The 143,913-nt window shown below is 35.9% G+C and overlaps 2 protein-coding genes across 7 annotated transcripts; one reads left to right on the top strand and one right to left on the bottom strand.

Annotated features, from left to right (window-relative positions):
• Positions 1 to 35,765: 35,765 nt before the first annotated feature.
• DNAJC19 (DnaJ heat shock protein family (Hsp40) member C19) lies at positions 35,766 to 40,546 on the top strand. The gene is made up of 6 exons (XM_045850914.1): positions 35,766 to 35,993; positions 36,752 to 36,803; positions 36,879 to 36,952; positions 37,910 to 37,989; positions 38,546 to 38,616; positions 39,921 to 40,546. Exons 1-6 carry the CDS (start codon positions 35,991 to 35,993, stop codon positions 39,989 to 39,991), a joined length of 351 nt encoding a protein of 116 aa, XP_045706870.1. The 5' UTR covers positions 35,766 to 35,990; the 3' UTR covers positions 39,992 to 40,546.
• An 8,446-nt stretch (positions 40,547 to 48,992) lies between these two features.
• Positions 48,993 to 104,331, bottom strand: FXR1 (FMR1 autosomal homolog 1). Of its 6 annotated transcripts, none has more exons than XM_045850910.1 (18): positions 104,221 to 104,331; positions 87,773 to 87,825; positions 86,185 to 86,278; positions 78,184 to 78,255; positions 77,615 to 77,763; positions 77,297 to 77,390; positions 76,493 to 76,609; positions 74,924 to 75,094; positions 73,422 to 73,500; positions 69,779 to 69,888; positions 62,221 to 62,307; positions 60,835 to 60,892; positions 60,685 to 60,747; positions 56,968 to 57,171; positions 54,724 to 54,924; positions 53,953 to 54,033; positions 50,151 to 50,242; positions 48,993 to 49,419 (listed from the first exon to the last, which is right to left on the bottom strand). In XM_045850910.1, the coding sequence occupies exons 1-18, from the start codon at positions 104,269 to 104,271 to the stop codon at positions 49,249 to 49,251; spliced, it is 1,947 nt and encodes a 648-aa protein (XP_045706866.1). In that variant the 5' UTR covers positions 104,272 to 104,331; the 3' UTR covers positions 48,993 to 49,248. The 6 variants fall into 6 exon arrangements, with proteins under 6 accessions (XP_045706866.1, XP_045706869.1, XP_045706864.1 ...); XM_045850913.1 differs by lacking the exon at positions 104,221 to 104,331 and adding an exon at positions 95,414 to 95,477; XM_045850908.1 differs by having other exon boundaries at positions 60,685 to 60,892.
• Between the last annotated feature and the right edge of the window lie 39,582 nt (positions 104,332 to 143,913).

Genomic DNA, 143,913 nt, shown 5'->3' with positions numbered 1-143,913 from the left:
GAGCCAATCACTTCAATGCAGCAAGACCACCAGGCTCAGCTTTGGTTTCCCCTCCCTGTGGTATGATCTGGAAACTGCCTCCAGGAAGAAAAGTGGTAAAATCACAAATTGTACCTCATTTGTTTACCTTCTACTAGGATTTGTAATCTGAGACTATCTGTAGTTCAATATCTGAGAATAGTTGTTCTATATATTTTGTTTCATTTTCTAGTTATTTGTAAGGGGAAGACAATTCCTATAGCAGTTCATTCTTTTGGGAGAAAGTGAAAGTCTTAATATATTTTAATAATAAGTGAGCCTTCACATGTTATAGTCTGCATTCAATTGGACAGAAAACTGGTTTTCAAAGCCAAAGGTGACGACACTAAGGTACTTTTCTTGACCCCTTCTTCAGAGCCAAGTCTATGTGTGCTGTAAGCATCCAGAAGCTCAGATCCAGCTTGGTGTATTTAGTTTTTTCTTCCCACCTGCAAAAACAGCCCCTCAACTCGGATAATTTCTCACAGTTCTACTCCCTTCTGTTCAAAATTCTAGACTCTGCTGACTCTAAACGTCTCCAGTTCCTATCCTATGCCACATTCCTAGTCTCCAATTCTCAGACCATTTCTTTCAAACTGATGATGTACCTACCATTCAACCTATCTTCTTAGCTTAAGCTCTTTCTTACCCCTTGTATTAGAGGGCATGCATTACTTTATAAGTGACATAAAATCTAACTCAAATTGGCTTTCATAAAACAGAGAATTTATTCACTCTGTTTATTGACTGCCAGTGTGGTGTTCAGTCAGGATTTTGGAGTACTTGATTCAGTGGCTAAAAGATGTCCTTGCTTTTTACCCCTAGCTTTATTGATGTATAACTGGCAAATAATAATTGTATATATATTTAAGGTATACAGTGTGATGGATTGCTATATGTATGCATTGTGAAATGATTACCACCATCAAGCTAATTAATACATGACCCTCACCAGATACCTTTTGTTTTCAGTTTTGTGTTTGGAATGGGGAGAGCACTTAAGACATTCTCTCCTTTGTTTTTTCTTTCAGGTTATCAGCTTTATCCCAAAGCCAACTTCACTCATAGTAGAGTCTTGGCTGCAGCACTTCCAGGCTTCTTATCCTAACAAAACAGCCCAAAAATGAGAAAGATAGAGATTCTTCCTCAGATGTTGCCAGAAAAAATCTTTTTCAGTATCTTTGGACCAAATGAGACAAAATGTCACCTCTGAACCAAAATCTTGGCCAGGTGATAAGGTTATGTTCCTACATGTGCAGACCTTTCCCTAGACACAAGGGGGAACTCAGACTCCTGAAACACATAGGCTGAGTCAAAGAGGAGTAGATACCCAGCTGAAAATCAGATAGTGACCAAGAGATGAGGGAATGGATTTTGAGGAAGCAACCATGAATTTTGCTTTTCAGAGCTCTCTTGGCTCCATGTTCTCAAACTCAATGGCCACAGTCTGACCCCAAACTTGGGAAGCAATCACAGCTCTCCATTATTCAGGAGGGGAGTTTTGGAATAAATAATATCTTGAAAATAAATTTATGTTGTGACCTTATTTCTTTATATGAAGTTATATGTTTCTGTAATGTACAATATATCTTCACTGATCTGAAATAATTTCAACTCCTTAAACCAGTACCTAAGTATTTTACCCTACTCTTACTAGATGTGTAATCTTAGGTAATTTATTTATCTTCCCTGTACCTCACTTTTCTCAATTGTAAGACAGGGATAATAATTGCACTTATTTATGGAATTTCAGGATAAAATAAGTCAAAATGTATTAACATACATAAAACACTTGAAACAAGTGTGAATGTATATTAATAAGTAGGAAACATTCAATAACTTGTTCATTATTTATTTGTCATTTTTATATTATTTTTAGTAACAGTAATACTATTAGTATTAATATTTGAATATGTGACAGTATACATGTCCATTCATGATATTATTTAATTAAAAACAATTATTCTTCCTACATTTATCCCTTAGGCATATCACCCTTTCATTATACCGAAGCATATATATAATACAGTCCCAATGCATATATATTCATGCCAACTGTGTCTCCTGAAAATTTATAAGTTAAATTTATGTTGACATGGACAATACATAGAAGAGCCTTTCTGGTTAAACAAAACTGTAAAAACATTTAAAAATGCTTAATTGATACCAATGTCCTATAATAATTACTGAAAATTAACTTTAATATTATAGAAAATTAGTGATAAAATATGTCACACATGCCAAATAGGTAACAATGATGGTAAATTCCCAACTCATTTCCAATATTTAAGGTAAGGATTTCTGAGAAGCTGAGTTTCAAAAAAAATAAGATGATGGAAAGCAGGCAGCTTAGTAAGTAATCAGGCAATCAGATGAGCCAATTTGAACAAAGATTATATGGCCAGGTAATAAAAATTAAAAATCTTTAAAAGGCAAGGAAAAAAGATAGGAGTTCAGAGAGGGGAAAAGGGAGGAAATAAAAATAGAAAATGTCTAAAGGGAAAAGATCTGAGTTTGTTAACTGAATCTCCCATCTACTAGTTATGTACTCTTGGACAGATAACCTTTCTGATTCACTTCATTCATCTTTAAAACAATAAATAATGGTACCTACATAGCATTGTGTTTCATCAGTTCTAACTTTTTAACATCTCTGAAATGAGAAAGAGCATGACTTATAATCCATAGAATCTTGGGTTCAGCGAACTACAATGAGCACCGAATAAGATAATGCATGTGAAGCACCTAGGACAGGGTTGGGCAATTTTTTTACTTACTTGACTACACTTGTATTCATTTTCTTAAATTAAAAAACCCAAAGCCCAAGGGATAAAATGAAATTCTAAAGAAGGAGTATCAAAAAGTATACTAATCATAAATAAAATGAAATCAGTAAGAATTAAGGAAATAAACCCTAAAATTGATGTTAAAGAAAAATAAGAATTTACCTCCATTTCAAATAAATAACAACTCCCAAAAGAAAAGAGTACCACCTATGCAACTGAAAAAAATGTAATTAATTTTATTGTAGAATCCAAGTTTGTTATAACTTGTTACAACTATGGTTCACTGGCCTATATGGAATCATATCAAACTAAGAAGTTTCCACAGAGCAAAGTAAACCATCAACTAAATGAAAAGACAATCTACTAAATAGAAAAAATATTTACTCTGGTACATCTGATAAGAGGTTAATAGCCAAAAATTGTTTTAAAAACTTATAAAACTCAACACAAAAAAATTTAAAAATCCAATCCATTTTAGAAAATGGGCAAAGGACCTGAATAGACACTTTTCCAAAGAGGACATACAGATGGCCAATAGACATATGAAAAGATGCTCAACGTCACTAGTCATCAGAGAGACGCAAATTAAAACCACAATGAGATATCACCTCACACCTGTCAGAATGGCTATCATCAATAAATCAACAAACAACAAGTGTTGGTGAGGATGTGGAGAAAAGGGAGCCCTCACGTACTGTTGATGGGATTGTAAATTGGTGCAACCACTATGTAAAACAGTACAGAGTTTCCTCAAAAAATTAAAAATAGAACTACCATATGATCCAGCAATTCCACATTTGGGTATTTATCTGAAGAAATCCAAAACACTAATTAGAAAAGATATATGCACCCCTATGTTCATTGCAGCATTTTTTTTACAGTAGCCAAGATGTAGAAGCAACTTAAGTGTCCATTGATAGATGAATGAATAAAGATGTGGTACACATATACAATGGAATATTACTCAGCCATAAAAAATGAAATCTTGCCATTTACAACAACATGGATGGGTGTGGAGGGCATTATGCTAAGTGAAATAAGTCAGACAGAAGAAGACAAATACCATGTGATTTCATTTGTATGTGGAATCTAAAAAACAAAATAAATAAATAAACAAAATAGAAACAAACTTAAAATAGAAAATCAAATTGGTGGTCACCACATGGGAGGGGGATTGGAGGAATGGGTGAAAAAGGTGAAAGGGATTAAGAAGTACCAACTGCCCATTACAAAACTAGTCATGGGGGTGGATGTGAAGTACAGCATAGGGAATATAGTCAGTGATATTGTAATAACTTGATGTGGAGTCAGATGGGTACTAGACATCAGTGCAATCCCTTTGCAAGTTACATAAATATCTAATCACTATGTTGTACAACTAACACTAATATAAAAATGTATATAAACTATAATTTAAAAATAACTTAAAAATTATGAAAAGATACTTCAAAAGAGTAGTGTGAGAATGTTAATTGTAGCATTATTTATAACAGTCACAATTTTGAAAATAATCTAAATGCCTCTATTTAGGATTCTTTAAGTTGCAAGTGGCCAGGAACTCAATTTAAAGGGGTTTAACAAAAGGAAAATATATTGCTTTTATAACTGGAAAATCCCCAAGAAAGGCAAGCTTTAGGGCTGTCTTTAGGTTTCAAAACTGTCACCAAAATCTATCTTTCGAGTTGGCTAATTGTGTGGGTTGGCTGATCTTCTAACTGGCCCACCTCATGGTTCTCATTTGAACACCACAAATCCAAAACATGAAACTATCTTCTCAGAAATTCTGACAAATGCCTCTTGCATCATACTAGTTCTAACTCGGTTACATATCCACCCTGAACCTGATCATATGAACCTTTGTTAGAGCAATCTCACCCAAAATACATGGCTGAAAATTGGGTAGTGGGAGTTTACCAAAGAAATGTGGGATATTATTACTACTAAGAGAGAGAATTGATACTAGACAATACACACTGGTATCTACTATGATGTTCAGTGATAAACCATTGCTTAAATACACAGGACCCGGCACAAACAATACCTCTTTTTTATTACAAAATCTTGTATTACAAAATCATAAGCATGTACTTCTGTAACATAACAATATCACACTCAAGCACACCATATGACATTTTAAGTGAAATGTTCAAATTAAAACTATAAATTATTACAGCTATATTATTACCCTATCAACCACACTCAAGCAGGTCTTACTTCTGCCAGACCTTGTATTATGATCCATCCATTAAAATTATATTGAAGAATATTTTTATATGAAAAGATTCACACATTATTTTGTTAAGATAGGGTAAAAGCAATAACTAAAACATAGAAAATATTTACAACAAAATAGTAATAGTGGTTACCTCTGATTGGCAGGGGTTCACAAATCCTCTGAACTTATAAGCAAAATTTTGTGTATAAAGCCATTTAGTATTAATAGGCTTCACAGCAATCATCTGGTTCTCAAAGGGTTATTGTCACGCCCCCCCCCCCAAAAAAGATAAAAATAAATCACAAGGGCCCCCTTGCAATTTTCAAGATGACAAACCAAGGTTCAGGGAGGTTATGTGCCTTCCTCAAGGTCACAAGTCTGCTAACGACAGAACAAGGCAAGAATCCCAGTCTTGTGACCCCTGGACAGATGCTCTTTCCATTTTGCCATGTTGCCTTAACCTAGCTCGCTCAGTAGTATGGCCCAGGTTCCAACTCCTTGGAACCATACAGCAAATTAAAATTCTAAAAGTTGAGAATTGGATAAATGATTCTATGTTCAATGAATTACAAAGTTTAGGAAGTTGATAATGCAAAAGAAAAAATCTGAAGAGCAACTTTTCTCAAAGTCAGATCCATAAACCTATTAGAAATGTGCCATATTCCCAAGGGTCAGCAAGTTCTTCATACAAATGCATTTATTTCCATTTTCATGTTATTTTATAACTAAAATTAATATTCTTAATCATCCTGATGACTCCTAGTAGAATATGAGTTCTGTGAGGCCTGAGCCTTTCTCTTCTTTATTCACTGCTATACCCCCACTCCCTAGAACAGGGCCTGGAGTATGTGGCATCTGAATTATCAAGGAACAAATAAATAAGTAATTTCTGCATCATGACTTTAATGCCCATGTTTGTCTTACATTCACATGGGCACCAAGTATTACCAATTTAATTGTTAAAGCTAAGGAGAAAAGGGGAAGGTAGATTACGTAGATAAATTATATACTTGTACTTAGTTGAGGCCAAATAACATTCCGGCTTGTTGCACAAATGAATAGAGGAAATTGGTTAAACAGTGGAGCCATGACATGGCACTGTTAACTAGGTACGCCAAATTCAAAGAAACCCAGCCCCTAACAGACAGGATCAAATGAGACTTTCAATAGATTATTTGGTGTCAGCAGAACAACGTTATCCAGCTTACTAAAATAAGTTAAATTTTTAGTTTTCTTTATACTTAGTTTATTCATTTCCTTTAATTTTATACAAGTTGCAAGCATTAGAAATGTATGTTTAGTTTTATGTTCTGAAATATTTACATAATTTACAATAAATAATTTAAGTCAACATCAGGAGTCTAAAATATTTTTTCTTCTAAAATTACCTTTATTTTATTGAAGTTTTAAAACCAATACAGTAATGTAATTGTAGATCAAAAATTAGGAATTCGAATCACTTTGGTGAAAGACTTACTGTATAATTATGAGTTTTATGGGATCATTGTGTTTCCATTTTGATTCGTAAAAGTGGAATTAAGTTGGAAGGTTTTCAGCAAAATAATTTTATTAATCATAAATTTAAGAATCTGGAAAAACATCCACTCCAACTGCTCATTTCATAAATGAGGGAACTCAGAGGCATTAGGGTGACTTGCACAAGGTCACCTAATACAGCATGGTAGGAATAGGCTGAGAATCTAGATCTAATTATTGCACCCATTGAAAAATGCGAAGCATTGTAAAAATACCTCTTAATGATAATGATGCTTTAACTCAACAGCCTATTGTTCTTAAATTGATTCTTGGGCACTGTTCTTGTTACATTCTTTAAGTACAAAGAAAAGCAGCATACTGTTCTGGATTTATACAATCAGATTTGAGGGCCGACATTATTGTAATTACTTGGTCCTTGAGTCAGTTGGCAGTGCATCAACCATTAAAATCAGAAGCAGGGAGGAAGCAGGGAGATCTTGGCAATGCATAAATGCACTTAGGAAGAAAAGTCAAATTTGAACCTATCAACCTTGCCAGTTTTACTTTAAGAGAGCACAGAAAAGCCACCATGGCCTTGGAAATGAAAACTGTGTCCTAAATGAATGAGCCATGCTGCAAATATGAGGGGCTGAGGAAAGAATAATAAGCAGGTGAAGCCTCTGTACCCCAATCAGGGTTTTTAAGGTACATTTGGGATTCCATGTAATAGATGAAGCATTGGAATGAATAATAAGACCAAACTATAAGACTAATTCTCACCTCCTTATCCTAGACTCAGACCAATCAGTGTGATAGTGCACAATTTATTTAAATGTAAATTTCAAAACTAATTATGATTTCCAAATAGCAGATGGTAATTTGGTTAGAAACACAATCAAAAGAAAGATTCATTTAGATTGTTTAAAAGGTTTTAGCAAACAGAGTGAAAACAAAGTTTATACTGGTCATGAGTTTCAAAAAATACACTGGGAGTTGTGGAGTTCCTGTGGACATTCTACTCAATTCAATTCAATCAAGGTCCTAATTGAACCAGAATCCTCTGGTTTCTTGCTGAAACTGTTCTGAAGACTTGGAGAACACCCAGTATCAATCCTTTCCAATAGGGTTTCCTCTCTGGGAACAGTGCAGCCAGTAGACAATATTTAATGCCCTGGCTTTCTTTGCCCAGATTCTTAAGCTTATGCTTATAGCTACCATATACTATACCATATCCCCTAGATTTGCTAGAATAGTTTTGATCTCAATTTTCTTTCCCATTATCGGAATCATGAGTTTCAATGTTTTGGATAGGGAAATATTATCTCCACGACATGGCACAAAAATGAACCAACAAGGCCCCCTTGGAGTGTTCCCAATTCTTTGAAACAGGACTAGAATTTGGCATTTAAGATGAGTTTCTGGCTACCATCATGTGGAAGCCAGTTTCTTAGAAAAAGGACCAAGGGACAGTGAGGTAGCATGTTGCTATGAATTTAGTGACCATGGAGTCAAGGGTACACTCCCATTTCTGAAGACATTATACTTAACTAGCTTTACCATAACTACATACATCTACAGAATGACAATACTTACACCACTGTCTGAAATATTTGTGTTCAAAGAACATTCTCTAACTGATGCACTATGTGCACCCACAAACACCACCTGAAACTATGATATTTATAGAACAATTTAGTTTCTCTCTATATAATAACTCGTAAGCATTTTGGATTCTCCATTGCTAGTCAGCACCTATATTTGTTCTACTTAGGGGGAGAGGGGAAATCTGCAAACTTGAATTTTTGTTATCACTTTGCTTAGAAGGAACTAGTGATTAGTTGGAAATACGCAGCTGATACTTTCCAAATGACAAGCCTTTTCTTTTCATTACCAGGAAAGCAAATCCAATGAAAGCTCTGGTTTATAACTGTCGCTTAGACAGCCATGAGTGACCAGTGACACTCACAATTCAGATATTTTCTTTTTTTTAATATATTTTATTGATTATGCTATTACAGTTGTCCCATTCCCCCCCTTCATTCCCCTCTACCTTGCACACCCTCTCCCACCCACATTCCCCCCCTTTAGTTCCTGTCCATATGTCATAAGTTCTTTAGCTTCTACATTTCCCATACTATCCTTGCCCTCCCCCTGTCTATTTTCTACCTACCATCTATGCTACTTATTCTCTGTACCTTTTCCCCCTCTCTCCTCCTCCCACTCCCCTGTTGCTATCCCTCCATGTGAGCTCCATTTCTGGGGTTCTGTTCCTGTTCTAGTTGTTTGCTTAGTTTCTTTTTATTTTTATTTTAGGTGTGGTTTTAATAATTGTGAGTTTGCTGTCATTTTACTATACATGTTTTTTTATCTTCTTTTTCTTAGATAAGTCCCTTTAACATTTCATAAAATAAAGGCTTGGTGATGACGAACTCCTTTAACCTGACCTTATCTGAGAAGCACTTTATCTGCCCTTCCATTCTAAACAAAAGCTTTGCTGGATAGAGCAATCTGGAATGTAGGTCCTTGCCTTTCATGACTTCAAATACTTCTTTCCAGCCCCTTCTTGCCTACAAGGTTTCTTTTGAGAAATCAGCGGACAGTCTGATGGGAACTCTCTTGTAGGTTACTGTCTCTTTATCTCTTGCTGCTTCTAGGATTCTCTCCTTCATTTTTACCTTGGTTAATGTAATTATGATGTGCCTTGGTGTGTTCCTCCTTGGGTCCAACTTCTTTGGGACTCTCTGAGCTACCTGGACTTCCTGGAAGTCTATTTCCTTTGCCAGATTGGGGAAGTTCTCCTTTATTATTTGTTCAAATAACTTTTCCACTTGTTGCTCTTCCTCTTCTCCTTCTGGTACCCCTATAATTCAGATGTTGGATCACTTAAAGATGTCCTAGAGGTTCCTAAGCCTCTCCTCATTCTTTTGAATTCTTATTTCTTCACTCTTTTTTGATTGTATGTTTTTTCTTCCTTCTGGTCCACTCCATTGATACGAGACCCAGCTTTCATTCCATCACTATTGGTTCCCTGTACATTTTTTCATTTCACTTAGTGTAGCTTTCATTTGTTCATCTAATTTGCAACCAAAATCAACCAATTCTGTGAGCATTTTGATCACCAGTGCTTTGAACTGTGCATCTGCTAGGTTGGCTATCTCTCAGTTGCTTAAAAAAGCATATTGTGGGGATTTCAATTCTGTTTGAGCCATCTCCCCCCCCCCCCACTTTGATCTAGTCGCATCTGTTACATATGAGGGGCAGAGCCTTAGGTGGTCACCAGGGCGGGGCACCCCAGTTGTGACGTTGTGACATTGTATGTGGGGGCAAGGTCTGAGAGGGAACAATGTGCTTGCTCTGTTCTCTGTGGCACCTCAGCCCCTTCCGCTGCTTCCCCCGAGCAAACTGGGACCCTCTGGTGCCAATTCTCATGTGGGTGGGCTTTTCCAGGCCGTGGGACTTTCTAAGGACCTCTCCTGTGAGGCTGGGAGTCTCTCCCTGTGCCTCAACCCCCACAGGTGTCCTCAATCAGTGTCTGGAGGCTCTATTTCCCAGTGCTGTGATCCTGGGTTGCGCACAGTGCCTTGCTTCACAATCGCCGCCTCACTGGGTCTGCCACCTGCCACTTGCGCACTCATGGTTCACCCGCTGTGGTCTTACGTGCTCTGGATGCCTTATGCACTGGTCCCGATGCTCTCTGCTCTCCATGCCGTACCCAGCTGCTTGACTCTGCCCCTCCTACTGGTCTGGATGAATGTGTCTATTTTAACTTCTTGGTTGTCTGACTTCCATTCAGATCAATTTTCTGTCAGTTCTGGTTGTTATTCTGTTTCTAAATTGTTGTTGTCTCTATCTTGGTTGTGCAAGGAGGCACAGTGTGTCTTCCTATGCCTCTATTTTAGCCCGAAGTTCAGGTATTTTCTTCAGGAAACTGATTTTGAATGTTTATTTTTATTTTAAAATTTTACATGCCTAAAGAAAACAAACACAGCCCTTCTTGACCTCAGTTATAAGACCAAGAAGATGCTTTTCTGTACTGAATTGTGTCTCCCCAAATTATTGAATTTTGGTGAGAGGGTTGTGTGGCTTAGTGTCTTACTTGCCTAAAGCTCCTCATGCCTACGCCCAGCTCAGGTGGTAATCATAAAGACAGTGGCCCATCTTCCTGGTGTAGGTTGCTAGTGCCAGAGAGAGGAGCAACATGGACCTTGTTCTCAAAGAACTGTGGTTGTATAATTTGACCTACCTGATGCCTCCCTGAGAGATCAGCTTAGGTTCTTGCCTATTCCCTCCCAACCCTCATACATGGTGGAGCTTTCTCAGGGCTTAACAGTGCTAGAAGTATAAAATCATGCAGTTCCTTTAGAAAACATTTGACAATTCCTCAAATATTTAAACACAAAATTAAAATATAACCCAACAAGTACACTCCTAAGTATTCACGGTCTGGCAGAAGTAATGCCTGCCTGAGTGTGGTTGGTAGAGAATAATATGTGTGTATTAATTTATATTTTTAATGTGAATATTTCACCTAAAATCTTATATGGTATGCTTGAGTGTGACATTGATATGTTACAGAATTACATACTTATGATTTTGTAATAAAAAAAGAGGCATTATTTGTGATGGACCCTGTATATCAAAAAAAAAAAGAATGACAGAAAGAAAGAATAAAGAAAACAAGTGTTCAAATAAAATCTATACATGAATGTTTCCACCAGCACTATTCACAATAGCAGAAAGTGGAAACAACCCAAATGCCTATGAACTGATAAACGGATAAATAAAATGTGGCATATCCATATGATAGAATATTATTCAACCATAAAAAGAATGAAGTATTCATGCATGCTACAATGTAGATTAACCTTAAGAATATAATGCTAAGTGAAAGAAACTAGAAACAAAAGGCAACATCTTGTATGATTTTATTTATATGAATATACAGAGTAGGCAGGTCCATGGAGAAAGAATGCAGATTCATGGTTTTCAGGGGATAGGGGCAGGGGAGATTGAGAAGTGAATGAACAACTGGTACAAGTTTTCTTTTAAGGTGAAGAAAATGTTCTGGAAATAGACAGTTACTATAGGAAACCATTCTTCATGGTGTGGGCCCAGCTCCCACTCAGAGATGCACAGGACCCACGCCATGGATAAGTTGTCCCATAGGGAATCAGGCCTGCATTGTACCCAGACTGATATGAGACTTGCTTTTGCTAAAACTCCCTCACCCTGAATCGAGGCAGCAAACATTTACTGCATATTTTTAAAGTAACTTCCTAAAATCTATGCTAAACCTTCCAAGGACCAGTGTAACCAGTTCAACCACTGTTCCCTTTGCATTTGAAAATATCCTTCTTCTGTGATATGATTAGCGGCATCCTCTCCTTTGTTTTCTGTAAAAGGTAACCACCTAAAGTGAACCTGTGCATAGTAAATGAGGACCTTCAGGTAATGTGCCCAGAAAAGCAATAAACGTTTATCAAGGCAAGCGTCGAGGCGCTCTCCTCTTGAGAGGGTGGCTGAGGCACTCCGAGGCTTTTTCTCCTCTTGAGAGAGAAGCCACACTGTCCCTTTTCCTCCACAGGACTCGGTAGTCCGTGTGAATTTGTCTTGTCTCATCCATAATGCCGTGGACCCCAGGAGCTTGGATCCATGACAGCTGGCACCCAGGCACAGGGACCCGGGACTACAAGCTGTCATTGTGGACAACACACCAACTTGGTGGGAGTGCATGCATCAGCCCAGGTAAGGGCCAATGACATGGATTGCTTTTCAGTTAGGTAGTAGGGTGTGTTGGATTTCAAAGGGAAAAGTGGTTGAACTGGTTACACTGGTCTTTGGAAAGTTTAGCATAGATTTTAGGAAGTTACTTTAAAGATATGCAGTAAATGTTTGCTGCCTCAATTCAGGGTGAGGGAATTTTAGCAAAAGCAAGTTTCATAGCAGTCTGGGTAAAATGCAGGCCTGATTCCCTACGGGAGAACCTATCCAAGGGCGTGGGTCCTGTGCATCTCTGAGTGGGAGCTGGGCCCACGCCACACAGAATGGTCTCCTATAAGTTACATATTATTGAAAATGTACTAAGTGCCACTAAATTATATACTTCAAAAGAGTTAAAATGGTAAATTTTATGTTTTATAAATTTTACCACAAACTCAACAATGTTGTAAAATACAAAATCAATATACAAAAACTCTGCTGTCTTTCAATACACTAACAACAAACTATTAGGAAAAAGAAATTTTTTAAAAATCCCATTTACAATTACACCAAAAAGAATAAAATACTTAGGAATAAATTTAACCAAGGAGGTGAGGAAAGGCCTGTATATTGAAAATTATATGACATTAAGGAAAGAGGCTGAAAGACAAAAATAAATGTAGCTATTATGTGCTCATAAATTAGAAAATTAATATTGTTAAAATGTCCATATTACCTAAAGCAATCTACAGATTCAATGAAATTCCTATCAAAATTCCAATGGAATTTCTCATAAAATTTGCATTGAACCACAAAAAAAACATGAATAACCAAAATAATCTTGAGAAAAAAGAATGGAGCTGGAACAAAATCATGCTCTCTGATTTATAACTCTATTACAAAGCTATAATGATTAAAACAGTATGGTATTTGACATAAAAACAGACACACAGATCAATGGAACTGAATAGAGGGTGCAGAAATAAGCCATGCATATGTGGTCAATTAATTAATGACAAAGGAGCCAAGAATACACAATTGGGAAAGAACAGCCTCTTCACTTAAATGGTGTTGGGAAAAATAGACAGCCTCATGCAAAATAACAAAATTGGACCACTATCTTACACCATACACAAAAATCAACTCAAAAAGAATTAAAGACTTGAACATAATACCGGAAACCATAAAATTCCAAGAAAGAAAGACAGCACCTTGACATGGGTCTTGATTATTTTTTTAATCTGACACCAAAAGTAAAAGCAACAAAAACAAAAATAAACAAGTGGGAGTATATCAAACCAAGAAATTTCTATACAATATAAAAAACCATCAACAAAAAAAAGGCAACCCACTGATTGAGAAAAAAATGTTTATAAATCACATGTCTCATAGGGGTTAATAAACAAAATATATTTTAAAAACTCATATAACTCAATAAAAATAATAATTATTATTTTTAGATTTTTAAAATGGGCAGAAATCTGAATAGACATTTTTCCAAAGACATACAAGGGCCAAGAGACACATGAAAAGATGCTCAACATCACTAATCATAAGGGAAATGCAAATCAAAACCACAATAAAATATCTCACACCTGTTAGAATGGTTATTATCAAAAAGACAAGAAATAAGAAGTGTTGCTGATGATGTAGAGAAAACAGAATGTTTGTGCACTATTGGTGTTTGTGCCTTATAACCACAGACGGATGGAAGAAACCACTTCACCATAACAAGACTGGTAGGGAGTGGAGAGGAGTCGTGAGAGGGCTGGCTGTTCTCCCAAGCAGCAGCTGAAATGCTGGAGGGAAATTTCAGTGACCAAGGGGTTCGCCTGGAGAAGTGTGGGGTCTAAACCCCAAGCTGGGCTCCCTAGCCTACAGTACCAGAGCTGCAAAGGAACCCAGATAACACCCAACTGTGACAAGCAGCAGGGTTTCTGTCTGCCAGGGAGGAATGGCTAAAGACTCAGAGAGCCAGGGCAAATGCACAAAATTTCATTTACAGTCACTTATCCTGGGCTCCAGCAAAGGGAGGGCAGAGTGGACTAGAGACACTTAAGAAGAGTCTGGGGTTGGTGCCTCTAGGGAGAGAACTGAAGAAACAGCTGGCAGGGTCCCAGTGCTGAGTCATTCCCATACTGCAGGAGGCACTCCTTTAGGCAGAGCATTCCTCTCTGAGTGGCACCAGCTTGAGGGGAAGCAATACCTCTAACCCAAGGAAATACTCTGCCCCACTGTGTGGTGCTTAAGCTCAGCTTCAGATCACAGCTTTATTAGATTAACAACTGATCAGATTGACAACTGATTACTTTAACAACTAAGAAATACAAAAAAGCAGCCAAAATGGGAAGACAAAATAACAGGCCCCAAATGAAAGGACAAGTGAATTCTCCAGAAGAACTAGATGAAATGGAGGCATGCAATTTATCAAATAGAGAGTTTAGAGCAATGATTATAAGGATACTCAACAGCATGAAAAAAGACATAGAAACCACAAAAAAGAACCAGTCAGAAATAAAGAATGCAATATCTGAAATAAATAACACACTGGAAGGAATGAACAGTAAGTTAGATAGGGAAGAGGATCAAATCAGTGTTTTGAAAGACAAGGTAGAAAAAACACCCAGGCAGAACAGCAAAAGGAAAAAAGAATTTACAGAATGAGGAGATCTAAAGAAATATTTTGGACAACATAAAGAGTAACAACATCTGCCTCATGGGAATACCAGATGGAGAAAAGAGAAAGAGATGGTGAACCTATTTGAAGAAATAATGGCCAAAAACTTCCCTAATCTAGTGAAGGAAAAAGTCACACAAGTGCAAGAAGCTCAGAGAGTCCCAAACAAGTTGGACCCAAAGTAGCCTGCACCAAGATACATCATAATTATAATGACAAGGCTTAAAGATAAGGGGAGAATCCTAAAAGCCACAAGAAAAAAGCAAGTAGTTACCTACAAGAGAGCACCAATGAGACTGGCATCTGATTATTCAACAGAAACATTTCAGGCCACAAAGGAGTAGTGTGAAATATTCAATGTGATGAAAAGCAAGGACCTATAACCAAGGCTACTTTACTTAGCAAGATTATCACTTATAATCAAAAGAAAAATAAGGAGCTTTGCAAACAAGAAAAAGCTAAAGGAGTTTGTTAACATCAAACCAGTACTAATACAAATGTTAAAGGGTTTGCTTTAAGAAGAAGAAAAAGAGAAAGAGAAAAAAACAAACAAACAAAGGAAAATGGTCTAACAATAAAATGGCACTACATATGTATCTATCTATAATCACCTTAAATGTAAATGGCTTAAATGCTCCAACCAAAAGACAGAGGGTAACTGAATGGATAAGAAAACAAGACCCATATATATGCTGCCTACAAGAGACCCATCTCAGAATAAAAGACACACAGAGACTAAAAGTAAGAGATTGGAAAAGGATATTTCATGCAAATGGGGGGGAAAAAGCTGGGATAGCAGTACTTATATCTGACAAAATGGACTTTAAAACTAAAGCTATAGTAAGAGACAAACAAGGACACTACATAATGATAAAGGGAACAATCCAACAAGAAGATGTTACCCTATTAAACATTTACACTCCCAACATAAGAGCACCTAAGTAAGCAAAGCAAATATTGATGGGCATAAAGGGAGAGACTGACAGAAATACAGTCATAATTGGGAATTTTAACACCCCATTGACTTCAATGGATAGATCTTCCAGGCAGAAAATCAATAAGGAGACAGCAGCCTTAAATGACACACTAGATCAAATGGATTTAATTGATATCTCCAGAGCATTTCACCCCAAAGAAGCAGAACATATATACTTTTCAAGTGCACATGGAACATTTTCCAGGATAGACCACATTTTAGGACACAAAATAAGTTTCAATAAATTTAAGAACACTGAAATCATACCAAGCATCTTCTTTGACCACAATGCCATGAAACTAGAAATCAATTACAAGAAGAACCCTGAAAAACACACAAAGACATGGAAGCTAAATAACATGTTATTAAACAATGAATGGGTCAACAATGAGATCAAGGGAGAAATCAAAAGATACCTTGAAACAAATGGAAATGAGAACACAACAATCCAAAATCAGTGGGACACTAGGAAAGCAATCCTAAGGGTAAAATTTACAGCAATACAGGACTATCCCAAAAGAAAAAAAAAAAGAAAAAGCTCAAATAAATGGTGTAACTTCACACTTAAAGGAACAGGAAAAAGAACAAACAAAGCCCAAGTGAGTCGAAGGAAGGAAATAATAAAGATTGGAGTAGAAATAAACAAAATATAGTCTAAATAAAGTTATAAAAGATCAATGAATCCAAGAGCTGGTTCTTAGAAAAGATAAACAAAATTGACAAACCTTAAACCAAACTCATCACGAAAAAAAGAAAGAAGACCTAAATAAATAAAATCAGAAATGCAAGAGGAGAAATAACAACTGACAAAAAGAGATAAAAAGGATTCTAAGAAAATGTTATAAACAGTTACATGCCAACAAACTGGATGAAATGGATCAATTCCTAAATACATACCATCTTCCAAAAATAAATCAGGAACAATCAAAGAATCTGAAAAGACAGATTACACCTAATGAAATTGAAGCAGCAATAAAAAAAACTCCCAACAAACAAAATCCCTATACTAAATGGCTGCACAGATGAATTTAACCAAACATTCCAAGAAAAGTTAACATCTCTCCTTGCCAAACTATTCCATAAAGTTCAAGAGGAGGGAAGGCTCCCAAACTCATTTTATGAGGCCAGCATCATCCTAACCTCAAAACCAAATAAAGACACTACAAAGAAAGAAAATTATAGGCCAATATCACTGATGAATACAGATGCTAAAATCCTCAACAAAATATTAGCAAACCAAATACAGCAATGCATCAAAAAAATCGTGCACCATGGTCAAGTGGGATTTATCCAGGAATGCAAGGTTGGTACAATATTCACAAATCAATAAATGTGATTCACCACATAAAGAAAATGAAAGATAAAAACCACCTGATCATATCAATAGATGGAGAAAAAGCTTTTGATAAAATCTAGCACCCATTTATGATAAAAACTTTCAGCAAAGTAGGAATAGAGGGAACATACCTAAACATAATAAAGGCCATATATGACAAACCCACTGCCAGCATCAAACTCAATGGGCAAAAACTAGAGGTGTTCCCCTTAAAGTCCCAATTGAGACAGGGAGGTCTGCTTTCAACTCTCTTATTCAACACAGTACTGGAAATCCTATCCAAAGCAATCAGACAAGAAGAAGAAATAAAAGGTATGCAAATTGGAAAGGAAGAAGTAAAACTGTCTTCATTTGCTGATATGATATGGACATGATAATGTATATAGAGAGCCCCAAAGATTTGACCAAGAAATTACTAGAACTGATAAATGAATTCAACAAAGTAGCAGGGTACAAAATTAATGTCCAGAAATTAGTTGCATTTTTATATGCCCATAATGAACTAACAGAAAGGGAAATTAGGGGAAAAAATCCCATTCACAATTGTTTCAAAAAGAATAAAATGCCTAAGAATAAACCAAACGAAGGATATAAAAGATCTGCACTCAGGAAATTACAAGACGCTGAAGAAAGCAATTGAAGAAGATACAAATAAGTGGAAGCACATAACATGTTCATGAATAGGAATAATTAATATCATCAAAATGTCCATACTACCCAAAGCAATCTATAGATTCAATGCAATTCCTATCAAGGTTCTAATGATGTATTTCAGAGAACTAGAACAAATATTTCAAAAATTTATATGGAACCACAAAAGGCCTCACATAGCCACAACAATCCTGAGAAAGAAGAACAAAGTTGGAGGAATCACACTACCTAATATCAAACTATACTACAAGGCCATAGTAATCAAAACAACCTCTTACTGACATAAAAACAAACACTTGGATCAATGGGACAGAATAAAGAGCCTAGAAATAAACCCACACCTTTACTCTCAATTAATATTTGACAGAGGAAGCAAGCACATACAATGGGCTAAAGATAGTTTATTCAATACCCTATGTTGGGAAAATTGGACAAACACATGCAGAAAAATGAAACTAGACCACCTCTTACACCACACACAAGAAAAAATTCAAAACGGATCAAAGACTTAAGTGTTAAACCCAAAACCACAAAAATCATAGAAGAAAACATAGGCAACAAAATCTCTAACATCATCCATAGAAATTTTTTTTTATCAGATACATCTCCCAGGAAGGGAAACAAAAGAAAAAAATCAATGAATAGGACTACATCAAAATAAAAACATTTTGTACCACAAAGGAAATCATCAACAAAATAAAAAGACAACCCACAGAATGGGAGAACATACTCACCAATATGTCCAATAAGGGGTTAATAACCAAAATTTATAAAGTACTTACAAAACTCAACACCAACAATATCAAAAGACCCAATTAAAAATGGGTAAAAGACCTGAATAAATAGTCTTCCACAGAGGACATACAGATGGCCAGTGGACATATGAAAAGATGTTGAATATCACTAATCATCGGAGAAATGAAAATTAAAACCATCATGAGATACCATGTCACACTTGCCAGAATGGCTATCATTGATAAATCAACAAACAACAAGTGCTGGCAAGGGTGTAGAGAAAAGAGAATACTTTTGTGCTATTGGTGGAAATGCAGACTGGTGGAGCCACTATGGAAAGCAGTAAGGAGATACCTCAAAAAATTAAAAATGGATCTGCCTTTTGACCCAGTGATCCCACTTCTGGAAATACATCTGAAGAAACCCAAAACACTAATTCAAAAGAACATATATATCCCTATGTTCATTGCAGGATTACTTACAATGGCCAAGATGGGGGAGCAGTCCTTGTGTCCATCAATCAATCAGTGCATAAAACAACTAATGGACATTTACACAATGGAATTCTACTCAGCCATAAAAAAGAAAAAAATTTATCTTTTACAACAATGTGGATGAACCTGCAGAACATTACACTAAGTAAAATAAGACAGTCAGAGAAAGACAAATACCATATGATTTCACCCATATGTGGAATCTAATGAACAAACCAAACTAACAAGCAAAATGGAGACAGACTCATAAATGGAGAGCAAATGACAGTAGTGGGGTAGGGATGGTGGTTAGAGGTTGGAGGGATTGAGTGAAAAGGAAAAAGGACTCATGGACATGGACACCAGTGTGGTGATTGCTGGGGTAGGGGGATGTAAGGGGCCTATACGGTAATGGAAAAAATGTAATAAAGATAAGAATAAAACAAAATAAAAAATAAAGAAAAGAAAGCCTCCTACTGACTCAGATTTCCTGACATGGAGAAAATGAGAAATTGTTCAAATATGACAATTTGTAGCCAATTTGTAAATATATGTTCTCTATTACTTTGTTGTAATTTATTTTTTTGTTAAATTTATTTTTATATCCTATCATATTTCCCAAAAAGGAGGCAGAAAAAAATTTGAATTAGCTTTTCCCCTTACTAAGATATCAGTTAACAATAGGTAGATTAGTTGTAAATAAGTATATCTCTGGTTATGAGCCATAACGAATCTATAGCCATTTTTAAGAGATCCAAGTAATTCAAAATTATACACTAAAAAATAACCCATAAGTCATTAGCATGCACATATTATCATTGATTACCCTGCTGTTACTGAAGTTATTACAATATGAGCCCCATTGGCCTACTATCTGGAAGTTAAATTTCCTCTGAATCTTGTGTTGCACCCTGTCATTCCATCTCAGTCTCTCTGTGACTGCTCCTTTGGAGACAGCTGCTCTGCTGAGGGTAATTTCACTGGAGATCCTGCTCATGTCCATAACCTAGCCTTGGAGAGGAAATGATGCTTCCCCTTAATTCCACAGTAGAGCAACAATTTTAAAGGACTTTATGAAAGACCTGAGGATAAGGAAAACACAAAAGGTGGTTTACACTAGAATAGTTCTTTGAGATCATAGGGTACCATCTGACTGTGAATCCATGCCTGGCTCCTGCCAGGGCTCTGTGAAGCAAGAGCTACTCCATCCACACCAGTGGAATCTCCATGTAATCCCATATCTTTGAATTTGCATTCAGTACCTTTTAGCCTTAGAAATAGGACTGTTTTCTTCAGGAAAATCCCATCTTACTTCACCACACCATTTCCATAGGTCACTTACTTTTTTAGCTAGTATCCAGGTCTCTTAACTGCCATTCCAATGCTCTTTGCACAGCTGTGTTAACATGTGTCATTTGAATGCTGGCCCAGAGAATTCTGGTTTTTTAAAATGTATTTTATTGATTATGCTATTACAGTTGTCCCATTTCCCCGCTTTATTCCCTTACGCCCTGCTCACCCCCTCCCACCCACACTCCCCCCATTAGTTCATGTCCATGGATCATACATATAAGTTCTTTGGCTTCCACATTTCCTATACTATTCTTAACCTCCCCCTATTTTCTACCTACCATTTATGCTACTTATTCTCTGTACCTTTTCCCCCCTCTCCCTATCCACTCCCTTGCTGATAACCCTCTATGTGATCTCCATTTCTGTGATTCTGTTCCAGTTGTTTGCTTAGTTTGCTTTTGTTTTTGTTTTAGGTGTGGTTGTTAATAACTGTGAGTTTGTTGTCACTTTACTGTTCATATTTTTATCTTCTTTTTTCTTAGATAAGTCCCTTTAACATTTCATATAATAAGGACTTGGTGATGATGAACTCCTTTAAATTGACCTTATCTGAGCAGCACTTTATCTGCCCTTCCATTCTAAATGAAAGCTTTGCTGGATAGAGTAATCTTGGATGTAGGTCCTTGCCTTTCATGACTTGGAATACTTCTTTCTAGCCCCTTCTTGCCTGCAAGATTTCTTTTGAGAAATCAGCTGATAGTCTATGGGAACTCATTTGTAAGTAAGTGTCTCCTTTTCTCTTGCTGCTTTTAAGATTCTCTCCTTCATTTTTACCTTGGCTAATGTAATTATGATGTGCCTTGGTGTGTTCCTCCTTAGGTCCAACTTCTTTGGGACTCTCTGAGCTTTCTAGACTTCCTTGAAGTCTATTTCCTTTGACAGATTGGGGAAGTTCTCCTATATTGTTTTTTGAAATAAGTTTTTAATTTCTTGGTCTTCCTCTTCTCCTTCTGCCATCCCTATGATTTAGATGTTGGAACATTTAAAGATGCCCTGGAGGTTCCTAAGCCTGTCCTCATTTTTTTGAATTCTTGTTTCTTCATTCTGTTCTGGTTGGTTGTTTCTTTCTTCCTTTTGGTCCACACTATTAATTTGAGTCCCAGTTTCCTTCCTGTCACTGTTGTTTCCCTGTACATTTTCCTTTATTTCACTTAGCATAGCCTTCATTTTTTCATCTAATTTGTGACCATATTCACCAATTCTGTGAGCATCCTGATTATGTGTTTTGAACTGTGCATCTGATAGGTTGGCTATCTCTATGTTGCTTAGTTGTATTTTTTTTCTGGATCTTTGATCTGTTATTTCATTTGGGCCATTTTTTTTTGTCTTGGCACACCTGTTACATAGTGAGGGGCAGAGCCTTCGTTGTTCACCAGGGCGGGGCAACTACATCACTGCATTGTAATGCTGTGTGTGGGGGAGGGGTCTGAGAGGGAGCAGTGCCACTTGCTCCACTGTCTACCAGCTTTCAGTCACTTCCCCTGCTTCCCACAATCAAGTTGGGCCCTTCTGGTGCAGATTCTCCAGTGGATGGGTTTGTGTACATTCTAGGACCCTGTGGATCTCTCTAGTGAACTCTCCTGTGAGGCTGGGAGTTTCTCCTGCTGCCGTCTCAACTCCCACAGGTGTTTTCAGTCAGAGGTTTGAGGCTTTATTTCCCTGCACTGGAGCCCTGGGTTGCATGGTTTCCCTCACTTCCCTGTTGTTCCTCCCAGTTTATCTGCGAGCGAATGTGGGACCACCAGCTCCTCCAGCTGCTGCCTCGCCAGGTCCTCCAACTGCCACCTTGCCAGGAGTCCATTCTGCCCAGCTGCCTGACTCCGCCCCTCCTACCAGTCTGCATGAATGTTTCTTCTTTAACTCTCTGATTATCAGACTTCGATACAGTTCAATTTTCTGTCAGTTCTGGTTGTTTTTCCTTTTAAATTTGTTGTCCTTCTTTTGGTTGTGTGAGGAGGCACAGTGTATCTACCTATGCCCCCATCTTGGCCAGAATTAAGAATTCTGATTTTGTCAAGGCACACAAACATACAAACTGACATAGATGACCAATTAGGATGCTACCCTAATAATCCAGCCAGGAGTTAAGAAGAGTCTAAACTAAGACAGTACCAGCAAGCATAAAGTAAAGGGAACAGAAATCAAACCTACAATTGGCAAAATGTAGTGATCAATTAAATATAGGAATTGGGGGAAAAGATAAGACAGAGCAAACAGACGAGAAGCTGAGTATCACTGAGACTCTGCTTAGACCAGAAAGGCTGGGTTTCAAGAGATTATAGCCATAAAGTCAAAATAGGGATCAGATCAAAGTAACATGTGTTCAAATGAGAACACAAAGTTCAAAACTTGTGGTAGGTAGATAAGAGGGGGCATAATTCTCATTAAACCATCTAGGCATCAACATGTTCATCTGGCACAGCTGTACAATAGAAGCTCTTAGAAAAAAGAAGACAATTAACCTAGATAAACAAGGAGAGTGTGGAATTAACCAGGGGTGAGGCCACATTGGCTCCTAAGGAATAGTCCGCCAGTGACAGACATGTGTCTAAGAGATATAGTAAGGAAATGAACCCAACTCAAAGTAAAAGCTACATGAAACAAACCCCAATACTGCACAATGAGGCTCTAGGGAAATTAGCAGAGGTGTCCCAACCAACTCCGGGCAAGGGCGACGGGACACTTAGATGCTATGGGCCTGTGGCTAGTGGAGATGTTCCTAGCAAGGTGAGCAGGGATGGTGGGGGAATAAAAAAGATAAGGAGATCCAAACTTCAATGTCTAAGTGTTCAACCATATTTGTACATAGAATTTTTTGCCTGTCTGCTGAAGCCTATGGACTCATTCTCAGAACAGTTTTTAAATGTGTCAAACAAAAGATACTGGATTACAAAGAAAACAGATTATATTAAAATAAAACTATAGTAATTTGTTTTTAATTTGTGATATATAAGTGTGCATATTTATTAACATATCAAATAAGAAGAATTATTTCAAAATATGTATTGAAGTATAAGTATAAATGACCTAAGATTTATTATAACTTTAATGTGCTATAAACATATCTGTGTTTTCCACTGGTGACAAAGTTATAGGTACTACTAATACTACTGTGTTTTGTTGCCTACATTCACAATAGAAGGGAATGATAAATTAGAAGTTAGTGAAAATAAAACTGTAAATCTTTCCCATTCAAATTTGCAGACCCTTTGCATGCAGAGAACTCTTGATTAAGGATAAAATTAAGCACTAGCCAGATAGCTCAGGTGGTTAGAGCGCCATCCAGATACGGCAAGGTTGCAGGTTCTATTGTCATTCAGGGCACATACAAGAATCAACCAATAAATGCATAAATTAGTATAACAATACTAATATTGTTATACAATAACAATACTCTCCCCCGCATTCTTCCTCTCTCTCTTACTCTAAAAACCAATTTTAAAAAAGGAAAAAAAACCCAGAAACCTGCCTGATAAAATATAGATCTAAGACAGGAGTTGAGAATGGTGAAGGTAAAGAAACTGGGATGGAACACCAGCAAATATAGACCCAACCCTAACTTCTGTGGGGCCCTGGGCAACAGTACAAATAGCAGCTTCTAGCTTCGCACAATGCACCTACCCACTTCTGCCTTCTCTTCCCATCATTTTCCTTTTTGTTGCTCAATGAAAGGTCTTTGTTTGCGGGGTCCCAGTGTGGTCTAGAAAGGAGATCACAGTCTCCAAGTAACCACACCTCCTTGGTCCCACAAACACATCACCCATCAGGAGAGGCACAGCCAGAGAAGGGCCAGAATGGAGACTTCAAAAGCATGGGTCTTAAAGCAGAATCTTGAATGCCAGTATCAAAGGTCATTCCTGAGCAAGGTGTATCTCATTCTTAAAAACCAGTATGTATGCAATGCATGGTTGCCATTAAAAGGACTGAAGGGTCAAGGTACTACAAATTTCTGGTTTTGCCTTTGCTCTAATTCTTATATTTGTGGGCAATCTAAATAGAACTATTTTCTCATTTTTATTATATCCTTAAGGATGTTATATTTTCACTTTTCACCTAAAATACTGAGTTGACACTTTCCTTTCAGTGTCCTGTCTAGTTTGCTCTGCATATCTCTATATGCTCCCTTTCAGTGAGTAAGTCTAGCTCTGATAATCTTAAAATAGCATTTGAACCATTTAAAAGCTAATACATGGCCATTTCTTGACTACTTTAATCCATGTAAAGAGTGTATATTTTTATCATGTACATATGAAACAGGACTGTCCTCTTCTTGCCTTTGTCCTCATCAGAAGGGTGGACAGAGTTCCCTTTCCTCTTTATCTCTTTCATCCTGCCCCATGCTCATACCAAGTGAAAAGGAGATAATTCACTGTGTACCAAAAGAAGTTTGTTTGTCTCCACTTTTAGAATGTAAAGGTCCATGGCCAAGAGCTTGTTAGGGGGGATGCAAGAATGGGAGGAAGAGAGAACAAGAGAGAAGCAGAATTCCTACTGCCCCAGGAAGTGAATTCCTGACTGAAAGGTGACCTGAGGAGAGTAAGAAAGAAAAGTTAGCAGAAACCATTCAACTCCAAATTTACCTCTGATTCTGTTTGCTGAATGCCTTTTGGTATTTGAGACTGAGCCCATATGTTTTTATGACTATTGCAGTTAACTTATTCTAAACTACATTCCAGTTTATAGAGAATGAATGAATCAGTTCTTAATTTGATTTTTCTTCTCATTTCCTTAACCCTCACTAAACCCACCACTTGCAAGCTAATCTTCCTCTGCTGTCTGACAGATACCTTCAGTGGGGTCACTGCTTCTTTATGTTCCAAATACAAACCCCTTCAATTTTGAATGATCCAAGCCATCTCAACTCAGGGATACATCTAAGAATAAAGAAATGCAAACAAAAATGAATGTCTATTAAGTATTTCAATTAATTTTTATTACAAATACCTAAAGTCTGTTTGGTCTGGTATGTCCCTGGAGCCTTTCACTCAGGGCATGGGCCCTTTAAGAGGAAATCCTGGAACTCCTGAAGCCTTCCATCTCACTCAGCCATGATCTCTAGTGATTTTCACAACCAGAAGCTATGAGGCTTTTCTTCCAGGAACTAGAACCCTGGGCTGGGAAGCCTGTTATGGACCTGGGACTCCTTGTTCCTCAAGGGGACCCCTGCATCAGACATATCCCTACCAATTTTTGTCTACCTCATGTGGGTGTGGGACCAGCTGGTTCTATATCTCTGCCCCTCCTACCAGTCTTGATGGGGTTTCTCGTGTATATCCTTAGTTATAGGACTTCTGTTCATCTAGACTTTAGGCAGTTCTTGATGACGGTTGTTCTATAGGTTAGCTGTAATTTGATGTGGTCATGGGAGAATGCAAGTACCAGGTTTACCTTTATCTTTACCAGAAGTCTCTACAAAACTATTTAAATTCATAAGTGTCTAATGAGACTGATCAATAAATAAGAAAGGCATAGTTATCCCAAATCAGGATTGAAGCAGAGAAAAATCATTATAGATAAATCAGACACTTCAAAGATATTAAGGGGACATTTAAATAACTTTATGACATTATCTTTGGAAATTTAGATTAAAGAGAAAATTAAAAAAAAAACACCTTACCAACAAGGAACAAACAAAAATTAATAATACTATAACTATTAAAGGAGTTAAATCTACAATTAAAACTTTCCTTCAAAAGAAAACCCAGGTCAGAGGTATTTACTAACAAATTCTACCAAATACTTTAAGAAGAAATAATATCAACTTTTCACATTTTTTCAGAAAAAAATTTTTTTAATTAGGGAAAACTGGAGGTATTAGTTTCCTATGGCTCCCAGAACACACGAACACAAACTGGCCTAAAACAACAGAAATGTATCCTCTCACAGTTCTGGAGGCCAGCTTAACATCAGTGTCACTAGGCTAAAGTCAAAGTGTCAGCAGGGCCACACTCCCTTTGGAGCTTTTGGAGAGAATCTGTTCTGTGCCTATTCCAGCTCCTGGGGGCTGTGGGCATTCCTTGGCTGGTGCCACATCACTCCAATCTCTGTCTCCGTCTTACACTGCCTTCTCCTTTTCTGTGTGGAATAACTCTCTGCCTCCCTCTTATAAAAACATATGTGATGGCATCTAGGGACCACCTGGATAATATCACCACAAGATCCTAAACTTAATCATGTCTGCAAAGAGCTTTTCTCCAAATAAGGTAACATTCATAGAATCCAGAGATTAGGGCATGAATGTCACTTGGAAAGGCATTTTCTAGCCTATCGTCCTCTGCAGTAGAAGACGTTTTTTGAGGCCAGGATAACTTGGACATCAATACCTGAAAATGACATTATGAGAAAGGCAAATTATAGGCCTATGTCATGAGTGAACATAGGTACAAAACCCTAAACAACATATTAGCAAGTCACATCCAACAACAGATAAAAATAAATATATCATGATCCAGTTGAGGAACACAAAATTTTGTTAACATTAGGAAATCAATGTAACTCTCTACATAAACATTGACAGAAAAGGAGAAAAAATTAAAAGATACCTCTTTCTGTCTTCAGTGACATAGAAGAGTTATGTTAGATTTCATCTTAGTCTACATTTTTTCCCTAAGAAAATTTAGTTAAAGAAGCCATGATGCCTTCACCACCTCTCCCAGCACCTCTCTCCAACAACAGACCACTGGGTCTGTGGAGGCTTAGGGGTACCCTCCTTCCCCACCAGCTACCTGCAGTTACCAAAAAGCCATTACAACTTTCCTGGAAGCCCAGAACTGATTTGATGATTGAAGAGCCCTATTTTCAGGGAGGTGACAGGAGCAGGGAAGGTTACATCTAGGTATTGCCTAGCACTGAATTTTATCAAGAAGAAGAGACCACTCGTCTCTGACTTTAGGTGACTTCCAATTTTGAGCTCACCTAAATCAAAGTCACTCTATGATCTAGACAAGAAACAAGTGGCAGACTGTCTTAGCAGCCCCTAGTGCAGCAGTCCTTTACCAAAGCATATTCCAGCCACCTGGGGACTTTACAAACTACAAAAGCCTCAGCCTGACCCTTAGGGATCTCTATAAGGAGACACAATTATGATAGAAGGATGTCACATTCTCCAGATATATTGTTTGTGTATTGTAGTAGGAAAGAAGGATTATAATGCTGATGTAACAAATACAAAAATATAGATGCTTGGAACAAAAATATAAATACACTCCTTTCTCCAGATATTTCTGGACCTTATCACACAAACCAAATTAACGTTTCATGTATTCATTTTCTATTGCAGTGTAATAAATTAACACAACTGTATTGGCATATAAAAAAAACATTTATTTATTACCCAGCTAGCTCAGAAGTCTAGGCACATTATAACTGAGTGCTCTGTTCAGGGTCTCTGAAGTCTGAAATCAAGGTCTCAGCCAGAGCTCCAATCTCATCTGAGGCTGGAGGCCTGTTCCAAGCTCATTGAAGTTGTTGGCAGAATTCGGTTCTTAAGTCCCACATTCTTACTGGCTGTCAGTTCCTAGACATTGTTCTCAGCTCCTAAAGGCCATCCTCATGTCCTAGCCATAAGGTCTTCTAAAATACAATAGCTTACTTCTTCAAAGCAAGCAGGAGAATCTCATTCGGGTTTGCTATGATGGTGCCTCACATAAAGTAATGTAACCACAGAGGTGACTTTATCGTCACCTTTGCCATTATGTTATCTAATCAAGGGAGTGATGACTCCCCAACCCCCCATATTCACAGGTCCAGGCCACATCCTAGGGGACAGACTCATACAGGGAATGCACACCAGTGGCTAGGATTCATGGGGGCCATCTGTGAATCTACCCTACCACAGCATAGTACAGGGAGAGGGAGAAAAAAAGAATGGGAAAATCTTAGAGGGGCAGAGAGTAACTGGAAGGGCAAAAATAGATTGAAGAGTGGTGGCAAGAGGAAAAACTGCTGAACTTACAGCACTGGGGAAGAATTGGGAGAGTTAAAAGTTTTGTCTATTAATGGATTTTGTGTGAGGCGGACAGTAAGAAAAATACAATAAGAAAAGAAGACCTTAAGAAAATTCTTCTGACTATTAAAAACTTGCTCCCTCTTTTGGTATTTTCTTTAGAGACTGCCAAAAATTTCTTTCAACTAATTGCACGTGTAGTTGTTTTTGTTTCTTATTTTTTATATTTGCTTTACTGTTGTTTATTTCAGTGCAAATCTGTGCTCAGAATGAAACTCAACATGATCTAACACTATTTTTATTACACTGGAAGGAACAAGCTTAGGACTCAAACAGACTTTAAATCAAATATCTACGCTTTCACTTACTAGCTAAGGTTTTTTTCTTTTTAAATCACCACCAACTATTAAGTACCATATGCCTATTCTAAATGATGTTCCTTAATTTAGCTTTTGATAAAGATATTGCCTCTAGTCGACTGGTTTATCTCCTATAATCTAGTTAAGTGACAGCTATGATCACCAGTTTATCCGGATTGACAACAAAATAACTAAATGCAGTTAATTGCTTCATTAAATGCTGCATGTGGTTGGACATATTAAAAGGGATATCTGTAACTGTCTAAGGCATAAAATAAATGTTGGCTTCTACTATTAAGAGTTTTTGTTATTCCTTATGCCCTGGCAAACCAAATGGCAAATAGTATTATTAAGTCAATGATCTGAAAAATAGAAAAGTGAAATTGAGACATTTCAGAAGGAAAGCTCATATTAAGATCATGCTTCCCAGCCTAGACTGCAAAGCACCACAGGAGCTGAGGTTTCTGTCTACACTGTCCATTGATGTCTTCTCAGAGCTTTTTCACATAGTAGGTGTTCAATGAATACAATATTTAATAAATGAAAACAGTAGTCTGTGTCTAATTACAAGCTGCACTTACAGTGCACCTGGCCTTATTAAGGGTTTCCAGGATTGGGGTAGAGGTGGAAGACCTGTATGTATTACAAAATTAAAGGCTTGGAAAAATTGTTAAATAAATTATGCTCTTGCTAGAATATTATAAGTAATTTATTCGTTCATTTTACAAATATCCTTTGAGCACTTTCTACGTTCAGATATTATAATGGATGAAGTAGGGAACTTTATAAAGTACATGAGACATGATTTCTACTCTCAGGGATCTCCAGTCAAATACAGAAAATACCTGTATACCAATAGCTTCTATACAAGGCTAGATGTAATAAGTGGCATGTATAACACGAAATTGTACAGGAATTCATACAGAGGAGAGATCTCTTTAGACCATGGATTAGCTAACTGTGGCCCAAGAGCCACATCATCCTGTGGTCTGTTTTTGAATGATCCACAAGCTAAGGGTTGTTTATACACTTTGATAAAATAAAGAAGGATATGGAAGCTATATGCAGCCTGCAAAGACTTAAAATTTACTATTTCTTCCTTTACATAAAATGTTTGTGCACACCTGCTCCAAACAAATGAACAAAAAAAAGGCTTTACAGAACGTACATTTGATCTAGATCTTTAACTGATGGACAGAGAGGGGAAAAGGGAAGGGCCCTTGGAATGCAGAAAATGACTTAAAGAAAAGCCCAGGGGCAGAGGACTTCAGGGCACAGCTAGCTAACAGTGGTGACACACCACCTACGGCAGGTCTATGAGGGTTATGAAGGGAGAAGCAGAGGAGTCTGGAAGGTGTCTGTGGTGTGTGGGCTAAGGAAGCTGACTATGCAGTAATTGAGGACATCACAGTTGCCAGAAAGAATTCCACAAAGTTTCTGCAATGGCCTCTCTTCAAGGATAACAACAATGACTGTGAAGATGATTTTTCACAGTGGATCACCATAGTAATGTGATTTTTATGACAATTATCCAGGGATGGACCCCATGCTTCGTTCTGCCTACCAAATAACTCATGACAGTAGTATGTATTCTCCTAACTTCAGCCTAGGTCAAACTGAAACTCCCGAACACTTCTTAAAGACACCTTGCTTTATTACTTCTCATCTCCACCATCTAGCTTGCTGAAAATGTGATTTAAAATGGGACTTCAGACAGACCCTCCAGTGTAGCTTTGTTTCACATGACACTATGTTATTAATGCATGACACTATATTATTAATAATGTTCACCAACAAGTCTCAGACCCACTATTTCACCCTCATTTAGTGGCAATCTCCAGCAATCAAATAATTGTGCTTGTCTATCTGGCCCAGGCACAAGATGCACTTAGACTGTTCTGTTGGTCAGTTCCATTTCCTGACAGCTCAGCAGGGTGGGCTTGATTTATTCAACTCATAAACTGCTGCCTCCAAGTGGAACCCTGGCTTGGGAAGGCAGAAGACAGACTGAGAAAGGCAATGGAAAAAGACAAGCAAAGATGGAATGAAATGGGGAGTTACTGGAGAACCTCCATTAAGGAGAAGTGCCTTAATTCTCCTTTCTCTCAGCCTAGAAGAGGACAAAGCCTTTATCCAGAAGCACATGGTCTCCTGGGTGCTGTCACTGGCCAAACACACTTCGATTTTCTGATTGGCTGTTTACTCACATGCTCCAGATTAAATAAGGACAACAGTTGTAATTAGAAAAGAAAGTAGGAAGTCAGAAGGAAACACATGTAGTAAGGAAAAAATAAAACAAGTTGAGTAAAAGGGAAAGAAAAAATCACAGGAGAAATCATTATAAATTCATGTGTAACAGCCACACATGAATCTACCACTTGATTGGTGAAGTCACATGACATGGATGCAGATGAGGCTGACTGGAAGAGTAGCTGGGCCTCAGACCTTCCCTTCTGGGTTCTCAGCATCCCATCTACCCTTCCAACTGCCCCATGTCTTCATTCAATTCCTACCCAGGCCTGTGCTCAGTCCCTCTTGCTCTAAATCTCTTCTTTCTTCTTTCCTTTCTACATTCCAATTAAAGTATTCCTTTTACTAGTTATAACAGCAAAAGGACCTTTTAAAATACTTCAAAGCCCTGGCTGGCGTAGCTCAGTGGATTGAGTGCGGGCTGAGAACCAAAGTGTCGCAGGTTCGATTCCCAGCCAGGGTACATGCCTGGGTTGCAGGCCATAACCCCCAGCAAATGCACACTGATGTTTCTCTCTCTCTATCTCCCTCCCTTCCCTCTCTAAAAATAAATAAATAAAATCTTTAAAAAAAAACACTTCATAGAAGAGTCTATTGATCAGACCTCATTATACTGACTTACCAAGAATATTCATACCCAAACAGGGGACAACAGAATGAATTCCCAATGGTAGATTATCAGGCAGGATCATTGGAGGAAAGGAGGGGAGGAAGAGTATAAAAAAAAGGGTGGAATGAAGGAGAAGGGAAAAAAATATTTATTGAGTGCCATTTAGTTTTACATATAGCACTCTGAGAGCTGGGCCAGATGGCTGTTGGTTAGAGTACATTAATCCAGATCTGAGCTGATTCCTAAAAAGAGGGGCCGGGAAGTATTGGGAAAGGCACTTCTATGACCCTGTCATCTTATGATCCTGACATTATATACATCTGGGAAGTGGACAATAAGCGTGAGTGATAACTAGACTCTATTAGTGCTTTAAAAAAATCAGTCAACCACTCTAAGGCCCAGTATCCTCTCTTATAAAACAAAGCTATTAGGGCAGGGGTTGGGGAAGGAGTGGCCTGTACATTTTCTTCTCATTCTTAAGTTATATAATTCAATGAATTTTGTCAAATTTTCCCCTCTATAAGATCACTCCTATAGGAGATAAACATGCTTTATCTCTCCAATCTTTAAAAAAAAAATCTCCTACTGCTTCTCCCTCTGGGCACAGCTATATTTCTCTAATCCCTTTTCAACAACATTCCTTGGAAGAGGTGGTTCATGATCCTGTCTCCACTCTTTCTCCTCCCACACTCTACTGCATCACAGAAACTCTTCTCATAAATACCACCGATGATCTCATCTACCGTCAGTTGTTCTTATGACTATTAGCAGCATTTTTGTTTCTTTCTCTCTCCACTCATGCAATGGATGACTTCATCTGTTACATGGGCTCAAAGACCATCTATAGGCTTATGACTCTAGACTCCCCTCTTGATGCCAGGCTTGTATATCCAAATGCCTACTTGAAAACATTGCTTAGCTATCACGTTGGTATTTCAAATTTAACATGACAAAAGTTCCCACCTTTAGCTTTCTCTTTCTGAAGACTTTTCAGCCCATTAAATGGCAATTCATTGTTCCAGCTGCTCAAGCTATAGCTTTGAAGTCACTCTTGAATCCTTTCTTTCTCTAACACATTATCTCTCAACCATCAGCAGATCCATTCAGTTCTTCCTTCAAAACACAAGCAGGAGTCCAGCCATTGCTTTCTACTTCCACTACTATCATCATCTCCTACTCGAATTATTTCAGTACCCTCTAGTAACAGTGAAAATCTATGTTGGAAACAGATGGTCTACTCAAATGGAATAGTTGAGAAGAATTTAATAAAGGGACTATTTACAAAAGTGTGGATACGACTGAAGAAAACTAGCAAATAATGGTCAAGTGTCTTGTGTCTAGCAAGGCAGAGAGGGCCAATGGAGTCATTACCACCCTTAAACTGGAGGGAGCAAGGCCTAGGAACAATTACCTGAACAACACACACACACACCAAGAGCTATGTTCTTCAGGGACCACCACTAGGAAGGCAAATGGAGAAATAAAGACTATGAACTCACTCTCCTTCTGCCTTCTGATCTTCTGATTATAGACACAACTGAACCCCAAGCCAGAAGACAAGACAGCCTGTTGATGCAGTCCTTTAAGGTCAGCCTCACAACTTCATGTGCTCATCTGGGACAAGAGCAGAATGGAAATGGTACAGAAGGGACCTGGAAGGGAAAACAAGTGTACCTGACAAAATATCCTCATATGCAAACCAGAAATAAATATTACTGTCATTGAGTGACATGAAATAATCCACATAAAGCATTTAGCACAATGTCTGCCACATAGTTTTTAGGTCGGGGGAAAACAACTCTTGTTTGCCTAGCATCATATTTCCAAGTGTGGACTTTTATGGAGATATGCTGTCCAAACTTCAGATCATGACCAATTAGTGGGTTTCCCAGCATTTTTTTTTGAGATATAGAGAAGACCAGTATGCATCTCATGAAGTAAGGAAAAATATTGTCTCAAAAACATTACAACTTAAATACATATTAAATTCACTGTGTACTTATATGTGCATGTATATGTGTTTATGTGTATGTTCAAGTATGTATTTTTCCCCAGGTCACTATGTAAAATATATTTCTTACTAAGAATCTTAATCAAAAACTATTTGAAAGCCACAATGCAAGAACACTGCTGACTATGCCCTCTCACCTCTCACTTATTCCTCCCCAAGAAGTGAATGACTGACTTGATTGACAAATCTGAGAGGAAAAAATGAGCAGGTGTGCTGGATTCCTTTCTCTCATGCCTGCTAGTTCCCTGTTTTGTCTTCTTTTATTCTCTGCAGTAGACTAAATATTGGCCCCCAAGGACATCAGGTCCTAAAACCTGGAACCTGTGAATATTATATGGCAAAGCCTTTGCAACCAAGATTATGTTAAGGATCTGTGATTAGGTTAAAAGTCTTGAAATGCAGAAGTTATACTGGATTATAGGTTTGGGCCCTAAATGCAATTATGTGCATCCTTTAAGAGGGAAGCAGAGGAGATTTTACACATGGAGGGGAAAGGCAATGTGAAGATGGAGTAGAGATTTCAAGATACTGACCTTCCTTGAAGACTGAAGTGATGCAGTCACAAGTCAAGGAATGCTGACAGTCACCAGAAGCTAGAAGAAGCAAGCGATGATTATTTACACACTCATCAACTGGCAGACATTAAATAAAATTACTTTTAAAGGTTCTCTCCATGCCCTTAGTGGGTAGGGCAGGGAATCCAGGTTTACATCTGCGAGTCAAGGTGTCATGAGACTTGGGAAGGCCTCTGCACACCAATTTGTGCTCTGACTACCTTCATAATAATAATAGCCACACACTGAGGTATAATTGTATACAGAACACACTATGTGTTTAACTTCTATCCTCACAAAAATTCAGCAAGGTAGTCATCATTGTTACCCTTGTTTTTACGAATGAGAAAACTCAGAGCTAAAAATTACTTGTGTGAGTCATACAACTAGTAAGTGACAGAGCCAGGTTGTACATGTAGTTTTATTTGCATCCAAAAAGGGAGCTATCTCCACTTCATGTGTCTCCCTTTGTTGCCCATCCCTGGCTTCCTGGGCTAAGCTTCTGTATGTTAACCTGTTCCTCAAGCAAGCTGCATGCAGTAGTTTGTAAATACCAAAAAGAAAATAATAATAATAATAATAATAATAATGATAATTTTTTTCAGAAGGCAGTGTAGCTTGTTTCTGGCATCACTTGATTATTTCTCTTGTAGTCCTTGGGTAAAGGTAGATAAAAAAGAGGCAAAAAGGAGATGTATGCTTATCACTAGTGCCTTAGTACTAGATCTTTTTTTGACAATAAATTACATTACAAAAATCTCTGGATTAAAAAACTCTTAGAAATATAAATGCAGAATCTTTTTATAGATGAGGAAAACAAAGTCAACAAATTTGCCTGTTTGTCAAATAACCAACTAGCTCATCGAAGCAGAATTTCATTGCAACATAATCATATTTCTAATACTTTGGGAAGTAACTCCAAACTTATTTTGCTCATCCAAACATTGCATTGTGAAACTTTCATTATTGTCTCCATTATTTTTCTTTTCTTAAGCATTTATGGAGGGATATATGAAGCTGATGGCCTGTAAGGGCAAAACCAAACCCTATTTTTTATTTCAGGAAAGGGGGAGAATTGTAAACAGAAATTGTAAATCGTGTTTTCAGTTGTGGGGATGAGATCTCATGATCAGAATATTAACTTTGATGAGGTAATTCCATTCCACAAAACAAAACCCCAAATACTGACATAAGGTCCTGTCAAGTCACATATTTAAATTAAAACAATTTGTAAAATATAATAATGTTACAGAGCACCCCCTGAAAAACAACGCGGTTTCTTCGATTGGTTTTCTGGAACAGTATCCCGTTCGCTACACTGGGTTGCTACCTATTTATTTGATTTCATGATAGAACTATTACGGCGTGTTTAAGGATATCATTACCCTTGACAATGATAAACAAAATAAATGGCAAATGAAGGGACTGGAAGAGAGGGACAGAGAAACTGTTCTCGAGAAAGGCTACACCATAACTCTTCAGGATTGTCTATATCAAGATCCTTCCCGGAAGGAATTTCCAAATACCCTTGGCGCGGGCAAACAGTAGAACACACAGAAGCCCCACCTTTGAGCCCAGGGAGGAGGCGAGCCTCCCGCCTATCAGCCAATCGGAAGTCGTGTTCTCCGTCTGCCCAGGGCTTGAGCGACCTTGCTCTCCCCATCGGCTTTCACCTTTTACGACAGTTTTCCGGCCTGGTTCGCGGTCGCGCCGGCCGTGTTTCCCTAGGCGCCAGTGTTTGGACATTTCGTCCTTCCTGGCGGTGGCTGCCTTACTTTCTGGTAGAGGCGTGGAGTGGGTGGCCGCGGGCTCTGGAGTGGGATGAACCGTGCACTCGGCGGAGGCAGCGGAACCGAGCAGGAGCCATGGTGAGTGCGGCCTCCGGTGTCCCGGGCAAGCTGGGACCAGACCGCGGCCTCGGCGCGTGGCCTCGGAGGGGTGGAGCCGCTGTTGTCTCCCTGGTGCGGCTCTGTGTTGGGAGAGTCACTGTCTCTGGGACACAAAGCTGTTGGCTCATCCTTCTTGAGACTTCGTGTTCTCCCATGGCCCTTCTGCAGAGAGCTCTAGCCCTTGCTGCTCCGCCCCCGGCGTTCGGAGATCGGTGGACGTGTTTGCTTACACTTGCCTAGCCCCTAACACATCCTCCCAGGACGTTTTCCACCTTGGTCTGTCCATCCCCTTGGCTCTTGCTGACACATCTCTTCTCGGTTCCTGAAACATTTTTATGCTTTTCTCGTGTTGTGTAGTCTTGAGACAGGGCACTGCTGAAGGTGCTAGAAAAAGCTAGTGTAGTGAAGCCGACGTTTAACGTTGAAATTCGTTGTCAAAATTGACAGAAACAGCCCCTTTTGCTTTTATTGAACTTGAATGTAACTTTGCGTGCCCTGAGGTGAAGATGATGTTCTCAAAGGGAGGGAAATCATCCTTTTCTTCTATAGTGTAACTCTGATACCTTTACAATGAATTGGATATAAAAGTTGTTTTAACGGATTATTAGGCAAAATATTTTCACCCTAAAAAATATTTCCCCTTGAAATAAAACTTGTGAGTTGGGATGGGGGAATGGTGCGATAGGGAGGGGTGGGAATTAGAGAAGTAAATTATTTACTCTGCTTCCCCTTACCAGGCCAGTACAGTGGTAGCAGTTGGACTGACCATTGCTGCTGCAGGATTTGCAGGTTTGTTTGTGGTTTGGGGGTGGAAGCAAAGGGAGGTTGGGAACTTTTTAATTCTTCTGTTCCTTTTGTTTTTAGGCCGTTATGCTTTGCAAGCCTTGAAGCATATGGAGCCTCAAGTCAAACAAGTTTTTCAAAGTCTACCAAAATCTGTAAGGCTTCTTAAACATTTTCATTAATTCTTTGCTGCCTGTATGGGAAGCCTAGAACTACACTTGAAGAGGGTAAATTTCCAGACATCCATGAATTTGTTTACTTTTGACGCCTTTTGCTTTCAGCAAGGAGGGTTTAAAAGTTCTGAGCATTGTAGTAGTGCCACCCTAAAAAGTCAAAATTTTATGTGAAACAGAATTGTGTCCAGAGGTGTTGACAAGCCCAGTGTCTTGAATTTAATATTGCTGTTGTTAACTATCACCTTCAACATTATCTGTCCACACCACACCAGTCTGCTCTGCATCCCGGAGGGATCTAAGGATCTGAAATGATCTATCCTTACTGTGTGGCCCTGCAGTTAGACTATAGAATGTGACTGAATGTGATGATCACACCTTTTGTGGTCACATTTCAGAATGAATGTGGCTATGACAGCTTGCTGAGTATTTTTATTGTTGCATTTGAATGTGACAGAAGACTATGGTAGGCTTTACCAATATTTGACATAACAAGGTCATAAGACCTAAAAGCCTGATTTTCTCCATATGTATCTTGAAGTCTTGTTTTAAGTCTTTGCCTTAAACCTCAAAATACCATAGAATTACTTGTCTCAAAGATCTCTAAATCCTGTTCTTGAAGCACTTCTTCTACAACAGTCACACCAAGAGATCAAATTTCACGTAGAACATGGCTTACTTGGAATCTTTTCTGCACTTCCAGAACTGGCTGAGGCACTATTCTTTTGTTTTTGTATTTTCAAGACACTGTAGGTTTTCTAGGGGAAAAAATGGATGTTTAATGATAATTAAAATATTTGTTGCTACTTATAATGCTAAATATCATGGGAATTAAAGCTATCTGAAATGTTTTAGTTTCCAGGTTCTATGAACATATGCATTCTTTAGCAGCTTTCAGTTTATTCTTGAAATCTCTTATTAATTTATTTCCTCTTTCAGGCCTTCAGTGGTGGCTATTACAGAGGTGGGTTTGAACCCAAAATGACAAAACGGGAAGCAGCATTAATACTAGGTGTAAGGTAAAATAATATCCAGTATTTTAACATTTTCTACAACTCTAGACATTAGCAAATATAAGAATGATCTTTCATTAGAAGGGAGTTATTTGTATCATGTACATTTTTAACATCTAAACACTCCAATACAAAATTCCAGTAAGAAGGCACACTGGAATATAAACACTTGAATTCGCTGAAAGATGGGCTTGCAACACATAATCACAATGCTGTGATGTACTCAATGTTGTTCTCAGTAACTTAAGTTTTTGTGGGAGAAATTCTGCCTTCATTTGTAAGTATTTAAACATGCTTTCCTTTCCAGTAAAAGTACTGTTGTAATGAATATTACCAAGTTCAATTAAATTTGAGAATTACTTATTTTTCTAAGGAGCTCTTTATTTTGTTCCCTTAATTCAGACAGTTTATCTTCCTCGTATGTTACGGACAAGGTCCGTAAACAGTTTTTCATTCTGTTGTGTTTACTCCAGTTTTGCACCTTTAATTGGCTTTTATGTACAATCTTTTTATGTGATCCACAAGCAGTCTGCAGTAAACAGTATTTTCCTTTTTGAATTAGCCCTACTGCCAATAAAGGAAAGATAAGAGATGCTCATCGACGAATTATGCTTTTAAATCACCCAGACAAGGGTAAGTAGTTATTAAACTCTTGTATGTGTTGTTGAAGTGACTGTGTAATTGTTACTAATGGAATAATTTTATTTCCAACTCTTGATTTATAATAAGGGAAATGCCTAAATCTTTGTGCAAGCATCATCTCCCAGGTTGGATCAGTTTGTTTTTGGCATCTTAAATAAATTTTCAGTTACAAATGTACTTATAAAATACTGAGCAGATATGTAGAAACTACTGTAAGTTGGAAGCAGTGATATACATTAACAATGTTTGATTGTCATAACAAGATCTGCAATTATCATTTGACTCTTTTTAAAAAAATGACTAATAGTCAAATATTGCTAACCCTACTGTTTTTGGGAGACTTGGGTTTGGACTGCATTCTCAAACAAATGTTCAATTTCAGTTAATGAAACAAAAAATGTAATTTTTTGCTATTCATTTTGACTTTTGAACTTCAGGTTACAAAGTTAACCACTTACAGAATGCATTTATTCTGATACATCTCTAAGCAGCCTTAGCTATGTTGAAAGGAAATAATTCCTTGGAATACCAAAATACAAACTACAAAGTCCATGTTCCAGGGCTCAAATCTTTCTATGGTGGAAGACTTTCATCAAGAGGGATTTGAGTTTTAACAAGGTTTTAATTTTGGGGTATGTGACTGCATAGCCTCTTTTATGAAATTTAGCTTGTATTAACTGGAGGGCTTCTGATTCAAGTCTAGGGTGTGTGCATATATTTGCATTTCTACCAGTCTTCTTCCTGATACTGATGCTTGCTGGGCTACAGACCACATTTTGAGAATCAGTGCACCAGCAGATTAGTGGGAAACGAGTTGTACATGATAGTGTGAAGACACAGTAACAGGAAAAGAAAAACTATGAAGGGCATAAAAAGGATCAAAAGCCAAGTGTGGCCTTTCCAACAAAGCTCAGAAGCATTTGAGAATATCAAGGTTTTAAAATAACACAATACAATTATATTCATTTATGACTTGCAATCATCATGAATAGGTAACTTGCATTATTTCAAAATTATGTAAGTCTATAGGTTTATGAAATCCTATTCCTATCATCAGTTTAAGCTTTTTAAAAGGTGCCATTTTTGTGGAAATCTCATTTCCCATTGGTCAAATATATTACCATATATGTGGTTATACAGTTGCAGTGTCATAATTATTTTTAAAACTTGGAATACCATTTCTGTTAATTCCACCTCTTAGATAAATATAGGGGTGCTTGAAACAAAAATAGCTTTTCACCAAGTAGAAACTGACAACCCAATTAATAACATTCCTGTTTTCTTTCTTCCTATAGGAGGATCTCCTTATATAGCAGCCAAAATCAATGAAGCTAAAGATTTACTAGAAGGTCAAGCTAAAAAGTGAAGTAAATATATGATGAATTTTAAAGTTCTTATCAGTTATGTGTACAAGTACCAGCTTTTTATAAAATGTCCCAAAGCTACAAATTTTAGAAATGATTTAGCACAAATTAAGTCGAACCCTTGTATCAGTTTGTTTAAATGTGAGGATTTTGTCATAATATAAAAGTTACAGATTACTGCTCAGTAATTATGGGCAAATACATACCATTTGAATAGAAATATTTTTCACTAATCATTTAGCAAGTCATTTAATACTTACTCAAGGCAAAGTGAACATGAAGGTCCCTGCTCTCAAGGAAGTCCAATCTAATGGGAGACTGATAATCTAGTAATTAAAATTCAATGTGATAAATACTATGATGGAAATTAGCAGAGGTTACAGGAGACTCATCTCATTGGGAAGAAAGGTTGTCAAGGTACAGAGAGCTGGCTCAGTGGCTTGGAGCTGTGAATTTAAAAATTTAGCCACAATTTGACCTAAAAAAAATTCATGTAGGTATGCATATGTCACTGACAGGATTCAGATTTCATACATTAAAAACTTGATTAAAAAAGACGAGTATGTCTTGTTTTTAAGAAAAATATGTTGTATTCAGCTAGTCCCTTCCAAACAAATTTTTTTAACATAATCAAAAGTTTTGCATTTGTTATGACCAGGGTTAAACACAATTAGCTGAACTGAAAGATTCCCTCAGTCATCAAAATACTTGGCTTAAACTTAATTTATACCATGATGAATGTACCAAATTTTGCTGTGTGTACCATGTACTCACGTTCTTGTGTGCATTATACATGGGGTTATTTAGGACCATTATTATACTCATGGTATGTAATCATGTACAATGCACACCCTTTTTTCCCCTCAAAAATTTGGGAAGAAAAGTGCACATTATACATGGCAAAATACATAAATGACATATGAGAGCAAATAGCTTACTTTGGTCTAACATATGTAAAGATCTTAACCAAAAGACTTGTATAAAACACCCAAGCTAGTTTGTGGTCATCTCCAGGGTACTTAGTATGTTTAGTTTTAAGATAATATGTGTGGCTCAGTGGATTGAGCAATGGACCGTGAACCAAAGGGTCACAGGTTTGATTCCCAGTCTAGGGCACGTGCCTAGGTTGTGGGCCAGGTCCCCAGCAGGGGGCACACCAGAGGCAACCACAGTTATTTCTCCTCCCTTAACCTCTAAGAAAATCTTTAAAAAATAATATATGCTTCATACCATCTAAACTTCATTAAATCATCTTAAAAGTTATTAATAGAGAACACACGGTCAAGGCAACACATCTAACCATATTTAGTGTTGGAATGTTTTAGGGGCATTTCAGAGTTCGGGTGTACCTCTTTTGATTTCTTTTCCATCCTGTTTCCTTGTTTAAAATTTGATCAAGTCTATTTGTCATGATTAGGCAGCCACGGCTTTTGTGTAGGAGAAATCTTTTTAGTTATTTACAGGGGAAAGAGGTATGAAGGCTCAGTTCATTTTTGTTATTCCAAGTAGTTTAAAAAGTTTTACAAAGTTACTGAGAACACTGATTTAGCAAATAGTGTACCACTTTTCCTAGGGGATATATAGGTTCCTGTGAGCCTCTGGTCACATTTTTGTCAACCTTCAATGTTTAACCTTGTTTTATGCAAGTTTTTAAGACACCTTACTTTGATGTATTGTTGATTCCTTAACATTAAACTCACAGCCACTACCAACTCATGGCCACACATCACAGCCTTTTTGTGTTTGGGAACATTAGGCACTTCTCTGAGCTTGGGAGTCATTTTAAATCAGTAAGCACAAAAGTTGAAAACACTGGGCACTAAATGGATCATGAAAAGGATACTTGTTTACAGTATAAAAACTGAAGTAAGGCAGAGCATCACTTTTTGGACAGACATCAGGCAATTCAAATTTTTCACCACTCTGCATGTCCATAAATGACTGAAAACAAGTGTTGATTTTGGGGTTACATATAAATTTTAGTGAGCAGGTGAACATGCAAAAAAGGAATCTGCTAATAATGAGGATCAGTGTATTGGCTTGCTAACCTTTTATTTCTGTCCTTTGGACTAATAAAAAAAATGTTTCTAGGACCAGGAGCTTTAAAGGAAAAAAATGGTATCAGAACTTAAAAGCAAATTTTTCAAAGACAAATACAAAGTGAGATAATATGTCAACAGGCAATTAAGCATGAACTGTAAAAAGGAAAGCTTGATGTAGGTGTATCTGAGTTAATGTAAATAGCAAAACTGTTTAGAGACATGAAGACAACAGAGACCACTTTAATACTAAGGAGCACAACAGAGCCCATTTTTCCTTCCCAGTAATCAGCTGTTTCCTCTATGTGACTTTTTCAGGGAGAAGAATCCCCCCTAGGTTACTGAAGGCTATTAAGCAAACCTACCATTTCTCTTGGGGAAAAAAAGTCATCTATATGACGGTTCTAGATCATAGTGAATAACTGATGGAAGTACATCTGTATCTTGTTAATGGTATTTCCTTATGAAACACTTGATGTGAAATGCTAACATTAACTACTTACAATGTACCAGCATCACTCTACACATTTTCTCTGTATAGTAAAAGTACACCCTTAATGGTAGCTATAGGTTCCATGACTTTAAATGAAATGATACACAGCAAAACCAAGTTTTACCATAGGCTACTGATATAAACAAATGAGTTCCTGTGGTATTTCAACATTCTAATATTGAATGAAACAATCTAGGACCTACTGTAAATGAAGTTTAATGAAGTTAAAGTAACTTGCCCCAAGTAACATGCTGGGTGAGAGCGCTGATCTTTCTCAACCCCAAAGCACCATACTGTTAACTACTGCAGTGTGCTACCTTTCACTAATCTGATGACCCAGATATTTTCCTTGGTGGTACAGAGTTCAGTCTGGTACTTTTCATTACCCATCCATCTAGCTTGGGACCTTTTTCTTTGTCACATGGTGCTTACAAATGGGAGACTTTTTTAAGGGGAGAAAGGTGAGGTTGGACACATGAAGGGAATAGGAAGATGCAGGTTTCAATTCAAACTTCTGCAGTAGTCAGGCAACTTGGAGCAGGCCATCTGTGTGCTCAGGGTTCTGCTTCATCTGTTAAGAGGAAAAATAATGGCTATCTCGAAAATTGAGTATCCCTCCACATTTTATAGGGAGGGAAACAAAAGCTAGAGCAAGTATTTGAGGTAACATACGTATTAGTCCTCAATAAATCTTTTGGGGAGTTCACACCCATAGTCTTACGTAGATCTGGCGTATCAGAATTTTAATTTATCTAGCTCCTTCCCTTTTGCCTGTGGGGACATTAGATGAGCCCTACACTACACTTTATAAAAACTGGTGATTAAAGTGAGCTATGAGTGGCCCTTGAATTTAAATCTTTTCCCACTTTTAGAATTTTAAAAGTCTCTTGCCTTCAAATATTTTCCAAATGATGGGAATACTTTTGGAAGCTTTAAACAGGAAAAAAGTAGACGTTATTTCAGAAGACTCAAACTATTCAACAAATAGTTAAGAACTTACATGAAAGTATATATAACCCATACCTATACATTCTGACTCTAGAAGCTTGGTTACATTGGGTTGGCCTGCAAGTCCATTACGACATTTCTGTACATTGGCTCTAATGCTGAGTTGTCTTTTTGATTTGATACAATTTTGTTAGGTTATGACAGCTGTTTATCAGTGTGCATTTAAAAAGAGTTAGCAAAATTGAATTTTTGTGTAGCCATTTTAGTACTGAAGATGGAAGAAGATACACATTTTCGGTGTATACTACTTTATTACTTCAAAAAAGGTAAAATGCAACTGAAATGCAAAAAAGATTTGTGCAGTATATGGAGAACGTGCTGTGACTGATCAAACAAGTCAAATGTGGTTTGTGAAGTTTCTTGGCACTATTGACCTTTTGGCCAAATAATTCTTTGCTGTGCACTGCCTTATGCATTGGAAGATGCACCCCTGGCCTCTACCCACTAGAAGCCAGTAGCAGGAAATAGCTGACATACTCAAAATACCCCAATCAATAAAATTACTGGTGAAAGTGAAAAATGTGTCTTTTATGAAAAAAACATAATGGACTTTTTAGCCAACCCCAAAATTATGGTTTCCCCTGCTATCCTTACTTTGCTCTGCTCTAAATTATAACAGAATCAAGAAAGGGTTAAAGGCAGCAAGAGGCAAAACCACTGAGAACTGGAGAAAATGAGGTAACTGGCATCTTAATACAAGAGTAAAAATCTAAATGTGAACATGCTACAACTAAAAAATGATCCTTTATCCAGCACACTGAAAACATGCCCTACTTAAAATCTTACATCAGAAATATTTAAGAACTCAGGCAGAGTGCTTCATTTAAAGAGTCTAGTCTTAACACTTGAGGCTAGAACACTTAAGTTTTTTATAAGGCATCTTGCTGATAATAACTTATAGAAGTTGTTTTGCAATTTAGAAGCATGGGGGGGGGTCATGTTTTATTGAGTATAAATAACCCCTCCTCCAAAACACATTAATGCCAATCAACATTTAGAAATTGGCTGAAAAATTTCAAAGAACAAAAACATTTGTAAATTTGAAGCAAAAAACATTTAGAATACTATCTTTTTGGTTATATAGAAAATCCTGAATTGACAGTAACCTTTTGAGTACCGCTAAACTTAAATGACCTACACTCTGCTTTGTGTTTGACACTGTTCAGAGTGCTGTGATTCTGCTTAGAGCCAACTGTTGCCTTAGCAATGGGACACAGGAAGAGCTTTTACCCTGTGTTTCCTAGTAGTCCTGACCCAATGAAAACATAGTCCAGTGTTAAGGTATAATCTGGAACAAGTAACACTTGTTACCTCAGTGGCATCAATTAATGGAATTTCAAATATAATATTTGTGTGACATTTTTCTTAAACACAAGTTGAAAATGGAGCTTGAAGAGGCTGGTGTATATATAAGCTTCAGGAAACAAGTATAAAATGATCTAACCAGAAAAACTGTAGGAAGATTTTTGTAATTAAATCTCTAAAAAATTAATAGTTAGATTCAACAAAAGTAAAAAGGATACACACATTCAGAAAATAGGCCTGTAATTCCGCCCCCCCCAAAAGACACACATTGAATCCCTAAAATACAGTTGTGGGACTTCAAGACTGATAATATCAGTGAAAAATAATTTAGCCCTTGCTTTTGATACTCTCTAGATTGCACATAGCATAATTGGGAATATCTAGGATGGACACACATAAGACACCATTTTAATTCAGCATACTCCTTCTTGAAAGTACTTGGGATTATTGTTAAATGGACCCAGGGTCCCACATAAGACTCAAGTTACGTTAATATTGGAAAGCCCTTTCTAGTTAAATCAAATACAGAGAAAGATAGTTAACTCCTATCCTGTACTTACACATACATCTTCTCAAATAGGTAAGCAAATCGACTGATGGAATTCCTCTTAGAAAAAGCTGCATTATAGTTTATCCAGTGGATTATGCACTGTATTTTAGTACTTAAAATAGTGATACAGATGAATATATATTTCCTTAGAATATGTACCTTACTCATCCAGCAATTTGGAGTTTTCTTGATTAGACACTTACTTGGATTTCTAGAGTAAATGACTATACTTAATAAAAATTGTATTAGGCTGAACCATAGGAAAATGCCACTTTTTCTGTGGGTCAGAAATGGTCAACTATTAGAGATTTCCTATGGGTCGACCTAACTGACTTAATTTCAACCTGCAGTTGAGTTCAGCTTCAAATTACCACCACGTGCCAAGTTTATACCAAACTTAAATGACTGATTTATTGCAACAGTTCCTGAATATCCAAGTGCTGTCTTAAATTAATCATGGATTATAAATGACGACTATGATTCAAGAATGAACCCTAAGAAAGAACTAAAATCTTTTAAATAAAGATCAGCAAATGCATGTTATACCAGATAACCTTATAAAATGGTATAGGGGGTCCAAACCATAACAGCAAAGATATGAGGATTAAAGGGAACTTTACCTCATCCCTTTTTTGGCCTTTAGTGATTTTGTCAAGCCCATAAATACAGTTCAAACCCAACTTCCCTTTAATCTCATTTCCAATAATCACCCAGCATCTGACATAGGATTTAACTCTGTATTATAACCAGTTTTCCATTCATCTGTCCGTAGACTAAGCTCAGTTTATCATAGGCACAGCCTATGAGAATAGTATCTAGTTGGTTTCAACCTCAAAAAAATCTATTTGCAGAGGACACAAATGGTACCATTTCCCAATCTAACTGCAGCATTCAGTTAGCACGCCAACTTTGCAAGAGACCCTTCTTAGGTTAAATACTAGACTCAAAGCTATAAAAATACCATTGACATAAAGGTGATGGATCCCAGACAAAAAAGAATGGCTGAGTTAAATGGAAATCCAGAATACAATAGTAAAATACCAGCTACTTTTGCCGCCTCCTCACTGGCTGTTTCTGCTTGCCTACAGCTATCTGTACTTTTTAAAAAATTACATTTAAGTAACCTCCCACAGCCTCATCCTTAGCAATACCTCAGGTCAGTTTTCATAGTCACCAGTTTGATGTGCTATGTCTCAACTTCAAATACCTACCTTCTTAAAATTAAGACTTCTATCTGCACTATACGTTTACCAATGGTGAGTGACCTGACAAGACAGATCACACCATTTTGCACAGTTTTAGTCCCATTGAAGGCTTAAAAAAGGTGATGCCAAACCCAAGAATCCTAGCCTTTCCAAGGTTTCAGGAAAAGATCATTTTGCTTCCACATAATCTCAGCTCTACTTCATGATTTAGTTCAGATTTCATGTGTGCTGACACAATAGGTGAGCTGCATAAGACCTTTAGGATAGACCTTTCCGCCTGAGTATGTGTTTAATGTGCATAGGCATATTCCCCTATAGCAACCAACATCTAATTAGTGTAGTAACCAAAGTAAGATGTGCCCCTCTCAAAATAAGTTTGGAAAGCCAACTGAACTAACAATGGTTATCTTTGAGGAGTGCTTTTTTACTTCTAAATCTAAGCATGTACTACTTAGCCACAAAGAAGCCTATCACAATTCTTCAATACACATATTTCTAAAGGAAAAAAACATTGGGTTTAGTCATTTGTAAGTAATGAAATCTAATACTTATTTCCTAAAATGCATTTACTATTCTAGTCTGAAGAACTGCTTGGGCTATACCCACTTTTTAAGGTAACCTTGTCTCTTTCCCACTGAAAACAATCTTTACGGGAGAAGATTTTAGTGAATCTGTTCTACAAGGAAGAAAATGAAAAATCTTTTTCCTTATACCACATTTACCAATTTGGGGATCAGTGAACAGTCATAATCATAGTTAACTGCAAACCTATTATTGAACAGAACTAAAAAGGCCAACAATTTTACTTGTTTTTAACCTTGATGGATAAAAATACATTTGTGGGTACCAATTTTTAAAAACCAGGATATGAAATCACTTCACATTTTCTATTCAATGTGCAAGAACTAACTGTTCACAACATATCTTCCTTAAAAATTCTGTTAATAGGGTTTATATAAAAAAAAAGCATTTAATAACATCACATCTTAACCTCAACAATAAATTTGAGGCTAGGATTATGTACCCTGACCTGGCAAGTATTACATTTCTAGCCTGAATTCTCTTTCAAGCATTACCAATTAACTAAAACCACTTACCATTTTTATGCACATAAAAAATTAACACAAATTATGCACATAAAACATATTAAGACACCAAATGACAAAAAGGGTTTTCTTGATCTATATGATATTGTGGAGCTAAACTCACCCATAAATCCACAATTATTTTATATGACCTCACTCTTAGCTGCATAAATTACTGTATTGCACTTTTTATAACACACCTGGTGTGAAAATCTTTATCTTCCTAAAATTAAGCCATCTGAGTAAAATATATACACAAAAAATACAATCATTAGCATAAGAACCTTCAAAATTATTTTGAGAATCAATTTCCATATTTCAAAATTGCTCATACTTTATAAAAATAGTTTTTAATAAAGAATCAAAGGCAAAAGTAAAATTCTAGATTGTACCCCACTGCCTTCCAAAGTTGACCTTGAGTGGATTTTTGCTATGGAGACTTCTTAATAGTGAGTATATGATTAATGCCCCAAGCTATTCTAACAGACTAAATTTTAAGTGCTAAGGTTTCAGAGGGTTCATTACAAAATAATTAACTGACCAACTAATAGTTTGATACTATTTATCAGCAAATATAAATGCTTTTAAAAAAGCAATTGGGATACTATTCTAGGCCTAGAAGTAGCTCCAACTACTTTGCAACAGTGGGTATAAAAAGTAGAAAGTTAAAAATCAGCAAATGGAAGATCAAAGTTTATTTACTACCTGCATACAAAAACATATTGCACATCAAACAACCAAAATCAAAAAAAGGGGGGGGAAAAAAAAAGAAAAAAGAAAAAAAAGTAAGAAAAGGAAAAGATACTCTACTGAAGACTAACATGTAGTTTAATACAGAATAAACCTTCTGGAAATTGATCTTTTTCAGTAGTTCAGGTTATGTCTGAATGGACACGACTAATTCAGCTTAGTGTTTTAACTAAAGCTATGTTTGATTTTTAAATACTGTACACTTTAATAAATAAACCAAACAAAGCCTCAATATAGAACAGTCACTGCCAATATCACCCAGTGTCCCTGCAGATGAGAGTTTAACAAATGTATTCCAGTGGTCTGCAGATTTTCCTCTACATACAGCATTTTAAAAACATTAAAACAGACCAGTTTCCAGACTAAACTAATGAAGAAATTACAATTCAGTGCAAAATATTTTAGACTGCATTTCACTCTAGTTTTCCTCAGGTGGAGAAGTGGTTGCATATTATTAAAAATGTAACAAAAGCAGCTAATGCTTTCATAAAGAATATTACGTTAGGGATCCCACCCCACCCACCTCCCCCCATTCTCTGCCATATTTTGAAAACAAAATAACATTTCCTATAGCCAGCAACTTTTTTTAATGTTACATATACTATTCTCAAGGCACATCTGATGATATATTTTATAACACAGTAGGTGTCAAAGTATGTTTAACATATGATTTCTTCAGGATCCCTCCCCTTTCTGAATTCCAAATGGAGGAACTGAAAGTGCGATGTAAAGACTGGCGATCCATATTCTATCTTTGGCAAGCTTGTACAAGCACTATTGTAAAATGTAATGTAAAAGAACTGTAAACTAGGAACTTCTTCAGTTTATGAAACACCATTCAGGACTGCTGCTTCTTGAGTGTTTTCTTCTTTTAAGGTATTAATCTTTTCTTCTCCTGGAGTACGCTGTAGCTTAGAAATTTCATCGCCAGAAGCACTAGTTGGGCCATTTATTGCCTTTTCTGAAGGACCATGCTCTTCAATCACATCTTTTGCCTGCCAAAGGGAGACAACTTTTTCAACTTCTTTATAAATGAAATCTATAGCTGAGGAGGAAAATAGCTACATAAACATTAATTACCTAAATACATAGTTTTAACTTTACATACAATGGGTCAAAATTCAAATGTTCTTAAAGGTCAAAACAAATACCAATGTATTCCACCTCTCTGGGTGTTTCAACTCTTTGTTTCTAGTACCTAGCAGTGCCTAAAACACAGGAAGAATATGCACTTGTTTACTGAAAACTTGTACCTAATTTTATTTTAAGCAGTGGAAAGCTTACCATGTAAAGATATAAACAATACCCTAAGTAAAGCAAATAATCACCTACTTTACTCACCTTTTAAAAAAACATTTACATAGCAAATCCTTTAAAACATTTAACAGGATCAAAGATCTACATCCGTCACTGAGAAGAGGTATATAGCCTATTGCTCCCCAAATTAAGCAACAGTCTCTATGCCCAGTGTCTTTGGGCAGGCTGAATGAACTTTACAAATGCTATTTGGAGTTCTAACGGAAAAAGTATTTCAGGCTCAAGCATGCATGCTATCTATCTTCAGTTTCATGGGGCCAACAACAAACTCAAGAGCAGTCTTTAAAATATTATTCATCTATTTGGGGAAACAAGTGATCATACAGAAAGTTAAGTAAAAATAAAGGTAAACCATACCAAAAAATAAAAATAAAAAAATAACAAAACCTACAGGTTAAATTCTCCTTACCATTTCTTTCTTGTTTTTAGCCAAAGTTTCCCTTGGGAGGTTTCTTTGTCTGCTCTGAGACTCAGCTCTAGAAATATAATCTGCAACTGTGACTGTTGAAGATGAGAAAAAAATTACAGGTGTTGAAAAACTATTTCTAAAGTTTATTTATGGATAGAGTAATTTTACTTTTAAAATAAACTAATGGTGGGTTACCCAATTTCAAAATTTTCTTAAGCTGGGTACCACCTCCAACCAAAAGCAAAGCTTGAAAAATGTGCCTGTCATTAAATGATAATAGAAAATTTTAAGCTGGAGACTGAGGAAGACTAGAACGAAGTCCTCTTTCAAAGGAATCCAGCCATTTCCTTCTGGGTGAGTCTGCGGCTGTGGTGTTAAGTTTGATACAGACATCCACAACCAAGCATAGAAAATGCAGCATTCTAAGCCCATGCAATTATCAGTGACGTGGGGGGTGGGAGGGGGTGGAGGTGAAATGGGGCAAATCTGATGTAAATCATGGTGTAATCTACTTCAATCTGAAAATTTATCAAAGATATAAAAAGTTACCAAATATTAGTTGTTCTGTTATTTTATTATTTTAAAAAATCACACTTGTAAGAAATCCAAGTGTGGTATTTTATGGTTCCTTTTAAACAATCCACACTAGCTACCAGTCTGGAGTGATCATCAATAAAAAACTACAAGCAAACTAAAGATGACAGAAAATCGGCCTAAAAATGTGGACACTGATTATCACGAAAGAAACGGGCACCATGAATTTCCTAACCACTTCCTCCCCACTTTACCAATCTTCTAATCTTTTAAGGGACTGACTGAGGTGCATGTGTGTTTGCAAGTAAGTGGGTACATAGCAGTAGTGATAATAGCAAATAGATTAACCCAAACTAACATCCTACTGCCAACCCAGTGCCACAATTGACCTCTTGTCTACAGGTACTCTGGACTGGCTCCACTTTATACCTCAATCCTTTCTCTCCCGAGGACTTGCAACCTAGAATTCACTTATTTGAAGAAATATCAAAATAATCATCCTCTTTCTTTGAAAGAATTAACTATGAGAAACTGGTGAAGAAAAATCTGTATGTGAAATACAGTATATTTTAAATTATGGGAGCAGGTTAATTATATTAAAGAATGGAAATTCAAGTAAATTTCAAATTAAAGTCACTAGGTACAGGGAGAATTGGTCCATCAAGTTCAAATTCTATGAAAATAAAGCTTTCTGATATAATATAAATGTTATAAGCCCTGAGAACTGTCTATAACTATTAAATGCATTTTTAAAATCTTGAGTAAACAACTCAGAACTAATACCTATCATTTATTAGAAACACCATGAAAGATGTTTCTGTCCTACAACTGCCTCTTTTCTTTCAAATTATGAGGAACTCAGTGTGCTCATTTTGGAGCTTTTAAAATCATTTAAATTCACTGTTAATTTATTATAAATCCATTTAATAATGGTTTCCAAAATGGGAGAGGAGGAAACCATCAAATCCCCTTCACTTTTATGTCTACATACATGGTGGTAAAACCATTCTAAGAATGACTAGTTTGGGGAGCACCTTAACAAATCCATTCGGTTTCCATCATTTAGCCCTTGGTGATACCTGGAAGAATTCTTCTACTTGGAAACCCTGACAATTCTTATAATCCTTCATCCACTATGTACAGATATAAAATAATATACTTTAATATAGTTTATCAATTAAGTTAAGAGGCACTTAGCTGGAAAAGTAAAAATTTACTAGTGCTTCTCACCTTCCCCCAAGGGAGGTAAAACCAAAACATCAGCTGATAAAAAACAAAACAAAAAAACCTATTTATAGCCAGTCTTTGTAAGTTACTTACAAGTTGAATACAAATTAAAAATAATTATAGTATCTACAAAAATACAGGCAACTTGTGCAACATAACATGAACTCTAGAATTTCCTCTAAGGCAGGAGTGTCAGACTCATTTTCACCAGGGGTCACATCAGCCTCCTGGTTGCCTTCAAAGGGCCGAATGTAATTTCAACTCCTTAACAGTTAAGGAGTAGTTACATTTATACAATCTTAAAAAAAAATTTGGCCCTTTGAAGGCAACCGCGAGGGCTGATGTGGTCCCTGGTGAAAATGAGTTTGATACCCTTCCTCTAAGGGGTCCAAGTTAGTCAGCTGGACAAGTATATTGTCACATTCTAAGTAAAGAATACTCACTATTTAATTTCATTAAAGACAACAAGAAATCTTAAGCAAATGAAAACAAACTAAATAACTGTATCCTTAAGAGAATGTTGATCATTTTTTAGGAGGCTGCCTTCCTAAGAACAGTATGCTGCCAGCCAAGGGCAATGAGAAAATGCTGTGCTTGTTCTACCTATCTTATCTTGGGGTATAGGTTCAGTTTTGTTTTTTGTTTTTTTTTGGGGGGGGAAGGAGAGCAGGCTAGGGAAGGCAAGGAGTTCTAAACATGAAAAGGAGTTTTTCCAAAGAGAGTAAAATAGGAATAAATTCAATATGGAACACAAGTTACTGAAAATTCCAAATCACTCAAGTTTCAGTTACTACCATGCAGAAACTTATGCTTCTTCCTGAACAAGCTATATTATTCTTTTTATGTCCACTGACTTAGTAATAACCAACACCCATCTAGTTAATAAATTACACTGTAATTTGTCCTATTTAAGTATATATACTGATAGCTTGAATTTTTTATTTATAAAATATGGCCAGGTACTGTATTTCACTGCTATGCCAGCTTCAAAAAACAAAATATAATCTCTTGATCAAAAAATATATTTCTAGCACTAAAGACAGAGGGAAAAGAATGGGGGGGGGGACGATAAATATTGTATGGAAACTTTCTATTCTTCACAATATTTATTTCCTTCTAAATTTGTATCTTTAAAATATGGAATTTTTTTCAAGAATGGGAACTAATATCTGTAACTGGTTTTCCCATGTCTCTAGAACCACTAAACTTGAAATACTAAAGATACTGGAATTTACATTCTTTATTTGGGGAAAACACATAAAAGAACTTGCTCTGGAAAGAATGCAAAAATTGATTAGTTTTAAAGGGGTTTATTTCTGGTGCACACAATTTCTTCACTGTGAATATACATGTGATTCTCTGTACACAAGAAATGGAATTTGTTCAAAATAATGTAGACACAGCAAACAGGTTTCTTTAAAGTTACTAAAAATATGACTACTTAAAAATTAACATTCTAAAGCTAAGTAAGTACTATTAATTTGAATAGTTAGTAGGTGTAGGGAAAAAGCATCACACTACAATAAACAGAAACATAACATGCATTCCTCTTATTAGGAAAAAGACACTCAAGTATTTTTCTTATTTGTATTTTTTTAATAAGAACTGTGGGCTATTACTACAATTGCCACAAAAATGAGGTGCTGAATGCAGACAGAGTAAGCAGGCACCATGCAAAAGCTGCCCAGTTTTGCCAATCAACCTCAATCATAATCTACAATACAGTCCCTGGGATGGCAGCCCAACTCAAGTGTGAAGAATCTGCCAAATGGACAAAATAATAGTCTTCTCAACAGTATTTTCATGTAATAATTGAGACATAACATTAGTTCAATTAGACAGGTTACTAAACATTTATGGTGTCAAGGAAGAATGCATTTTCTTTAGAGTAGTAGTCTTATTAGTTGAGTAAACAATTTATGCAATGCACATTTTGAATGTATATGCACACATGTGTACAAGTATATATTTAGAAAGCAGACACATGACATGTTTTTTCATGCTTATGACCTGGTGTTGTCAGCAGGTCCACTCAAGTTACCTGGCTGTCTATCTTCTGCCTGACCCCTGAAACGACGCCTGCGGCTACGATTGCGTCGCTGGGGTTTTTTTTCACTATCATCTGTAATTGCAAAATTTACCATGAACTATTCTGACAAAAATGAAACAAAACAAAAAAAAAACTTTGTTCCTTCAAAGATTTAAGGAAGAAGAAAGAGAACCTTTCAGGTAAATAGGGAAGACAAAACAACATTAAGTTACTGACAGGAAAAATATTTCTGTAGTTTTAAGCATTCCAAAAAGATTTACAAAATGGAATTATCATCTGGAAATGAAGAGGGTTGTAAGTCTTACAAACCTAAGACTTAATTTCATTTAAAACTGCCATCATTCAGGAATAAAGTTTTCCTCTCCAATACACTCTAGTTTGTACCAAAGTAAATTACATTGTAGCCCTTTGGAAATTTATGCCTACTCAATATACAAACTTTCACTAGTGTCATTTATAATAAATTTTTAGGAGGTAAGGTGAAAGCCCAATTTTGGTTTAGGAACAATAGAAGTATTAAAAGTGCCTCACATTCTGTATATTTATGTTATTTAATAGCATCTAAGGGCACTTCAATAAACCCTCTCAGTTTCAAATAATCTGGCTATACAAATCTGAGAACTAGACATTTAAGATAGACACAAAGCTGCTTAAAGCAAGTACTAAAAAATCCAATTTTCAAATTGTATGTTTTTTTTAAAAAAAGCATCATACATTAACAGTATCATACAATATATATCTTTTCCCCAAGTGCTTACATACCTAGCCCATTTTCATTAACTGAAGCTGTATCAGATTCAGTCATTCCATCCATCAGAACAGCATCTTCATCAGTCCTTCGTCTACGAGACCGCCTACGACGGTTAGTACTGTGATGAGATTCGCTGGCATCAGTGTCTGCAGTCTGATCTGATTCTGTATTATCAAGTAAGCTGTATGGATTGCTGTCTGGATCTTTGAGCACTATATGCATGTCAGAGGCAAGAAATATTCATTTAAGAGAGCTGCAGTTATTAGGAATGTTTTGATCTATACTGAGCTACATTAATTAATGATAAAGAAACTTCAATTTCCCCCCAATAAAAAATACTGTCTTCATGTTTTCTGTATCACTATTTTTACCTGGAAAATAACAAATATGAAAAAACTTTAAATGGCAATGAAAAATTAAAGCAGAAGATGAGCAAACACCTCAACTTCCTACCGTTTCCCTCTGACTTGTTTTGAAAATGTTACAAAATAGTGTATTATCACATGCTATTTCTGATATTCCTATCTTAGCTAATCCTGCCCAGGATAGAAAAATAAAAATAAAGAGAAAAAAACATTAAGCTAATATGAATTCTAAGAAAGAGATTTTTGTCCTCCTTACTGAGTTGAGGGTGACTGTTGCTTCTTTCTGCTAATATTAATGAACTATTCCCAAATTACACTCAACACCTGCATTCCACAACTTACCAGAAATGTTACTACAAACTGAAGCAATCCAAACAAGTCATACACACATAAAAAAAGCAAACTAAAAAAAGCTGAAATTCTAACCCGTGATAGCAAAATGTGGAAATGAATGTGGACTACTACTCCCATCTCCAGAAACAGAGTGAAAGGTGGGGTAAGGTGGGGGGTGAGGGTAGAAAAGGAAAAGTTTTAAGATATAATTTGTAAGAAAAAAATACCCATCTTACCTATTTGCATTTATTGCCTCCACCAATCAAATTATAGAAGAAATCACCTAATCACGACTTTTCCTAAGTTTCCTTTGGTAACAGCTAGCAAGCTAGCATCTTTGCAAAAGACACTAAGTTCATCCATTAATCAAAAACACTAAGTAAAGTACATTTATTCTGTAAGTCAGCATACCAAAATTTTATAAGCCTTGGTAATAGTGAACCATATACCAAAACAGAAAAACTACTTACCGTATTTTTCAGACTATAAGATGCACCCCCCCACCCCCAATTTGGCAGGAATAATTGTTAATGCTGCTGAGTTCTGTTTACATTTACATTGGTGAAATAAGTATGCTACTTATGTTATTAAATATTTTACCACATTTTTTGCTTCAAAATTTTTCCCCTATTTTCCTCCTCTAAATTCTAGGTGCATCTTATGTTCTGAAAAATACAGCATCTCAAATACCTATAAACTAAACTTTAGGGAGCAAAGATTTCACTGGAACTAGAGAGTGCCTTCTAAAATTCCCTAAATTTTGGGATTTGTTCCAGTTTTTTTCTAATTTGTAAGCATGCTTGGTATATATTTAATTATATAAAATACTATATAAACTTTCATAAGTCATAGTATAACACTAAGAGTGGTTTTCTTCAAGTTTTATAAACAATGTTATGGTTATCCCTGACAATTCTTCCCCCAGCCCAATATACTAAGGAAGAACATTTTGCCAACCCTACAACTCCACTTAAGTTATAGCATTTAAAATTTTCAAAGAAAACATAAGTAAAAAGTGCTTGTACACCCCAAATCTCAGTCTTCTAAACACTTATCTTTACAACTCAATTCCTCAAACAACTTAAAAAAATTAAATTGATTTCACAATTTTTCCAGGTTTCCAAGTAGTACATAGTGTAGCAAAGAATGTTTTTTCAGTTACTTTTCAATATTAAGCATAAAAGGTAATATTTAGGTGTCGTTGAGTGTAAGAATTCTCTGTGTCTGTCTGGCCAACAAATACAGAACACTCAAAAACTCTAGAGGGTAAAAAAAAAAAAATTCTAATTTTGTAAGTCCCCCTCCCCCAAAATTGAAGGGATAAACATGTAACCACTAGAAAGAGAACAAGCCACTGAAGTTTCTGACCCAAATATTCTAGCTGATAATACACTCCACAGAGCTTTTCCTCATATTGCTGTATGTTCTACTATTTTCCTCAAACAGCGAGTGGCAAGAGAAACTTCCAAAACTGGGCTGCCCTGGGAAATGAACTAACTTGTATAAAGTTAGGACGTTTACAAAGAAAGGATGCTGACATAGTATATAAAAGACTACCAGAACTGATGGAGGATTTGCCGCCACGCGGTCCACCACGACCTCGACCCCCTGAAACACTTCTGCCTCTTCCTCCCGGGCGTCTCCTACTGTCACGCTGATGCCGGCTCTCTCGATCATCTTCTCCTGCCAATGACCAATCACTCAGCTCATCTTTCCGCTCAGATTCTGTTTCAGAGGGGTTAGACAGCTCAGAGTTTGTACCTTGGGAAAGAACAGAACATAACCCAATTTTTATAGGAATAAAAAAAAAGTGAAAAATTTAAAAATTATTTCCTGCAAATGATTGTTTAAATAACCCTACTAATTGTCTGCTACAAAAAAGTAAAATAAAAACACTGACTTTGAAATTTAACTAAAAAGTAATGAAATGTTATTATGCTAGTAATGTAAAATCTAATTCAGATAGTTAAAACCTGAACTGCGTACACATAGAAACACAGTCAATAGAATAGAATGTTATAGAAAACATATAAAATGTTACATATACAATATAAAAATGTACTTAATGGGAAAATACTAAAAAAATTTTTTTGCTCATTTTTAGGTTTAATATCAAATTAGTATAACAAATATAACCACTATCCAACATGTAAAAGCAAATTTAGCCATATTTAGAATAAATTACATAGTGTATTTTATCATTTCACTGATTCTAGGAGGCACATTCTGTTTCATTTTAACATCTGATATCATGATGTTTCTGATAATTGATGATCTCTTATAAACTAGAAGTATATTTTTAGTGGTTATACATAAAATAACTATGTTTTGTGAGCAAGTATCTTAAATTAGAAATACAGTATTTGTAATTACTGAACAAATTCTAAAAGGTTATTCTGAGAAAAGACTTCAAACTGATGAGAATTAAAGCCATTTTCAGTGAGACATAAATTCAGCCTGATTTTTAAAAGCTTACAGACCATTTCAAACTTTCAAATGACCTATTTTAAGTGACCCGTTAAAAATATAAACACTGGAAATGTTCTATAGAAGCCTACAATATCATCACCATTATACCAGATATGTGACCCAATCACTCTCATACTAATTTCCACTTATATGGTTTGGTAGTTCTGGGAATTGATGATCTCCCTTTCCTTTTATTATACATCCAAGCATATCACTTTCAAAGCCCAGGTTAATTTCTGGGTTCAGACAAATTTAAATGGAAACAGACCTCTCCCCACTTCTCTCACTCCCTTAGAAGTAATGTATACATATCATGCAGTGTTGCCACATGTTATTTTTATCCTTTTGGATCTACTTCTGACTTGGTCTATGATAAATTTAAAGGTTAGAACTCTTTCTCATACCTCTAAAACACTCCCAGACACGTACCAATGAACACAGCCATTTTTTGAGTAAATGTGCTGCATGATTTTAAAGTTCCTTTGCTAAATAAGAGTGATTCCATGATAAACTGTAAGTTCCCTACATTTAAATGCAACTGTCATTTGATGATAAAAGCAAAACACAACTCTTCAGATGTGAAAGTTAGAAGTACGTACTAATGTGCAAGAAATAAAATGTCAAGTTTAACAAAATTAAAGAGCCTACCAACTTCCTTTCTCCTTTAAAATAACTCTTCAATGCTCCATTTCCCCCCACAAACCATTAAATATGGGTGTAAATTATCAACTATATAAAAATGGATGAAAATTAACTGGAAGTATATGTTAGAAAGAACATAACAGGTTTCTGTTATACATATTCAAATCTTTGTTAAGAATAAGACTCTCACGATAAACTAAGAGTCTCCCAAACACTTATTTTTCCAATACAAAAAAAGACCTTTATTAACTGATAGTTGTTTGGAGTAAGTGCAATTTACCATTCATGAGTAGTGAAGAAAATCTTTGGGATATCTAAGAACTTCAGAATTTATTTACAAATTTATTTTAAAAGCTTTAAAATAATTCACAAAACTGATTCAATTTTAATGACTCCAACAACAAAAAAGACTTGCTTTTAACAGAATTTTAAAACAGATTTTCCCCTTTCTAAAACTTCTAAAATCACCTATGAGAATGGTTCAGATCCTTTTCAATGATCACACATGCTGAACTTAATAGCTGAAGTACTACATTTATCAAATCCACATGTCATCCATCCATTCAAAGATATATTTTGTGTACCATTAAAAAGAAATGTTGGCAATTAAAGTTGTAAGACATTATCCATTATAAGACATATACCAACTTCAGATGTTATACTGAGAAAATGTTTCTAAAAGCTTGTATGTATTAATCTCCTTAAAAATCCTTCTGATATTAAGTGGACAAGAAAATCTAGACTCAAATTCAAATGATTTTATTTCTCTCCAGCCCATTTAAGTTCCATGGCTATTTCAAGAAATACAATGTTACTAGTCTGGAAAGATTCAAAGGTAAGAGTGCCATCTACTGAAGAATCTGAGTATCTTTCTTCAGTCCTGATGCTATTCCTCTACCACTCTCATATAAATTTATCATCTACTCTCAACAAAAGCATTTTTACCAAAAAGTGATTTCTTATCAATAATCTAACTTTACTTTCCACAGACTTATTTGTATTAATTTGTACCTCTAAAATCATTCAGTATACACTTAATTTGTATTTAATTACCAGTTTTCTTGTGTATTAAATGCATTTTCAGAACCTTAATATCAGTTCACAATTCTCAGCCCTTTACATGCTAATAAACAACTGTACTTTGCTGGAATTTGCTTTTCAGGTTTTAATACAGCATTAACTTTAAAAATAAAAAAACACCAAGAAACCAGGCTATGAAAGGCAGGGAAAATTAACCTTCAAACTCTAAAACAAATAAAAAACAATACTAAATTAACATAATTGGCAACATTAAATGATACTTCAGTCAAACATGATATAAAATTTGGCTATGAAATATTTTTTTTCCAAAGCAGGTAAAATGAGCAGAGGGGAGTATAGAAAAGAGAAGGGAAGACAAAGGAAAGAGAATGAGGGAGGAAAAAAACCAGGTCACTGCTAAGTTCCAAGTCCAAATGTAGAAAAATGGAAAACTCCAAAGCTGAAGAAGAGTAAGTGAGAATTTAGGATTAGAGAATTACTGACCATCCCCAGCACTGGCCCCCTGCTATATGGATTAGGACCCACCCTCAGAGCAAACCAAACATATTTTAGAAAAATGTTAATTTGGTTCTGATTTTTAAAGCTCACTTTACTGAAATGCTGTATTTCACCAAGTAATTCCAGGGATATTAATACTCAGAACTGCTGAATGAGCCATGAAGTATATTTTAAGAGCTAGTACTTATTTATTATATGCAATCTTGGCACAGTGGTTAGCATATTTTTCCTTTTTACTTTTCCCAAGGCATAAGCAAAAGATGATTCCTACCACTATCTAGGAATAAAAGAATCACTAGATTTTTATTGGAAAATGTATATAATTTTACAAGGGAAATAGTTGGAAAACAACTTTTACATGGAGTTTATTCTAAATATTTATAATATGATCATGAACTACCAACTTAACAAAAACATGTTGGTTTCATTTCATTACATAGTTGCTTGAACATTCCATACCTTTTAGTAATTAATGTAAAATATGTCATCAATGGTAATGAGACATACACTTCAGAACTGTCCACTAGCCTCAAAGTCAAGATAATGTGAGGAACTAACTAAATAATATTAAACAAAATGTATGGGAGCACCTAAACAAGAATAACAAAAAAAATTGTTTTTTACCATAACCGGAGGTGTAATTAGGGCCCCGACGACCTCTGCCTCTTCCACTATAAGACCTAGAACCTTGTACAGAAGAGACGGTACTTTCATCAGTGGCATATCCTTTCTCTTTTTCAGGCCCTCTGGTGGAAGAAGGTCTGAAACCCATACCAATCTGTCGAAGTTGTTCATCAATCTGTAGGCGTTCCATCCTTAGTTGTTCTACTTCCTGTAATCAAAACAATAAAGGGTAAATCTTATTTGTAACTTTTTTTCTTAAAAAGAAAAGCTAGAGCTATACTCCCTACCAATGAAGAAGCTATGATCTTGGGCACCTGGTCAAGTACACCTAACTGTGCTCCTAGTAAACAAAAACCTGCATCATCACTTGGTGACTCAATTCACCAATCATTTACTGACGCATTCACATGTTTGTGCCAACCATGCTAAGTGCTAGAGGCACGCAATGTAAAAAAAAAAAAAAAAAGACAAGGCCTCTCCTCCTTCAAGAGGATGCTCAACAGACAAATGTTTAAAAACCCCATTTGTTAAATAGCTAATAAGTACACAATGTTACCAAATTTAGGTTTGAAGGAGTTAACTGTTCAATGAGGTTCAGTTACCATCTATGAGAGGTACCATTAATAACCTACTTTCCTATCAAAATGATGACACCTGAGTTGTGATCTACATAAACTAGTAGGCTTGGCCATTCAGTAATTGAGGTCATCACAGGATATGAAGGTAAGATGTCTAAACAAAGCTCTTAGATTTATAAAAGTCAGCAGAATACTTAGTAGAATACTGGAAGATAAAACATGGGCTTACAATGCCAGACTGAATTGAGACTTACAAAATCATTAAAAGAAAGGAATGAGATTATCAGAGGTGATTTCAAAATACTGATTGAGCAGCAATGATGAGTGACTAAAAGGAAAATGTACTACACAGCAGTTGAGGAAGTTACTATACTCTAAGAAAAACAGCAGGAGTAAAAGAGAATAGTAGAAAATGACAAATCCAACTTTTAGTAATTTACAGGGCATTTCTTTTCTGAACGCTTGGTCTTTATCAACTCAAACAGGCTACATCAGAAACAATGGTTAAAAATTATAAAACAATAATGTCTATGAAGATAATGCATCTGATTCAGTTAACAAAAGTTACAAAGAAAGCCTATCTTCACTCTTGGTCTGTGCCTTGTTTGCATGTAAAACATCAAGGTAAAAGCAAAATAGTTCTAGTACAGAAAATGTAGGTAAGGTACATAAGTGACAACAGTCAAATCATAGGAACAAAAGAGTAACCTTTTCTTAAACAGTAGGGAAAGAAATGTAAAACTTCAGAGGGAAAAAGAAACAATGTGCATAAGGCAAATCAATTTATTATGCCAAAGGACCATTTATTTCTAAATTCTCATAGAAAAATAAGGCATATCTAAACCTAAATTAAAAATATGTTAAGATTTGAAATTTACTACAAAAAAATATTAAATAAACTTAAACTTAAGGTTAATGTTGGGAGCAACAATGCCATAAATGTGAGCAACATACCAACCTTTAGATAAGCAATATGGTACTCTAAGAGCACTTGCACATTTCCAATGCTTTCTTTAGTGCCAACAAATACAAATGGAACCATCCCCTGTAAGAAAACACAATGTCCTTCAGCATTTAATATTTTAATGAAGTTCTAGCCTAAATTTGACATACCAATATATAATTTAGAAAGCTTTTCTGAAACACACAGCAATTTGTATCTACTTAACTTCAACTTCAAAATATACTGCTAAAAAACAAAATATAATTTGAAATACTGAAATTTTCAGTAACATCATATTTGCACTACAGCTTAATATTTAAGAAATTACTTTTTAAATATCAGTTTAAACGCTAAATTTTTAATTCAATCTAATTTTCTACATATATAAACCAACTCCTGAAGAATTTTTCTTCTAGCTGGCATGAATTTAGAGTGCATGTATTGTAGCACTTCAGCAGTGACAGGGTGTCCTTGTAATAATAATAATATGAGCTCAGATAACAAAACCAATTTCTATGTTTTGGAGGGAATGCTTCTCAACCATTAACGTAAGTATCACCTACAGAACATAAATATTTACACAAAAGAAAGGAACTACTGGTAAGGGCATATACTTTAGTCACAGGTATTAAAGCAAGTCAAAGGATTAAGCCACCTGGTTTACTTTGCTGACCTTCAAAAGACGAGTTAAAAAAAAAAAAAAAGGTGGGAAGAACAATAATCAGACTAACCAATTAATGGCTTTTTTTTTTTCTTTAAAAAATATACCTCCAGCCCTGGCTGGTGCGGCTCAGTCAATTCAACATGGGCCTGTGAAGCAAAGGGTCGCAAGTTCAATTCCCAGTCAGGGCACATGCCTGGGTATGCAGGCCAGGTCTCCAGTAGGGGACACATGAGAGGCAACCATACATTGATGTTTCTTTCCCTTTCTCCCACCCTTCCCCCTCTCTAAAAATAAATAAATAAAATGTTAAATATATATATATACACACACACACACACACTCACACACACCCCCCTCTCCAGCTTACTACCATCTAAGAAGAACAAGTAAAGCCTAAATGAATAAATGGACCTAAATGGTTTCAGCATCTCTCTTCAATTTCTTGATTTCACAGAACAGTTCCTAACAGTTATGGAACTAAGTGTAGCTTAAGAACTTTTGATCTGTGTAAGAAACTAGCAGAAAGAAACATACCAGGGCAGATGTTAAGGATGCAGGACAGAGCACAGCTATCATGGAGCTTACAGAAAGCTGTAGTAACTTTCAAGAATTACAACTATGAAAACATGAAACAAGGGGACCTAACTTAGGCTTATAAGTGAGGACAGTCTTGGCCCAGTCCTCAGGAATTCACAGGCAGATAAGAAAAGATGCAAAGTAAATAAAAGTCAGAGGAAGGGGAAAAAAAGATCTAAAAAACTCTGAGCACAAACCATATTTCTGGGACTACATTATTCTAAATCTCTGTATTTTTGTAAGTTCCAATTTTATAAGTGAGGAAAACAATCTACCCAAAGTCATAAAATTAGGCAGCCAATTACATACCCAGTTACCTAGTTCCAAATAACATTCACTTGTTAATCACCAGAATTTCTGTTAAGGATAAAGTCCCTGCTCTAAAGGCCATCACAGTCTCAGAAAAGATACTAACCATTCTTGTAATAATCCCACTGGATAGCCTTTATTGATGACAGAATGTGAATTATGCCACCTCAGATGTGGAAACTTAGGGAAAACCATAAAGAACATTATTGCTGTTATTGAAAGTGAACGTTAAAAACAAATAGGACTTTACCAAGTACATAAAGAAGGGAAAGTCACTCTATACAGATGATCTGTAACAAGAATAATAAAATCCTTGACTCTAAAATGGAAATATCATCACCAATGTTTACTGCCAAAGAAAAGGAGAAGTAAAAATATACATAATTTAATGGCTATTATAAAGCCATAATAAGAAAAAATTAAAGAACATTACTGAATATATTAATTCATTTGTAAGTTATTTCAGTGAAATTCCTAATTTTTAAAACTTGCTAAAAACTTATATTTACTATATAGATGACAATGAGACAACCAATTGACACTCAGAAAAAATAAAGCTGGATCCTTGGTCCCGATACAACAAAAAAATACCGATTTGCACTAGAATTCAGCATTTAAATGTGCTAAAACTTTAAGACTTAAAGTACTTTTTAAGTATCAGTTTGTATCAGGTTCTCTAATCTAATGAGTGAAAAGTTTATGGATGGACAGACAGAAGGGAGAAAGGCCTAGAGAAAAAAAACATATATGAATTCTGAATGATCTATGAGTAGGAAAGACCCTGCCAAGCAGGACACAAAATTTACAAGTCATGTCATAAAGAATAAGTCTAAAGAAATTAACCAAAATAAAAAATTATTTCGAAACAAAAAAAAAGAAAACGAAAAGACAAACTTCCTTATAATGCAAAACACTCATAACTCAGTAGGAAAAAATATATATACGCAAAGAACAAACAAGGTCTCCATACAAAAAAGGTCTTCTAAGCATATGGAAAGATAACATGTACATCTTGTGGAATGGGACAAATTAAATTTGATAAAACTCAATATTGGTCAATATGTGGAAAGCAGACATTTTGTATTCTGGTGGAGGAAATGTGTGGGAAAATTTACCAAGATCTAAATATTTAAATACCACATATATTTGATCTAACAAATCCACTTCCAGGAATTTACTCTCCAGTAAGAAAGCAGGTTTGTTGCAATGTTTTTAATAGCAAAACAGACATGAAAAGGCAACTGACAAAAATCAAAAGGCATGATGGAGAAAGGAGAGATATGGGAAGAATATAGAATACATTTATTTTTCACACTACATGAGGGAAGGGCCAAACAAATCAGAATTTATAAAAAACTATATTTACTTTTACATGTTTAAACTTCAGTCACCTTCAAAGTACTCTCCTTTTGATGGAATATACTTATCAAGACATTTTTTCCACTGCTCAAAACAGTTTTTGAACTTGCTGATTTTGATGCCTTTTACTGTTTCTGCCATTTTTTTTGTTTTGCCCCTTCCACATTTGCAAAAGGTATCCCTTTGAGGACTTTTGCCATCCAGGGAAACAAAAAAAAAGTAATTCAGTGTGAGATCCAGTGAACAGAGGGAGGATGGGGCACATGGGTCATACCGCTTCTTGGTCAAAAACTGCCAAACCCTCAGCATGCTGTAGAAAGGTGGGCTCATAAAATCACCCATCATGAAATAGGCAAACGTGTTGAACGAGTCTAGAAAAACATTCACTGAGGCCAAACACAGCCTCTCACAACAATGCTAGCTAGACACTGATACAGATGGATTCCTAGAATACTCACCTAGCAGGGGAAGCCTGTACTACAAAGGGCTCCCACTCCAGAAGATAATTCCAGTTTTTCTGGGCCCACCCCCTTCTGTGTTATTCTAAATCTTACACATATTTTACAATAAAAAACTCTAATCTTAAAAAATCCTAATTAAGTGATTTAAAACATCAAGTGCCTACTCTATGTATTTCATTGAGCTAGGGAAAAATGGAGAAAATAAGAATTCAGATTTGATTTCCTGACTTCAAGTACTTTATAACTTGGTTTGGAGATATGAGATTAACCAAAAAAAATAGAAAGCTGCAAGAAAACCATTCATTAAATACCCAAAACTATACAGACAATAGTTACTATAAATACAGGTGGGAAAGGTCATCTCAGGCCAGAGGTGAGTCACTGAAAACTTCAGAGACAGCAAGTTATAAACAGTCTCCAGGGGATTTAGACAGCTTAAAACTGGGAAACAGTGGTGTGAAATAAGCCAGTAACAACCTTCAGACTTAACACTCAATGTTTCAAAATCTGAAAAATTCTATACAGTGTTATAGATTTCCAGCTTCTTTTAAAAATATCAGAAGATACAGCAATGCAAGGCAGCAGTCCCACATGTCAACCAGATTAAAGCTGAGCAGCATCTGTTTCTTTTATAGAAAGGCACTGGGTGCCCTCCCATCCCTGTCTTATACATCCCAACCTGCTTAATCATTTACATCATCTGCTTGGCCTCTGTAAGCATTTAAATTTAACCCTAGCACAGAAACAACAGTAACAATGACCACAACTATAAACACTAAAGTGAAAATTTTTATTTATGAAGGAGAACCTAGAGGAATTCACTCGCAGCCAGACAACAAATAATGGAAAACAACTGGGATAAATCAAGATGAGGGAAGATCAGATGTCAGTGTCAAGCTAAGGAATTTATACTTGAGTCTTGGCCTTTACCAGTGAACATCTTGATCTTCAGACCAATTTCAAACAGTGGCTGTATGCTAATGAATCTCCATTATTTTACATATTAAGTATAAAAAGGGAAAGTGCCAATTATAATAATATGACACCACTAATTTTATTCCTTATGTCAAGGCTCTTAAAAGTCATGAAAAATGATGGGAAGGGGAAGAATGTGTATTTCTGAATAAGTAAAAGTTACTAGAGATCTACAACAATTTTGGAAACAGTACAAGATAAAATCAACCTGAGCTATGGAGTACTCATTTGTATAGTACTAAATCAATTGTTTTTCTTCATTCATTTTAAAGGTATATTTACCTTCACATTTTAACTAATTAAAATGAATAAAGGAAGTGACTATCTTTGATAGACAGTTCTACAACATCCTGGATGTGAGGCCATTTATCTAGGCTAGGTGTCTACAGTTTTCTCTATTTTGTTTTTGGGACTGATTCTATTCAATAGGCTTAAAAACTCTCCAAATAGTTATCTACTGTGCAGAACTGAAGAAGTTGTAAGTGTACTGCTGGAAGGTAATTTGGAGGAAAATCCTTGCCTTATATTCAGACACACAAAGTAAGTAAACGATAGAGTTCACTACTAGAGACACAAAGGAAAGAGATGCTCAAACTGATGTATGAAGAGTAAAGAACAACATTGTGGACAAAATATTAACACGTGAGAAGAATAACTGAAAAGAGATTTTAGAAAGCTGGTATCAAAATAGTAACATAGAAGCTTCAAGATCTCTAACCGGTCAGTGCTTTCAGGTTCTCTAAAAATGTCAAGGAGAGTGTTGTTTATCAAGAATTTCTTCACAAAAGACTATTGGTTGAGTATCACATTGAACAGCTTTAGATTCTAAGTACAAAACAGAACTGATAAGATTATTAAATTGAAGCCTTTAGTCAAAAAACTGGCATACTAAGTACTGAGAAACCAACAAAGAATCCAAGACCCAGAATTAAAAGATGACTTGTTTTTCAAGTATGCAAAGAAACATTACAAGGTTAAGAATTTCATGTTTATTTTTTAGTTTTACTTTCGCTTCTTGGTTCTTCTTCAAGAAGAAGGTAAAGGGAGGAAGAGAGGGAAAGAAACACTACGTGAGAAACAATGACCGGCTGCCTCTCAAACATGCCCCAACCAGAGATCAAACCCAGAACCATGTGTCCTGACCAGGAAGCAAACCCAAAACCTTTAGGTTTGCAGGATGTTCCAACCATCTGAGTCACAAACGTCAGGGCAGAAACAGAATTTACTTTTTTTAAAATCCACTGCACCAGATAAGTATCTTACTAGATATAACTTTCTAAGTAGCTTGCTAAGATATAACTTCATAAAATGATTTCCAATACATAAAACAACATTAAGACTCTCAGTCAAGATGGAGGCATAGATAGACACACTGTGGCTCCTTGTACAACCAAAAGGAGAACAATTTAAAAACAAAAAACAAGAACTGACAGAAAATCTAACTGTATGGAAGTCTGACAAAGAGTTAAAGAAGAGACATTCATCCAGACAGGTAGGAGGGACAGAGATAGGCAGCCGGGCAGAGAGGACTCGGGCAAGGCCATGGCTGGAGGACCAGGGTGGGCAAGGTGGTGGCTGGCAGCTGACAGCCTGGGCTCGAAAAGCAGTGGCTGGCGAACCCAGCGGTCCCACATTCATTCACAGATAAACCAGGCAAGACTGGGGAGCAGGATGGACCACACAACCCAGAGCTCCAGTGCAGGGAAATAAAGCCTCAAACCTCTAACTGAAAACACCTGTGGAGGTTGAGGCGGCAGCGGGAGAAATTCCCCGTCTCACAGGAAAATTCATTGGAGAGACCCACAGGGTCTTAAAATGTACACAAACCTACCCACAGGGGAATCAGCACCTGAAGGGCCCACTTTGTTTGTAGGAAGCGAGGAAAGTGACTGAAATCCAGCAGAGAGTGGAACAAACACCATTGTTCCCTCTCAAACCCCTCCCCCACATAGAGGGCCACAACCCAGCGACTGGGTTGCCCCACCCTGGTGAACACCTAAGGCTCTGCCCCTCACTACGTAACAGGCACCTGAAGACGGAAAAAAAATACAGCCCAAACGAAAGAACTAAGCAACACAGAGATAGCCAACCAATCAGATGCACAGTTCAAAACATTGGTAATCAGGATGCCCACAGAAATGGTTGAATTTGGTCACAAATGAAGGCTATGCTAAGTGAAATAAAAGAAAATGTACAGGGAACCAATAGTGATGGGAAGGAAACTGGGACTCAAATCAGCGGTGTGGACCAGAAGGAAGAAAGAAACAACCAAACAGAAAAGAATGAAGAAACAAGAATTGAAAAAACGAGGAGAGGTTTAGGAACCTCCGGGACATCTTTAAATGTTCCAACATCCGAATTATAGGGGTACCGAAGGAGAAGTGGAAGAGTCACAAATGGAAAAGTTATTTGAATAAATAATAAAGGAGAACTTTCCCAATCTATCAAAGGAAATAGATTTCTAGGAACAGAAAGAACTAAGGAAACAGTTACCTACAAAGGAGTTCCCATAAGACTGTCAGCTGATTTCTCAAAAGAGACCTTACAGGCAAAGAAGGGGCTGGAAAGAAGTATCCCAACTAATGAAAGGCAAGGACTTACATCCAAGATTGCTCTATCCAGCAAAGCTATCATTTAGAAAGAAGGGCAGATAAAGTGCTTCCCAGATAAGGTCAAGTTAAAGAAGTTCATCATCACCAAGCTCCTATTACATGAAATGTTACAGTGACTTATCTAAGAAGATAAAAAATATGAACAGGAAAACAACAGGAAACTCACAATTATTAACAACCACACCTAAAACAAAAACAAAAACAAAAACTACTAATCAAACAACAAGAACAAGAACAGAAGCACAGAAATGGAGATCACATGGAGGGTTATCAACAGGGGAGTGGGAGGAGGAGAGAAGGGGAAAAGGTACAGAGAATAAGTAGCATAGATGGTAGGTAGAAAACAGACAGGGGGAGGGTAAGAATAGTATGGGAAATGTAGAAGCCAAAGAACTTATATGCATGACCCATATGCATGAACTGAAGGGGGGAAATATGGGTGGGAGGGGATGTGCAGGGCAGAGGGGAGTAAAGGGGGGAAAATGAGACAACAGTAACAGCATAATCAATAAAACATATTAAAAAACAAACATTAAGTCAAGCCAAGAAAAGAACAGGCCAGTTACATTAAATTTTAAACATAAATACTTTTATGTTAAATAATTTTAAATACTTACATCTTCTCTAGGTAGTTTATTTTCATTGTCTCCTTCAATTCTCACCCGAACCACACCAGATTTGTCCACTATTTCTTGAATTACTTTGCCATTTTTTCCAATTACTTTTCCTTTAATAAGAGAAAACAAATATAACGGTAAGTTATAAGCCAATACTTCTATCCTTTCAGCAGCTGTCCAAATAATTTATGACTTTACATTAAATTATAAAAACCAAGCAATGTTCTATCTTTATACTCTCAATTAATTCACCCCTAATGACTACTCAGAAATTTTATCATTGGCTGGCACTTCCTTCTCTTCAGTATACTTAAGGATATTATTAACTGGATGGACAATGCTGCTCACATGGAAAATATTTTCAACATCTAAGCATTTTCTAAGATGTTCTACATCATTTTTATATGTTTAAAATATCAACTCCAACTGATTTCAAAAGCTTGTATACATAAAGACAAAAGCAAAACTTTTATTTTGGCATTAATATCAATTTGTTTATGTTTATTATGTATAATAATTCAAACAAGTTCAATCTTGATTTTATTTTCAAGTTTCTATTTGTTCAAAAGACGTCTGTGACTTCAAGATGTAACTTTTAAAATAATCTCTTCATAGAGATTAAATTTTACATGTAACAAGTATATCATTTCACACTGTTTTTAAAGTACCTCAAAGCTATACAAATACATACAATATGTATGATATGCTGTCTTCCCAATACTATAAAATACTATAAAATACTATGAAATACTATAAAAATGACATAAGTTCAAATTATTAACCTTTTCCACACCTAAACCTCTAAGTGCGTCAAACAGTAGTTCTTGAATTTTCAATAATTCAAGAACCACCTAAAAAAGTTTGTCCATGAAAACTTCTCTTCCCCTTAGGAACTTACTGGTTACAACAAACATTCACATAAAGGAACAAACCAATACTGGACAGTGTTACCTGATAACAGAATATTCAGGTAACTTCACTATATGAAATGATGCATCTCTTATTAAGTTAATAGCAACACCATATTTGTTATTAAGTACAAATCCCTAATAAAAAATTTTTTTTTACTTCATCAGCAATATATTTCCACAATAAATTTATTTTGGGTTAAAATGGAAGTTTTTCCTATTGATGCTTGAGAGAACAATTTACATTAAAGAATGAATAAGGGAACAACAACAACAGTATGCTGGTCAATGCAGCAAAGACAGGATTTTCTATCCCTCATCTCAAACCCCCTTCCCCATTAATAATGCTAAATTTAAAAACAGCAATTAACAGATAAAAAGATAAAATAAATCAGGAAATTCACATGTCTTCTCTGAGCAGCCCTAGCAGCAGCATATAAAAGCAACCTTCACAGTTAACACAGTGAAGCTCAAGCAGCAACTCCATCCTTGACCCTGCTAAAAATAAGCAAATACCTTCGAAATAACAAAAATCAGGTTGATATATCGTAACCCCTCCCACCCCAATCTTTGCCCCTTTTTCTTGTGAACTATATCAGTGATGAGTGAACATCCATCACCCTTCTGGGGTCTATGGCAAGGACCTACCTGCAAGTTTTATTTAGTCCCACCAGAGACCGTCAAAATTTTAACTGATCATTTTCCATAGTTTAAATTCCAAAGCATACTGATAAACTGAAGCAGACCTGTGGTTTAAATTGAGCACTGAGCAAAAAATGCTGAAGGGACAGAGTAGAGAAGTGATTAAGGAAAGCTTCTAGGTGGTGAAAATTTTTGAATCATTTTCAAATCAATGTTCACACAGTATTTTTTCTTTTGATTTGGGAGGGCTGGGAATGGTTAAGTTCTTTAATTCTTAGAACCTGAATGTGTAAAGAAATCCTCTCTGGAACTTACCCACCAAGTAGTCCTCATTCCCTTTTACTCCTCAGTCCTCTTTTTCTCTTTCACTTGGACTAAAAATGTATTACTTTTCAAAAGACTGCTTCACCCATAAAACATTTTGGAAGGAAATGCAGTATTATTATATACAACAACCAACTGAAATCTTTATACTTCTTCTGAAAATTTCACCAACATATAATAGTTGCTGCTAATATAGATTTCCTAAAGAGTACACAAATAACCCAAAGCAAAGCCAACCAAGACAGAGGAAAAAAAGCAACATGGTAATCATGGATATCACTGCATAAAATAAATGAATAAAGAATCAGAGAACCACAAGTATATACAATTTCCTAACTTCTAAAATAGCTGGACTTTTTACTCAAGGTTAACACTACCACAGAAACTAAGACTGAGGCTATCTCCTATAGCATTACTGAGTTGGAAAGAACCCTGATTCCCTAGTACATACCTCCAAATCAGTTTTACAAGTGAAAAAACCTAAGTTAAATTACATTTATAAAGCAGCAAACCAATGTTAGTACTGATGTCAATAACTGAATATAATTTAAACAAAAAAGGGGATCACTTTCAAAAGCCGCTTTCTTCTCTAAAGTGATTTCATTTGATAATAATCAGATAACATTTTGTATCATGTTTATCAAAATTAGTCTACAGTGAACAGCGATTTCCCTGACAAATGAAGTAGACTTAATTGGCAGGATGTCATAACTATCCAAATGTTTGGGCAAAATTGAAAAGCTTTTTATATAACAGCTGAGTACAAAGAAACTATCCAATTCTTGGGTTGTAGACTACTGACTGTATCAGAATATACTAGTAGTATAGGCTAGAAAAACGTCTTTTTATAGTGGGAACTTTATTTAAATTTTTGTTTGCTTATAGAATTTGACAAATAAAATGCCAAAAGCAAAGAAATCATTTCCTAAAGGCAAAACAGGCCTAATTATAATGGAGCCTAATTATTTCAATAAGGTTAAAAAACTGATGAGATACAACAGGTGACAAAAATTCACCCCTCTCCTAGTATATTTCACTACTTTATGGTGATGCATATTTTTATATTAAACTTCTAGAATAATTACTGTGTATTTAACATGTGATAAAAGCTTTCCCATTTGTCTCAAATGCCATTTAAAAGGACAGACAGCATGGATGTATAGGATATCAATGGCAACTCACTAAAAGCTATAATGATTGTTTATAGCTTCAAAATTTTTTAGTCACAAGTTATAATTCATAGGTATAATAGTTTTCATTAATGGTATCAAAAACTTAACAGCAAAACCTCCCATCATATCATCACCATCCTCCTCTCCTGCCCAGCAAAAACCAATCATTATTTATTCAGGTTCTACTGTGTAAGTTTTATTATTAGTTACCCTATTGTTGGTTCACTCTTACTCTTTTGCACTAAACAAAAATCATAACCTTATCAAAAAGTTTGGACAATTTTGTTATAAATAATAAAAAGACATTTCAGTGAACAAGAATGGTCAGAAAGAGCCAAAGGTATAAATTGGCTTAAGAAAAACTGCAATAGCAAACTGTTATAAAAATCATGGGTCTTATTAGTGGGTTACCCTCTACAGAAGACATCTTAACATGACAAGATACAAGTCACATATGTTATTACTGAAAAAATAAAAACAAGTATTGTTATCAAAATACTTAACATAACTCAGAACAAAAATACTAATTTTCAAATTTAGTCACTGTATGTAACTAAATAACATTTAACTTAGTTAACATGTAGTAAAAATACCTACCAACAAGATTCCTAGGAACCTGAATAAAATCCTCCACAAATTCCAAGAAACCTCTAGCCTTTTTTACAGCATCAGCACTCTAAGGGGGCAGGAGAGAAATATACATGAAATAAACCCTGAAAAACCCCACAATCCAAAATAAAAATATAAGAAATGAGAAAAATGTAAATCATTACATTCTATTAACAAGTTCAGTCCACTAGAGTACCATTTCAGGTAAAGGAATTCATGAAGTACTTTTTTAAAAAAGCAACCATTAAAAGGCTAGGAAAAAAGAACTACTAGAACAAAAACATGTTAAGATAACCCCAAGGTCCTCTCTTAAGCTCCTGAGAAAATTAGCAAGAGTTCAACTTACATTAGCCAAATTTAAAACCAGTCCTAAATGTATAAGTCTATTCTCCCTTCCTGAGTATCTCCAGGTGAATATTAAAAACAAATTGATCATGTTGTCTATACTGTGTACAATTTTTTCATTCTCAAATGACTTTATAAAGCTGATTTTGCAGAGATAACATCAAAAAAGTACCTATCGATAAGATCATTAAAGTTCCTAATTTCTAATGGGTATAAGTTTAGAAGACTGGAAGATTGGAGAGGAGGGGGGCTCCCTGAAGTGAATTCACAGTCTTCAGTAGGAGTTAACTTCCATTTTTAATGTTTTTTCTTTAACAATCACAGATCAAGTGTATCATGTACTCATATATACCATGCACTATAAAAATTTTAAAGTATATTTAAATCCTCATAAATTATAAGCTAAACACTGTTACACTTCTCATGTTATAATGAGGAAACTTATGCAAGGAGATTGAACAACTTTCACCAAGCCCACCCAAAGTGGCACACACAGAATTCCAATGTAGGCAGTATGACTCCAGTGACTTTCATCTTAATTCTGTTATACTGCCCACTTCTAAAGGTTTCAGAAATAAAAATGAGGCCTCTAGTCAGATTTATGACTCAAGCTTTTAATTAATAGCTATGTGTGAAAAGTCAAAACTTGAAATTATCACCCGAAACCACACCTCATCCATTTATTCTAATGTGAAGGTTGGTCCCAATGAAAAATTTGAATTGTTTACCTAGCATATTATTTTCCTGTCCACACAAATTTCCAATTACCAATGACAAAATATTATCTAAATTCAAGTTCTACCAAAGCTGTTCTATTATATGTTATTCACAACTGCAGTGCCTGATACAGTAAGCACACAAAAAATGAGTAAATTATTTGTAAATTATCAACATGTGAAACTAAGTTAAACCCAGAAGTGGCTGGTCAAGAAACTTCTGAAAACAGCACACATTAGATACTCAAAAATCAATGCCCCATATAATACAATAATCATCTTCAATCCACATACATATGTATAATGATGACTAGGATTGCTGATTTTTTAAAGAATTTTCACTGGGAAACTGAAATTCCAAAAAATACTATCAAGCAATCATTAGTGTTATAGCAAAGTTATTTTGGCGAGGGACAGAAAATAGCTTACCTCTCCATAGATTCTAAATGTTCCAGTATCTTCATCTAGTTCAATAGCTGTAACTCCAGGAACCTTCCTAGCTTGCTGTATGTTACTACCATGTGTTCCTATTGCCAGGCCCATCAAATCTTCTCTCACAACAAATTCCTCATGAAAAGCTGCTGCAAGTTGTTTTGTACACTAGTAAAAGAGGTAAATTAGAATTTTTTTATAAAAGATCAAAACAAAAATGGTTTCTAGTAAACCCACATTCACAGCATCATTCACATGAGTTAAGATGTGGAAGCAACCTCAAGCTGCAGATTGATGAATGAACAAAATGTAATATATTCGTACACTGAAAAATTATTCAGACTTAAAAAGAAAATACATGCTACAATGTGGATAGACATTATGTTTGGTAAAATAAGCCCATCACAAAAAGACTAATGCTATTATGATTCTAATTTATAGAAACAGAAAGTATAATGTAAATTGTCTGGGGCTGAGGAGGAGCAGAGAGGGAAACTGTTTAATGAGTAGAGTTTCAGTGTGGTAAGATGAAAGAGTTGTACACCGATCAATCTGAAATACTTAACACTATAGAACTGCACTTACAAATGGTTAAGATAGTAAATCTTATGTCAATTTACAACAATTTAAAGGAATAAAGAAAGCTCATCTGAGGTCATGTAATAGATGAGTCTATTTACTTGTGGTCACAGAAAAGAGTTATTGTAAAAACAATTTTCCAGAATAACTGATACAGGCACTTTTCTGATTCAGATGATTCATTTTGCAAAACTCATTCACACAGACTGTTTTTAACTTTTAAATTAATAAAGACATTCACAAAGTTGTCTCAAAACATAGCTCAATTTCTCTAAGGAAGTATGTATTTGCATGTTTTGTTTAGTGGAGGATGGGAGGAACTAGTCTCCCAGTGACCAATAGGAGAAAACAGGATTAGAACAGGATAGAAAAACAATGATAGGTTCTTTTCAAAAACCACATACTAGTGCCCTACTATTATTCTCTTACACAAGAGCTGTTGTAATAATCTAGTTATTGCCTGATTGGCGTAGCTTAGTGGATTGAGTGCGGGCTGCAAACCAAAGGGTTGCAGGTTCGAGTCCTGGTGCGGGGGCACATGCCTGGGTTGTGGGCCAAGTACCCACGGGAGGCCACGTGAGAGGCAACCACACACTGATGTTTCTCTCTCTCTCTCCACCCCCCGCCTTCTCCTCTCTAAAATCTTTAAAAAGAAAAAATAATCTAGTTACTAATGAAAGTGTGTTGTGACAGGGCACAGGGAAATTAAAAAAAAAAAACAGGGTAAAGAAGAATTAACAATACAGTTTACTATGGATATCCCTAGTAACTCTCTAAGCAATTTGGCACCTGTCATCTAAGCCCTAACAAAAAAATTCAACAGGCATTTAGTAAATGAGGCTATGTTTGAGAAAAGTAACAGGAAAAAAGTAGTTCTTCTAAGGAACATAATGACTCCAAGTATTATTAGCCACAAAATAGGTACTAATTTGCCTTATATTAACAGTCAAGCAGTTTGAGCCAGGGAACTTGCATAAACCTACTTACTTCTAAATGCTTAGTGGCCTCTTCATTTCTAGACATTAGCATCAACTTCGTACGAATACTTCGCAAATGCATGTCACTTAAAATATTTACTCTCTTCACAGTTGCTTCACTGGCAGACTATAAACAAACAAGTTAATCACTCAAACACTTAATCATTTTTCAAGATAATATAAACAGGACCTTCACAATAAAGTCTTCCACGATTCTCATCAATTACACTTCTCACCTAACATACCATACCTCCCCCTCTTCCTACAAGTAATCTTACTTTCCTTTCCAAATCCCCATATTATTTATTCTATTCACATTATGATGGGGGTGGGAGGACTACAACGACCTACACATTAAGAATTTTACTATGCTGGGCACTGGCCGGCGTAGCTCAGTGCATTGAGCTCGGGCTGCAAACCAAAGTGTTGCAGGTTCGATTCCCAGTCAGGGTACATGCCTGGATTGCAGGCCATGACCCCTAGCAACCGCAGGTTGATGTTTCTCTCTCTCTTTCTTTCTCTCTCTCTCTCTCTCTCTCTCTCCCCCCTCCCTCCCTCCCTCCCTTCCCTCTCTGAAAATAAATAAATAAAATCTTTAAAAGAAAAAAAAGAATTTTACTATGCTGAGAATGTCCTATTAATTTTTTTCTCCTTACTTCAAGAGATAAAATTGAGTATTTAACTACCAAAAAATTGTTCTCACACACTGCATTAATAAATTTACTATATACCAAGTTAGCTTTCATTTTTTAAATACTTAATTACAAAATCTGTGCAATATCCATTAACTACCTAAAAAACGGAGGTATCTTACCAGTATCATTAGCTGTGTGGTTTCTGGGTGGTAAAAAATTCTGCATGCTCCTACAGCTTTCTTAAAATCTTTATGTGCATTTTCATTAGCACACCTAGGGAGACATTAATTCATGTGTAAGACCTAAATATCAGATTCAATTTCGAGGGCAACTTTAATATAAACCCCAGTATTTCATTTTGACACCACCCATAAAAAAACTTTTGTTTAAAAAATTTCTAGCAGAGTTTGTGATTGAGTGTTTGGGGACAAAAGATTTTTGTAGTACTTAAAAATCCTCTTAATTCACACAATTCAATAGTAAACAAAATTACTCACGCCTCTCTCAAATCCTCAGGAACATCCACTGTGCATTTAAAGAAGGTATTTTTTTTGACAGCTTTATTTTGATTGACAGGCCGAAGTCGTTCAAATGTGACTATTTCATTATAAGTGGCATCACAAGCAGCATATTCAATGACATAAAACTAGAAGACATCAAAATACTTTAAAAATCCCATCTGAACAAAAATAATGAGCTTTAAATAAAGTTCTGAACACCTTGCTCAGCTTAAGCAGCATACCCTCCCCTGTGTGGCACAAGCTCCTTGCATAGCTTAGTTATATCAATCTGATTTGCCTAAAGTAGATTATAGGTTTTTACAAGCAAGAACCTTGGTAGTCCTCACATGCTCAGGATGAACAGCTCTGGTGTTTGCAAATTGAGAACACAAACAGAAATGAATACTGATGAATTTTTGAAATGTGTGATCAACTATTTCTAAAGAACATCTTTAGTACACTTTTGCTTTTAGAAACAAAACAGAACTGGAATAACATTTACAAAAACGGAGAGTTGAGGCATTTCCTTGGAAACTAATCACAAACCAAGTGTTAACATCACTTACTTCTCCTTTCATCATTCGAACTTTAGCCAACCACCATCCACAAGGTTCTTGGTCATTTGCTCTTGAATATACCTGAGAAGGAAAAGAAAAAACAGCCTCAATCATTCATCCTAAAAAGATTTCAACGTTGTAATAGTAACTTTTTATAAATACTAAGTCCCATTAAACTTAAGAATCAAAAATATTACTGTATTGAAATTGGTATACTAAACATAGTTTAATAAAAGTAATGCAAGCCTAAATTTTACTACTGAAAAATAAAACAACCTTTTTTGGGCAATTTGGCTCCTTGAAAGTCAAATTCAAGCTTATTTTTAGAGAGGCAGAAGGGAGGGAGAAAGACAGGGAGAGAAACATCAATGTGTGGCTGCCTCTCACAAGCCCCCTATTAGAGACCTGGCCCACAACCTAGGCATGTGCCCTGACTGAGAATCGAACCAGCAATCCTTTGATTCTCAAACCTGCACTCAATCCACTGATCCACACCAGCCAGGGCAGCTTTTGTATTTCTTTTATCAGCAAATCTAACTACTTAGACTTTTATCCTTTCTCACAGGTCTTCCCTTAAAAAAGAAGAAATTTTATTTTTTAAAAAATTACTCTATCTTGCAATTAGTATATGAATACAGTGGGCCCTTTTATAAATCTAAGGTGGAATCTAGTTATCACATTTTTCCTGTATCTTGAAACACTATTTCACCATTTCTTCATCATCCAATTATTTCCAACTATGCTTTTTTTAAAAATCTGAAAGAAAACAGAAGAATGATGATATTACCTGAAAGAACACAACACTGAAATATATCATTACTACTGTATCATCCTCTGGCTTATTACATAGTCTTTCAAGAAAATAATAAAAAGACTAGAAGCACCATTCCTGTTGTGGGCTTTTGGCTATTGCTTAACAGTTAAAATTTCAAGATTTTTATTTTTAGAAATACAAAAAGAAAATGTAAAGAGGAAGGGCTTTCAAAATTATTAGAGGCATCAGACTGGTGCAAAGAGACAATAGCACTCTAAATTCTAATGATCAATGTATAATTTTATCTTTTAAGCACAATCTCAGACTATGAAGTCTTCAGATGATGACATCCTGGATAAATATCCCCAAATACATTTCTAAGAAGAAAAATAAAATTTTAGTATTTTCACCCAGTTAATTATTCAACTGGGATTCCATTATACAAAATCCTACAACAAGCTTCTAGACCATTCTGTTTTTCTACAAGGGCATGTGACAGTATTGTTTCATCTTTTATGTTTGCACACCAAAATATATTTGATTCAGTTAATAAATGGCCAAATGCCAATGGTAGATATGTATACAAAATGACTAGAAAGAAACAGCTGATGGAAAAAACACAGAAAAATTCAGTGGATTAGTTAGTCAATCAAATCAGTTAAACATGAAAAGAGCACAATTTTTAAAAATGGTATAATCATAATGCAAACATGAGTATGTTTTCAATAAAAAGCCACCAATAATTCCAAATATTCTTTAAGTATTATATTCTGATAATTCAAGTGTAAAATGAACCAGAAGAAATAATAAACTAAAGCTTATTAAGAGATGTATTTTAAATTTGTTATCTGTATTGATAAGATGGATGTTTTATGTTTTTTTATGCATCATAGCTAAAGAACAGTAATATTTAGGGAACTTAGCTCATTTTAGGTATATGTATTACCCAAAGGAAGAAAAGAGGGAATAAAAAGATGGATTTGCTATGTTTAAAAATGCTTTTTAAGATATCTTATAATATTGGCTATCTCCACTGTTTCATTTTTACTTGTGAAAAATATTTTAAAAACCAATTAATATGCATCATTGGGCCCAAATGTTAAATAAAGACTATTTTCCCTCATGTGTAAGGATTGGGGGGGGGAGCCTAAGAACAGCAAGTTCTTGCCAATTCCAAGCACCATCTCAGAAAGGCAGTTCAGCTTGGTGATCTACAGCAAATGGGTGCCTAAAGCTCAAATGCTGGGGGGGCCAGGGGGGCAAGAAGACAAAAAAAAAGGTCTTAAAACTACTTAAATCCCTTTGTTCTAATTCTATTTTTACCAAAGCATAACCCTTCTGGGAATCTGGCTTGCTATGTAAGCTTACCTACAAACAAAAAAGAATAAATCCTGGACTGCTCTGAAGCCTTCTCATTCACCATTGATATGCTCGATCCCATTTTATACTTGTAACTACCTCTGTAAACTTCATTAATAACTTTATCCCTGAAAGAGAAAGCCACTCTCATGAAGCCAACTATGAATCTGGCTCCACTTGAGGGCCGTGGGTCAAATCACATCCTATATAAAATGGACTGTATCTTGTACAATAACTAATTACTTTAATAACACAGAAGTAAAACTGTGCCCTAGTGTACTATGTTCCAAGTGTTACTAAATTTATTCATGACTATATCATTGGAATAAGAGCACCTCACAGAAATTCCCTTTCTTCAGATTTCACTTAAATCTCCAATCTATTCCAAGGTAGTGATTCCTAGTCTAAAGCAATGGCCCTCGTTGTTATAACATTCTAAGGTTCTTCAAATCCAAGAAGAGCTAAAAAAATCAGGGGACTAAGAAATTGCCATTAGAAATCTAAAAACCTAAAAACGTAATAGTACTCAGATAGTTTTATGGTGTGAAGGATGGAATATGAAAATCAAATTCCAAAGGCCTATTTAAGGATTCTTTCCACCAAATGACTCCAAAATGGAGTTACTACAAAATGGTCTCCAAATTCAGTACACACCAAATTGTGATTTCAATGAAATTCCAGTCTGGATCCTAATAATGTTGCTAACTTTTCATTCAAATTAATAATTAACTACGCCTTTCAAAGTCACAACCAAATAGAGATAATAAACATGAGGCAGATAATTTCTAAAGAATGTTAAGCACTAAACTGAATCTTTAATCATAATGACACTTTTCATAACTACATGAAATACAGCATTTATCATTCCTCTGTATTCACCATTTCATCTCATTACAACCTATGAAAAGAAAGCTTAACATATAGAACACAATAATATAATTTATCTACCTGTACAGTATTATTATCTCAATCATATTTGTGGCTGATTCACTAACAAGTGGGTTTCAAAGTCTTAAAAACTGAGCCCTGGCTGGTGTGGCTTAGTGGATTGAGCCCCAGCCTGCAAACCAAAGGGTCACCAGTTCAATTCCCAGTCAGGGCACATGCCTGGGTTGCAGGCCGGGTCCCCAGCAGGGGATGCATGTGAGGCAACTACACACTGATGTTTCGTTCCCTCTCTTTCTGTCTCCCGTCCCTTCTCTCTAAAAATAAATAAGGTCTTAAAAAAAATGGCCTTTTTCAAGACAAAGATAAGACTTTTAAAAAATGTTCACCTTTTTTAATGTAGTAGCATTTCCCAAGCACTAAGACTAACAATGGACTTAGAATTATGAGAAAAACTACAGACAGCTAAAATTTTCAGATTGGTCTCAAGAATCAACTGAAACATTTTTAAAGATAATATGTAAATAATACATGTATATTTACATTGTTTTTAAGTAAAATATTGAGTTTTAAAAACTGTAAGGTAAAAGTATCCTATCTCAAATTATTCTTACTCCTTTTATCTGATTTCTTTTAATGACCTATCCTAATGTTATAATTAAAATATAAAGATGAATAATCATAAAGTCTGACAGTCTGCCATAAAAGATGGGAAGGCATATATGTCACAAGAACAAAAATTTTGTCAATTCTTATTTCAACCAGAAATCTTCACAATTCAAAAATAAACGCTTTTTAAATGTTAAACCCAAGAAGAAAACCTTGAAAATCTTGTAAAATTATACACTGGCTTGAGATACAAGGCTTACTATGTAACATTTGCATGTGTTTTATGCATATTAACTTGCTAAGCAAAACAGGTATCTATAATAAAACAAAGCACACCTCACGTGAAATCACTAGGGTACTTTTTACTGCACTTCCAATGCCCCAGAACACTATATAACCAGCTCAAAAAAATCTAAGGAACTCTTCATTTTCCCACTACTTCCAACTTTATAAGCTGATCATTATTTTCTAAGCAATCTTCAGTTAGCAAAATCAACCATTAAGCAAATATTTATCAAAAATATGTAATTGTAGGGTGGGTGGGCTGGAGTGGGAGTAAAAGGGAGAAAACTGTACTTGAACAATGATTAATATAAAATTTTTAAAAATATATGTAATTGTATTTAAAAATATGTCACCACTTTTAAAGTCAAGTAAAAGCCACTAATTAGGTTTCAAATTAATATTTGAACTTCAGACCTCTAAAAACCAACTATTATAAATCACATATAGTATCTTTTTGAGGCCATTATAAACAATAACACTGTGATCTATAGCTTCATGTAAGCCTCATAAACTGGCTGGAAAAACAAACCTCAAAATAGCCAAACATATTTTTAAAATAATAGAATTTCAGAGTAAACTATATGAAATTATCAACAGTCAACCATTCCTGAACTACAGAATGGAAATTATATATTGCCAAGCTTTAAATAAACGCCTGTAAGGTCAATGGAAAGCTCTCTCCTGGATCACTTTTGTTCTAAATTTGTTTCTAGTGTTGAAATCAAAGTCACCTTTCCCTTCTTCAAAGAGAAGGAGTTCCCAGGGCTGCGGAAGAAGAGAAGAGTTGTGAGTCTGGCACAAAACCGACAACACTCTATAAATACAACATGATATATTAGAAAATAACAGTAAGACAAAAACTAAAACTGGTTATCAGCTTTCCAGTATTTTTGGCCTTTATGACCTTGGAATGGTTAACAACAGCCACAGCAGCAGCAGCCCTGGCTGGTGTGGCCCAGTGGATTGAGTACTGGCCTGTAAACCAAAAGGTCACTGGTTCAATTCCCAGCCAGGACACATGCCTGGGTTGTAGGCTGGGTCCCAAATCAGGATGTGTCAGAGGCAACTGATCGATTTATCTCTCACACATTGATGCTTTTCTCCCTGTCTTTCTCTCTCCCTTCTCCTCTCTAAAAGTAAATCTTAAAAAATAATAATAGTAGAGTTTAGCACAGCTCAATAAATTGTTATGTTAAACTAAATCTGTTTAAAGAGCTTGTCGGTTATATAGTGCATATGCTAGTGCTATACAAGTGTCAGCTATTGTTATTGCCGTTATACTATTTGTGACTAGCAAAAAGAAATGAGTAGAGTGACTTAAAAAATTAATATAGTAAATTTAAAATTATTATACTAAATAAGAAGTTAACATACTAATCAATGAGGAAACATATACCATCATGTGTCAGCAAAATTATGAAGTGGTAATTCAAAAAGCACTTTTAGAGGATAAAATGGCACATTTTAGTACTATCAAAATTTTAAAGAACATGCTTTTAATTCAGCAACTGAACCACTTAAAACTGTGATTTATATAATCACAGAAGATGATTTATATAAAAGAGGATTAATTAATTCTGGTTATTTTTTAATCATAGCAAAAGAAAAAATCACTCAGCTTCAGTGTCTTCTAATTATGATACATTTGTACTAAGGAATATTATGGGGGTGTCAGTAGAAATGACAATCTGTACATTCAGACATGAAACTGTATATAATATCCTAATTAACTAAAAACAAAAGTCACAAATAAATAATATATTTTCAATTTTTGTAACAAAAATACATTATTCTTTATAAATGCAAAAAAAATCTGAAGAGACACTAGATTCTGGTAAATGAGATGTAAACTGGGGCAGGCAACAAGAACACCTACACACCCACAGTAAGAGGGGAGGTTCACATTTTATATTATGTAATATGCTTATCATTTCATAACCTTTATTACTTTGATTTTAAGAGGTGTGGGAAACTTTCAAAAGTTATTGGTTCAAAATATAAAGCCTTACTATCATTCCAAAATACTTCAGGTGTGGTGAATAGACTCCTAACTATTAGTGGCCAAAAAATAAAAATAAAAAAATCTAATAAATCCATGAGTTGCAATATTAATTTTAAGCTTCTTCCTTATGTAAATTTTCAAAAATTTCAAGTGAAAAAAGTGACAATAACATCTTCATTTCAGATGATTGTCACAATTGTAAGAAGTAAATTTCACCAAGACTGAAACAAGGAACAAACTGAAAACACCATAATCATCCATGTCCAAATGGGCCAGAAGATGGTCCAAGAAATGGGTAAGACCTTCCTCAAAAAGGACTTGGGAAAGAACACGATTAAAAACATCCTCAGTACTCTGCCAAGTTTTCCCTTTCATCTGAGCCTTTAAACTACCAATAAGTGTCTGAACAACAATTTAAAAAATATGAAAAGCACTGTGCCCAGAGCTGACCACCACATATTTCTAATTCTAAAATTAAGCATTCAGGGAAAAAAACCTTCTAAAACAAATATATTTTTAAAAAAGAAAAAAAAAAAACCACCTCTTTTATCAGTCCTCACAGAAAGGTGTTGATTAGAAAAGGAAACAATACTAAGAAAACCATTTTCACTGGAATCTAAAGTCCCAGTGAACATAGCTGAGTAGTAATCAGCAGCATTAGTGCTACAATTCACAAGACTCACCAAGTACCCTACTTTACACTCAGGGACAGACACATACCACAGAGACTACAGTTACAGGGCTCCTTATTACAAAAGTCTTAGTACCCACCCACACTTGGTCAAGTCAAGTATGAAAGAAAAAAGTTGAGTAAAGTAAAGGCTATAACATTATTAGGGAATGGGCTTGTGGTGCCCTGACACAACTAAGTCATAACATGCTTTGATTTAGCAAAAGCAAAAAAGTGCATGGTAAACTTAGAGCAAGTAATTAAAATTTAGGCAGAATTTTTAAATGAAAATGAGTCCAGGTTGTCAGGGATTAAATCACTACAATTCTTTGGTTTCCTAGCGTATCTACAATTTTACAGAAACTCAAAAGAATATCTCCATTAAAAAATGAGAAATAAAAGTGACAGATTAACTAAACGCATTCAGTTGCCAAGTACTCAGGACAGTGTCTGGCATATATCATGAAGTGTTTATAAACATCAGATTACTATTTCATCACTAATGGTATGCCCCCAATCCCCTCCCTCATCCTACGTAAACTAGGTACAAATGAAACTTGAAAATCTGTTGAACCAACTCCTTCTGAGAAATATATTTAGCATATCTGACTATCCTGGGGAATTATGTCAATTCTTGAAAATCAAAAATCCGATTTCCTATCTCTAACAGACTCAGTAAACCTGTATTGAAAATTACTTTCTTCCAAGTTTCTTCTTACAGAACAGCAGACATATTAATCAGCAACATTAACCTTTTGTAGTCAGACACCCAAGATCAGATCTACTACATATGAAAAAAGCAAGATATAAAGAAGCAGTACAAATGATCTCATTTTTATTTTTATAAAGGGGGAAGGAGAGTCTGAGAATAATATGGAACACATGAACAGTGGTTTTTATCTCTGGGCAGTGACTGTTTTTTTCTTTTGGTTTTTCCTGTCCTTTAAAAATTTCCAGGTATTTCTAGAATATTCAACAAGGCAATACTAATTATCGTATTTCACATACATATAAACTATATTAATGATCACTATAATAAAGGGTGATAATTACTATTTTACAAAGAATCTGAGGAAAAACCACAAATTTTAGAGTAATTAAAAAAAAACACAAAACAGAAAACAGCTATCAACATCATATAGTTCTCTGTGCCAGATTCTGTGCAAAGCAATTTAAACACCCTATCATCCTTAATTCTCACATTATTTCATTATTTCCATTTTAGTGATAAAGAAACTCGACCAAGGCACAAAAGCTAAGAGCAGAGCTGAGATAAGATTCTCAGTTCTGATTCCAAAACTCAAGCATTACTGCTTATACAGCCATTATCAAGAGAAAAAGAAAAGGAATTAGATTTATTCACCACCACCTAAACACATTTCCTAGAAGAATATTTATATGAAACAAAATAGAAGCACACAAGAAAATAAACCTACAAATACATACCTCGACTTCATCACCTTCACTAATTTCCTTTTTTATGTCTGGTGGTGGTGGTAATCTGACTTCATTAAATGGAACCTGACGTTCTGGTTGCCAACTGAAGGATTAGAAAAGAAATTAAACATTCAAAATACGTTATCCTAATACTCTCTAATATGGAAGCTATATAGTCAATGCTTACTGCTGTATAATTTTCCAATTAATCATTTAGGTTTCCCTAAAGAAAAACAAGTTTCTTATTATATATTCCAAATAATTAGTTTGTTGAGACAGATTTTGCATGACTCTTGAAGTTTATAAATAATTAACATCATTGAAAATAATTACAAATTACCTTCCAAATTACTCATCCTAAGGAAACAGCACATATTCTTGAGATAAAAAATAGGCTACATTCATGGTAGTAACTTAAGTTTGAAATATCATTTATACCACTGTCAAATTAACAGAAGTAGAATCAACTTATTTCAAACACATTACAACTTTGTAACCTGTCAAATGAACATAATTTCAGAGTATAAAACAATAAAAAGAGTGTAATTCCTTTTAAGTATACACGTTCACAGAAATACAGAAAATTACAATTATTTTGAATAGATGACTTACATAAGATTTAACTTTCTCATTTAGAATTTATCTTTTCCACAATGAACACATAACTAAAACCTACTAAAAGCTTACTTTTAATGTCTGTACAAATATGTATCAAAGTTACAAATTCAGTTATTGCTTAACTGACATGTTTTGTGTTGTAATTTGTAAGTTGAGTTGAAGAATAACTTTTAACTTACAACAGATCATTCATATGTCTGGGAAATAAACCCACACATAAAATGTTCCTATAGCATGTATTTGCAACACACACACACACACACACACACACACGGAAGTTAAAAGTTTTGAGTGCTTTCTTTTCACCATTACTGTCTAAATGGCAGCCGCTCAAAGACAGAAATCATCACAACACTTGTTTCTACATGGAACAGCTGTTTGGCAGATATCTTTTCAGGCAGTTCCAGAAGCAGCTTGAAAGTGAAAGTTAAACAGTTCTTTTCTGACCTTCAGTTATACATTGCTCCTTTATAATGCTTCCTCACCAGGCCCAGCATACACTCTTCCACATTTTAGAACATTACCTAGCCATCACAGTATCTACAAAATTGATATTCCTTATTAATATCAAGCAATTAAAAATGACCTAATACTTACTCTGACTACCAACAGCCACCTGGAAAGCCTCCTGCAGCATTCAACATTTCAACATTTCAAATTCAACATTTGCATTTAAGAATTAAGCATATTATAACCCCATTTGTGCCATCTACTTTTGCAAAAATTACTTAGTGATTCATGTTCATGTGTGTTTTGGCAAATAAAAGAGTCTTGAAAAAAGTTACATGTAAATTGTGGGCAGGAAAACAGGCAAAAGAGTTACCAAAACTAGAATTATTTGAACCCATAAGATGATCAAACCATCAAAAAGCCCACGGGAAACTAAATCCACTTTCTACTGGCAATAAAAAGAAACAAAAGCAAGTTTGCCACTACCCATCTTAAAAATTAAGATCCCTAACAATAAAAAAAAACTTACTTGTTTTCAAAAACAACTGTGAGGGAGTCTTCATGAACATCTTTGATAAATCCCTGCAAAAAAACCCAAAAACATTATTAAAGGTATATCAATATTCAATTAAAATGCTATGTTAACTACAAAAGGCAATATTAGATACAAAGAAAATACGGAGTACTGAAAACAACAGAGTTTAGAATTAAGCAAATCTGGATTTAATTTCCATCTCCATCATTTGTGAAATGCATGACCTTGGTATTTACTTAACCTCTCTGAACCTCAGCTTCACATACCTACCTCAGAATTAGTAAATGCCTGAAACATCACAGGTATTAGTCAATACTCAAACTAAGTGAGGCAGTACTTAGTACTGTGACTAACAGTTCAGGCTCTAGGGTCACGCTACCAAGATTCACATCCCAGGCTCTACCACTTATATAGCTTAAGTGAGATATCATGAGGTATCATACATACCTCATGGAATTATGAGAATTAAGTAAAATAATTAATGTTTACCACAGTACTTAACATGGAGAAAGAACTCAAATGTAAATTTTAGTTATAAATATTAAATTAAAGCCCACCTTTAATAAAAGACATGACAATATTTTGAATACTAACCTTACCACTAAACTAATCTTATTTTTCTACAGCTTCTCTTCCTTCTTTGCTTAAAAAAAAAAAAGGGCTATAGTGAGTACATTGCCTAAAAAATATTTCGAATGAATACAGATTCTCTTCACCCTGGCCATGTAGCTCAATAGTTAGAGCATTGTCCTCATATGCCAAGACTGTGGGTTTGACACCCAGTCAGGGCACATACAAGAATCAACCAATAAAAGTTGGTTGATTCTCTCTCTCCCTCTCCCCCTTCCTCCCTTTTCTCTCAAATCCATGTCTTTTAAAAAATTTAAAAATGCATTCTCAATAAAAATCAGTAGTCATTTTCTATCCTTAAAATTAATTATTCTTTTCATTTGATGAATGCAGCTTTAAAAAACCTTAAGACCTAACATACTCAAGAAAGAGCAATGGTCTCGGTTGTAGGACAACTATTGTTCGAATCCTTGCTCTACCACTATGCAACCTTGGGCAAGAATTCCTTGGCACCTGTATGATTACAATTGACATTAAGTAACACTTCATATTTCTGTCAATCAGAACCACAAAGTTCTCAACCAAAGCAAATTCTTACACACACACTTTGAAACACTAGGTACTCAGTAAATACTTTTCTAAAGCAAAGATCACACTACACTACATAGGATGCACTAAAAGCTGGCTACATAAACACACGCACTTTCAGTACCTGGTTAGAACATAGCAGAAGTGAATACATCTGCTTACCTTACCTCCCTACCAAAGCCCGCTAATTAATATTAGGCTGGCCAAAAGTCCATTATGGTTTTTTCCCATACATGGCTCTAGCACTGCTTAGTTGTCTTTAACTTCATTCAAAACAATCTCATTAGATTATATTGTGACAGCAGTCATAGCAGCATGCATTAAAAAAAAAAACTTGGCCCTGGCTGGCGTAGCTCAGTGGACTGAGCGCGGGCTGCGAACCAAAGTGTCGCAGGTTCGATTTCCAGTCAGGGCACATTCCTGGGTTGCAGGCCACGGCCCCCAGCAACCACACATTGATGTTTCTCTCTCTCTCTCTCTCTCTCTCTCTCTCTCCCTCCCTCCCTCCCTCCCCTCTCTAAAAATAATTAAAATCTTTAAAAAAAAACTTTATCAAAATTGGCGAATTGTTGTGCAGCCATTTTGATATTGAAGGCGAAGAAAATATGTAACATTTTCAGCATATCATGCTTTATTATTTAAACAAAGGTAAAAAACAACTGAAATGCAAAAAAAAGGTTTGTGCAGTATATGGAGAAGGTTGTGTGACTGATTGAATGTGTCACAAGTGGTTTGTGAAGTTTCTTGGTACCATTGACCTTTTTGCCAAGTAATTCTTTGCTGTGGGATGTCCTGTGAATTGGGAGATGTTTAGCAGCACCCCTAGACTCTACCCACTAAAAGTGGCCAATAGCAGGAGGTAACTGAAATACTCAAAATATCCAAATTAATAAAGTTATTAGTAATAATGAAAAAAGTGTATTTTCCCTTAATGGACTCTTTGGCCAACCCCATACTAAAGGGGTTTTTAGACATACTACCCCCCACCCAAACACACAAAACAATGAAGAGAAAAAAAATTGCAACAAAATTTGGGAAATTCACAAAACAGATGAGTAAAGGTTACTAATCTTTAAAAAAGAAAAGCAACAAGCACTAATATGTAATGTTGTCTTAGATATTATTCTAAGCAAATTGGCAAGCCAAAGACTGAAACAAACTCAGTGGAAAAACAAAAATGCAAGATGGCCAATAACACCCTAAAAAATCTCTGTAAGTTGGAGAGAAGAGGGTAACAGATTTGGCTGAAAATAAAATCATTTTATTTTAATATGGAAATCACGAATCACAGAATTTAAATAACTAGTCTATCAGTGCCCTCCTAGCACATCTGCTACTCAATTTTATGATTTTGTAATTTGACCCCAATCTCTCTCCAGCTCTAAATGCCTATAACCTGACTTATTTGTGTGCTATGGGTCACTTCAATGCAAACATCCTCATGTCAGTCCTAAAACTCAGGATACAGCAGATCCTTGAATAGCAATGTTTAACCTTGAGGACGGGACACTCCTGTATCAAGTTGGCCTGTTCTCCCCTATTGGGGTAGGTTTTCTCTAGGTACTCCAGGTTCCTCCCACATCCTGAAGATGAGCACATGAAGTGAACTGGCACAGCTAAATGATCCCAATCTGAACAAGTGCAGGTATGAGTGTGCCCTGCAATGATCAAAGGGCATCCTGTCCAGGGATGGTTCCTGCCTTGCTCCCTGAGCTGCCAGGATAGGCTTCAGCCCCTCAAATCCCCCAATCCTGAACTGAAGAATCAGTCTGGAAAATCATCTTGTTTTTATTAATCTTTCTTAAATGTCTGTATAGCTCACATTTATTTCAAAGTTTAATATTAGATGCTTTCAATCTTTATTTAAAAGTTATTTGACATTTTTGTGATCAGAAATATGCTTTAGGAACTTAACTCTTGTTTATGTATCAATTAGCCTAAGGTAAAATCAGTTTGCTTAAAGTTGCTGTTTCCAAGAACCTATGGATCACAAGTGAGGCCTTACTGTACCTTCAAAAGTGCTATAGTAGTTTCTGTCTTGCAATTCTTTACATATTTTTAAATTCCTCTCTCTCCTCCCAAAGCTAAAAATTAAGAATTGCCATTCTAGTGCAAGGTCTGATTATCTGACCATACTATAATAATGATTTCCTGGTCAACTCCTCTATTTCTAGTTGTTCATCTACACATCTTTCAGCAAGCATTTTTGGTCAACACTTTCATAGCTAATGTTACCAGCACATCTACCTCTATTATACCCCTGCCATTTTTAAGTAATACTTCAGAAACGGAGAATTCTCAAGTTTATGAATATTTGAGTAAAACACATCTTGCCATCAGAGATAGGTCATCCTTACAACTTTAACATTTTCTAGTCCTTTACAAACAACTTTCAGAATCTGGAATGTTTCATCATGTCAGACCTTATAACTTCTGTATAAATTATACAGTGTATTAGTTCAAATCGAAGCTCCAAGTCACTGGGAAACTCTACTCCTCGTTACAGTAAAATCCTTTTTTTTCCTATCTAAAAAACCAATGCTTCTACCTCTTCCCACCCCATCTCCAATTTATTACCAGTACATCGACCTTGTTTGGGTGCACATTTTTCACAAACTTTAAGGAAAAAAACACAGCACTGGACACCTACTGTTAATTGCTAATACATTTCAGGCATAAGATTAAATGAATTAAGCACTTGATAATCAGTCTTTAAATGATATCTGGACTGTAGTGAACATTATGGAAATAAGTTCCAATCCCTAAACCCTACATTCTAAGGATAAAGTACTTTTAGTGGCCAGGTCTCTATTCAATTGTGTCTATTTGATGCACAGCAAAGTCCATACTTTTTAAGACATTTTTGTACTCCCCAAGTCACCAGAATAATGGTGGGTCCCTTTGTAGTAAAGAGACCCAAAATGGCAGGGTTGGGTCTTTCCCAAAATCTGAGTTGAGGGTCACCAAAAAACAGCGCCCTATCTGTCTGCATATGGCATGGGGGTGGTTTTATGACTAAGTTTCCACGACTTTTGTCTTCCTCATGTTACTCCAACCTTTGGGGATTATGTCTCTCTTCCCATTCACACTCTGGAACCCTCTTTTTCAATACAAAAACTTTTCCCACTTCTTTTTCATCTTCCCATACATATGCAAACATGGAAGTTTCCAAGGCATCTTTATAAAATGGTCCCTTAATCTGTTCATTCACAGTCCAAAATGTCTATATTTTAAACTCTTAACTATAATTTAAGATAATCATCTGTAAGTAACAAGACAATGTAACACATCTTAAGTGTCATAAAAATATCTTAGAATGTTCTCCCACAAGAAAGACAGCAGCATATAGTAAAACTCAGGACTGTCATATATTATGTGTAAATAGGAATAGCAGGAATCCCTAAGCAGTGAAGTACTATTTCAAGAAATAAATTTTAACTGCAATCTAGCCTAAAATAAAAAATTTTTGTGAGTCAAAGATTCAGTAAGTTGGCAAGTTAACCAATAATTAGCTTTTTAGATAAAAACAACAGGCAGCTGGAAAATAAGACAAAAAATGTTTCAACAGCATCCAAAAAATAAAACCCTAGAAATGCCTGCAACAAAAAATGTGCAGAATCTATGTGCAGAAATCTTTGAAACTTGACTAATAAATAAATATAAGCAGAATATACAGGAAAATGTAAACCACATCACATTCTTAGGGAGTCTTGATAGCGTAAAAGTCTCAATATATCCCTAAATTGCATTCCAGTACAATACTTAGGGAGTATATGATTCTGTTGGAGGGAATGGGGTCATCTCTTAATAAAATTACACCTAAGTATATCTTAAAAACAAACAAGGAAGTATTTTAAAAGGAAACTTAAATGGGGGTAGGGGTAACTAAAATACACTACAACTACCCAAATATTAAAGTATTTTAAAGCTACAATAATCAAGACGAAAAAGACACAGATTCCAAAAGTAAGTCCAAGTCATTTAGGAAATTCACCAAATACCAATGGATGACAGAGTCAAACTTTTTTAAAACTACAGGATCAAGCACAAGTAGATTATTTATAACCTTGGACTACGGAAGGCCTTTGTAACCACGTGTGCATGCATACAAACACTCTCTCTCTCTCTCTCTCTCTCTCTCTCACACACACACACACAGAAACAAAAGGTTCGATAAACTTATACTACCTAAAAGCTAAAATATGAGAAGCAAATAATATCACATACAAAGAAAAAAAGAGGGTGAAACTACATACAACAGAGTCAAATTTCAATTTCTTATATCCTCGGGCGAGTTACTAAGAACAAGCTGGAAAAAAAATGGATATGAACTACGTAAATAGGCAACTCACAAAAAAAGCAGTGATTTTAATATTCTTTTTACACATTCACTACAATTTGTTTTGAACTTAGCTTTTCTCCTCCCACTTTATATCTTGTAGATCCTTCCCTATCAGAATATAAAAATCAACCTCATTTTTTAAATATTTGATAAGGTGTATGGCAATTTTGAAGTGGGAGCTTAAATAGCCTATGGAAAGAACAAGGAGCATAAGGTATCTGCTTAATATAAGTATACATTTTTGAAGTTACAGAACACTACAACTGAAAAACAGGCTTTTCAACTTGATGAGAGTTATCAAGGGGAAAGTAGTCATGAAAGAAAATCCTACTGGTTTAACAGAAAGCAACATCGTCTGAGTGTATTTCAGGAATTCATAGAGTAGATATAAAGTCAAAAATAAGAAGAAATGAATTATGGACCATGGCTAATAACTCTAAACATAGACAAAATTTCTTTTTAAACCTTCCAGATCCCTCTTATTAGAGAAAGGAAGCTGAAAACATACACATCTACATAGCCTCAAAGTTTGTAAATACTGAATTTAAAACCTCATCATCTGCTTGGAGATCTTTTCATTAAATCATTATCAATCAGATAATAAAATGCTCTTTTCTAATTCATAGTTTTAAACTTCAAAAGGTTAAGTCTGAGAGTACTACTAATTTGAAGTATGGCACCTTTCCTAAAAAGCCTATTTAAAGGCAAAGATCCAGGAAAAAAAAAAATCACAATCTAGTTCACAACTGGAAAGGCAACTATTTTGTCCAAAACATAAACTGAAGTTAAAAATAACATTTTAACCCCATAATGGAACTGAGGACATGAGGGGAAAAAAATAACATTTCAATATTTAAAATGCTGACCGATTCATCAGAGACTTTGCTTGAGCTGTCGCTTAAAAATCTAGAGATGCATGAATCCCTTTGAAAACATTCCCACTAAATTCATGAAGAACATATTCTAGTCTAGAAAAATTCCTTTGACTGCAAAGTAACTATCATTTCAAATTCACCTATTACTTTGGGACTTTTAAAAAACCCACTAATGACTTCCTACTATTGCAATTCCTAACAATCCTAAATTTACATTTCTTATTAAAGGAGAAACAGAAACTTAAAAACCTCAACACTCAGCAAACTAACAGAAACCAGACAGCATGAATCCTCAAAGGTTTAGAATGAAAGCCCAGATACCATAACATAAGATTTATACCCTAAAGGTGTAACTCTTTCATAAATTTCAAAATTCTTAGAAGAGTTTGCTGATTGCTAATAGACTGAGCAAGAAATAGTACAATCTTGCTAAATGGACAGTAGGTTTTTAATCTCAATCTCAAGTGGTAAAACAAAGGAATCAAATCTTTAGTTCACATTTATTCCCTTAAGCAAACAAAAAGTTCTCATGTTCACAAATGATCAAATATTCTTATATAATTTAATATCTACTCCAGTTTTGATACTTCTGTCAGCTTTTCTTCACTATTGTGAAATTTACAGGTTTTACTTTTCCATTCATTTTGCACAACAGTGAAATAACTACATTTCTGATGCCTCCTCAAACATGTTAAAAACCTTAGTTGATGGCTTAATTACTGAGGCAAAAGTGATAAAATACTGTGGTCCAAAAATAAGCTGATCAAAATAAGTTTCTTTATATACTAGAACCCATAATCTGAGTTAAATCTCCATTTCCCCCAATCATATCAGGCAAAGTTTACTGCCGTAGATAAACATGATTACAAAACACAACCCACAAGAAGGGAAAAATGCGTATTTATGTAAAATCTGCCTCAGGTTTTTGTTTATCAAGAACTGCCACAATGGATTTATAACTTGTTACTCTGATTAACTATCAATTTATTTACTGATTCATTCTCTGACCCCAGTCTACCTTCCCAGCCCATCAATTCTAGCAATTTAAAATCTCTGAAATCAGGATGCTTCTTACAATTTATGGCATCTTAGAATGGCTGATAGCCATATGGCAGTCATACTATAAATATGAATGTCACTGTTCAGGCATGATCAATCGTGGTTTGCTTGCAATTTTATTTGACATTTGACTGCAACACCTAGATATCTCATTCAGCAAACCAATGAAGGACCATTTTAGGAAAGATTGAGGTTTCTTACCAGAAGGTTGTTCTGCTGACACCTTCTGATAAAATCAAGAAAGCACCAGCATCAAAACTTGCAGAGTGGGTGAAAATTCTTGGAAGAAAATCCTGGAGATAATAGAGGAAAGCTCTTTTAAAGTATGCTTGCAACATCAATGCTCTCCATGGCACTGAGGAAGGTGAGAAGAAACACAATCAACTGACTGTGAAGATGTTTTAACCAATTTAAGTTTTATCGGTTTAAATATAAATGCTTATATTTTCCATTCTACATATGCAAGTGTTTAAAGATGAACTTTCAATAAGTACACAAGAATTCTAAAAGACAAAGGGAACTACCACTCAGATTAACTGGCAACATAGCCTCTTCATGCCTCTTATAACTGATGCCATTTTCAATGTAATGAAATTATATGGATCTTCCACTAACTTTCCAAATCAATATATGGAAAAATAACCTATGTCCTGACTCCAAACCCAACTTCCAACTAGATACATCTTCACCTTTGGCTTACTTTTACACCTCAAATCAATATTCCAACAGTCAGAATCATCTGTTGTCCCACTTTGCACTCTATACACATATGATCCAATTTACAGGATTAAAAAGAGAAAAATGAATACAGGAAACAGTTTTTTCTTAAATGGGGTTCTAAAAGAATACAACCCAATCATTAAGACATTAATTATTTATAATAAATTAATTTCCTCCCATCCATCTAGAATGGAACTAGCTATGCACCATCCTTGAAAAACTGAAAAGTGTTTTATAATTCAGATGAGAAACTCTATTAGGTTGAGAAAACTAACTTAGGGGCTCCCAGATGCAAGTGATCATCATAACCTAAGCAATTTTATGTAGTCTCAATTTGCAAACAGTTGATTCACCTTAAACGAAGGTATTTCCAGGCACTCGAAGATGTGCCGTAAGTACTTAAAGCTACTCCTCTCTCTCACCCCCAATAAATACCATGGTAAATCTTCCTGGAGCTTTTATGTCAGGCAATTTAAGTAACTTACAATAAAGTATTTAGTTTCTGAACTATGTATACAGCTAACATATAAAAAGAACTCATTATTAACAGAGAAAGGAAAAAATCTCATTGAAGACCCTGTGATAGAGGGCAGTGTTTACCATTAAGAGTGGGCTCAGATCCACTATTTACTATGTGGTAAGCAAAAAGAAAAGGGGGGGGGGGGGGTGGTCAGTGCACATGCACATGCACCCAGGGCAGTAAAATAAGGAAAATAAGACCCCTACATCACTTCATTTGCCCAAAAGCAAGCCACAATGTCCCCCTTCAGGGACATCATGGTCTTCCCAGAGCACCCCAGAGACTTTCTGGAGCAATTCTCAAGATGTTCTATCAACCCTGAGACTCAGCTTTCTTGGAGTTGGACATCCTCCTTCCATCCCAATCCTAGAAGTGAGGAAGATTTGGTTCAAGAGAGTAAGAACCCAATTCCCCCACATGCCCAAAAAGAGAAAATAAAGTTTTAAAATAGAGGTCACTTAACACATGGTGCTAACACAATTGCCTATATATTCAAAAATAAGTCTTGATTTAGTAAATATAAAATAAATGAATGAAAACCAGAAGAAAACCTAAGAAATTGTACGTATAATCTGAACACAGGCTATCTTAACCAGGACTGGAAACCCTGAAGTTATAACAGGAAAAAAACAGTTCAGTAAAATATAAACAAACAAATAAACAAATAAAACCTCCATAGCCAGGGATACCAGAAAGTCAACACATAATAGATGTGGAGGAGAGACTCTCACAATAAATGACTCTTAAGTAATCTCAAAGTGACAAATGATATACCCCAATAGACAAATGGGCAAATGACAGGCAATTTATGGAAGAGTAAATCCAAATGGCCAACAAATATTAAAATTCACTCTTGGGGGTCTGCAGGTCCAAGTTCCAATGAGATAACCCTTTACATCCAACAGACAAAATTAAAGATTATAAAGCCCATTTCTAGCCACGCTATAGAGAGTTGACATTCATCAAAGGACGAAAAAGGAAGTATTAAACCTTCTTGGGGAAAAACAAAGTTCCCTTTCACCTGGTAAAAAAATCTTTGAAAAGCTGTAAAACCAAAAAGTTGTAACATGGGAAAGAGTAAAATTTTAATATGACTAATTATCCTGAAGAAATCTTGCCAAGGGAATACATGTTCCTTTGCCAACAATACTTATAAACTCCATCAGTTTTTACTAGGGGAGACACCTCTACCTCATCCTCCCAAAAAGGCTAAGCAAAAAGAGCTAGGCTAGAGTATGAGAGACAAGTTAAAGCACTTGATATTTAACTCAGATTTAATGTTGGTTCAATTTTGTCATGGCTTTTGGTCTCTTTAATGTAAGGACAAATAAATTAAAGGAATTATCATATATATAAATATGTATGTTCAGATTAATGAACGCCTTGATAATGAGGATTTGGCCCAGAAAATTTTAACAACCATCAAAACAATTTTCTTAGTATTTGCTGAACATCTCCCAAAGAATCTTCTAAACCCTTTGATACTCAAAAATATTATGTGGCATAGAGAACATGCTCAATAATATTGTGATAACTATGTATGGTGTCCTATGAGCACTAGACTGACTTACCAGGGGCATCACCATATTTTGCCGTGTACAATGCACTCTTGTGCAAAACGTGCATGGAAATTTCTTGTGCATGGAAATTTAGTGTTAATTCCCATGTATGACACACATTATACACAGGAATTAGTGCTACCCATGTATAATGCACATCCTTATTTTTTCCTTCAAAAACCTAGCCAAAGAAGTGTGCATTATACACAGCAAAATACAGTGCTTCGTAAGGTATATAAGTATCTACTCACTGTTGTATACCTGAAACTAAATATTGTAAATCAACTGTAAACAAACTTTTTTAAAAAAAAAAGTTCTGACACGCTCAAGAGAATATGCTACTGGTATGATTACCACCATGAAGTGCCACATTATAAGGAAAAAAGCTTCATACTATAAATGCATAAACTATGTCAAGCATTTCCCAAATACTTTACATAATCAGTATAAAGCTATCAACTGAGGATGACAGAAATGTATGATTATATCCAGCACATATTATAACGTGAGACATATATCTAGTTTTAAAATTTCTAGTTGCCATATAAAAATAGGTAAAAACAGGTACAAATTTTGGAATTTTATTTAATCCAGTATACCCAAATATTTCAACATGCAATCAGTATTTTTAAATTAAGAAGTATGTGCTTTTTTTCATACTAAGTCTCTGAAATCCAGTATAGATTGTACAATTACAGCACATCTCAAGTCAGACTAGCACATTTCAGCTCCATAGCTAGTGGCTACCAAATTGTAAAGAGTAGATTTTTATAAAGTGAAGACATAACTCAAATCATTCCTCCAAGAATCCTCCCAATTCAGTCCTCTTGACTTCCATTGTATTAATTAGTAGAAATTTATAATAATAACTTGATAAGCCATAGAATCTTGAATCAGCCTATTAATTTAATGGACCTAGATTAGCCTCAGCTTCCTCAATTGATGGTAACACTATCTTCCCCTCATTGTGATAAAGAGACTAAAAGATAAATTTTTGTAAAGTACCTTGGCCATCTGATAGTTTGCATGCTCAATAAAAAACAGCTCTTGTTAGAGCTAGATATGAACAGAACCTAGCAGATTCACCACTTGAAAACTGTGTTATAAGATATCCAACTGTCTAATACTGCAAATGAAAAAAAAAAAAAATCAAGGTCTTACAACCAGCCGGTATAAGAATTAGGGGTCAGACATGAAAGGCATATATTACTCTCCCCACCAAAAAAAAAACAAAAAACCAGAAACAACAACAACAACAACAACAACAACAAAACCCAACACACTAGTTAGTCACATCCTTAACATTGTGGAAGAGACCTCACTTTTTGAGTTACTATTCATTCGAGTGTCTGCCCTCCATTCCTAACTACCCTAAAATTTCCTTTGAAGAACTTCTAATAACTTGCTCAACTAGGTAATTGGAAATGAGAAGCCCTAGAGTTAAATCTCACTTCAGCTACAGTGCAATCTTGGATAAGTTAATCATGCTCCCTAAAATGTGAAAAATGGGGATAATACCACATACTTCATGTAGTCCTTTTGAGAAAACCAGGAAAAACGGGTGTAAGTGACATAGAATATCTAGTAGATTATCAGGCACTCAGAAAAGAAGGCAGCACACAAATAGGTTGATGAAAGAAATATACTGGTGCAAAAAAGTAAAAATAATGGAAAAAGGTATACTTTCTATAAGCATATAAAACCAAGGCCTTGACAATATTATATATAGGTAGATAAGATTGTTTTACTAATTTGTTTTCAGATTGTTTCATAATTGTGTTGTTCTTGTAATACAAAAACAAAACTACGGGAAAAGTACACTTGACTCTTAAAATTTGTTAAGTCTTTTCATTTAGTTAAATCTTTTTTACATTTACATTTAAAGTTTTACACTTTCATGATAATCACATTTTAAAACATATAAAACTAAAAATTATCTTTAAAATATCTGGAATGGTATGTTTTAAATTTAATTGTTCCTAATATTATTAAGAGAGCCACCACTTTTCCTCAATTACTAATCTCCACAAAAAAATCAACAATAAACTATACTAACTTAAAAAAGTCAGTACACTCTCAGAGAACAACTTCTTTACTGCAACTCCATAGGTCATCATCACTGGTAATAATAAACCTGCATAATTTACTTACTATCAAATTGCATTTTAATGTTTTATTAAGCCAAGCTTAATAAGAACATTTTGGAAATATCATACTTTAAATTTGGTTTTGTAGTCAACTACATAGTCAAAGAAGAAATCACAGAGCTCTAAAAGTAATTAGAAAGTAATTAGTTCTATCTTCCTAATATTTCATTCAACCATCTTAGAAATTACACATTTCCTTGGAACACCAGGGAAACTTTCCTCTACAAGAGCCAGAAATTGAGTGACTTTCAACTTATATTTAAAACTGTATCTTGCCCATGGCTATGCAAGTTGCCCCGTTATTACTAAGTTTAATATCAGATACATCAGTTAAAAAGCATTTTACTGACCCCAAATGGGAACTTTTCGGGGGGATAATGGAAATGTTCTAAAATAAGATTGTGGTAATGGTTACACAACTCTGTAAAACGCTAACAATCATAGATAGTAAATTCCATCTCACAGCTTTTTTAAAAAAAGGCACCTTAAATGGCTGTTAGCAACCAATGAATAAACCCTAAAATGCCACACTCCAGGTAGAAAAGGTTATAAAAGCATAGTTTTATATAAAATGGCATCCCTTAACATATGCTTAATTAATGTTATCTCCCATTCCTTCCAATCTCCGTATTTGTACAGGACTGCAAACATGAGCATTTTCAAGCTATAGATCCACTGTTAAGTTATAAAAAGCAAGATGAAAAACATGCTATCCATTTGTGTAAATATTTTTTTTAAAAGACTACCCTAATTTTTGGTCAAATCTTCAGCTTTTCAGTTTTTCCAATTACTTTGGGGAATGAAGTTTCAGTTCCAAAAGAAAATCTTTAATCAAGCTTGTCTACAGAGCAATGCCTCAAGGCATGATACATTGGCTACTAATCCCATGACTGAAATTTTTCACTGGCAATTCACATTTAGAGCCAAGTACACGTCTGTGCATATGGAGGGAAAGGGAGAAAAGGAGAAGGAAAAAATCAATCACCTGTACATTGAAAAACACAAGTGAAAGAAAAAATACACCAAAATGTTAACTAACTCCTCAGGGCAATTTCTGATAGTTTCCAAAATTCCCTCGCTGATCATATATTTTTTAAATTGGAAAAAAATTACTTAACACTAAATGAACGAAGGCAGACTCAAAATGCTACAAGGCATATGATTCTACACAAAGGACATTCTGAAAAATGCGTAACTACCAGAACAAAAAATACCTTAGGGTCTGACTAGGGGTAAGGAGAGAGGCTGACTACAAAGGAGCATGAGGGAAATTTGGGAGATGGTGGAACTATCCTGTATGCCTGCATCTTGCTGGTGGTAGTTACACAACTGAGCATTTATCAAAGCTCATATTGTGTATCAAAAAAAGTGAAATTTAACTATATACAAATTAATCTCATTTCAGATAGTTAAAAAATCACTTGTGTGGTAAACCAATTTTTTCCAAGTGGGCAACTTCAGGGGATTAAAAAAAAAAATTGGTGACCCTTAGCTCTTTCAAACCCCTCATTTTAAACAAAAGAAAACAGAACCAGACAGGTTTGTTCAAGGTCCACTGCTAAATAAGGGTAAACTTTAGTACAGGCCTAAAATTCCCATTTGTTTAATTTCAAATCCAGGGCTTCTTCCACTTCACCATTCCCCTTCTTCGAGTTCTGAAAACCAGTTTCAATAAAGTACATATGCAAGCTAATTATAGCCAGACATGAATTCCCAATGTTCAAATGCAATTATTTTAATACATAAAAAGTAGCTAGAGGTCCTTCCCAACTTTTGCTAAAGAACCACCTTATTTTGTAAGGCAACACTGAGTAATGGAGTCAAAATCTTAGTACAGTCAGGCAGATTTGTAGAGTATGGCTAGGAATCAACAATACTTTAAAATTCCAAAATAGGGACACTTGACTCACTGTGACTTGATTTAAAAAATACTGAGAAACCAAAGTAAGACTGTAGAGTCTTCACTAAGACTTCCAATGATGATCTTAAGCGAGTTTTTTTTTTTTTAAAGAAATGAAGCCCTGACTTGGTAGTTCAGTTGGTTAGAGCATGGTGCAGATAAATCAAGATTATGGGTTCGATCCCCAGTCAGGGCACATACAAGAAGCAACCAACGAATGCATAAATAAGTGGAACTACAAATCCATGTTTCTCTCCCCTCCCTTTCTAATTAATAAATAAAATGAAGACTATCTTGTGTAGTAATCAATGTAAATAAGCTAAAAAGAAATGGTGTTCTACCACCCACATGGTGCAAAATAATTTAAGACAAAATAATCCTTTTCTATTTTTCAATATGACAAAAAAACCAAAAAACAAAAACAAAAAAAAAAACACCGAACCAAACAAAAAAACCCTGCATACCTCCATTACACAAGAAATGTATGGCCAAATAGTGAGTCTTTTCCATGGGTCAAAGAGTGCTGATGCAAAAAGTGATGAACCTCATTTACCCTTGACAAGAAAAATATGGTAAACCCATTCTTTGTGCACTGTGCCTCAACTCTGTCAGCAGTCATTCAGAAAGGGCACCCACTAGGTTCAGTAAGATTATTAGTCAATGAATTCTACACTCAAATTTTACTTAGGTCTTTTGACACCACGTTTTTAAACCTAGATTGCTAATATAACCAGTCACGTATGAAGACTCCTTCCCACCAGTCAGGTGTTTTTACCTTATGCTGACTACCTAAGGAGATTCAGAGTTGTAAAAAACTTCAGCAGATCCTTTACATGCCAACTGTGATTTCCCACTATGCTATTACCACGTGACAGTTAACCAAGTCCACATAGCTAATCAGTAAACTAGGAATGAAAAAAAAGGCTGAAAATAGTCAATTTCACCAACTAAAATAAAATCCAGCGGGACAAAAGGTATGCTGAAATGAACGTAGTGAGAATCCATTCAGTGTATGCAGAATACTCCTGCATTAGGAGAAGGCCCTTCATAAAAATAGCCAGGACTCTCAAACATTTGAGATGCTGGCTTAGTAAGACTGACTGACAGACAACAGCTGGGGAGATTTTGTATTGATCTTGTTAACATCTTGGCATACTTTGGGAGAGCGAATCAGGAAGAGAGCCCGTTACAATGGCAGAATTATAAGGATTTCTTTTTCAGTTATGTGACCCCTACACTGGAAGCCCCTGCTAAATTCCTTTACTATCAAATTCCTCTTCTGTTTACACTCCGACCCCACCGTAATGAATCTCCTTCCGTAAGAAATCTCCTTCCTCCCGATGGAAACAAACAAAAAAACCTCGTGGGGACAGGGGGCGTATAAAACTCGACACCTTCCAAAAAACCCCGGGCAACTGATATAAAGAAACTGGTCACCTTCCTACCTGTCTCCCTAATCCATTTCGCATTTTAAATTGTACTTAAAACCTGGAACTCTGGCATTTTCTTCCTTAATAGAGGGGTAAGGCGCCGCCCAATTTCCCAGGCCGCAAAAAGATTATGAACCCGCCACATTTCAAGATTTTCTAGTTTTCTCTCTTCGAGCCTAACCTTCAAATAGGTACCCTTCAGACACTGAAGTTTATCTGCCAAAAACTCTAGTACAAAGGTGAATTCCTAAGATTCCGCGACGCGCCCCCCAAGGGGGTGGGGAGGGGTCGGAGCAGCCGGCCGCGGCGCTCCCGCACGGCCCCGTCCAAGGGGCGGGAGAGCGGCTGTGACCACACAATCCCACCACCTCCTTTCACGACTACCCCACCTCGCGGCGCTCAGGCCTGCTCCCAAGGAGCTACCTCTCCGCCGCCCAGCAGCGACTCGGCTTCTCTTCACCGGCCGACCAAGGACCGCACTAGCACCCAAGAAAAATGTTCCTAAGTAGAGAAATACTAGAGGTGTCCGACGGGTTGTTTCAAAACATAACGGGGCCCGGGCCCCCGGGACCGTTAAACCGCGGGTGGAGGGGGGAGAAGCAAGGAACCCAGCGGCCTTGGGCTCTGGTCTGGCCTCCCTTTTCGACCCCAAACTTCCCTCTCTGGGACCAGAAACCCTCCCCCAAACTTGGCCCATGCGCCAGAAGACCCGACAAAGCGGCAAAAAGGTACCTTGTAGAAAGCCCCGTTGGAGCCGCGAACCTCCACCGTCAGCTCCGCCATGTTGGAACCGCAAAGGCCGCTGGGAAGAGATTCTAGAAACTTTCCAACCAGCGGGGAGGAGGGGGGAGGGGCGTAAAGGAGGCGGGGGGGAGGGGCAGGGAAGCAGGGCGGGGACTGGAATCCCCCGCCGTACACCCCTGGGGTCTCACCCCGCAGCACGGTGTCATTCAGTGGGCTCCCAGGGCTTCTTACCTCACTTGACCTGGGCTCCGCCCGCCGCTGCAGCTCCCCGATTCTCTTCCCAAAGCAATCGCCCGACCTTTGTTGACCCGCTCCTACGTCCTCGCCCCCACTCCTGCAGGGTTCCTGCTGTAGCCGCTAAGTTACGCCAGCCACCCCGGAGTGAACTACCCAGACGGCCCCTACCCATTTCATCTTTATTCCACTCCTCTTCGGCACCTTGCCCTAAAACTTTTGGAAGTGCTGGTAGCCCTGGCGCAGCTACCTCACCTAAGGAAGAGCATCTGGAGGGTCCAAGTGAGCACTGACACAAACTTTTGAGGGAAGAAGGGACCCTAAAAATGTACATACTATGTGCTTCCAATTCTTTAGCCTCGCTCTTTTTTAAAAAATCCGTGGCCTTCTCTGGAGCCAAATGCCACAGTTCCACACCTCACACAGTTAGACCGAGCCTTCTCCCCACCTGTTAGAGTTTTAGCTGTTTTAAAATTATTTTGGGTTCAACTTAGATGTGTTCACAACCTGCAGCTGAATTTAAGATAATACCCATTGTTGCAAGTAGTCACGGAAACTTTTAATAGAGTGGGGGGACCACGTTTTCTGCGTGATGCAATGCTTGAGGATTTCCACAAGTATAATCAAAGCTGACTCAACTTGTTTGGCTTGTCTGTCAGAATCTACTCAAAAACTGTAAACACTATGACAAAGATACTTTGAATATTTTAACAATACTAGAACTTTCCCAAAACAAGACCTCTAGAAATAATACTAGGGCTCTTTTCTGTGTGTGTTGTATTATCATTTTGAGGAAAAAAAAACTTAAAAAAAGAATATTTTGCTGGCACTGTATTCTCTCAAGGAAATGCCCACAGGCCCAGCCTTTCTGGGGGGTCCTCAAAAAAATGTATATAGCATTTGATCAGCGCTTCCACATCTCCGAAGGCTCTGAAAGAAAATGGCGGCTGCAAAGGTGCTCAATATTGTATTGCTATGTACAGAATGTTTTTTAAAATGTTCATCATGTGAAGAAAACATAGACTAAACACCCTCCAATGAACAGCAAGCCACTATTTAGTAAGGGCTTCATATATGCAACACTTTATGTACAATCCTATTATCAGACTTCAGAATTATCATGTCCTAGTTTGCTCTTTTTCCTCACCAGCCTTATCGAGTTATAATTCACATACCATACAATTGATCTGTTTCAACTGTACAATTCATTGGTTTTTAGTGCATTTACACAGTGGTGCAATCATCACCTCAATCAATTTTAGAATATTTTTCATCACTCCAAATAGAATCCCTGTACCTGTTGGCAGTCAGTCCCCTTCTAACTCCAAATCCAGGCCCTAAACAACCACTGATCCATGTTCTGACTCTGTAGATTTGCCTAATCTAGACCTTTCATACAAATGGAATCACACGATATATGGTCTTTTATGACTAGCTTCTTTCAGTTAACATAATATTTTCAAAGTTCATCCATTTTGTAGCATGTATTGTCACTACTCATTCTTTTTTCCTTGCTTTTTATTGTTATTATTACAAATGACCCCATTTCTTGCCCCCTTTGCCCACCTCCACCCAGCTCCCACTCCCCCTTCCCTCTGGCCATCACCACACTGTTGTCTATTTCTGTGAGTTATGTATTTATTTCTTTGGCTAATCCCTTTGCCTTCTTTCTACTCATTCTTTTTTAATTGTTAAATATACCATTGTATGAATATGCCACATCATTTTATTTGGTAGACATTTGGGTCATTTCCATTTTTTTGGCTGTTAGGAATAATGCTGCTATGAAGAATCCTGTACAAGTTATGGACACGGCAATGAGTTCACAGAAGTGCCTCAATATATTTTACATTTTTGAGGTTAACACAGTGATACTTGATATCTGTCACACATTTTGCACACTGCTATCTCAAGTTAGGTCATAGTTTCAATATTATATTATGCTACATTATATCTGATGATTCCATATCTTTGCAAGCATTGATTTTCAGCAATTGATGTAATAAAAGCAAAAATCAATGTTTGATTCCAGGAAAGGTGTGTAGTGACCAATGAGTAGGCATATCCCATTAGTAAGACGTTGGATTACTTAAGAATGAAATTAAAATATTTTTCTATAATTTACATTTTTAATTTTTCACATGTCTATTAAATTGTTAGGACATAAATGCTTCTTAAGTTGTTTAGATCTAACTACTTAATAAATGGAATCATTAAGTATTTATTTGGGCAGTACTGATTATTGAGATACTAGGGATGCTATGAACCAAGAAAGTTTGGAAACCTTTGAAGTAGAAGTAGATGAATATGTAAAAAATATAGAAAATGGGAGCATAGGCAGACATGGCTCACCTCTTTGCACAACCACATCAAAATTACAGCTAAAATATAGAACAACCATCACTCAGAAATATCAAAAATCAAGTTGAATGAAAGTCTGACAACTACAGAATTAAACCACATCTATTAAGACAGGTAGGAGGAGTGCAAACATGGAACGGGCTGGTCTCTCACCCACATGCAGTAGGTAAATATTCAGGAGGAGTATCTCAGGAGCAAGAAGTCCAAGTCCCACACCAGGTCCCCCACCCCAAGGGTCCAGTGCCAGGAAGATAAGTCCCCACAACTTCTGGCTGCTAAAACCAGCAGGAATTGAGTCAGTGGAAGAAACTTCTGGAACCCCAAGCTGTTCCTCTTAAAAAACCCACATACAGACTCACTCACTTGGACTCACACAGAGCTCCAGCACCAAGGTGGCAGCTTGAAGGGCACCAGTGGCATATTGGAAGAGGCTGAAGTATCTGGCACCAAGGTGAACAGAGGCCATTGTTCCTTTTCTGAGCCCTCCCCCGGCAGAGCCACAGAGCTGGCAGGCTGGTGCATATTTGAGACTCCATCAACCTGGAAAACTGTTTGACCCACCTTGGTGATCCCCAGAGACCCTGCCCTACCCAACTCACAGGTCCACCCAAGCTGCTTTTCCAGTATGAATAACTGGTCTTGGCTCATGCTGCACAGCTTCCTGAATCCTATCAAACAAGCAACAGCTGGTCTCAGTGAGCTCCAGGCTGGGCACTAGCAGCAGCCAGATTAGTTTCATAGCTTGGCTTCGCCGGGGAATCTCCAAGCCCAGTGCAAGTAGCAGCCCTCTCAGGTTGCTTAAAGCTCAAGAAGGGCAGCCCCGGACAAAACACAGGTGGGGGCTGACCTTGGCCTGCACCACACGGGAAACCCCAGGGCCAGCCTACCCAGTGGACAGCTACAGACACTTCAGAGTACCACCACCTTGCCCCTGCATAGCTGATGCTCCGCAGAGGATGGAGGTGAGTGGAGGTTGGTGCTAGGTGGTCACAGCCAATCTTTGCAGCTAACTGGCCCTGGTAAATCCCTCCTATTGACCTGTCAATAGCAACCAAGAGTCAAATACAAGAGGAGAGTGTACTTAGCCCACATGAAGGGTGCATCCCAAATATCTAGCTTAGGTGATAGGCGAGGCTGTGCCACTGGACCCTACAGGACACTTACTACATTAGGGCATACTACAAAGACACAGAGTCAAAGCAGCTCTACCTAATATATAGAAATATACAGAGAGAGGCTGCCAAAATGAGGAGACAAAGAAACATGACCCAAATGGAAGAACAGATCAATTCCAGAAAAAGAGTTAAACAAAATGGAGATAAACAATCTATCAATTGCAGAGTTCAAAACACTGTAAAGCTACTCAAAGAACTTAATAAGACCTCAGCAGCATAAAAAAGATTCAGTGAGAAACAAAGTTTTCACTAATTGAAATAAAGAACAATTTACAGGGAAACAAGAGTAGAGTGGATGAAGTCGAGAATCAAATGAATGATTTGGAACACAAGGAAACAAACAAAAAAAGAACCAATCTGAACAATAAGAATAAAAAATAAGAGGAGTATAAGCAACCCCTAGGACATCAAGAGGTCCAACATTTGTATCGTAGGGGTGCCAGAAGGAGAAGAGAAAGAGCAAGAGATTGGAAATCTATTTGAAAAAATAATGAAAGAAATTACCCCCAATTTGGCAAAGGAAATAGACATGCAAGTCTTTGATTGGAAGCACAGAGTCCCAATCAAATTGGACCCGAAGAGGACCACACCAAGACACATCATAATTAAAATGCCAAGAGTTAAAGATAAAGAGAGAACCTTACAAGAATCAAGAAAAAAGCAGAGAGTTACCTACAAAGGAGTCCCCATAAGACTGTCAGCTGATTTCTCAAAAAAAAAAAAACAAAACTGTAGGCAAGAATTAGCTGGCAAGAAGTATTCAAAGTTATGAAAAGCAAGGATCTACAACCAAGATTACTCTATCCAGCAAAGCTATCATTTAGAATGGAAGGGCGGATAAAATACTTCCCAGACAAGGTAAAGCTAAAGGTATTCATCATCATTGAGCCCTTATTATATGAAATGTTAAAAGGACTTATTTAAGAAAAAGATAAAAACTATGAACATTAAAATGACAACAAATTCACAACTACCAACAACTGAATCTAGAAAAAATAAAATCTAAACAAACAACCAGCACAGAAACAGAATTATGCAGATGGAGGGTTATCAGCTGGGAGGGGAAAGGAGAGAATGGGTGGAAATCATGTAGGGATCAAGAAGCATAATTGGTGGAAACAAAATAGGGGGATGTTAAGAATAGCATAAGAAAGGGAGAAGCCAAAGAACTTACAGGCATGACCCATGGACATGAATTGAACTAAAAGGGGAGAGTTTGCTGAAGGGGAGGGGGACACTGCATGGAGGGGGACAAAGGGAAAAAACTGGAACAACTATAACAGCATAATCAATAAAATATACTGGAAAAATATATACAAAGCTCTTCCATATATATTATTAGGAAAAATAAGCTGTGAAACAGTTTATGTATTTATGGGGGTTGGAGAATTCATTTCTTTCACATATATTTTGTTATTTTTTTCTTGTAAGTGCATTTATTACCTTTTATAATTTTTTGAAAGTACAAATTTTTAAATAAAATGACATATCTCCCCACCAAAAAACAATAATCGAAAAAACATCAATTCCCAAGATTTTCACTTGGCTATAGTAAATTATTGAAAACTTGTATTATTTTTCTATTGCTTCATAAAAAAAACCAATTAACACATTTAGAGGCTTTAAACAACATATATTATCTATTCAAGTGTATATATTATACCACATCCTCCTTAATGCAGGTAGATCTCATCCAATTGGTTGAAGCCTTAAGAAAAAAGACTGAGGTCTCCCACAAAGGAATTCTATCTCCAGACTGCTTTCAGACTCAAGAATGTAACATCAAATATTGCCAGAATTTACAGACTGCTGGTCTATTCTGTAGATTTCAGACTGGCCAGCCCTAAGGATTGTGTGAGCAAATTTCTTAAAACAATTAATCAATCAATCTCTTCCTCACAACCCCTAAAGTGGAATTTTGTCAGTAATAAGAGTATCTTTTGTTATTCGTAGGAGCTTTTTTAAAGCACACCCAAGTTTGTGTTCATGAGGTGACTTAGGATGGAGCCCCTAGGTAGACTCAAGATGGGCTAGTTCTCAGAAAGGCCAAGGGATTACAAGGTTGGAACTTTCAGCCATACCCCAACCTCTGGGAAAGAAAAGGGGGATGATGCTGGGAACTGCCCTGCCTGGTTTCAGAAGCTGTAACCCCCGCCAATGCTAAGACTGAGGGAGCAACCTTGGACTATAAGCCACTAAAGAGACAAAGGTTATCTCTCAGGAGCAGGAGCAGGCGCAGGAGTGCCACTTCTGCTCCTTTTACTTCATCCATAACTGGCCCCCAATGCTTAGTCAGTTAGCCAATGACAGGTAAGATTCCCCAAGGGGAGAACAACCTAAGACAGGCATGGTCATGTGGGAGGCCCCCAGGGAGGGAACTTGGGGGGCTACAGCAAAAAGAGGTGATGGACCCTCACCCCTTGGCTTTGACAAAGCCTGAGTCTTCATTCTGTCTTCAAGAAGTCTCCTAGTCTCTCAGCTGCCTTACTTCCCTTGCTCCACCTAAGCCTGAAACAATGACAGAGGGTGGTGCAGCCCTGTGCTGGAAAGGGCAGGTTCCCCAAGCAATCAGGCCTAAGAAAGAATACATAAAATCCTGAGAAACCTGCTTTGTTTAGAATGCTCTCAATGAAATGATAAGGGTCCAAGCAAGAAGTGAGTTTGTTCCTCAAAGTTTTACAGCTCTTTAGCTATCTGACCCTGACTCAAAATAGGCCCTCAGAGTTCTTTGTTATCTATTGTTTGATCCTTACTGCCTGACAATGATTAATGAGCTTTGCCTGTATTTTTGTGCAAACGAACCCAAGGAAAGTCCAGTGAGGAAAAGGCTCCTGGCCCTTTTCCTCTGAGAGATTGGCCACCTTTTCTCCCCAAGCAGATCATGTCTTGGTAGACTTATTCTCATCTGTGGCGGCCGGGGGAGGGGGGGGCTCCGCCTGCAGAGCCCCCTCCGCCTCCGCCTCCTCCCCCACATGATAGGAGGAGGCTGGAAATTAAATCTCTATAAACACTCTTGGACAATGCAATCTGATGAGCTTTCAGGTTGATGAACACATCCATGTGCTGGGAGGGTGGTGCACCCTAATTCCATAGTGACAGAAACTCCTGCACTCCAGACCTTTCTGGACCTCCACCTTTGTACCTCTTCATGTGCCTGCTCATTTGTACCCTTTATAATATTCTTTATAATGATTTATAATGAACTGGTAAACATAGTAAATGTTTGTGATAGGCACTCTAGCAAATTAATGGAGCCAGAGAAGGGGGTCATGGGAACCTCCAATTTATAGGTCTACCAGAAGCACAGGTGACCACCTGGACTTGGGGATTGTCTCTGAAGTGTGGGCAGTCTTGTGGGACTGAGCGCTTAACCTGTGGGATCTGATGCTATCTCCAGGTAGATAGTATCATAATTGAGTTCAATTTACAGGACACCCACTTGTCTTCTACCAAGAATTGAAGAATTGTTTGGTTGTGTTAGAAAAAAACATGAGAGAGCATAACCTGCTTTACTCAAAATCTACTGATTTTAATGTTAATCATGTTTTAAATAACCTTCATATCAACATTTAGACTGGGGTTTGACTAAACAACTGGGTACCATAGCCCAGCCAAGTTGACAAAATTAACCTTCACAGTCTCTGACCTGTAGACTTTCTTTTAAAAGGCTTACCTGTTTAGGTTAGCTTTACCTGGGATAATTTCCTTTTTGATTAACTTGAAGTCAGTTTATTAGGAACCTTAATTGAATCTGAAAAACTCCTTCACTTTTGACATACAGTAGTCCCATCTTATTCACAGGGAATATGTTCCAAGACCCCAGTGGATGCCTGAATCAATGGATAGTATTAAGCACATATATTTTTTATTTTTCCCTATATGTACATATCTTTTCATTTAAAGGAAGCACTTTACAGTTTCTCTTTGGCATATCCAAATTGTATGCATTACCACTCTTGGCACTTCGTGGACATTATTGTGTAAAATGAGTGTTACGTGAACACAAACATTGCAATACCATGACAGTGAGTCTGATAACCGAGGTTAACTAGTGGGCAGGTAGTGTATACAGTGTGAATACGCTGGACAAAACCAAGGAATGATTGAAGTTTTGGGTGAGATGAAGCTGGACAGCACAAGATCTCATCACACTACTTAGGTGCATGATTTAAAATTTATTTGTTTATGAAATTTCCTATTTAGTATTTGACCTCTAGTAAACTAAGGAAAGCAAAAACCACAGATAAGAAGGGACTACTCTATTCTATTGGTCAGAAGCAAGTTATAGGTTCTGCCAACACAAAAACATGGACAACCAGGGAGCAAGAAACACAAGGGTCATCTTAGAATTCTGCCTATTGCAATGTAAACAGAGTAGAAGCTAATGGTGAGTTTGAGACTTTGTGGGGTTTTTATTTTTTATTTTTAAGGTTTTATTTAAGAGAGAGGGGGAAAGGAGGGGGAGAGAGAGGGAGAGAACATCGATGTGTGAGAGATGCATGGACCGGTTGCCTCTCACATGCACCCAACTGTGGACCTGGCCTGCAAACCAGGCATGTGCCATGACTGGGAATCAAATCAGTGACCTTTTGGTTCACAGGCTGTCACTAAATCCACTGAGTCATACAAGCCACAGTTAGACTCCCTTTCATTTATACATTCACCTACCCATTTATTCATCTAACTTATGTAAAACACTTAGAAGAAAACCAGGCACATAATAAACAGTACAGTGTTGCCTGTCATCATTTAAATTTTTTGTTTTAAACTATCATTGATAATATATGCCCAGTATTAGGTGTGGTTTAAGGAAATACAAAGAAAAATCAGACTGATCTCTGTTTATAATCTGGGGAAATAAGCAAGAATAATTCAACAGACTACACAGTATTACAACTCTGTGCCATGTAAGATGGGCATTCAAAAGAAGAATGTCAATTCTGTGCTGAAAAGGCAGTGTGCCTCCACAAGGCAGAAGACAATTTAGTGGCATCTCGAAGAAACTGCAGTTTGTCAAGTAGTCAAGGAAGGAGACATTCCAAACCCAAGAACAACATGAGAAATGACCAAAAGTATGAAAAAGGAAAGTTCAGCCCATTTGAAGCTTTTCACTCTATTCATGTAGAATTAAAAATATTTTTATTTTATTATATTGTCCACTTTATTGTACAATAACATTTTGCACTCATTATTTCCATATTAATATGAACACTTATTTAGCATTTTTCTCATTTTTCACCAACCCATAAGCTCTTTGAAGAAAGCTGTTTTAAAAAAAAACCTATCTAGCCCTGGCTGGCATAGCTCAGTGGATTGAGTGTGGGCTGCAAACCAAAGTGTCACAGGTTCAATTCCCAGCCAGGGTACATGCCTGGGCTGCAGGCCATAACCCCCAGCAACTGCACATTGATGTTTCTCTCTCTCTCTCTCTATCTCCCTCCCTTCCCTCTCTAAAAATAAATAAATAAAATCTTTTTTTAAAAAATCCTAAAGGACTAAAAAAAGAAACAAAAAACCTATCTATACTTGGTATTTAATAAATATTTAATGAATGTATGGATGAACTGTGGATCCAACTGGGAAGAATACTATAAACCACATTAAGTGGTTGGAATTAGTGTATTTCTGAAAGGCAGTTTTAACACAATGTTAAGCACAGCAACTCCAGAGTCCAAGTGCTGGCTCTGCCACTTATTAGCTGTAACCTTGGGTAAATTATTTAACCTTTCTGTGTCCTAGTTTTCTCATGTGTAAAACTGGGTTGAAAATAGTGGTTATTTCAAAAGGGCTGATGTGAGAATTAAATGATATAATATATATTAAGTACTTTAGAATGACTGGTATATTTTAGGTGTTCAGTAAATGATGGTAATTGTGTCAGACAATGAACAAGCCATCACAAGTTTAGAAGCAGGGAAATTGCTTTAGCACATTTGGGCTTAAAAAGAGAAAGAAAGACTTAAAAATCAAAATAGAGAAGGCAGGAACCAGTTAAAAGGCTATTGCAAGTGTAAAAAAGCCTGAATGAAAACAACAAGAGTGGAGCAAAAGAAAAAAATGATATATTTAAAATGTTGAAGCAATGGGACTTAGTGGCTAGAGATATGATGGGAAATGAGGAGACTCAAGGATAAATTTAAGGGTTTACTTGGACAATTGAGTACCTAAGATGCTATTGATGTGGAATATGGGGGAAGATTTGTGGAGAAAGATGAGCTCCATTTGGGAAATACTGCATTTCAACTGTCTTCAAAACATTCAGTGAAGATTTTAGTACAGATGTAGGGTAAAGATCAAGTTTTGAGAGTCTATGGTAAATATTTAGCATTTAAGATCAGGAAAGCTGATGAGATTTCCTGGGGAAACTGCATAAGAGGAGAAAGTAAAATAAGAGTAAATGCAATTTATAGATGGGACTATTTGGGGAAAGAGGCTACAAAGCACTATGCATTCACAGAATAAAAAGTAATATATTAATGTGTACTATAGTATTTAATAACAATCATCAAAGATATAAAAGTAATATATTAATATAGACTATGGTATTTAATACTAACAATATTCATAAACTTAATAAAAGCTAATGTAAACTAGACATAAAATCCCCTAGAATAAAGATTTATTTTTGCTTTTGCACAACACTATCTTGCCTAGTACTTAATATATTGTAGATTGTAAATATGAATGAAATATTTATGATAGGAATAATAAAAATAAATGTCTAATCTGTGCAACATGAACAATGCTTAACATTATGTGAATAAAAATAGAGCACAATATAAAAGTTGATCTGCATAACAATTATAACTATGTAACATTTATATATGCAAAGAAAGAGTTTAAACAAATAAAATTAGGGGATTAAAATGCTGTTTTTTTCCTCCTCAATTTACTTGGAATTCCATTAGTAATATAATTTAATAATAACAAAAATTGTTCAAATATATTTGAGCAGAAGGCAAGAAAACTGATGTCTATGGCTGGCAGATTCTATTGTGATAACTTTACACCTCTGAGGAAGTGCCATTATGCTGAAACATGAAAAAATGATTCCAGATTTAAGCAGGTGGAATGGTGACAGTAGTTAAAAAGGCAGTATTCTAGTTGGAGAAAGAAAGATTGTGTGATGGCCCCCAAAGAGTAGACTGCCTGGAGCTAGAGATCCCTGGCAAATAGCTAAGGGGTTAACATTTTATACTAAGGACAATGGGAACCCATTAAGGGTAGAATAAAGCAAAAACATGGCTCTCAAAGGACCAGAAACTCATGCTAGAGTGCAAATTCTAGGTTTCATCAAAACCTGGTCTTTAGAGTTTAGACTATCAAAAGATAGCTGTTCTCATGATTTGCCCAGCCAAATAAACTTAGAAAAATTCTCAATCACCTTAGGTATGAAGGACTGAAAATAGAGCATGTCAAATTCTTAACATCTGGAAGCTGTAATCAACTTTCCTAGATACTTGCTCATCTCCACATTGCTCAGAAAATTTTCCAGAATTTGCATAGAAAAGTATGGGCCTCCTTATTCTAGGGCTCTTTGCTTATACTTCTTTATTAATGATTTGTTATTAAATTATATTTGTTCTTTTTAATAAACCTTAGCCTGGAATAATTTTAAATTTACAGAAAAGTTACAAAGTTAATACAGAGTTCCCATATATTCTTCACTTAGTTTCCCCTAAAGTTAACATCTGACATTACCATTGTACATTTGTTAAAACCAAAAAACTGACATCAGTATATTGCTATTATCAAACTCCAGACTTTGCTCAAATTTCACTATTTTCCCACTAATATTCTTTTACTCTTCTGTGACCCAATCAAGTGTGCCAAATTGCATAAAGCTGTCATGTCTCTACTGTCTCTTCCATGACAGTTTCTCAGTCTTTGTTTTTCAAGACCTTGACAGTTGAAAAGTTCTTGTCACATTTTTTTTAGAATGTCCCTCAATTTGATGGTTTTTCTCATGATCAGACTGGAGTTGAGGATATGGGGAAAGAATACCACAAAAGGTGAAGTGTCCTCATCACATCATATCACAGAGGTAAAATGTCATCAACATGACTTACTACTGGTGATATTAGCCTTAACCACTTGGTTAAGGTAATGTTTTTTTTTCAGATTTCTCCACTGCACTTTCTCTTTATCCATACTACTAGACATTACTACTTTGTTTTAGTTTTTAAAATATCGATAATGACCCACTGAATTGATTTTATGATCCAACAATGAAACATGACTAGTAGTTTAAAAAAGCACCAAATACCCATAATGATTTGAATAAAGTCTTATCACTGAAATTAAAATACTGTTTCTAACAGTAATATGCTTCTAAAGTTTAATAATAATAACTGAGCACTCATTACATGCCAGACAGTATAGTCAGTATGTTTACATATATTGCTTCACTTAATCCTTTCATTAGCCCTTAGAGGCAGATATTATTGTTTTCATTTCAGAAAAGAAAACTGAAGCTCAGAGACATTTATTAACTCACCAAAGACCATATAACAAAGCATAAAGTCAGAATTTAAACTCAGTCTTTATGATTTTAAAACTCATGCCCCTGAGCCCTAGCCAGTGTGGCTCAGTTTGTTGGGCATCATCCTGTGTCTGAAATGTTGTGGGTTTGATTCCAATCAAGATGCATACCTGGGTTGTGGGTTCCATCCTGGTTTGGGTGTGAAAGATCCCTGGTCTGGGCATGGTCTGGAGGCACCCAATCAATGCTTCTTGCATTCATATTGATATTTCTTTCTCCTCTCTCCCTTCCTCTCTCTCTGAAGGCAATGAAAAAGTGTCCTCCGGTGAGGCAGGAGAGAGAGAGAGAGAGAGAGAGAGAGAGAGAGAGAGAGAGAGAGAGAGAGAGAGAAAATCAATTAGTTTTCAAGAAATTTTAGAAACTGCCATGCACTGTGTCCACCTATAATCACTTCTTCCTTTCCCAGAGATAACCACTTGTAAATTTTTAGCTTACTATTTTGCTAACTTCCGGATCTCCAAATAATATATTGGCATTAACTATTTACTTTCCATGATGAAAGAGGCTTTAGCTCTTCTTAATGCTTCCATTACAACATACATACTTTCTATTGCTCTTTTTCCAACTTAGTCTTATCAAAATTTAGGTTGCATCAAATTTCAATCCTATGGCTCAGGATTCATATATATTCAGAGCTGAGCCATAGAATAAATGAGGATTATTTTTCTGTGATTACTTTATACTTTTCCTAGAGTTTTAATTTTTTAAATTTGCTGAATGTTCTACTTATTAACAATTTAATCCCAAACTTTCCATTAGTTGTCTAATGTTCTTTCAAGAAGTTCATTTACAACAAACATTCCAACAGGTTCATCTTAAATGTCCCCTCACCTCCTGAGATGATTTTTTACCTCCTCTGACCTAGACTGGTTGTACTCTTCAGCAGATACACAACTATCGTCCTAAGATCTCCCTTCTCCAACATCCCAGATGTTCACTTCACCTCTCTCCTATGTTAGAGTTCCTTGTTTATTGTCGTGTTTTTCCTCTTTGAAGGCTTACAATCTTCAGTTGCTTCCTACATTTTTCTATTTCTTAAAGTATCTTTATTCTACTTCATAGCTTATAATAGTTTGGCTGGCTATAGAATTCTAAATTGGAAATAAATTTCTTCAGGCATTTAAAATGCATTGTTCAAGTATCTTCTTGTTTGCAATGTTGCTACTGAAAAGTCTAAAGCAATCCTTACTCCAGTCTTTTCTATGGGATCATTCTTTTAAATTCATGGAAGCTTTTAATATCTTATTTTTGTTTCAAATATTCCTGAATATTTTGATGATCTGCTTTAGTGTGGGTCTATTTATATCTGTGTGTTGGGCACAAGGTAGGGTCTTCCAGTCTGGCACCATACCTCTCTTTGTGGGCCATGTTCCTGAATTATTTCACTGATAATCTTTCCCCCTCCTTTTTCTCTGTTCTTGTTTTTTTTAGAATGACTTCTATTTGGGTATAGAAGTCATTCTAGAAGACACTTCTATGGGTGTCTACTAAACCAATATTCTAATGTTCTTATCTTTTCTTAGTGCTCATTATTTAATCTTGCTCTAGTTTTCTGGAAGATGTCCTCAACTTTGTGTTCAACTTTTCTATTGAGTTTTCATTTTTTGCAATCATATTTTTAATTTGCAGAAGCCCTTCCTCACTTTCCAAAATAAATAAATGTATAATTGTCTTAGTACATTTGGACTGCTATAACAAAATGCAGACTGGGTGGTTTATAAAAAACAAAAACTTATTGCTCTAAAGGCCAAGAACAAGATCATGGTACTGGCAAACTTGGTATTGGGTGAGAGTCCACTTCCTCATAAATGGCTGTCTTATCACCTTAACTTCATGTTAGAAGAAGCGAGATATCTCTCTGGTGTTTCTTTTATGAAAGCACTAATCCCATTCATGAGGGCTCCACCTTCAGTACGTAATCACTTCCCAAAAGCCCCACTTCCTAGTAACACCTTGGGGGTTAGGATTTCAACATATGAATTTGAGAGACATTAACAGTCAGTCCATTGAATGTATGCAATGTATGCAATAAAGTGTACATATTTTTATACTTCAGAGATATATGTATTTTCCTATTATACTTTGGCTATATTAATGATATTATTGAGTAATGATCTTTTCTAAGTTTGTCCTCCTTACATTGTCTCTCTCTTCTCCAAGTTGGGTCACCTTACTGGCCTGACTGCTATTCTGCCTATTCACTTATAGCCCTGTGCACTGGCTTCTTTAAAAAGGGTTCATTCAGACTCTCAGGGAAGCTGAAACAATAACATACAAATTTTGTTCACCTTCTATTCTCCTTAGAAAGTATATACAGGGTTCAGCAGAAGTAAGGCCTGTTTGATTGTGGTTGGTAAGGTAATAATATGGGTGTAATAGTTTATAGTTTTAATTTGAATGTCTCACCTGAAATGTAATATGGTATGCTTGAGTGTGGTAGTATTATGTTACAGAATTACATGCTCATGATTTTTTAATAAAAGATTTTGTAATTAAAAAAAGGTGTTATTTGTGCTGGGTCCCTGTATATGTAATATTGGCAATATAGCCCTTTCTGTATAGAGCTACATTTGAATTTGTCATTTAGATTTTTATAACTAAACAATCAGCATGAAACTGCCTAGAGATAAGTAATATAAATTATGAAGAAAAGCAAGGAAATAATTAACAGTGAAGTCAGGAAAGCAGTTACTTCTTAGGATGGGAAAAAGAGAGATCTTACAGCTGGGAGCATCCTTAAAACAGTTTCTAAGACACTGATAATGTTTTATATAGTAGGCTCATAAATAATCAGTATTTTTAATTTCAGTATAAAATTCTTTATATTTTGGACTTACCCGCTTTTCTTAATTTTGGCTAATTATTTCTAGGAGGCATTCTGAAATATAATTGCTGATAATATCTACTTTTAGTACTTTTAAAATATATTTGGGATAAGTAAAACTACTTTGAAACACAGGAGAAATTTAATAATGTTTTCTCCAATTTCCAATATAAAGGAAATTACAAAGCCAAAAAGATGGAAATAAGTAACTTTCACAAATTTTACTGTCCAATACTTTCCAGAGTTCTTAAACAGGAGGGAGAATTGGTTTTAAAACATACTCTTAAGCAGGCCATATAATTTCATAATGATATGAAATATGCATCAAAGAAAATTATTCTAAAACTCTATAAAGCATGGCAGTACCACAGTTCTGGTCAATTGTGATAAGAGAAGTGGCTGGAAGACTTTATAATCTGCATGTGAATTTGATTTAAATTGTTTTGCTTTGAATCTATACTTGGTAATGTTGAGGAGAAGATAATTCTATATAAAGAACACTAAATCAGGTAGATGCAGTTGGGCGAAAATGGGAAAGAAGACATCTGCTCTAATTGAGGGCAGATAGAATTTTTTTCTTAGATTTGATGAATCATTTGCCCAGTTTAACTATTTGTCCCGTTTGTTTTTCTTTTGTGGGTTTTTCATAAGGAAGCTAATGATTTTTAGAAAGGAGTTTCAGTAATACTAATAACACTCTACTATTAAGCACCTGCAAGAACAGGGGATGACAAGGGTGCATTGGATTCAATACACTGAAAGAGCCAGGTTGCTATCTATAAATAAGGTTTTTTCCTCTGTTAGGTATTATTAGGTATATTGGTTAACATCATCAATACATATACAAATACATATTTGTAAGGAGATTAAAGTGGGATATTTTAAAACTTTAGTGTGATTTTAAGAATAACTGATATTTATAAAAACAACTTTTCACTCATTCATCAATTAAACATTTCTGGAATATACACAACATGTTAAGTATTTGCTAAATGCAAAGTACATAAGGAGCACAAAAAGTCATGGTCAATTTTTAACCCTCATATTCTTTTGATACATGTATGCTGAGTAAAATTTTTAAAATTATATGAATTCCCCATGTTCTCCCAGGGAGTAAAGCGTAGGAGAAAAGAGGAGAAAAAAGGAGATAATTCTTGGATCCTCAATTTCCTTTGAATTCTCCAATTTACTAATTAAATTACACATAAGCATTAGTATCAAGATAGTAGTCATAAAACTTACTAAAATATTATGGTATTTGTTTAAATGAAAATTGGCTTGGAGTTAATCATGAAAGAGACCAAATAATATGTGACTTCACCTAGGAAACCTTAAGAACTTAAAGAAAATTGTTAATGCACCCAAGCATTCTTGATATTTTACTACAGTTTTGCTTATAAATTTATTTTACTCAATTCTTTGATGTTGCTTTGTAAATTCTTTTTCTACCACAGCCAGAAAATAGTAACATTTTTTCTTCTCCACTAAAAATTATTTTCTTAGGGAAAAGGGTGTCTTTGGTAAGATGACATTTTTGGAGAATAGTATGTAATTATCTCACAATACCTCAGCATGTGCATATAACTCTGTAGTTTACCTTTTTGATATCCCTCATTAAAAGACACCAATTTTCTAGGAAAATATATTGTGAAGGCATTTTAATGATGTTCTTTTGTTATCATTATTTTTGCATTTTCTATGCAAAATGTTCATATTAATGGGTTACAGGAACAGCAAAGTGACCAGAACCTCAAGGGATTACATTACTAATAAGATCATTTTTTAAGTAATACATTCAATACTGAAAATAAACTTTAATAAAATGGAGAAAAAGCTTTAGCTTTGATTTTTCATTCACTCTACAAGGATTCATTAGACTTCTACTATGCCATATATTTTCCTAGGCACATGTGGGATATATTGGTAAGAAAGAGTCCTGTTCCCTAAGGGCTTTCATTTTATCAGGGTATGAAGATGCTGAACGAGCAAGTACAACAAAATGGGACAAGTTCTAGATGGGATAAAGGATGGGGTTCTATTAGAGCTCAGAGCAGGGAATCATAGCATAGTCATGGGGGAATGCACTATTTCCTGGAAGGAAGTGAGGTTTGAGCTGAGATTTTACAATAACAAATTATAATATGCACCAATAGTAGGAATATATGGGCATCATAATGATAATACTTAAAGGCACGTCCAAATTCCTTCATAAACTTGACATTTGACAGGTCATGTCAAATGATGACAGGTAATTACAAACAGATAATCATTAGGCAGGCAACTCCATTCGCACTTTAAAAGAGGAAACATGTTAAAGATGTTAAGGTATAATTGGGATTCTAATTATACCTTAATCAATGTATATGGAGTTTAGGCATGTTTGAAAAGGGGGTACATATATATTAGTTGACATAAAAAGTTTAAGTCTTCCTTGCATGTCAATTGAAAGTCAAGAGAACCAAGAATGTAAAATGTTCAGCTATTCAGGAAATCTCAAAGCATACTGAATAGGACAATGAAAAAGTATAGACTCATTTCACCACAACTAAACAATTATATTACTATTTTTATATAAAAAAGTGATTTTGGCATTGCCAAAGAATCCTGTATGTCCAAATATTTTCTTGATTTCAACATTATTTTAAGAATGTATTTATACAGATGTACCCTTGAAGGAAAACCAATTTTAAAAGGCAGGTTGAAACTTCACAATCCTGGCAATGTCGTCTAAAACCTCTGGTGGAACCCATCACTTAGGATTGTTTGTGAGAAAATGAAATTTAACAATGTGCTTTGTAAACTCCTAAAGACTGTTTAAGTTTACCCCCCTCCAACTTTCTCTTGCTTGCTGAGGCTGGGGCCAGTGCCTTATAAATAATAAAATAATAAAGGAATATCTTCCCTATTGCATTATTTTTATTCACATAACAGTTGCACACTGTTGGGCAGGGAGGGGATCGACTCTGTGTCACCCCTTTTCTCTTCATGATCAGCTCTGCTTTTATCTCTTCTCCATTTTAGATTTCATTGTAAGCCTGCCACACAGGACACTGTTAGTTTTTTTTTAATTATGGAAAACTGTTGTAGGAAAATATAATTACTTGACGCTGATATTCTCAGGCATTTAGGCACAAATGTACACATTTTAAAGCCAATGAGTGGCAGGGGATCACATACAAGCAATGTTTCTCAAGGCTATTCCAAGTCTGTCTTTGCCATGATGTCTTCAAAATGCTTTACGTAACTAGGTCTCACTTGAATCAATGTCCTACTTGACTCTTAGAGTGGTTTTCATAAGTCAGTTCCTCTGACAACTAATTTTGTCCAACCTTATGGGACCCCCTAAATTTAGTGATTAATTTCTGTCCTAAATTTTCACATGTTTATCTTCTTTCTGAAACATAAGCATGTAGTAGGCACTCAAAAAACAATTGTTGATTAGTTGATAAATGTGAATGTTACAGTCCTATGCCTTTCTGTATTCTGTGCTTTGGCAAAGTTAGCCATGTAAAAATCTCAGGCTTCCTGTAGAGGATGTAGTAGAAAGGCCATGAGCTTTGAATTCGGAGATTAAAATCCCAATAATTTCTTAACATCTCTAAATATGTGTCCTCTTCTTTGGAAATAGTGATGCCCACTGCAGTAGAATGTTATGAGACAAAAGCACTTAATATTTATAATTCAACCCTTTCTCATAAAAACACGTGTCTTTTGTAGATCATGAACTCATTGGGAGCAGGGACTGTATGCCTCTCTTAAGCATCTAACACAATGTCTGGTGTGGCATATAGTATATAGCCAATTTTAAAATTTAACTTAATGGCATTGAACAAATAGTAGTGGGTTTCCTATAAATAACAAGGTAAATTGGAGACCTATTATAATTGAATATTTCATTTACAGACTTATTTTCAATTATCATTTTCTTCATTTTTCTTTAGCTGTATAAATGTCAGGATGCTCAATATTCCTTGGATACTTAGTGTATTGTATGTGTTAAGGCTTGCAGTAATGTTGGTTCAATTCAGTTGTGGAGTTGTTATATAAATGGTAAATGAGAATGAGTCCCTTCCCTCAAGGAGCTTATAATCTAATAAAAAACATATAAATGTCCTTGTAGAAAGTACTAAGAGCATTTAAAAACAAATTACAAGTAGATGTGTGGTATATTAGAGTGGCTTTCAAACTTTTAATATCTTGAGCCAGAAAAGTACATTTTACATAGTGGCCAAGCATATATACCAATGAATAACTAAAGTAAAAATTAATGAAACAATACATACCCTTATTTTATGGTTGCATTCTGATTTTTTATTACATTCTATTTCATTGTATTTTGTTTAATTAAAAAAATTCTGCAATCTGCCGACTAAATTTAGTAGTTTATGTCCCATAATGGGTCATGGCCCGCAGTTTGGAAGTTATTGAACTTGTTAGCTTGCTAATAATACTTTTTATTTATCTTTGATAACATGCCTTCTATGCTTTCACTTTTTTGAATCCATAAAAGTTATGGTTAATATATAAAATGACTACTCAAAAGCAATTTTGTGTGAGTCGGAAATTGTTTAATAGGAATAAAGTTAATAAAGCTACAGATTTCTAGAGAGAATAATCCAGGGTCCTCAGTGTGAACTAGGCAAAGTTAACTAGAGAACTGTGGGAATAAGAATGGTGAAAAAGCATTGTCCATAGGAGTAAGGAAAATAAAGTGGCATTAAATGAAACAAGAGCAAAGCAGGAGACATAGAGAGGGACAGTGATTGCCTCAAGGCATTTCAGATGTGGGATTGGCTAAGAGGAGCTGGGCAGGGTGGGAGGAGATTAATTAGACCAAAATATTAATTTTTGAAATAATAATGAAAGCTAACATCTCTTCAGTGCTTACTATGTGTCAGGCATTGTTGTAATCACTTTGTACATATTCATTCATCTAAAAGCTTGGAACAGATGACCTTTTGAGATATATAGTATTTCTCCCTATTTTACAAATAGGTAACATAGGCGGAAATAATTTCCTCAATATAATATATCTAGCTAACAGCAGAGCCTGGCTTCAGAGTTTCTATTCTTAAGCATTGTGCAATATTGGCTGACTTAAGCTAATATGGTCTGGGGACCATAGCAACTCTCAACCTGTGTTTCCTAGTATCAGGGTCTACCCATCTGACCTAGGAGGCCCCAGGCCTGCCTGTGTCTGTGATTCAGTAGTAGCACACATAACATGTTGCAAAAACTTAGGATCAGGAAGATGTGTGAAAGAAAGAAATGATAAGCAGGCACAGATGAAATATTTCATGTTATTGCAGTTTGTACAAAGAAATTACATGAATTCCAATGGGATTAATTAGGAAAAGCTATTTTTGATATCAGCAAAAATGAAAGCTGTTGGAAGACAAGGAAATACCTCTAGCTAGAGTAGCTACACTGTTTTTTTTCACCACAGTTTTCACCTTGTGGTGGATGCCTTCCATTTGGCCCTCTGTGCCCTCTCTCCACCCTTCAGCCTACTCCATGCCCTGGGAGACTGACGGTGCAGACCGCCTCAGCAAGCTTTTTCGCCTTGTAGCTTAGGGTGGATGCTGCTAATAGGGAGCCCATAGCAGAAGATGGTAGAAGGGCAGAGAGCTATGGGAGCTGGTTCCACCATCATATCTGTTTGCATCCATTCACTGAAGATCAGAGTTACCTGTCAGATGACCCTCTTCACAGAGCTTTCTGAGTCTCCAAGTTCAGGAAGACACAAATTCCCCTTGCCACAAGCCTAGCTAGCAGTGGCAGGGAGTCCAACTGCTACCGAGCTATCTCTTGCATTTTCCCTGTGCCCTGATTGCACTTTTATTGATGGTATCTTTTGAAAACTCACTTCAAATTATATGATTTGAGTATGTTAGTCCTTAAGTGATAAAACCCTTTAGAACTCTGCTGTTTGCTGTTTTTGACCCTAAACAAACAAACAAAAGAATACACAGGGTAAAACATATATGATAAGCATAATGTAGTTTTCCCAATATAATGAAACAATATTTGTTGTTTTCTTGCATTTGTCCATTTGTACTGGAAAAGGACAAAAAGAAAGGTTGGGGAAGGAGGAAAAGAAGAATGGTGAAAACAGGAAATTAGCAGTAAACCAGGTGCAAGGAAAATTAAGACCAATCAGATGGGCAGTATAGTCATTCAAGACAGATTCTGATGTCACCAATCTGGGGCTGAACCACCCTTCCTAATTATGTGAAAATGAAAAGGTTGCTTTCCCTCATCTCTAAATTGTTGTAAATAACATTTCCTACATCATAATACTGTTGTAAGGATTAAGCTAATAACATTTGTATTAACTCCTGGCAAATTTACATTCTCGATAATTGTTACTTATTTCCTTTCTTTTCTCCTAGCTTTATTAAAAAAATAACTTCTTTTGAATCTCTTGTTTTAAAAGATTGTATGATTTATTTTTAGAGAGAAGTGAAAGGAGGGAGAAAGACAGGGAGAGAAGCATCAATGTGTGGTTACCTCTGGTGCGCCCCCAACCGGACACCTGGCCCTCAACCCAGGCATGTGCCCTGACTGGGAATCAAACTGGTGCCCCCTTCATTGGCAGGCTGGTATTCAATCCACTGAGCCATACTAGCGAGGTTTCTGAGCCTTTATTAAAAACAACTTAAACAACTTGTAACTATTTTGTGTATTTCCACTGCCATTGGATTCATTTAGAACTTGAAAGAGGATCAAAACCTACTCTTTCTGATTTCTAACACCACAGCAAAATTAATTATTTTAACCTACCCTATTGCACTGAATTCATAAATTCAGTTTTAGGAATAAATCCAAGTTTTCAATATCAATTTAGTTCATAATCCATAAAAGAGAACATTTGGTTTGAGAAGGTAAAAACAAAAGTCAACAATAAATATCATAGAAAATTATAAAAAATGTGTCTACCAATTCTTGGATTGTTGGGAACTGCCCTGCCTGGTATCAGAAGCTGTAACCCCCACCAAGGCTAAGGCTGAGGGAGCGATCTTGGAATGTAAGCCACTAAGGAGACAAAAGCTTATCTCCTTGGCAGAAGCACCACTTCTGCTCCTTTTACTTCATCCATAACTGGCCCCCAATGCTTAGTCAGTTAGCCAAAGATGGGTAAGATTCCCCAAGGGGAGAACAACCTAAGACAGGCATGGTCATGTGGGAGGCCCCCAGGGAAGGAACTTGGGGGTACAGCAAAAGGGGGGAATGGACCCTCACCCCGTGGCTTTGACAAAGCCTGAGTCTTCATTCTGTCTTCAAGAAGTCTCCTAGTCTCTTGGCTGCCTTACTTCCCTAGCTCCACCTAAGCCTGAAACAATGACAGAGGGTGGTGCAGCCCTGTGCTGGAAAGGGCCGGTTCCCTGAGTGATCAGGCCTAAGAAAGAATATGTAAAATCCTGTGAAACCTGCTTTGTTTAGAATGTTCTCAATGAAATGATAAGGATCCAAGCAAGAAGTGAGTTTGTTCCTCAAAGTTTTATAGCTCTTTAGCTATCTGACCCTGACTCAAAATAGGCCCTCAGAGTTCTTTGTTATCTATTGTTTGATCCTACTGCCTGACAATGATTAATGAACTTTATTTGTATTCTTGTGCAAACAAACCCAATAAAAGCCCATTGAGGAAAAGTCTCTTGGCCCTTCTCCTCTGAGAGATCCGCCACCTTTCCTCCCCAAGGAGATCATATCTTGGTAGACTTATTCTCATCTGTGGCAGCAGGGGGGGCCCTACAGGCAGAGCCCCTCCTACATTGGATGACTATTTGATTTTACTAAGAACTTTTAGAAGACTCATGTGTGAAAGAATCAAGAGTCTTTTGATTCATTTTATAATAGATAATTCACCCTACTCCCAGGAAAGTGTGATTTAAAAAATTTGGAATGCTTACCTGGTATTAACACTTGAAAAATAACAATATTAATACACCAAGAATACTCATTGCTTTCCTCTAATTATTAAGCAATCACTCTCATTCAGTGTTATTTTTGACTTTTGCTTATTTTTAGTTAAATAAATTAAGAAAAAATATATACATACAATATTCAAAGAAAACATGTGATATATAGGAAAAAGTCCAGCCATTGTTAATATAATGAGAACAGTTTGCACTACATTGATGTAACCTGGCATCTAAGGAGAGTGGACTAGAATGTGCATGTATGAACAATGACAACTTCACTGTACTAGTCAGTGGTAGACCCTGTTGAGTGAGCATGTATACTGTGTGGCCATCGTGTTCAAAATGACTGAGGGAGTAGAGCAACAAATTTGCATCTGATTTTGCATTAAGCTTGAACATTTCTCTGTGGAAACTATTCTGATGATTCAGAGGACTTTTGGAGATGATACAATAGATACAACTAAAATAAAAGTGTGGCACAAACACTTCAAAGATGGTTGAGAATCTGTTGAAAGTGATCCATGTTCTGAAGACCTGCAGCAAGCAGAACACCTGAGAATGTTGAACGTGTACAGGCTGCAATTAATGATGATTGGAGGACTACGTGAGGACCCAAGGTGCCTACTTTGAAGGGGACTGAGGCATCATTGTCTTATGTACAATGCTTCTTGTATCTTGTATTATCTTCTTCAATAAATGTCTCTATTTTCCATATTACATGGCTGGGTACTTTCTGGACACACATCATATAATTTTAGTATATATTATATAAATAGATAAATATAAAGATATATTTCAGAATGCAAGATTAACAAAATGAATGCTGGATAAAATATGACAGAATTTACCTTCATATGTGCAACATTTCTCTATAGCATAAAATATGATTGTTATGGGTGAATATGTGGAAATTCGTGTTTTCTTCAGTATGTCTGATAAAATACAAGGTATACACAGCATTTTGAAAACTTTGTTGTAGCAGCCAAAATCAAATTCAGATGAAATGTATCCTGTAGCAGAAAAAAACCTTTAAGTATAAATTTAAGGACATTTAAAAGTTAAAGCTGCCCTGGCTGGTGTGGCTCAATAGATTGAGTGCTGGCCTGTGAACCAAAGAGTCACTGGTTTGATTCCCAGTCTAGGGCACATGCCTAGGTTGCAGGCCATGTCCCCAAGTAGTGGACGTGCAAGAGGCAACCACACATTGAGGTTTCTCTTCCTCTCTTTCTCCCTCCTTTCCCCTCTCTAAAACCAAATAAATAAAAAAAATCTTTTAAAAATTAAAGCTGATTGAAACTGCACCCTGAATGATATAGTATTCATGTACATGTCTGAAAAACACTTGAAAAATATGTGTGGACTCATAAATAAAAATTAGTGCCTTCTATGTGTGGAACACCATAAGTCACCTTTTTGATAATGGAAAATACTAAGTCAGAAATATGAGTCACTCTTGTAAGAAGGGAATCAATTTTTAATTAAAGGGAGATTTTGAAGCAATCACTTTGCCCCTTTCTTTATTCAGCTGCAAAGCAGTAAATACCTCTGTTCTGGAATATTAACAATACCTTGTTCAGCAAATTAGCTGAACCAATTGGTCTCAGAATCAAAGCCCCAATTCAGATTGTATTTTGATGTACTCTTATTTCTTTCATAGATTTCTTCCTCCTGTCGTCTGAAACTCAATTTACAAAAAGTTAAAAGGTTTCTCAAATGTGCTACAGAAATTATGTCCTATTACAAATATAAATTCTAACCATTAATTTTGGTTTACTTTAAGTTTTATGATTCAATCATAAAACATGGTTAGTATTAGAAATAAAAATAGTTTGCATATTGCAATATTATCTATCACTAAATTCTGTTCTTTGTTTTGTCCTTGTTGCCACCTTCACATGGGTCTTTTTCTCTCCTAGCCATTAAAAACAAAAAGCCTTGGCTGGTGTGGCTCAGTGGATTGAGTGCCAGCCTGTGAACCAAATGGTCTACGGTTCAATTCCCAGTCTGGGCACATGCCTGGGTTATGGGCCAGGTCCCCAGTAGGGGGCACTTGAGAGGCAACTGCACATTGATGTTTCTCTCCCTCTCCCTCCCCCTCTCTAAAAATAAATAAAATCTTTTAAAAAATATTTAAAAAAGCAAAACAAAACAAAAACAAATAAATCCACCTCAATGTAACTTATATTGCTTGAAATCACAGCAGTTCCCTCTGTTAAATTTTTCTGCTGTAGTTGTTTGAATGAAACTTAAATTAAAGGGGTCTCAGCTACTTTTTGAACTCCAGTGAAACAAAAATTGAATGTGAACTCCATAGCAATAGGAATTTTTGTTGTATTCACTGATAGATTCCAAATATAGTGCCCATACGCTATAGACGTTTAGTAAATATTTGTTGACTATCATACTTTTTGGTTGTAACAAATATAAACAATACAAACATTTTTTTATTTGAAAATGAAAGTCTTTCCTTCCACAACCCTGATTCCCTAAAGTAACTACTCTTAGGGTTGTGTGTGTCCTTGTAGACTTTTTCTATGTATATCTACTTTTCTTTAGTTCTTCATGAGAGCACATACTTTTATATGTTATTCAAGTGTTTATATTTCTTTTACTGTTTATTCGCTTTGCCTTGTTTTTTTTTTTTCCTGTTAGGACACATGAAGTATAACAAGCTTCTGCACTACTGCTCTATGGCATCAGTTACAATCCACTCCTATCTTCAGTCATTGTACTGATTTTATTTTAAGATCTTTTGGTAAATGGTCACATTCTGAAATTTCCAGAAAGCTAATTGTGATTTGTTACTAAAGTATTATGTGAGCTTTGGAAATTTGTTCAGTGTCTCCATGCCTCAAACTTCTTGTCTATAAAATGGAAACAGCTAAGGGGTTAGTGATGAATATTTAGCAAGCCTTGGTCATCGAAATGAACAATGAATGGAATTTCCACTTCTCACAACCTAATCCCATGCCACCACTGAGCAGGAATCAATCAATTGCATATGCTACAAAATTAAGAGAGTATAATAGTCACTTATTTTTTTCTATGTAATTAATGAAATCATTTAAAATATGCACTTAAAATTTTAAAAATAATCACTATATTATCATACAACCCAAATTTGAGAAAACATTTATGATTTATAAATCACAAATTGTATGAAATACTTAGGTATGCAGTTACCTAAGATTACTTAAAGTGAATCACAATTAGAATGAAAATGTCCCGTGATTTACTAATGCATTTAAAATTTTTTCTCTATTTTTATAAGTGCCTTTGGAGATACAAATGCAACCTCGATTCTAATTCATTACCTTAAGAAAAAAATCTTTGGTCAAAGTAAAGGGAGAATGATCTGGATGTTAGTATAAAAATGCTGAGAGTATAATTAAGATTTTTAATTACACTTAAGTCTAATTTATTGCCTTCTAAGAAATGTTTACAAAGAGCCTGAAAGTCTATTTTATTTAGTACGGTTAAATTAAATTTAACCAGCAGGGTGTTTTGTTTAACAAAATCCCTTACACATAAAAAGAATGTTATCTATTGCTGTGCTTGACTGATGTCTGACTTGGCACATGTGCTAATTGGAATAACTTAGTGTTCATTACTTTATGGGCTCTTATACTGCCAAATCACAGAAGCCTTTTACACTGGCTGCCTGGGAAGACCTGGGGCACCTGGTAAACAAGTTGAATAACTACTGAAAACAACATTGGAATTAAAATTAAAATGTATCTTTTGTTACTTTTTGAGACCCCACAGAATTTTTCATTATGTATTTGCCTTAAGGGCCTTCTAAAATTGGGAAAACTAGTTCTTGAATTTTAATACATGAAATCCACACCTAAAAAGAGCAGATCATGACCCCACAGAAGTCTAAAAATACCCTATGATGCCTTCAGACCTTGATTCTGTTACAATGTTCTTAGGTTGCTAAACTCAGAATTACTGCTAAAGCAGATAGTAATATGTGAGGAAGGTTTGGTGTCATTGTTCGGTTTGTTGACCCACGGACACAGGAATATTTCATACCTTATGTAAAACTTATCAAATTTCTGGTTTCTTTCTGCTGAATGAGCAAATCTATATATAGACTACATGGTGACATGAAAAGCAAGGCAGGGTTTTCTTTCAGGCCATAAAAATGTAATGCAAATCTTCCCTTGTAATGAAAAACAAGCAGCTTGACAAGTATAATTCTGTGACTGCTTGAAAGAGGACTACTTTTCAAAATTGATCTTTTAGTCTTCTAATGTGAAAATCAGAAACACTTTTTAAAATATTTTTATTTATTTATTTTTAGAGATGAGAATGCAGTGAGAAACACTGATGTGAGAGAGAAACGTCAATCAGTTTCTTTCCTATGTTCCCTGACTGGGACTGAACCTGCAACCCAGGCATGTGCCCTGACCCAGAATCTAACTGGTGACCTTTCACTTTGTGGGACAACACCCAACCAATTGAGCCATACCAGTCAGAAACACTTCTTAATAGTTTTCCATACATAATCATTATCACACAGGTATACCTCATGGGTAATGGAAGTACCAAGACTTGAAAGATACAATGTAAAATGTTTCATAAATAATTGATACCCAGAAATGTGAGAAAAAGGAAGGAATGAAGAGAGGGGGGAGTGAGGGAGGGAGAGAGGGAAGGAGGAAGGAAAAAAGGAAAGAAGGGAGGCAAGAAGGAAGGAAGGGAGGGAGAGAGGGAGGGAGGGAGGGAACTTGGTGTAATTAACAATGACTAAAGTCAGCTTTCATTACCAGTTAGATTAGTCAGCTTGTCTGTTGCAGTTCCATTTTGAGACATGAGACATTTATTAAGCATACTATTTTAGGTAATATCCACACAAGCAGTGATGTGTTTGTTCAAGTGGTATATTATTACAACCTGTTAGACAATTGTCTATATATAACTGAAGAAAGAAATTTCAGCAAGCATATGGAAGTGATTCAGAGAATATTTTGTTGTTTCATATATATATATATATATATATATATATATATATATATATCTCAATAGATTCTTAAAAATTCTATGGGAAAATATGAATAAAAAATACTTATAGTTGCAGCATGATTTATAATAAGTAAAAATTAGAATGAACCTAAATGTCCATTAATACATAAGGTTAAATAAATACTATGCATTCCACTATTATGAATATTATGCAGTTGTTAAAATGAGCTCTGTATACTGACTTGGAAAAATTTCAAAACTATTAAATAAAAACGCAAGCCACAGAACAACAGTATATTTATGATGCCCCCATTCATGTAAAATATTTAGTTATATGTATGTATGTATTCAAATACTTATAAAAAGGAAAACTACTTCAAAACTGAATCTTTCATAATATATTTATGTGTTACTTATGAAATTAAGCAGACATTTGAAAATAGCAGTTATATTTATATTCAAATTGGTTCATTGTGTGTTTAGCATGTAGCTGGGTACAAAATTAGTGATTTTTGTTCGAATTCTTTTGGTTTCTCGTCAGTTTTTAAGGCAAATATATTGCAGTTACTACTTTAAACATATGGGTATTCTAATCTCCAAAACACAGTGAAAATCTGTCAATTAAAAAAAAATCACTTAAGGAGGTTTAAGGAGAAAATCTGGGAGTCTTGCCTTTTGTTTTGGGATAAGGCACTCAAGACTTTTGTTTGTTTGTTTGTTTTAGAGAGAGGGGAAGATTAGGAGAAAGAGAGGGAGAGAAATATCAATGTGTGAGAGAAACATTGATCAGTTGCCTGTCTCACACACCTCAACCAAGGACAAGGGACCAATGGTGACATTTGGCTTTATAGGAATATCCTCAACCCACTGAACCACGCTAGTCAGGGCAAGACTCTGAAGACTTTTAAAACAATTCTTTATTATACTTTTTATTCATGATCATAATTGACTAATTGTCAATATTCTCTGAGACTCTAAGGCACTAAACTTAAGAACATGCAAACTAGGACCACTGGAACTTCCTAAAGGAAAATCAAACAATCAGAAACCCCCCTCCCATAAAATAAGCAGCCCACAAGGAATAGAAGAATAAAATTTAACTCACTATTATCAGTAAAAGTGCTTAGGTTGCAGATAATCTAAAACTATGACTCTATTGACTTAAACAATAAGGAAAATGTGTAATTTCACATAGCCAGATGTTTTCCAAGAAGATTGCCTGGAAAGGTAATGGGATCTCCAATGGAGAATCTGAGAGGTTGGGCTGTTGTATCCAGCAGCAGCTAAAGGTATAGCTACTTGTACAGAAAGAGTAACTTAGGTTATGGGAGTTGTAGTTAGAAGGATAGTCTCCAAAGAACCCATAAAGCCATCTTTAAGAATGACTCATCTTTAAATATCTGCTAAACCAGAGAATGCAGTTTTCTGTTAATAGTACCAATGATGAAAAAATTTTTTGCCTCTCTTTCCTCACCTGCCTCACAGTATTTCAACAGCAGCTGAGAATGTGAAAGGAGGTGAACAAGTTCACCATCTTGCTTTTGGCAAAAGATGGTGGTCTGACTGCAATTATGCTCTGGTTGGGTAAAGGGGTGAGTGGAGAGAATCCTATTTTTAATGAAGATTGAAGAGCTGAATAACATAATGGCCTGCACATTGGAATTTCAAGTTTCAATGACCATATAAATGGTAAAACACAATTTAAATTGATGGTTTAACTTTGTGTTATGTAAGCATGAACAGGATAGTTAAGGGAGAACCTAGATTATTTTCCAAGAATCCAGGAAAAAATTATTTTTTAAAAGTATATTTTATTGATTATGCTATTACAGTTTTCCCATTTTTCTCCCCCTTATCCCCCCTCTTCCTTGTATCCCCCTGCCCTCTAGCATCTCCCGCTCCCCTGCTTAGTTCGAGTCCATGGGTTATACATACAAGTTCTTTGGCTTCTCAGTTTCCTATATCATTCTTAACCTCTCCCCATCTATTTTATGACTACCAATTATGCTTCTTATTTCCTGTACCTTTCCCCTCCTTCTTCTCCTCCCCACTCCCCACTGGAAACCCTCCATGTGATCTCCACTTTTCTGATTCTGTTCCTGTTCTTAAAAGAAGGCTAGACAAAACAAAGGGTCAAATCAACAAGCTGGAAGATAGGAAGAAAAACACCCAGTCAGAACAACAAAAATAAAAAGAACTAAAAAAACCCCACCAAAGATAGTTTAAGGGAGCTTTGGAACAACATAACAATATTTGAATCATAACAATATTTACCAGAAGGAGAAGAAAGGGACAAGGGATAGAAAAGCTGTTTACAATAATAATGACAGAAAAATTCCCTGATTTGTTGAGGGAAAAAGTCACCTAAGTCCAGGAACCACAGAGGGTCTAATCAAGATGAACCCAAAGAGACCCACTCCAAGACACATTATAATGAAAATGGCAAAATTTAAAGACAAAGAGAGAATCTTAAAGGCAGCAAAGGAGAAACAGCTAGTAACATACAAGAGAGCTATGATAAGGCTATAAGCTGATTTCTCAACAGAAACATACAAGCCAGAAGGGACTGGCACAAAATATTCCAAGTAATGAAAATCAAGGACCTGCAACCAAGACTATTCTATCCAGCAAGGCTCTCATTTAAAATGGAAGATGAGGTAAAGAGCTTCCCAGATAAAAGAAGTCTAAAAGAGCATGTCTCCACCAAGCCAGCAGTGCAGGAGATGCTAAAGGAACCGCTTTAGGGAGAAGGGGAAAGAGAAGAGGAGGAGGAGGAGAAAAGAAAAGAGAAAGAGAGGGAGAAGGGGACAGAGAGAGGGGAACACAGGTACAGAAGGAAAATGTCAATGAATAAGTACCTATCAATAATGACCTTACCTGGCTGGTGTAGCTCAGTGGATTGAGTGGGGCTGTGAACCAAAGCATAGCAGGTTCTATTCCCAGTCAGGGCACATGCCTGGGTTGCAGGCCACAGCCCCCAGCAACCGCACATTGATGTTTCTCTCTCTCTCTCTCTCTCTCTCTCTCTCTGTCTCTGTCTCTCTCTCTCTCTCCCCCTCCCTCCATCCCTCCCTCTCTCCCTCCCTTCCCTCTCTAAAAAAAATAAAAATAATTATCTTAAATGTAAATGGATTAAATGCTCCAATCAAAAGATGTAGGGTAGCTAAAGCAATAAGAAAACACAACCTACATATATGCTGTCTTCAAGAGCCCTACCTGAGAACAAAAGATCTACACAGGCTGAAAGTGAAGGGATGGAAAAAATATTCCATGCAAACAGACACGAAAAAAAAAAAGCTGGGGTAGCAATACTTATATCAAACAAAATAGACTTCAAAACAAAAGTCATAACAAGAGACAGAAAAAGTCACCACATAATACTTAAGGGAGTAGTCCAATAAGATATAACTCTTGTAAACACATATGTACCCAATATATGTACACCTAAATATATAAACAAAATATTGGAGGACTTTCAGAAAGAGATAAACAGCAATACAGTCATTGTAGGGCATTTTAAAACCCCACTGTCAACAATGGATATATCTTCCAAATAAAACAACAAAAATATTGCAGAATTGAAAAACACTAGACATAGTTGGTATCAAATGAACATAATTGATATTTATAGAACATTTCACCCAAAGAAACAAAATACACATTCTTCTTAAATGCACATGGATCATTCTCAAAAATAGATCACATGCTAGAATATAAATATGCCTTAACAAATTCAAGAAAGTTGAAATCACATCAAGCATCTTCTCAGATCATAATTGCTTGAAACTAGAAACCAACCTCAAGGAAAAAAACTCAAAAACATTTATGTACATGGAGGCTGAATAATCTGCTATTTAGTAATGAATGGGTTAACAATAAGACTGAAGAAGAAATCAAAAAGTACATGGATACAAATGAAAATGAACACACTACAACCCAAAACCTATGGGACACAGTGAAGGCTGTCCTGAGAGGGAAGTTCATAGCAATACAGGCCTGCCTAAAGAAGAGAAAAATCTCCAATAAACAAAGTAACCCTACACCTAAAAGCACTAGTGGAACCACCACAACACAGAAAACCCAGAGCAAGCAGAAGGAAGGAAATAAGATCAGAGCAAAATTAAATGACATAGAGACTAAAAAAATTCAAAGGATCAATGATTCTAGGAGCTGGTTCTTTGAAAACAAACAAAATTGGTAAACCATTAACCAGACTCATCAAGAAAAAAGAGAGAAGACCCAAATAAATAAAATCAGAAAAGAAAGAGGAGAAGTAACATATACTGATACCACAGAAATATAAAGGATTGTAACAAATTACCATGAACAAGTGTATGCCAAGAAATTGGACAACCTGAGAAAAATGGATAAATTTCTAGAAACATACAATCTTCCAAAACGGAATCAGGAAGAAGCAGAAAACCTGAACAGATCAATAACAACTAGTGAAATTGAAGTAGTAATCAAAAAACTACCAACACACAAAAGTCCTGGACCAGATGGCTTCACAAATGAATTTTAGCAAACATTCAAAGAAGACCTAACACCTATCCTTCTCAAACTATTCTAAAATATTTGAGAAGAAGGAGGATTCCCAAACTCTTTTTACAAGGCCAGTCTTACCCTAATCCCAAAACCAAATAAAGACACTACAAAAAATGAAAATTATAAGCTGATATCCCCAATGAACATAGATGTCTAGAATCCTCAACAAAATATTAGCAAACCAAATACAATAATAATTCAGATGCAGATTTTGAAACACTGGTTATAAGGGTGCTCAAGGTACTTGGTGGGTACTTCAACAGCATAAAAATGATCCAAGCAGAAATGAAGAGTACACTAATTGAAATAAAGAACAAGTTATAGGGAATCAATAGCAGAGTGAAGAAAGCCAAGAATCAAATCAATGATTTGGAACATAGGGAACCAAAAGACATCCATTCAGAACAGCAAGAAGAAAGAATACAAACACACAAAAAAGCAAGGATAGTGTAAGGATCCTTTGGGACAACATCAAGTGCACCAACATTCACATCACAGTGGTACCAGAAGGAGAAGGGAAAGAACAAGAAATTGGAAACTTATTTGAAAAAAATAATAAAAGAAAACTTCCCTAATTTGATTAAGGAAATAGACATAAAAGTCAAGGAAGCAAGAGAGTCCCAAAAAAGATGGACACGAAAGGGACCACACCAAGACACATCATAATTAAAATGACAAAGATTAAAGATAAAGTTAGAATCTTAAAAGCAGCCAAAGAAAAGCAGATAATTACCTATATATGGGAGTACATATAAAACTGTCAGCTGATTTCTCAAAAGAAACTTTGCAGGCTGAAAGGGACTGGCAGGAAGTATTCAAAGTGATGAAAAGCAAGGACCTACAACCAAGATTACTCTATCCAGCAAAGCTATCATTTAAACTTAAAGGGCAGATAAAGTGCTTCCTAGACAAGATAAAGCTAAAGGAGTTCATCATCACCAAACCATTATTATATGAAATGTTTAAGGGACTTTGTTAAGAAAAAGATGATCCAAACTATGAATATTAAAATGGCAATAAAGACATAACTATCGACAATGGAGCAAACTAATGGACAAAAAGCAAACTAAGCAAACAAGCAGGACAGAAACAGAATCACAGAATTGGAGATCATTGGGATGGTGGCCAGTGGGGAGGGGTTTCTGAGGAAATGGGGAGAAAGATGAAGGGATTATGAAGCACAAATAGGCAGTTAAAGAATAGGCAGGGGGATGTTGAGAGCAAATATAAGAAATGGAGTAGCCAAAGAACTTAAAGGCATGACTCATAGGCAGGAACAGTGAGGGTAGATCACTGGATGGAGTGGGGGGAGCTGGGTGGAGGGAGGCAAAGGGGGAAAATTGGGACAACTCTAATAGCATGATCAATAAAATACAGTAACATATTAAAAAGCTATCATTTTGACTCTGTCCTGTAATTTTTCATGTTGCTTCTATTCTTTTTCATTGTATGCTAACCAGCCTTTGCCTACTGAGCAGAAATGGCATTTTCAGAAGAAATGCTAGTGAATATACAGCTTTCAAGGAATGTTAATTCACCTAAGTTGCTGACTTTAATGGCACAAAGTTGTTCAGAATATGCTCTTACTATGCTTTTACTATCTGTAGAATCTGAAGTTAATTCACATCTCTCATTCCTGATCTTGGTCACCTGTGTCTTCTCTCATTTTTTCTGATCAGTGTGTCTGACTATATAGGTTTGTCAATTTTGTTGCTCTTCTCACAAAAAAGCTTTTCCTTTTATTGATTCCTATGTTTTTCGCCTTCCTATTTCATTGATTTCTGCTGTGGTGTTATTTCCTGTATTCTGCTTACGTTGGGCTTCATTTGATCTTGTTTTATCTAGGTTTTTTTTTAAGATTTATTTATTTTCTTAGAGAGGGGGGATGGGAGGGAGAAAGAGAGGGAGAGAAACATTGACAGTGTGAGAGATCTATTGATCAGTTGCCTCTTGCGTGCTCCAGCCAGGAACCTAGCCCAAAACCCAGGCACGTGCCCTCACCTTTCATTTCACAGGTCCACACCCAACCCACTGAGCCATGCCAGTCAGGGCATTTTTCTGTTTTTTGTTTTTATGATTGAAGCTTAGGTCATTGATATAAAACCTTTCTTTTTTTCTTAAGGTGTTTAATGTTGTAAATTCACTTCTAAATACTGCTTAAGATGTATTCCATAAATTTTGAAATATTACATTTACATTATTTCAATTGTAAAGACTAATTTCCCTATTCATTTCTTTTACCCGTTGGTTATTTAGAAGTGTGTTTCTTAGTTTCCAAATTTTGGAGGATTTTCAGATGGCTTTCTGTTATTGATACCTGAAATAGTATGCATGAAATTATTGATCTCATCGCCTTCTTATTTTCATTTAATGTCAAAATAACAAGTGCTTCCTAGAGAGAGGGAAAAAACCTTATAAAGAAGGAATTATTTAATCAATGGATATTTCAGGTACTGTAGTTGATACTAGCTCCCAAGGCCTCTGAGTACAGTTGCAAAGTCTGTACCCTGAACAGAAGCACCTGGCGGAGGTGGCCAGGAAAGGCTAAAATACAGTTCATGCTCTGCTTTCAAAGTTGATACCCACAGGGCCTTTTCTAATTCAGATGAACTATGAAGTCTGGTGGTGGTCCTGATAGCTACCATTTATCTCTGTAATTACTATGTGTCTGACACTGTGTTAAAGGTTTTAAATGTGTTATCACATTTAATCATAACAACCTTATATTGAAAGTATTATAATTTTCATTTTAAAAATTAAAAAAATGAGGATTACAGAACTTATATAACCTGATCTAAGTTGCAGAATTGATATGTATTGTACTCTGAATTCAAATTAGATTTGTCTGATTCTAAACCTATTATGTTATATTGTCAGTGATTGATTTTTAGTTCAATGGACCATCAAATGTTCCTCAAATCTTTCTGGTATGTATTGTAGGCAGGTAAAATGATCACGATTTGTCAGTCACTATGAAAAAGAATTCAATAATACCATGTTTGTTTGAAAACCTTTGTACTCTGACTGAGGATGAAAATTCTCGACTTTGATTACCCATTGTGCATACAGATAAATTGTTTGGGTAATACTATGTGATATGCATTTATGAAAGTAGACAATCTAGGAAGAGATTTTTATTACAGCTTTCTACTTACTGTTGTATTTTGTGGTGATAGTACTTACAGAATAGTGCTTGCTCACAACCTTCCCAGAATATTATGGCTACATCAATTTTAGTAGAAAGCTGTGGGAGAAGGTATTATGGACAACATTGTGACTTGGTATGAAAATGACTTATTTAATGTCCTGCTAATCTTTTTTCAATGATAGTCACATTGAATTGTTACTGCTATAATTAAAGAAACCAGTGATGACCAGATTTATTCATTATAAAGAAAGAATTTGGCAAGTTCTTCCATGCCTATCTTATAATCTCCATTAAATATTGGTTCTGACTGTTTCTCAATGCAAGACACTACTTGGGAAGCAAGGCCCACAGTGGAATATCATGCTCTTTCCTCTGTCATTTGTCTTTCATCAGTTCCATTTGACCTAATGAAGTGTGATTCTAGAGGTCATGTTGCTTCTACTTAAATAATATATGCATTGATATTTGACCTTTAGGGAATAGGTAGGCTATTCATAAAAGTTTTCCCACATCAAACAAGCTCTGGTTGTAAATATCCTCCCTGTTCTCCTTGGCCATAATAATGCTCATCTTTTGGCGGTGCCAATAGATTCAAAGATAATAATTTTGTGAAAGGTAGATATCATTGAAATTTCACTTATTGGCAGAAAGGTAAATATAGAGGAGATACTGGTTATGGTTATGGAAGAGAAAAAAGTATATTTATTCTGTTTATTCAAGTGAGGTTGAGAAAATATGTTTGAAAATGTGCTGATTTCTATGTTTGGACTTCTTATAAATGTTATGTTTTAGATAAACATTTTAAACAAAACTCCAGTCAACATTATGTGTTGATTCTTGGGGGAAAATAGAACTTCAATATAATATAAACTCAGTATCTTTCCAGCATGTGTCATATGGGTTGAAGAAAAGACTGATGTATGTAAAAATCTGGGGCTTTGAGTTTCGAGTAAATGAAAGTTGACTTGAAGTATGATACTTTTAAGGACATTCATCTAGCTAGAGTTTACATTTTGAATGGTCTGTATTCAAGACAATTTATTTATAAAATTGGGAAAAATTAGGGAATCCAAGAAAGTTATTATTCTCATGAATTGGCTATATCTTGAAAATATTTCTGACATTTTAAGGTTATTATTCATTGATATTATTATACATTGTGGGGTTTTCCTTTAACATGCAATTTGAAGAGTAAGATAAAGAGGCTGTGATGAAGCTCAGAAATGGTTGTTGCCTAAAAGACAAATATGGTGATTGCTCTTTACACACAACTGCAATCAGGAACAATATGAGCATCTAAAGATATGAGAATTTAAATCGTGAGTGCATAGGGTTGCACCCTGATGTACCTGAAACATGTTCCATACTACCTTGGCCTTAAATATCTCTAATTTTTCTTTAGATTAGAAGTTATTCATTTTGGAAGCAATAAAGAAATTCCAACTTGAACTGCCTCATATCTCTTAATTGGAATTTTCCCAAAGCACAAAAGTAAAAAAGCAAAAGTTGCTGTGTTTCGTTGGTTTTATTCTTTTGAATGTTGCTATGCTGAAAGCTCTGTGTGAAATTATTAGAAGATAGGTTTTTAAATGGTTGTAAAAAAAGATGCATATATAGGGGACCTACTCAAAGGGCATTATTTAAAAAAGAAATTTGCCAGCCACCTAGATCTCAGGGTAGCTATGCTCATTCAAGGCTAGTGAATTCACCATCTGTATGATTATTTTTACATCTGAACTTTTTTTATACACCAGAGAGACTCGAAACTTTCAGGGTCATGTGCCCAGCATGTAGTGGAATGTCCTGTGCAATGGATTCCAATTAGTATCACCATGTTCAATGGCCCTGTACCACCAATGATGGATAACTGCTTTCCACTTGGCTTTATATGGCACTTCTTTGCTGCAGCTGCAACCAGGACTATTGCCCCTTTGATAAAAATTTCAGTTACCCCAGGGAGAAGCTTTCAACGTTATTAAGTATTGAAGTCTACACATTTATTCTTCTTTAGAAGAGCAGATCAAAACCACACTTTCCAAGGAAGTAATCTGAAAAATTAGGATAGCACTTGCAGACTTTAGCAATATTTTCCTGTAATTGAATCTTAAGAACCTCTATCAACGGGAGAGACTATTATGAAACTTCTTAGCATTAAACAAACCTTTCTGCTTTTTGGAAATTTAATAAGTTTCCCTGATTCTACTTAACAAGTTCTTTCGCACACTGTATTCTTTTTGTGGTGTGGTAAGGAAAACCTCAGTCTAAGTTTAGACACAGGGAGCTGACAATCAAGGAAAAAAAGCAATTGGATGATCACGTTGTGGTACAGAGAAAGGCCTGTGGTTTTCAGTTACATCTCTGGCATTTACTCACTGAAAAAAATGTGAGCAAGCCACTTAAGTTTTCTGGGCTTTAGTTTCCTCATCTTTGACAGAGAGGTTTGGCTAGATGATGTGTAAGATTTTTCTGAAATTCTCTACATCTAAATGTTGGGCAGAATATGACCAGACACTGACACACCTTAGGTTTGCACATAGCCATTTTTATTTTGCAGCTTCTGTTTGCTTCAATTCTAGGTTTGGTTTCCCAGTGCAATAATATGAGCTGTTATACAATATCTCTGAGTTGAAATAAGATACATCTGGAACAGTGGTTAAAGCCGTAGTAGTACTAGCTTCACAAAGGAGATGAGACTGAGTCCCATTTCTCCCACCAAGCCCAAGTTGCTACAATTTTGGAAAAGGCATCAGACTTCTCTTGAGAAAATTGTCTCTTTCACACACACACTTCAGATTTCTCCACTGCTGATTGGTCAAATTATTGTCTTCTGTGTTGGTCTGAATCTGATGGCTACCCCTGTCATTAGCTCTTTCTAAAGTTTAGATAAACATCTTTGAATGTCAATTTGTGGGATTTGGATCCTTGGAAGGAGTCCACAGAATCAAAATGTACACCTCATATTGTCAGTACACTGAACTTAATATCTTGTAGCATTTTGCGAATAGATGCTTAAAATATAAGCACTAAATGTAGAAGTCCTCAAATGTTTTAGCATTAAACATTTGGGAAGTATTTCTAAATTTTAAGTTCATATCAGGGTTAAGGTTGAAGCCATACCTGTCAGAATCATAATAAGGCTAGCTACCACTAAAACAGGGGTAATATTTTTAGAACTTTTTATTGGGAGATAGGAATTTAAGAGCCTAGTTTCTCATCTCAGACCCTCAGCAATTTATTTCTGATACTGGGCAATTCACTTGTTCTGCCTGTCCCTATTTTTTTCATTACCATTTAGCCCTCTTATTCCCCACTCCCCACTGCAATCACCACACTGTTGTCCATGTCCATGAGTCCTTTTTTCTTCTGAGTCCATCCCTCTTCCTCCTACCATTCTCCCGCATAGCTGTCAACCTGCTCTCTATGATTCTGTTTCTATTTTGTGTGTTAGTTCAATTTGTTCATCAGATTCCACATATGAGTGAAATCATATGGTATTTGTCTTTGTCTGACTGACTTATTTCACTTAGCATAATGTTTTCCAGGCCCCACCATGCTGATGCAAAGAGTAAAATTTTCTTATTTTTTATGGCTGAGTAGTGTTCCATTGTGTGAATGTCCCATAGTTGTTTTATTCACTCATCTACTGATGGACACTTGGGCTGCTTCCATGTCTTGGTGATTGTAAATACAGCTGCAATGAACATAGGGGTGCTTATGTTTTTCAAATTACTGTTTTGGGTTTCTTTGTATATATTCCCAGAAGTGGGATCTCTGGGTCAAAAGGCAGATCCATTTTTAATTTTTTGAGGTATCTCCATACCACTTTCCACAGTGGCTCCACCAGTCTGCATTCCTATCAACAGTGCAAAAGGGTTCCCCTTTCTCCACATCCTCACCAGCACTTGCTTGTTGATGTATTGATGATGGCCATTCTGACAGGTGTGAGATGATATCTCATTGTG

This window comes from Phyllostomus hastatus, unplaced genomic scaffold (assembly GCF_019186645.2).
Source record: "Phyllostomus hastatus isolate PE091 unplaced genomic scaffold, TTU_PhHast_1.1 phas_contig_86, whole genome shotgun sequence".
In the NCBI taxonomy this organism is placed as follows: domain Eukaryota; kingdom Metazoa; phylum Chordata; class Mammalia; order Chiroptera; family Phyllostomidae; genus Phyllostomus; species Phyllostomus hastatus.
Note: the sequence above shows the minus strand (reverse complement) of the source record. Positions and strands in the feature narration are given on the sequence as shown.

Excerpts from the sequence above, each read along its gene's own strand:
- DNAJC19 (XM_045850914.1), top strand. Across the intron at positions 36,804-36,878 it reads TGCTGCTGCAGGATTTGCAG|GCCGTTATGCTTTGCAAGCC; the intron begins GTTTGTTTGTGG and ends TTTTGTTTTTAG. Across the intron at positions 36,953-37,909 it reads TTCAAAGTCTACCAAAATCT|GCCTTCAGTGGTGGCTATTA; the intron begins GTAAGGCTTCTT and ends TTCCTCTTTCAG.
- FXR1 (XM_045850908.1), bottom strand. The coding sequence starts at position 104,271 with ATGGCGGAGCTGACGGTGGAGGTTCGCGGCTCCAACGGGGCTTTCTAC. Across the intron at positions 87,826-104,220 it reads CCAACGGGGCTTTCTACAAG|GGATTTATCAAAGATGTTCA; the intron begins GTACCTTTTTGC and ends GTTTTTTTGCAG. Across the intron at positions 78,256-86,184 it reads GTGAAGGTGATGAAGTCGAG|GTATATTCAAGAGCAAATGA; the intron begins GTATGTATTTGT and ends TTTCCTTCTCAG.